The sequence below is a fragment of the Rhipicephalus microplus genome, chromosome 3 (assembly GCF_043290135.1).
Source record: "Rhipicephalus microplus isolate Deutch F79 chromosome 3, USDA_Rmic, whole genome shotgun sequence".
In the NCBI taxonomy this organism is placed as follows: Eukaryota; Metazoa; Arthropoda; class Arachnida; order Ixodida; family Ixodidae; genus Rhipicephalus; species Rhipicephalus microplus.
The window spans coordinates 149,419,686-149,563,864 of record NC_134702.1 but is presented as its reverse complement, the minus strand read 5'-3'; the positions used below and the strand labels follow the sequence as shown (position 1 = coordinate 149,563,864).

Below are 144,179 nucleotides of genomic sequence, written 5' to 3'. Positions count from 1 at the left end.
TATCTATCTATATATCTATCTATCTATCTATCTATCTAGCCGCCTACGAATTTCAGATCTCATGGCCGTTTCGATCATAGTATCGATACCAAACATGGTATGACATAACATGACTGAATGAAAAACATACTTGACTAGTCATAACATGAAAATTATGACATGTATGTCCTGAATGTCATGACTTACATTCCACGGTCCTGAAGCTCTTGCAGTGGTTTCGTTTACATGGAATGTTGCAAAACTGGTATGGTATGACATGACTGCATGGCGAACACAAGCAACGGAACCTAACATTAAAATAATGACGTGCGTGTCTTGTAACAACATGACCACATGCCACGCTTATGATGCGCTCGCAGCTGTTTTGCTAGTGTCACCTATACAAAATTTGGTATTACGGTACGTGAATGGATCACGAATGTATGTGACTAGTGCAAACCTGATAAACATGAGATGCGTGTCATGTAACAACACGACTACACTCCACGCTCAGGATGCGCTGGCAGCCGTTTCGATAGCTTCACATGTACCAAACTCAGTATTACGTGACGTGAATAGATGACGAAGGTAAACGACACATCAAAACATGATAATCTTGACACGGAAGTCACGTACAGCATGATTTACCTCCACCTCGTAACGTTGTGCTGATTTTAAAGTGACATATCAACCTTTCTTATTCCTGCTTCGCATATTATCGATTCCCACAATACGTGGGATCTGCCAATTTCTGTTTCGTGATACTTTTTAAATGCTAAGCATTTCTCATAACTTCGGCAGATTTGAGCGTATCTATCTATCTATCTATCTATCTATCTATCTATCTATCTATCTATCTATCTATCTATCTATCTATCTATCTGTCTATCTATCTATCTATCTGTCTGTCTGTCTGTCTGTTTATCTATCTATCTATCTATCTATCTATCTATCCATCCACCTATGATTCTTAGCTCTCCTGGCCGTTTCAATAATGGTATCGATACCATACTTGGTATGGCATAACATTACTGTACGAACAACATATTTGACTAGTCACTACATGATCATCATGAAATGTATGTCGTGAATGTCATGATTTACATTTCATGGTCCTGCAGCTCTTGCGGTGGTTTTGTTCACATGGCATGTGGCAAAACTGGTATGGTGTAACATGATGGCATGGCGAACACAAGCGACAGACCCTAACTTGAAAATAATGACATGTGTGTCATGTAACAACATGACTACATCCGACGCTAATGATGCGCTCGGGGCCGTTTCGCTAGCGACACATATACCAAATTTGATATTCTGGTACGTGAATGAATGCCGAAGGTATGATACTGGTACAAGCGTGATAATCATGAGATGCTTGTCATGTAAAAACATGACTACTTGCCACGCTCATGGTACGCTCGCGGCCGTTTCACTAGCTTCACATGTACAAAACTCTGTATTACGCGAAGGGAATGGACGACATAGGTAAGAGACACTTCCAAACATGATAATTATGACATGCGTGTCATGGAACATTGTATCTACATGGCACACTCATGATGCGCTCGCAGCCATTTCTCTATCTTCACATTCGCCAAATTTGGTATTACGTGACGCCAATGGATGACGAAGGCATTTGACTGGTGCAAACATGATAATCATAAGAATCGTGTTATGTGATAACATGACTACAAGCCACAAACAAGGCGCCAATACAATTAGACGTCATGCGGTGTGCGTGCTCGCCGGCGTTCATTTCGTCGCGTCATGCCGGCCTTTCCACGCCAGGCGCTGGTCCTGCTATATACTCGCAGGCGCACGTCATGCTGCGTAACTTTGATGTATGCGCGTTTCAGTGCGTCCCGAATCCCTCCGTCACGAAAAAATGAAAACGCAGTGTTATCTGGGTAACGCATCGGCGTGAATTGCAGCATATTGCATTTTGCGCCGGTTGCAGTCGGGCTGCGCCGACGGATGCTGGTCGTGCCTGAAGTGAGACTATAGAGTTCTCGCGTTTCGCTAACGCAGCGTTGCTGTGCCCAATGTGCGCGCGCGTCAGCGCTACATTAGAGTACATTGGTCCCTTCATGATGCGCTCGCGGCCATTTGGCTAGCTCAACATATACCGAATTCGGTGTAACGTGGTGTCACTGGATTACGAAAGTATATGACTGGTGCAAACATGATAATCCTGACACACGTCTTATGTAGGAACATGACAACATTCTAAGCTAATAGCATGCTCACGGCCGTATCGGTAGCTCCACATATACTAAATTTGGTATCACGTGACGTGAATAGATGACGAAGGTAAACGACGCATCTAAACACGATAATCATGACACAGAAGTCTTGTACAGCATCATTGACCTCCACCTCGAAATATTTGGCTTATTTTGAAGTGACATATGAACCTTTCTCATTCGTACATAACATGGCATCGATTCCCACTGTGCGCAGGATCTGCCAAATTTTGTTTTGTGTTTTAATTTTTCGTGCTTTCGTATTACCTTGTGGCGCCGTTTCAATAGCATGAATTCATACCAACTTTTTTAGTTGTCATTTATTCGTAGGACGAAGCGAGCTTCGACTGATAACACGCGTCTTCACAAACAATGCAGGCTTTCTGGCCATTTGGGTGTTCTTTTAAAACCGTTGTTTGTGTTATCATATCTTCTCATCTTTACATGAGTGCATATTTCAAAACGGCCTCGAAAGCATGCATCGTTTATGCAGGCAAGTGCTATCAGTTGAAACGCGCTTCGTTCTGTAGATGTGGCGAAAGCGTGCTTAGGTAGTGTGAATCTTCAGATGTTACTCGTGCAGGGCAGTACTGCGTGTGTGTAAGGCCGCGCAGGCTCCTGTGCCCACCACATCACCACTTGCAACGACTGCAAGGTGTCGCGCCGCAGAGCCAATCCCAGCCGCATGTGTGTTCTACACAGACGTGGCTGCGACTGTACCTTTATAGACAAGCGGCTAATAGTATGGCTAGAGATAGCATACACTATATAGGTTAGACTCACTAGGTTTAGATTATTGTGTATGCTCACCATCTCTGGGTGTCGCCACTGTCCTGTGAAGCATTACAGGCAAGTTGTGTGCCCACGCAAACATTAACCACATCAAATAAGACACCAGTTCCTGATTCCTCAAATAAGCTCAGCTCGCATGGCTGTTTCTGAAAAGCAGGCCGGAACCAGAGATCCGAAGGATCGTTTTATCAGATGGGCCTTCTTTTCGTCCCTGTGACGGCGCTACTCCCACTTCGACGGGACTGAGGAACGGAAAGGAGCGCCAGACGACCAGCATCGACAAATGCTGGTGGATGGCTTTGCTGGCCTTCGTTATGACTGCCCTGTACACATCTCCCAACCGTTGCTCTGGCATTTCTTAGTTGGCCTAATGGATTTGGTGAACGTCGACCGTGGCCTCGCTTCTTGGCCTGTCAGTCTCATCGGAACTCTCATTGATTGCGGAGGTGAGCTTTTATAGTGTAGCTTCTAGACGCTTTTGCTGCGTTAAGCGACGTCAATGTTCCTTGCCGAGCGAACGAGTACGAAAGAGTGAACATGGAGCACAGCGGTCGATGAAAGACAGTGACAGGAAGGGCAGCGCGAGGATGAAAAAACGATGGACGCCAGACGCTAGCTTCCGTGGCGGCTATTCGCGGCGCCACAGTAAGACGATAGTTATAGCGCGAGAACAAAACGACGACACAGAGACAAGAAGGACACTGTGTCTCTGTGTCGTCATTTTGCTCCCGCACTATAATTATTGTCATTCCATACCAACTAGCCCAAGCTTCAACAGTTCTAAGCCACAGTAAGGGCCGGTTCACGCTAACGGAAAGCCTGCCGTAGCGGTGCAATGCCGTGAACCAGTGGCCGGCGCCACCCACAGGAGAGCTGCTCGAATTGCATGGCAAGCTTCTTTGACAAACATGGTTGCCCTTCCGAATGCAGTTGTCGACCACGTCGAGTGTATCAAGCAGCCGCCGTGAGCTCTCTAGCTTGAGAGCTCCAAACTGATGCTTCCGTTTACCTTCGACTGGTGTCCTATAGCACCGACAACATAGTACTCGAATCGATTCATCACCGTCTTTGAGAAGCATACTCAAATAATTGATGTTCTAGGCCTAAGAAAGCCTTCCCAAATATCGAAGGGTATACGTTACATGTTTATCTGTTGTTGTTAACGCTGGATAGCTGGCGCCACTTGTCCAAACGCCTGCTTTGGGGACGTCATCTTGAATCGCTCTGCACATTTTTAAACACCGGACAGGCGAGAATGCTCTATTCACTGCTCGAACGTAGCCTTGGAACAACACGTACGAAATACCGTGAAAATAACGGAGCCATAAGCAGGCAGCTCGAAGTGTACCGCGGCGGACGCAGACAATGAGGAGAAGCGAAAGCAGACAACACGGCTCAGCCATGTCACTCCTCCGTCGCTGATTGGCTAAACCACTGTCAGGCAAATGGCAAACGGACCAAAAACGGGTCCTGGACTCATTTTTGAACGGCGAAGGATGTCAGACCTGCGCGAAGCAAACAGCCACGCACGGCTGCCTTAGGACGTCAAATGCCAAACGGCGAGGCATGCTTGCCGGTAGCGTGAACCGGCCCTAACAAGCACCGACGTGCGTCTCCATTTGCAGATCCCATCCACTTACTGCCAGCTGCGATCTCCCGGTGATCGATGTAGTCCCGATAATCACAGTCTAAGGTGGTTGACGTCAAATGAACTACGAATTTTTCCGCATCTGTCACGCTACTCAAGGCGCCCTCATAGTAATGCTGTCACATTGAGATGTTTCTATATACATGATAGTTCTTGACAATTGTTTCTGAACAATGAGTTACGCAGCTCGTGCAAGTTTGCCGCTGCTGCTAATCTAGCTGCCCGAGCAGAGGTCAACACTCCAGAAGCAAATTTTAGTCCTACTTTGGCGGAGTTGAGCTCTGCTCAAGCACCAAGATTAGAAGTACATATATATATATGCCCCGCCGTGGTGATCCAGTGGATAAAGTATGCGCCTGCTGACCCGCAAGTCGCGGGATCGAGTGCCGGCTGTGGCGGCTGCATTTCCGATGGAGGCGGAACTGTTGTAGGCCCGTGTGCTCAGACTTGAGTCCACGTTGAAGAACCCCAGCTGGTGGAAATTCCCGGAGCCCTCCACTACGGCGTCTTTCAAAATTATTTGCTGGCTTTTGGACGTTCAATCCCCCGTATCAATCAATTATATATATGTATATATATATATATATATATATATATATATATATATATATATAGAGAGAGAGAGAGAGAGAGAGAGAGAAAGAGAGAGAAAAGATGCCTGGCGTGTGACCTCACCGGTGACCACCACCGGTAACGCACTCCCTCACCAGAGAAGGAATGGCCATGAGTCCATTTTGGTATATTAAGTGAGGCAAACACCTACTGTATTGCTTTTTTACCATGAGTATTTGTAGAAAAGCGGCTAATAAGTTTGGACTGCTTAAATATTAAGGCAGCATAAAAAGTAGTGTCATTTTTTTAGAAACGTAGCCATGATATAGGGGAACAACTATGTCAACACGCAAAATTCTACAAGTTCCCTTGTGCATATATGCACGCACATAGAGAAACGCTTGCAAGAACATGCATAAAATAGAGATAGTTCAACCCTCTCCTCCCCTAATGAAGCTTTCCGGCCACGTTATCTGTTCCGGTACGTCATTATATAGAAGCTGCATTCCTGTGAAGAAAACATAAATGGTGGTGGTTAAATGCCAATAAAAGAGTGGTTGTCGCATTTCGCTCTTTTCTCGCCTCTTCGCTGGCGTTCTGTGCGAACTCTTCAGTACAGTTCCCGTGTTGGTCGGAGGCTCTGTTCTGGCATCAGCTGGCGTCATAGCGTCGGAATTCGCCCCTGATATCGCGTGGTTTACCGTCACGTTGGGAGTGATGAACGGTATTTGATGCCCTACCGGGTAAAAGCGCTCAGCACTTTAGTGGACTGCAGTGTCGTATGTGGTCATCGTCTTATGTTGCTTAGCGTACCGAAGCAAAATGGCGTATAGTGTAACCATGTGCAGGTAGGTAGTGGCAAAGGACTCTGCACTTCAGTATGAGCGATGTGAGGCTGAGGAGAATAGAAAGAAAAGCACAAAGGTCAAACCTAGCCTCGTTATATATCGCGTTGCGCCGGCAAAACAACATTTATTAATTCTGCATGGCAAGTAGGTGGGAATGGTAAGCGGGAACAAGGAGAGGTTAAGCGAAGGTCAGGAGATTAGACATTTAGAGAGAGGGAGGGTAATACATGGCACAAGGCAGGCAAAAGCTTGTACACCGTATCCGTGTAGTGCAAATGTGCGTGAAAAAGAAGTCAGTTTGGGGTAGATGAAGAGAAGCCAAGGTGAAGCATTGTAGTCGTGTAAGGCACCGCGCAGGAAAAAATTGGCTCCGTATGGGCATGTTACTCTGCAAATGTCGTCGTAATACGATCGTCTTGCGTCCGGAGAAAGTGAACAAAACGTTTACTTGATCTTCTGTGAGAGAAAATTGGTGAATTGTTTTGTGGAGGCGCTGCGTTAGAGTAACTCGAGTGTGCAGCGGAATCGAACGAGCGCATCAAGTCACATCAAACGTGAGACATGAGCACTATCTGTCAGTTATCCTGGAAAACAAAACAGGTGGCGTGCGCGCCCGTCTCCGAGGTGACAAGGTGTAGAACGAAAGGCGACGAGTAGGTGCCACTACCGCGTCGTCATAGCTAAGCGTTTGAAACACTTGCCTTTTCGTGCAAGCGTTGCGTGGTCAGCACAGCGTGATAAACGCTACGGTCCTTAGTTACTTATGTATGCCTTTCTAATAAAATATATACATACATAATAATGACGGGTTGTTATGGTGCCTCTGCTATGCGCAATAAATGCTTTTTAATTGACAATCGCACAAGTATAAACAATGAACCTTGAGCAATATTGCTGTGCACTGCGGATAGGGTCGGCTGTTTGGAGTATCATTCGGTCACCTTGGTGCCGTTTAGGGTACCGTTATGGTTGACAAACAGAAAAAAGTACAGACAGACAGACAGACAGACAGACCGAAATTTTCCCGTCGAATCTTTCTAAGAAAGACTATCAACTTTCAAAATAAAACTCAGAATAGCCGTTTACAGCACGGGAAGAAAAAGAAATGGGAGTGAGGGTGAGAAGGAGGAGTAAATAGAAGAAATGAATTGATAGCATTGTTATCAATGGCCTTGGGCTGGGAGAACCACGTTTATTCATCTTCCTACCAACATACATAGTTGTGCTACGTTCTACCCTCTCACTTCCTTCTTCATTGAAGGAGCGAATGAAGAAAAAATTGCAGATCCCACGTACAGTGGGCATCGATGACATACCAAGCACGAATAAGAATTATTGATATGTCACGTCACCCTAAATTCAGCACAACTTTACGAGGCAGAGGTAAATGATGCTGTACATGACTTCCGCGTCATGAGTATCATGTTTGGATGTGCCGTTTTTTTTCGTCATCAATTAATGTCACGTGATACCAAATCTAGTACATGTGGAGCTAGCGAAACGGCCGCAAGCACGCTATGAGCGCGCTATCTTATCATGTTCCTACATGACACGCTTTTCAGGATTATCATGTTTGCACAAGTCATATATTTCGTCATCCATTTACGTCACGTAACAAAAAATTTTGTATATAAACAGCTAGCTAAACGGCTGCGAGTGCATCAAGAAGAGCCCAATATATTCCAATGTAGCGTTGACGCACGCGCACGCTGAGCACACCGACGCTACGTTAGCAAAACACAAGCACTCTGTAGTCTGATGCCAGGCGCGACCAGTGTTCGTCAGTGCGGCCCGACGGCAACGGGCGCATATGCGACATGCTGCATTTCGCGCTGATGCGTTATTCAGACAACACTGTGTCTCCTCTTTTTTGTGGTGTAGGGACGCGGGACGCGCTTAAATGCGCATGCGTCAAAGGAATGCAGCGCGGCGCGCACCTGCGAGTATATGGTAGGACCGGCACCTAACGTGGCAGTGCAGGCGTGACGTGACGAAATGAACGCCGGCAAGCAAGAGCACCGCATCACGTCGAACTGTATTGGCGCCTTGACTGTTGCACGTAGTCATGTTCCCACACGACATGCATCTCATGATTATTATGTTTGTACCAGTCACCTACCTTCGTCATCCATTGGCGTCACGTGATACCAAATTTGGCATATGAGAAGCTAGCGAAACGGCCGCGAGCGCATCATCAGTGTTGCATGTAGTCGTGCTGATACGTGACAGGTATATCATGATTATCATGTTTGGATTTGTCGCGTACCTATGTTGTCCGTTGGCGTCCCGTAATACCGAGTTCGGTACATGCAAAGCTAGCGTAATTGCCACGAGCGCATCATGAGCGTGGCATGTAGTCATCTTGTTTCATGACATGCATGTTATGATTTTTATGTTAGGGTATGTCACTTGTCTTCGCCATGCAATCATGCCTGCGATACCATACCAGCTTTGCAACATGCCATGTGAATGAAACCAGCGCAAGAGCTGCAGGACGATAAAATGTAAATCATGGCATACATGTCATGATTTTCATATCATGACTAGTCAAATATTTTCTTTATACAGTTATGTTACATGCCATACTAAGTTACATGCCATACTAAACATGCCATACTAAGTTTGGCATTGATACCATTATCGAAATTGCCAGGAGAGCTAAGTGTCGTAGGTGAATAGATAGATAGATAGATAGATAGATAGATAGATAGATAGATAGATAGATAGATAGATAGATAGATACGCTCAAAGTCGTCGAAGTTCACTAATAAATGCTTCGCATTTAAAAAACCAGCAGAGTATGACATAAATTCATGGCGAACACAAGTGACAGACCCCAACATGAAAATCATGACATGCATGTCATGTAACAACATGACTACATGCCACGCTCATGGTGCGCTTGCGGTCATTTCGCTAGCGTCACATATGCAAAGTTTGGTATTGCGGTACGTGAATGGATGACGAAAGTCTCCGACTGGTGCCAACATGATAATTGTGGGATGTTATGTCATGTAACAACATCACTACATTCCACGCTCGTGATTCATTGGCGGCCGTTTCACTACTTCACTTATACCAAATTTTGTATTACGGGGCGTGAATGAATGACGAAGGTATGATACTGGTGCACACATGATAAACATAGGATGCACGTCATGTAACAACATGACAACAGGCTACGCTCATAATGCGCTCGTTGCCGTTTCGCTAGCTTCGTATGTACAAACTTGGTATTACATGACGCAAACGAGCAGCATAGGTGAATGACACATCCAAACATGATAATCACATGCGTGTCATGTATCATCATGGCTATGAACGTGTCATGTATCAACATGGCCACACTCATGATGCACTCAAGGCCGTTTCGCTGGCTTCACATTTGCCAGAATTGGTATTACATGACGTCAATGGATGACGAAGGTATGTGACTGGTGCAAACATAATCATGAGATGCGTGTCATGTGAGAACATGACTGCATGCCACAGTCAAGGCTCCAATACATTTCGACGTGACACGGTCCTTGGGCTCGCCGGCGTTCATTTCTTTGCGTCACGCCGGCGTCTCTATGCCCGGTGCTGGTCCTGACATATATTCGCAGGTGCTCGCAGCACTGGGTTGCTTTGACGCATGCGCGTTTCAGTGTGCCCGGCGTCCCTCCATCACGGAAAGAGAGAGACGCAGTGTTGGCTGGGTAACGCATCGGCACTAAATGCAGCATGTCGCATTTCAAGGGGGTTGCCGTCAGGCTGCGCCGACGGACGCTGGTCGCGCCTGGCGTCAGACTATAAGTGCTCGCGTTTTGCTAACGTAGCAGCGCTGTGCCCAGCTTGCGCGCGCATGAACGCTACATTGGAGTATGTAGGCATCTGGCAATGCAGTTTAAGAGATCAGATGGCAGCGCCAGAACACACAGCCTAGCGAGTAGGCGCAGCAAACCCGATTCTTCCAATGCGTTGCCTAGCGAGTAGACGCAGCAAAAGCGAACTTGCACGTGCATATTATCTTTTTAGTTGTGAGCGAGGGAGTCATGGCTGATTATGTAAGCGCCCAGGAAGCGTTCTTTGAAAACGTGCTGTAAAGGTCACTGACACTTCAGCGTGCCACTGTGTTCAGCGAGTGTTCCATTTTCTTAGTATCCTTGGTGGTCGGTAGCAACAATGCTGAGGTGGCCGAAAGAGCTTCGTCGCGCCCTCTGGTGCACTGTCGGGTGCCTATTGGGCCCTTCATGATGCTCTCGGCCAGTTAGCTAGCTCCACATATACCAAATTTGGTGTTACGCGACATCAATCGATGACGAAATATGACTGGTGAAAACATGGTAATCCTGGCACGCGTATCATGTAAGAACATGACAACATACAACGTTTGTAGCGTGCTCGCGGGCATTTCGCTAGCTCCACATATACTAAATTTTGTATCACGTGACGTGAGTAGATGACGAAAGTAAACGACGCATCAAAACATGATAATCATGGTACAGAAGCCTTGTATGGCACCATTTACCTCCGCCTCGTAACGTTGTGCTGATTTTAAAGTCATATATCAAACTTGCTCATTCGTGCTTCGCATATCATCGATTCCCACTGTACGCGTGATCTGCAATTTTTTGTAGCAAACGTATATGTTGTGCTGTTAGAGTTTCCTACTCCACATCAGTAACTGGCCACTTTTAGGTGACGATACCTGTGCGGTGCAATGAGCTGCTCATACTTGCGACGTTGCACATCTGTGTATCTACATTTAGGAGTCCTGATTTCTTATAAAAAGAAACATCCTTTTCTTGGTTCTCAACTTTACGCTTTCCGTTAGCGCTTTAATTAAGAGACGCTCACGCTGCTCTCGAATTAGCGTTTCTCGATCAACCCTCGACAGCTTTCATTGCACACCTCTCGCTCTCATCCATTGGCGTAATGTCATCTCCACCACCGACGTAGACACCTTTCGCAACGGGCGGCTCGAGTGAATCATCCGGAGAATCACCTGTCCGAAACACCACCACCTCACCGCCAAGGTCACGCAGATCAGGTGGTGTTTCACTATACTGAATGAGATCAAGTTCCTGCGAAAGCTTCCACGATTGCGATCACGTGTGGGCCATGTACGCTAAATTGGAGAAGAACGATTTACCCTGCTCTCTGAGAAGCTGCTCAGAGTTATTAGAAAAAGATAAGGAAAACGATCGGGAAGCGCGGCAGACACAGCAACTTCGGTGCGAAGCTTACCCGCAGGGCGCGGGTTCGTATCCCGGCTGCGGCGGCTGCATTTCCGATGGAGGCGGAAATGTTGTAGGCCCGTGTGCTCAGATTTGGGTGCACGTTAAAGAACCCCTGGTGGTCGAAATTTCCGGAGCCCTCCACTACGGCGTCTCTCATAATCATATAGTGGTTTTGGGAAGTTAAACCCCACATATCAATCAATCGATGCGAAGCTTACCGAACGGGCCTTCAATGACAGCCGTAGCGATTGGTAAGCAAGCACTCTGCTCCTCGGTGACTTGCCTGATCCACGCGCATTCTCCTGTAAAATTGTCCGGAGACGCAAACGAAGGATGGTCAACGTCCATGGTTGTCACTGAGTCTTGAAGAGCTCGACACGATTTCCCACCCACCCTAATTTCTTGTAGATACGGCTGTAACAACCGCATGTTGTTTTCCGATTCTCGGATTGTTGCGAAAGCAAACATTTGCTTACAGTTTATCGCTATGCACCCTTCCTTTTTGCAGTTGCAGCATATTAGCGGCTTCCGTGATGCAAACGCCCGTGTGGTATCAGTGCGACAATTAGAAACCTTACTCGGTTTTTCCGCTTCCGTTTGCCCTTCCCCTACAGTGTCATTCGTAAGTGACGGGTCCTTCTTGAAATTACGGTGCGGAGGGGGTTTATGTTAATCAGGTTTCTTCGAAAAGCCCTCTTTCCTTTCATCCTTTGCAACGCGCACTGCCCTGCTATGCAACTTTCGGCGAGTATAATACTCTTCAGCTAACTCTGCTGCCTTGTTTAGCGAGTTTGTCCTGCAGCCAAAGTTTGACATCCTCCTCGATGCCGCGGTAGAATTGCTCCAATGCAATGCATTCTATCACTTTATCGCGATCGTCATAAACACCTTCGCATTTGAGCTATTCAATTATAATGGCTTTAACACGAAACGCGAAGTCAACGTATGACTAATTCCGCTTTATACCATACCGGAACCTTTGCCTGAAAGCCTACGGTGACAACTCTTAACGTCTCAAAAGCACTTCCTTAAGAGCAAACTTCATAAGCACGAAAATGCACGCGACAGCGACGAGCGATGCCATGAGCGACAAAACAGGGCGTTCGCGCGATGTGTCACGTGCTCGTTTTTGCGCGATCGCTTGGTTCTCCAGATTTGGAAACCGTCGCTCATCGCCCGGAAGTGCTGGGCTCAAGCAGCCAATAGCGAAAAACCGGAAAAGACAAAGACTACATAAATGCACGTGACCCAGCTCTAGTCACGTATGCGCAACAAGAAATAACGCAATGTTTACGCATGCGCCAGTAAAAAAGTGGTGCAAGTCATTCATAAACACTTTCCGTTTCATTACAAAACAATATATCATATTTTTAAATTGCATACCGCTCGCTACGCGGTTTTCTTGGTGCGAATAGACGGCCTCGTGCCAGCAACAGTGGAGTTCGCTCGCCGAAGCTGTCGCGTGAATGAGGTTTGCCTGCGCTAGCAACTGATCGCGCGAAGGTGATCTACGTCGCATCGCTCATCGCTGTCGCGTGCATTTTCGCGCCTATGAGGTTTGGCCCTTAACCTCGTCATAGCTCTCAAACGCTTCCCTCGAAAAGCACGTTATCACGTCGGACACTTCACCGGGAAGAAGAGCTAACAGGTTTTGCACCTAAAGATACCACTCCAAGGCATTTCGCTCACAGACTTGTTGGAACTTTACGAGATACTTCGCCATGTCCTCGCCTTCTACGAACGGTGGCAGTTGGTCGCGAATTCTCTAACCGCTGACCTGAACTGTCGCAGAAGCTACGCTAGGCGCCTGCGAACACTTCAGCATTGCCAATTCTATTTGTTTCAACTCAAGGCGCTCCTGTCTCTCGGCCTCTTCACAGCGTTCTCGCTTTTCAGCTTCTTCACGTTTGCAAACTTCTCGCCTTTCAGCTTCTTCGTGTTCGCGAACTTCTTGCCTTTCAATCTCCTCGCGGCATGCTTTGATATCCACCCAGGCCTCATCGACTTTCTCACTCGTCACTCCTGCACCCCTCATGATCACAAGGATCGCTTACTTTCGTTTCATACGGCCCAAATTATGGCTATGTTCCTCCTCAATTTCGATGATTTCCTTAATCTTAGGATTCTCCATCGTTCGCATTGGCCTCTCGCTGTTTGCCCCTGTTAAGAAGGTTTTTGCCGTACCCACTATACGTGTACTAGCAAGACGTGCAAGCAATTTTTAACACTGCCGTGTTTACATCTTCCGCATTAACTTTGGTTTCAAAGCGCTCCGACTTGGCTTGAAACGATCCAAGCTCACTTTAATGCTTCACACAGCCCTTCTCGAAACTTCTATAACCTGTGCTAGAGTAGTCTGGTGAACTGAGGGGAAAACATCAGGCGCTTACCGCATCGGTGTCACTGACGCCGGCCGATACCGCAGCTGTCATGAACTGTTACGAAGCGCATCGCCGACGAGGTTACAGTGGGCGACAGGAAACTTGCGGCTTACAAGGACACTGGCCGCGCCGACAGTGAAGGGGACTCAAAGCAACGAGATATCTACTCTCACACGCACACGTCGGCCTCTGTCAGACGCATTGGTCAGCTGCTGGCGACGTGCCGCTTGGCTTTTTTTTTATAAGCACCGGGTAGAGCTTTGCGTCACCAACGTCCAACCAGAGGCGCCGCTGGCCGTGATGTCAGAATCCTCCAATGAGGACCCGCCACTGGGCTGTGTCATGTTCCTCAAATCCGGAGCCGCTGCGCTGTGTTGCTCGCAAGGACGAGTGAAGTTGCCACGAATTGCGTAAGACTCGCCACACTGGAAGGCGCCGATTGCTTCATTGGGCTCGTGGGCTGAGGGAGATCGCTGTACATTGCGTAAGACATACCGCCGCCACCGCTTCATGACATCGTTGAGTTGATCGCGTCAGCCGGCCTCAATCGCTGGTCTTGACACAAATTGCCTTTGCAGAGGTATTTACGATGGGTGTGGACTCCCAGGCGTAACAATATGTGCCGCACAAGTCATATTAAATCATCTTTACGTGTTGAGTAGTAAAAAGTGTGAGAAGTGACTATACAAGAAAAAAAAATATCGGCAGCAACGACCGACAACCGGTGGCTGCTCCTCCAGTCATTTTGAGATTTTTTAAAGTCAAGATGTAGATTTTTCAAAAACCTTTGCACTCTTGCCAATATCCGCACTTCATTCGGTACCCGGAAGCCAGTCGCCACAGTCGAATCAAGACGGAGTGGTTATTTGGGGAAAAAATAAAGCGTAAATCTTGACTGTGCGACTTGTAAACATGAAGTTGAACGGCGTGTTCTTAGGATTTATAGTCATTTTACAACCCAAGCAACATGCTCTGGCGTGGCTTAGTGGGTAGAGTACACGAATTCGAAATAGGAGATCTGAAGTTCAAATGTTGTCGTGGGATGTTTTTTTAATTTTTAATGATATTTTGCAAATATCTCTTTTTCTACTTCCACATTTCTTTATTTATGATGAATCAGACCCCCCCCCCCCTTTTAACCCTAAAAACCTAATTTGCGCAGAGTAGCCAGCGTCCCTCAGAGCTGGTACTGGTACACTGCCGCTCCAGAGTCCCAGTACCAGCGCAATACTGGGCCCATAATCACGCATGGCGCTGGACGCTGGTGCCCAGTGGCGCTGGTTTTTGCAATTATGTGTGTTTTTTTCTTGCGCTGGAAAATAGTGTATGGCCTACCAACACGCTTGAAAAACTACGTTGCTAAGGTTTTTCAAGGGCCCTAGAACATCTGTGTAAGAGAATGTAGGAATACGCCTCTCTTGCACTTTGATGCTTTACGAATCGCGTGACTGCAGTGCTCTCAAGCATGCTTTTAGTGAAAGCACCGGCGCATGAGCTGTAGCGAAACGAGAGGTTCCCTGCCCTGCGCATCTCCTCCCCAATGCATCAACGTTTTTTACAGCTGATATGTTTCAGCTATGTAGAATTTCATTGACGTACGCACAAAACTGTAGTCATCAACAACAGTTTATACTTTATTGAATGTCAGCTAGCGAAACGTTGGCAGATAACTGGAGCACTTAGGGAGAGAAGTAAAGGGGAGAAAACAAATCAAAAAGTTGAAAAGCTGGGTGAATGCAAACCCACTTTTGTATGATTCGAAAGCAGCCGTAGTGAACTTGCTACCTAGGCTAGTCAACAGAACAAGAACAAGCACGCATAGGAAGCATGTAAATGATTACCATAGCCTTTTGTAGTATAGCAGAGCAAGGCAGCCACAATGAGGCTGAGTATCCTCTGGGCGAGGAGAAAGCGAAAGAAAAGGGTTCGAGAGCAAAACCTAGCATAGTATTGTATTGTACAATATAGCAGAGATAGGAAAAGAAAGTGAGGTTAAGGAGGTGGAAGAAATTACACCATCTTCAACTGAACGAAACCATGAGTACCAGGGGAAGCAGCGCATGGGTTAGATTGAAGTTGCGTTCATCACTGTCACTTTGACAATGTTAGTACGTCTTTGCAAGTGGAGTACGCCCTGAATTCAGGGTTCTTTCCGTTGCTGTTACTGCGTCCCAAACCCCTCTCATAACACGTCACGCGGGTTCAAGACCCCCGCCCCAAAAGTGCTAGTGGGTTCATCACGTGTCAGCAGAATCTCGTCCTCCCCCCCCGCCATCTTGTCATTGCTAAGAGAGTGTAAGGGAAAGAAGCCACAGCTAATTACGCCTACCCAAACACGCTAAGGCGTGTGTTCATTCTTGTCTTGTAGCACATTCAGCCACTTTGCTGATAGGGTAACCACTGGGTGCGCTAGTTGTGAGGGACCTAACTGCACACTCGCTCACATGCTCTGGCAGTTCCCGGTGTTCCAAGGCGCAAAGTTCAGTAGAAAACAAAAATAAGAGAGGACCCTTAAAAGCCCCGGGCTCTCAGTCCAATACTCGGTAGTCCAGGAGGCCTGTGAACAGGTGGAGGGCCATCGGCTTCCAGTCCTCGCCCGGGTGTGACCAGCAACTGTGGTGGATATCTCTTAGGAGTGTGTGTGACCAGTTATCCAGGACAGAACAAAGTTGATTTCACTTTACTTGAGTAGCGCGCGCCAGCGCGGTCGCATTTGAATACAACGCGTTGGTTCACACGCGTCAACAAAATGTCGTTTCCCGACGCCATCTTATTATAGCGGAGAGAGCGTACCCTGCCCCTTACACCGGCCTGAACGTGCTAGTGCGTGAACGCGTTTTGGAAGTGCTTAGGCCAGCTTCTACGCATGCGCAGTACACTGAATTTAATTCTGCCACAAACTGCTCTGCGTCTACAAGTATTGGAAGGACGCAATAAGCTCTGTTGTTTACTCATACTACGCACCACAAGCTCTTATGTACCGCTTTTTTATGTAAGCGCCCGGCCCCAGAATAATATCAGTCCCTGTCAAGATTTAGGTTTTCTGTATGAGAGTCGCAACTTGAGTGAGTTGGTTTACAGATTCATCTTCATTTTAAATGGGACTGGAATAAATGTATTGGCGACTAGACTAAAGTGTTGGGTCCTCACTTTTCTACCATTGTGTGCTATTGAAATCAAGATGTATAGGTTCTCTGTCAGTGCGCCAGTTGTTCTGCTCAAGAGACGGTGAAGAAAAGTGTAGTAGTATCTACATTTTTAACAGTGACGCTAATAAAGCTCGAGACTAACCCCCCCTCCCTGTCTGTAAGAACCACGCCGCTGACTGGCAACAACCAAACCACAGCTGCGCACAGCTGTGGTTTGTCTTCAGATAGCCGCCCATGCGACGCGGAGAACCCATCACCAAGTCACGGCCCCCTAGAGACAGTGCGCGCAGCCGACGCACCTAGCTCCACCACAACTTGCGTGTAGTAGCGCACCCGCGCATGGCTTCAGGGCCTCAACATAACCGCGTACGGCATACAAATAGCCGTGTCATAGCATAAACACGTATGGTGTATGCACAGCCGTGTTGTAACAACCACGTATGGAATATGCATAGTGATGTTGTAGCTAGCATAGCCAATGCATAACCGTGCCACAGGCCCCGAAGTCTCTCAAGTTTAGTAATCATCTGTAATGGGCGAAAAATTCAACCGCGGGGCGTTTCTGCTTCAAACACCAAGAGTGAATCTACTAACCTTCCTCGGCACTCGCGCTACTGCACTTTCTTGTAGGGGCGCCCTTGTCGGGGCCAACTTTTAATTTTAAAACAATCAAATACTACATCTTTGCGTACCGCTACACATAAAAAACAACTTGTTTTTTTAGCAAGTAGTTTTTTCAACATGTGCTGCGTCATCAGTTTTTTTGTAATAGTTCTTGCGCCAACTGACTCGAGGTCAGCAGCAGCCTATTGATATCATTATTCTCATTTCAAAGTTTGCAGCGGCCAACGGTTGCGACGGCAGGTAACGGCTCGCGGTACGTTCGCATGTGTCTCGGACAGTTTCTATTCACTGTAAACATTTCGAGCCTCTGCTGACCGACATGTTCTTTCTTGTTTTTTTTTATTTTGACTCGTTCAAATGCTTTCGCGAGGGGAATTCAAGTGACTACCGGGGAACGAAGCGACCGTTGAAGCTTACATCGGATGAACACCCATCGCAAGGGCGGGCCGGTGAGTAGAAACCACTTCAGTTTTCAAGGACGGTTGCCTGCGGGGCTAGTTGGTTTATTTCAACATATGGTTTTTTTTGCCAATGATGGCTTAGGGGCCACACGGTGGCAGCGCACTGCAATATTAAATTTTAAAATTGTTTACCGTCTCATTCTGTAACCGGAAAAACGTGCGTTACTTGCAGCGTGGCTTCGCGTGGGAACAAGTCGCTGACGTCTTTAGTTAATTCCGAAATTATATCACCAGGTAACACCAACCAGGCCGTTGCGATGCTAGAAGGCAAATAAATCACTCTCGCCTCGCATGTGTCTTTGTAGCTAGCATATATATGTGTGCAAAAAACCTACTAGTTAATAGTTTACCGCAGTCGCGTTTGAGAAACATCACATTATTATAGGTGTGGTTTTGCTACAGTGTGACAAAGCAAGCGCCACACAACACAGAAATACTTCTTTTTCTGCCACAACCTCCTGGCCCACCTGACATAGGAGCAGCTGTGTGCAATGGGCAAAGAACCTGCTATATGACATGCCTTGTGAAGAAGCAGCCCTGAGTGATAAACGTGTTACAAGGTTCCATTACATCTATGTATAAAATACTGTTGTTTACTAGTTAACTGAGCTCATTTGTTTACATTGGAACTTTTCGTGCTTTGTTTATGCATCGATTTCTTGCATTGATATCTGGTGATGTTGCTTGTTGTTCCAGACTGTCATGCAACGACAGGATGACTACCCCAAGTTTCCACTCTGCAAGCACGTTGAAACATCCGGATGTCTACTACAAAAAGTTATCGCGAACCTCACACATGTGATGCTGTATCTGTGAATGTTTTACCGCGCATATTGTGTAGGGGTGCTTTAGATTGGCCACAACCATTTGCTGTCTACCGTGGCATGAAATATACACATCAATAATGTTGAAACTGTAACACTAATAACTGGATTGTGGGGCACTGCTGAGCTCAGCAACACACTGTTTGATCTTAGCCACAGTGGCCATAATTCGATGGGGGTGAAACGCAAAGACGCTTGTGTGCTTAAGGGTTTGTTCGATTTGCCTGCACCACGTGATCTATTATACAAAGTGCGGCACATCGCCATTTGTTTCAGTGGCGCAGCAATGGCATCTTCTAAATTGTGCTATTTATTTCAAAAAGCGCAGGAGAAGTACAGCACCAAAACTACTTCATGACTTTCCTGTACCTTCTGCTCTGACGGCGCTGGTTTGGAGCAGCCACACGCACAGCTTAACGAACAACATAGCATTAAACTTTGGTATTGTACTCAGCTCTACAAATGCGGTTTGTTTTGCCAAGCTCTTTGCAGCTCAATAATTAAGCGAACAAAAATAAGAATTCCACCTTGTTGGCACCTTGTCATTTACTTGTGATGCCGCACTGCTGAACTCGTGCTGCACATGTTCTCAGATTCTCGTGCACAGCTGTGAACCAATTTCGATTGGTGCAAGTGAACTGAACTGACCCCTAAAAGATGGAAGCTTGAAAATATGAAAAATCTGTTAACATAGGGTGTCAGATCAAATGTTTCGACAAGCAGTTTTGTCACTCGTGACGCTACGATGCCCTTTGCTTGAACCGCTTGAAGCCAGAATCAATTTAAATTTGCCCACTACTGTACGACTCGTGATCACTTCATAGTTGGCATGTGAATCTTCGGAAATTATTAATTGCAAAATGATTACTCCCACAGTGAGGGGCGTTAACAGGCTTTCCGACATTTAGTTGTGCCTTGTGACAGTTTACGAACAACACCAAGAGCAGTTTTGTCTTAACTAACTGTGTTTAGCTCATACAAGTTTGCAAAAAAGGCGCCGAAGCTCATTAGGCTGCACTCAATTGCTTCAGCTTTGCACATATGTTCAATTGGCTCCTAACATAATAATTAAATCATAAAGGTGATGAGTACTTGCTGCACAGCTTCCTCAAAGATGTGAATGCTGTCATGAAGAGCTAGATTGTGTTCATTGCATGTGGTACTGTTTTTTTCATTTACAGGAAAACGTCTCAGTATTCTTTGAGCACATCTGCTTCTGTTTAAATTGATTTGTCATAACTCTAGCGTCTACTACTAGGAAGTGAAATTTTGTGCACTACGGTCATGGAAAAAACTAAGCAATCGCACAGGTAGTTGAAACATACATGATATTTATTTATCCACTGCCACACTGCAAGATAGTACGTACTTGAAGTCCTAACCTCTAAAAGTAGCAGAAAGAAAACAGCTTCAGCTTTTAGGCGAAAGTGTGCTGAAAAAGTAAAGACAATAACAAGTGTGTTACAAATGCGACCTTTATTGACCCAGTATTCGGGCAGATTCACATCATGTACCACCAATTGATTTCAGGAGTGCTTGCTGCAAGAGCACGCTCAAGTCCTATCGATATGTCCATGCAAAAAAGGGATTGTGCTCAGGACTGAGCAGATAGTGTACTGTAAGATCACCAGCAGAGATGTACAAACAACAAAATTATGCAATGCATGCCTAATAGTTATTTGCTTAGAATTAGGCCTTTCCTCATAAGTGTTCTTTCTGCATACATGTTTGCTGCACACACAGCATACCGGTCATTACCTGCGACGAGAAAATCTAGCTCTACTAACTGTGTAATTTAACTCTAACAATAAATGTAGCAAGCATGAAATATTTTAGGCCCATCACCTAAATACATATTACCTGCGATATGGACTCACGGCCGAGAATCAAAACTAGTGCATGCCCTGTCGACCCGACGCGACATTGCACAATTGTGAAGTACTGAATGTAGCATTCCAAAGTGAGAAAGACTAAGAACTGCATGCATCCACAATTGCTTATTTAACAAATTTAGCAAAACTACATTGCTCTCACTGCGTGCGCTATCTACCGGCATTGTGCAAGTTTCCTTCCCAATTTCACATCATGCATTCACTTCACTTCAAGACCAACACAAGTGGCAAGCGCCACATCTGACGGCAGAATCGCAACCTTGTCCTGAAGCCACGCTATTAAACTCTAACGCTGCAACACCATGAGAGTGACGTTCATTCAGCGATCTCGATGTTCAATTATATTCATACGATTGTTATCTTTCAAGAGTCTTAACACATGGGTTGAAAGCTTTCAATATGTATGAGTGACTTGCTTTGTTCGGGCCCGACCGTATACATTGATTGTACCGGCTTGGACACTCGCAATAGACGAAGCAAACCTTACTTCACTGACGTTGTTTTTGCCAGTCGAGGCTAGCTAGGTCACCTGGCAATATATACAGTTGCGAAGCGTGTTTTAGCAACGAAAAAAAACAGAGCAAGCGAGCAGCGCGAACCAGCCGCGCCCCCCCCACCTGCAACAAAAAAATGCGTCTGTTTATTGATGATAGTTCTACCAGCGCCATCTCACCTCGCGCTATTGCGATTCAGTACGCCGCCGCTACGTATTTGCATGTTAGTTTGATACAACAGCCCAAAGGTACAGTTTCCGTTCTCTAAACTGGTAGGTGTGCTGTGCGTGCCATCACTAGTATAGCCGCGTCCGAACACGTTTGACGTCAGCACTGACGCTAGGCAACCGTGTATACGTGACAGCTCTTATACGTGTAGGTGCGCTCAGCTGCAATTAGGGAGTCTAGCAACTGCTTTACCAGGGAGAGAGAACTCCCTGAGAGTTTACTTCCTGAGAACTCCCTGAGAGTTTACTCCCTGAGAACTCCCTGAGAGTTTACTCTCCCTGGCTTTGCCAGGGAGAGTAAACTTGAATGACAATTGGATCTGTCTAGGTTGCCCATAAAACGGCTACGAAGCGGCAACGACAAACGGGCTCGCACTATGTTCAGATGGACCATGAGACGGACGCGGCAAAAAAAGAGACAATGCGAAGCTTGCCCAGTATGAATCGAGCCGAATATGAGAGATGAAAGACAGCAAAGTGAAAATCAGCGTCATCCAAGGAGACCAACGCCTGTGAAGAATGACTCTATTCAACGTAGAATGCGGGTTCACGGAGCTGCATTGTTCACGAAACGCCATTTTAGGGTAATTCAGAATTTATTAGCCGAATTTCGCACCGCTAAAGATCTACGTCTGCAGTAATATCGCAGATTAGGTAGTACAGCAGGGGGGCAGCCTGAAGATATAGTTTCACTGCGGGCCTATATGCTATACAACGAAGCCGTGTGATATAGTATTGCATCAAGAGACGTGTGTGTTAATGCAGTTTTTTACAAAGTGACTAGTTACCTGCCTTGTAAACCTGTCTCCCCCCGAGTTTGCTCTCCACGTTCGCAACGAGCCTCAACATAAGTATAGCTATGCTCTACGACGTGGAGGTAGGCTGGACACGCAAGCTCCTAAGGACGAGACTGAGTAACGAAAAAAAAAAGATAAAACGAGACCTCGAACTTCATTTGGATAACCTCCGCTGCCCCTTTGAAAATGTCTTCACAGCTCCGCACATGTGTTCAAAAGCCACGCGTGCCATAGGGAGAACAACAAAGAAATCTGAAACATAAAACAGATCCTAGTGGATTCAAACTTGTCCAGCAGGCACTGGAAAAAACGCCTGCCCAGCAATGCATTAGACTTTGAAAAGAAAGCCGATGATAGGAGCGTCAGTACAAGCTCGCTGTTTATGAGGTGATTTGTCCGCAGTGTGTATTGCAATTAAACTATTGATATTAAAGAGAAACCTCGGTGCTGGTGTGTGCCAGATACTACTGAAGACCCTGCACGGTACGCCCAGCGCACACAGCATACCACATGACGCAAGTTGCAACATGGCGAATCCGCTTTTGAAGATGGAGTTGGAGGGCAAATGTCGCCTAATGTGCGCCGTGATGGCTACAAAGGAATTCACGGGAGATAAATAACTATTAAAGTTATCATAGCGACGTGATAACTTCAACAGCCAATACATAATTGATAATAGCATTGTAGAACGCACTGACCTTTACAAATACCTAGGCATAAACTTAACTTCTACACTTTCGTGGTCCACACATATCACTTCTATCTGTGCCAACACATCAAAATCGTTAGGTTTCCTGCGCTGAAATCTATACAGTGCTCCCTCCGATGTACGCAAACTAGCTCATCTTGCTCTAATCCGTCCTCAATAGGAGTTCGCATCCTTCATTTGGTTACCATATCAACAATACCTCATAGATAAGTTAGAATGTATACAGAACAGAGCTAGTCGATTCATAGTGCGTAATCACAGTTACACGTCCAGCGTAGCACAGATTAAACATAGCCTTGCACTCGAGCCGCTATAAATTCGCCGTGACATCCCACTTTTATCACTATTTCACAAACTCATCCACACCAGCATGATGTTATCTGTTCACCTTAATCTAGCATATCGAACTTCGAGCAGACTGCATAACATCTTTAGCTTATCGCGCATGTGCGGCAATACTAACGCTCCAAACCAGTCAGCTTTCTTACGAGCTATTCATTTGTGGAATGATTTGCCAGATGATCTTGCGTCAGAACAATACTACACAAAGTTCTATTATACTCTCAAAAAATACTTATGCACCAAAAATTGCTCTATCGAATCTTCGTAATCATCTGTGCTTATAGGACTGGTTCCTATGTTTTTGCACTATTGCTAGGTTGTAGTTACTGTCATAATATTTTTTTTATTTCATCTTCACATACTGTAACTCACTTTTCTAGTATGTATTTTGCTTACATGTTCATAAGTTGAACTGCATTTTCAATTATATTCAATATTTGCCTATGTATGTGTAGATATATATGTATATATAGTTTTTCTAACATATTAACTGTACCACCCCCCTCACACAATGCCCCTCGAGGGCTCTGTAAGGTACTGTAAATAAATAATTAACCATGATTCTGGTGAAGGGAAAGGACATAGATAGGCACAGTGTTTGTTGTCGTTGTTCTTGATTTGCAATTATCATTTCAATCATAGCTATGCACCAACTAGCCTGACGTTAGACGTTGTTGGACCCGAAGGCAGTCTTTGTCGACGGATTGTTAGTGGCTCTGCCCAGTAGTTTGAACCTTGACAGGCACATTCACAACCTGGCCTTTCATACTAAACTGGCCTGCGACGCATCACCTCAGTGTCGTGCGCTAAGCAGCATCATTTGCTTCAAACAGCAAAATAACTCACATTTTTCGTGCATTATATTTGCAGGTATGGGCCTAGGTATGGTGGCAACCATGTTGCAGGGTCATCATCAGTATGTACTTCGAGCGCTACTGGGGTGCCGCAAATGGCATAATGTTCGCCGGTGCCACGGCATCTTCCATCATCATGCCCAAGCTGATGCTTTACCTGGCTCACATACTCTGGGGATGTGACGCAGACAGCGCGGACGGTCCGGTGTTACCGCCGCAAGTAGAACAGCGTGTGGGGTCTACGGACCCAGAAGACCAGCGAAGGGCCGTCCGGCAGCTCGAGGTCGCACTGGCGCTGCAAAGGCGAAAAGGGGACACCCTCAGTAACCCGAGCGGCGCCGGGGCACGAAGGCCTTGAGGTCTAGGCCCGCGTGACATTAGGACTTCTAGTGTAACGTGAGATAGGGTGAACCCCACGCCCTGCGCGGCCGGAGGGAATCCCGCATGCTGGAACCCAATAAAGTTTATTCTCTCTCTCTTTAGCGACACATACAGCTTCCGCGGCAGCCTGCTGCTTCTTGGCGCTGTGCTCATGGACATGATAGCTGTGAGCCTTGCCTTCCGGGAACCACATTGGATTCAGAGCGGCAGAACGAAAAGAAAGCATGATGAGGAAATCAAGCGCTTGTCCCTCTTCGCCGCGAAGTTGAAACAACGGACAAAATGGCCCAATACCCCAGCTGTTCTTGAAAAATTTCGACTAATCCTTAAAAGTGCCATTATGTATATTGTCACGATGAGTCACAAGTACTTTGGGATATATTGAACGACCGGGTAGCTAGCCCTAAGACGATGCGTCAGTCGTGGCTGGCTCTCGAGCGGAGAAGAGACACGCAAATCTTCTTTCTTTCCTCCAGATGGTAGAGCCACTCTTGCAGTCGACCCACTACGTGTAGGTGGCATTATCCCCCCTTTCGAAAAGAAAAAAAAGTCCCAAAAGGGGGAAAGAAAAGTACATAGCGCCACCACGATGTTACGACATAGGCACGTGGAAAAAAAAAGAAATTGGAAATTCGGATAAAGTAAAAATAGAAATGAACGAGCGAGCCAGTATAGGAAAAATCAGTGAACGAAGAAGGAAGTTCACAAAAATAAATAACTAACACAAAGAACGCTGTACGGCAAGAAAAAAGTTATGAACAACGCGCAATAAATGGTTTCATGCGCAACACATGAACGACATCCGACCTCGGTCGTGTCCTACTCCGTGCCTGCGATGTTGAGTCCGGAACCACTTCGTAGTTCACGTCACTGACGCGACGTAACACTTTATAAGGGCCAAAGTACCGGCTCAGTAACTTTTCACTAAGGCCACGGCGGCGGACGGGCGTCCACACCCAAACTTGGTCTCCGGGGTTGTAAAATACTTCGCTGTGGCGGATGTTATAGCGCCGTGCGTCTGCCTGCTGTTGCTGGCCGATGTGTAGTCGCGCGAGCTGCCGGGCTTCCTCAGCACGCTCTGCGAATTCATCGGCGTCAGTTGCCAACTCGTCTTCGTCTTGACACGGTAGCATAGAGTCCAGCATGGTCTGCACTTCGCGGCCGTAGAGAAGCCGAAATGGCGTGAATCGCGTGGTCTCTTGCACGGCGGTATTATACGCGAAGGTCACGTAAGGTAAGATCCGGTCCCATGTTTTGTGCTGTACGTCGATGTACATTGAGATCATTTCTGCGATGGTCTTATTCAGTCGCTCGGTAAGTCCGTTGGTTTGCGGGTGGTACGCAGTTGTCTTTCGGTGTCTGGTGTTGCTCAGTTTGAAAACCTCGTCCATAAGCTGCGCCGTGAACGCCGTCCCTCTGTCCGTTATTATACTGGAAGGAGCACCGTGTCGTAACACGATGTGGCGCATGAAAAATTGTGCTACCTCAGAAGCCGTGGCTCGTGGGATCGCCTGCGTCTCAGCGTAGCGTGTCAAATAGTCGGTCGCGACGATCACCCATTTGTTGCTGTCCGCAGATAGGGGGAATGGCCCGAGAATGTCCATGCCGACTTGGTCGAACGGCGTGCAGGGTGCTTCAATGGGCTGAAGCAAACCAGCTGGCTTAACAGATGGTTGCTTTCGGCGCTGACATTCCCGACAGCTCTTGACGTACTTCTTGACGCTTGCCGAAAGTCCTGGCCAATAGTACCTCTCGCTCACTCTGGCAAGTGTCCGTGAGTAGCCCAGATGACCGGATGTGGGTTCGTCATGGCAAGCAAAGAGGACGTCGTCTCGCATGTCTCGAGGAACCACCAGGAGGTAGGTACGGTTGTTCGAACGAGCGTTCTTCTTGTACAGCACACCCTCTCGAAGGCAGAACGACGGCAACGAGCGGGATAAATGACGTGGTATAATTGTGCCCTGGCCCTCTAAATGATCGATGATCGGACGAATTTCTGCGTCGTCCCGCTGCAGTTTACTCAAATCTGATGAGCTAATGGCGCCCAGGAAGCCTTCGTCTTCCTCTGCTTCCTGACTGACGACATGAAGGGGTGCGCGTGACAGTGTGTCAGCGTCTTCATGCTTACGGCCGGACTTATGGACGATGGTGACGTCAAATTCCTGCAGCCGCAAGCTCCACCGTGCTAGCCGTCCTGAAGGGTCGCGCAGGCTTGCCAACCAGCAGAGGGCATGGTGGTCCGTCACTACCTTGAAGGGACGACCATAAAGGTACGGGCGAAACTTGGTGATTTCCCACACGACTGCGAGGCACTCTTTCTCCGTAGTGGAATAATTCGCCTCGGCACGGGATAGAGAGCGGCTGGCGTAGGCTATCACCCTTTCGATGTCGTCTTGACGCTGAACGAGCACTGCACCAAGCCCAACGTTACTAGCGTCAGTATGGACCTCCGTTTCAGCATCATCGTCGAAATGAGCGAGAACGGGTGCTGATTGCATGCGCTGTCGCAGTTCATCAAAAGCAGCTTGTTGCTCGTTTTCCCAGACAAACGGCGTGTCGTCCCTTGTGAGACGAGTCAGAGGTTCTGCTATCTGTGAAAAGCTATGAATGAACCGGCGATAGTAGGCGCACAAACCAAGGAAGCGCTGGACGGCTTTCTTATCGACAGGAGTTGGTAATTCGGCAACAGCGGCAAGCTTGTCTGGATCGGGCCGGACTCCTTCAGCGCTAACTACATGTCCAAGAAATTTCAGTTGTTCATAGCCGAAGTGGCACTTCTGTGGCTTTAGAGTGAGGTCCGCCGATCGGATAGCCTCCAGCACGCTGCGCAGGCGCTGTAGGTGCTGCTCGAACGTGGCAGAGAAGACCACCACATCATCAAGGTAGACAAGACAAGTCTGCCACTTGAGCCCTGTGAGGACAGTGTCCATCATTCGCTGGAAAGTTGCCGGCGCTGAACACAAACCGAAAGGGAGTACTCGAAATTGGTATAGGCCGTCTGGAGTCACGAAGGCTGTCTTTTCGCGGTCTCGCTGATCTACCTCGATTTGCCAGTACCCGCTTTTGAGATCGAGAGAAGTGAAATAATGGGCACGACGAAGTCTATCCAACGAATCGTCGATACGCGGTAGCGGGTACACATCCTTTTTGGTCACGTTGTTAAGCTTTCGGTAATCGACGCAGAAGCGTAGCGATCCGTCCTTCTTTTTGACAAGCACGACTGGAGATGACCACAGCATGTTACGTCGACTAGAACACTGGCTCGGGGAGGAAGCGTCACGCTCTGTTCAGAAATACGGAGTACGTCGACTTGCATTCCGTCATCCTGCACGTTGATTGCTCGCTGGGCTGAGAACGTGACGCGGCGCTCTTGCAGATCAATGATAGCTCCATTTTCCTGTAGAAAATCAACTCCCAGAATGACGTCACGGGAGCATTCACGTAGAACAAGGCAGCTTGCTACGAATGTGTACCCTTGAATCTGTATTCTAGTTGTGCAGGCACCCAGTGGGGTTACGACATGGCCACCAGCTGTCCGAATCTGCGAGTTATGCCACGGCGTGATTACTTTCTTCAGCTGCGTTGTCAGTTTCCCGCTCAGTATGGAATAGTCTGCGCCGGTGTCCACTAACGCAATAACTACACAACCATCAATTGTTACTGCTATGTCGAGTGAAAGCCGGCTATCCTTTGCAGCAGCAGGTGATGCCGGACCAGTTTCTGTACGGTTCTGCGTCAATAGGAGGTCTTCAGCGCTTCGACGTTCAGCGACCCCGCCCCCAGAAGTCGCTTCGGCTAGTTTTCCCGGCGGGGGCTGGGAGATCGTGCGGTAGAATACCGCTGGGGCATTGATGAAAATCGCCTCGGTGATGGCGAGCGCGACTGGCGCCCGGCAGACGGTGGTTCATGCTGCTGGGAGAGGTAGTTTTGGATGTCGCGTGGTCTCTGACCGTAACGGGGGGGCGGCGAGTACGCAGAGAAGCCGCGAAGCCCAAGACGGCGATAAGGACACTGGCGGTACAAGTGATCAGCTTCTCCGCAGTGAAAGCATAGAGGCCGGTGATCGGGTGTGCGCCAGACATCAGACTTCCGAGGATACGAGTGCCGATCGTCGATGTACTGGACCGGTTGCACCGAACGTTGGGCGACAGAAGCGCCATGGACAAAGGGCAGAGTCGGTGGCCTGCCTTCGTAATATGGTATGTGCTGCGTTGATTCAAGTGAAACAGCAGGGACAGGATGAAGGAACAATGGCGGTGATGCAGCAGGGCGTTTCAAGGCTTCCGCGTAGGTTGTCTTACGGTGGTATTCAGCAGGAGCTGACGCAGCTGTATCAGGAGGCAAGGTGTCCCGGAGGGCCTGGTGCAGCTCATCTTTGATGACAGTTGCAATAGAGCTAACCGTAGGATGAGGTGTAACACCAGCCTTTTGCAACTCTTCACGTACGATATTACGTATGAGTTCACGTAAGGAGTCATTGCTGGTCCCAGCGGCGGCGAAAATGTCAGCAGTGGACATGCCACTGACTTGCCTGTCGTATTGGTTTGATCGCTGCTGTAGCATTTTTTCCATTGTCACGGCTTCGGACAAGAACTCCGCGACCGTCTTCGGAGGGCTTCGCACGAGGCCGGCGAAAAGCTGGTCCTTGACACCACGCATCAAGTGACGCAACTTCTTGTCCTCCGTCATTCTTGAATCTGCCCGTCGGAAGAGACGCGTCATGTCTTCGACGTACGCGGTCACAGTTTCGTTTGGCGACTGGACGCGGGCAAGAATAGCTCGTTCAGCTCTTTCTTGGCGGTCAGCGCTGGCATATGTCTGCAGAAGTCTACGAGAGAATTCTGGCCACGTCGTCAGCTGCTCCTCTCGATTTTGATACCACGTGCGAGCCCCGTCTTCGAGATAGAAGTAGACACGACCCAGTTTAGCCGCGTCGTCCCACTGATTCAAGTTGGCTACGCGCTCGAAGTCCGCCAACCAGTCCTCAACGTCTTCGCTCTCCGTACCATGGAACGTCGTCGGTGCCCGTGGGCTTTCCAACGTATATCGGTTCGACGACGTGCTTCCAGTGCCGGTCGGCAAGGTTTGTACCGAAGTGCTGGTCATGTTTGTTGACGTGGTGGGAGCAGTATCGTTGACTTCCGGAGGCAATCCCCTGATTCGGCGGCTCGTCCGATGCACGGGAGTGTTGACTGGCACTGGACTCGTACTTCGGCTTCCTGGGGGGGTCTGCAGCATCCGTGAGACTACCCAGCACTTTCCACCAGTTTGTCACGATGAGTCACAAGTACTTTGGGATATATTGAACAACCGGGTAGCTAGCCCTAAGACGATGCGTCAGTCGTGGCTGGCTCTCGAGCGGAGAAGAGACACGCAAATCTTCTTTCTTTCCTCCAGATGGTAGAGCCACTCTTGCAGTCGACCCACTACGTGTGGGTGGCAATATTCTCGTAATCACGTGGCTAGACTTTTCTTATAATGTAGACATCTTTTTCAGTACAATCGAAGACTACACCATGGACAAAGGGCTATCCCTGGAGACTGGGGTGCCATTGGTCACGTACACATCCATCACAGATTTCCTGGGCAGACTTTTCCTCCCCTGGATGACTGACAGTGGGCTCCTTTCACGATCAAGGTTGATTACCTTGAATTACTTTCTCCTGGGCTCGTGCTTTGTGTCGCTGCCGCTCTGCGTGTCTTACTGGACGCTGCTAACAGCATGTATGGGCTTTTCACTGTTCCTGGGATACGCCATTACCACGCAGAGCGTTATGATGACACACTATTTGGGACTCAATAACCTTACCACAGCCTACACAGTGCTGGGCGCTCTGTCTGGACCTGTTCTTCTAGGAAAGGCTGCTTTCATAGGTGAGAATCACTCTGATTTGCTGATAGTAGTGTATTGCGGTCTGTGCAAGTGAACTGGTGGCGTTGCTTCAAATATATATTAGCATTTGAAGAGCACAGTTACCTTCGTATATCGATTGTCTAGCATTTTATAAATTATTTGAGTTATATACTGTTGTGCTAGGTATTTTTCTCTTTTAAATGTTGTGCACTTTCATAATTATGATAAGAATACAAATAATCAAACTCAGTGAACCACAATACGTATCTAATATGCATTGCCGCGTTACAATCTCCAGGAGAGGTAACGTAGCATATCAAACATAAATGACTGAAATGACTAACTTTTGGCTCTTTAAGCAGTTTTGACAATGTCTGTCAGTGCCCTGTCTTTTCACTCACAGTATATATATTGTAGTGGGGAATTCGCAAGGCAATGACCAGTGGGACAATCTTTGAGTGTGAGGCACGAGCGTGTGCACAAGCTGTAGACACTGGACTGCTCGAGTATTTTTGTCTGTACCGGCTCTCTACCTTGCGTCACTCTTAAACTCCCTAGCAAAGTAGTGGAAGTGTGCTCGGTACGCAAATCTGGAACTTCGAAGCCGGAAGCTGCCCACTGCATCCGCAATGCATGATCAGACCACTGAGCAAGGCGCCACCCAGCAAAGCATGGCGCAATCTCAACTGGGCATTGTGCCTACCACCCTGCACCAGCGGGATCCCTACTTCTTCAATGGCACCGAGGACAAAACTGTGGCAAACTGGTTGCATTTGTTTGAAAAGGTGAGCGCCACCAACAAGTCGGTCGACCCCTTGAAATTGGAGTATGTCCCACTTTGTATCAAAGACGTCGCCAGCCTGCGGTTCATAAACCACCGAGCTGAATTTGCAACTCTGGGCCGCTTTCAAGACCACCCTTGCAGCTGTGTTTGATCGCCCCGCCGTGCGCAAGCTGCATGCTGAACAGCGCCATCGCGGACGTGCGCAAGGGTAGGGCAAAAGCTTCACAAGCTATATTGAAGATGTTATCGATTTAGGCCGGCTTTTTAACCCTGAGATGACCGAACAGTGTAAGATGAGACATATCTTAAAAGGCATCATCGGCGTCGCCTATGATGCCTTTCAAATGTTGCTGGCAAGGGCCCAAGTACCGTATCCGAACATGTGATCTTGTGCCAGCGCTTCGAAGGCATTCGCAAACAAAGTGCATCAATCAGTTCGGAGGTCGACGACAGAAGATGACTCGCTCGTTGCCCTGGCCGTCAATGGTGACAGCACCCGGCTGGAGTAGATAAAAGAACATGTACGCGAAGAGGTCGCACGGCAGCTTTCGTGTGTCTTGTATCTGCCGACCACTGAAGTACCAACGAACCGCCTATCGCTGTTTATCAGACAGAATATTCAGGAGTAGGTGTTCGAGGGGTTGCTATTACCTACGTCTGCCTCTCTACCAACACCTGTCGCCGCACCACTGGCTTACGCGGCCGTCGCGGCAATGTCTCCGCCTCGTCTGCCATTGTATACGCCACAACCTGTGCGACCGTCCACCGCAACGTTTCCAGCTACACAGCAGCACTCCGGAAATCCTTGGTGCACTGCTAACAACCGGCCCTTATGTTACTTTTAAGGAATTCAAAGCCACTTTGCACGTCTATGTCGTCGGCGCTTCTCAGTGAACACACCAAGATACGCTGAATACTCGTTTCGGCCTCCTTACAACGCACCTCACGTGCCACGTAAAGATCACGAACGCGGCGAGCAAGCTGCTTCCGGCACCCGAACCTCCACTTCTCGATGTTCTACTTCCCGCTCGCCTTCCCTTTCAACAAGCCCCGCCGCGGTGGTCTAGTGGCTAAGGTACTCGGCTGCTGATCAACAGGTCGCGGGTTTGAATCCCGGCTGCGGTGGCTGCATTTTCAATGGAGGCGGAAATGTTGTAGGCCCGTGTGCTCAGATTTGGGTGCACGTTAAAGAACACCAGGTGGTGCTAATTTCCGGAGCCCTCAACTGCGGCGTCTCTCATAATCATATGGTGGTTTTGGGACGTTAAACCCCACATATCAATCAATCATTACGTTTCAACAAGTCGTCAATCTGCATCACCTATGCGTCGACGACTCGCCTCCAACGAGACGGAAAACTAACTTCCGCAGCTCTGGAGGCACGAGCTGCCTCATCGCGTAATCGTCCAAGTCCTCGCTTGTCCCCTGCCAATCTTATAGGTGTAATCGCCGAAGGTGTATGAACACTTGCGCTCATCGATACCGGTGCCGCGGTTTCTGTGATAAGTCAAAGACTTTGTCGCTCTCTTCGTAAAGTTACGATGCTTTCTCGCGTGGTTTGTCTTAGCACTGCGAGGGCTCAACAAATTGAGCCTGTTGCGACATGTAGAGCGAAGCCGTCCCCGCCCCCCCCCGTGGTGGTCTAGTAGCTAAGGTACTCGGCTGCTGACCCGCAGGGCGTGGGATCGAATCCCAGCTGCGACGGCTGCACTTCCGATGGAGGCGGAAATGTTGTAGGCTGGTGTGCTCAGATTAAGGGGCACGAACCCCAGGTGGTCATAATTTCCGGAGCCCTCCACTACGGCATCTCTCATATTCATGTGGTGGTTTTGGGACGTTAAGCTTCACAAATCAATTATGTACAGCAAAATTGGTAATTCGATACGTGTTGTATTGCCTCGTTACTTTCCTCATGTTTTGTTAACAGCCCGTTACACTACGCCCAGCGCAAACCGCACCTACGATGCTCGAGAAGCTTCCAGGCTTTAGTAGATCATTTTGTTAAGATTACACCCAGTTCAAGAACGTCACAGATTATTCGGGAACTTACGTCACCGCTAGCGATAACGCTAGAATATTCGATAGTAAGGGTATAAACGCCGACACGCTCCACCGCTTGTCAGTTGATCGACGGCCGACGCTCCGTTCGCCGCTATCAGTCCAAGACTGCTACTGTAATCAGACATCAAACTTTCCGTTTACTGGGCACAGCTTTACCCAAATGAACAGTTTATTATTCGATTCACAGTGTGCTTAATTCGTCCACGTCACTACCTCGTGAATATATATATATATATATATATATATATACATATATATATATATACGGTGGGCTCAATGAGTTTCAGCTCATTAAGGACCTTCACAACTTCGCCCGAAATATGCGCCTTAAAGAATATAATCACGATCACTCTAGTGACCACAGTAGCGGGCTACTACTTCCTCAGCAGAGACACTGGACTTCACTACCACAACGTGATAGGTGCTTAGACAATTATATTAAGGCTGTACAAAAGATGTCATAGATTCTTAGAAAACTCGTGCTCCCCATCGACATAACCTATCAACAAAAGAAAAAAGGGCACTCGAAGAGCTAGCAAATAACCCCGACATCATAATCAAGCTGGTACACAAAGGTGACACTATTGTTATTCTTAATCATAGTAACTATATAAGTGAAGCTGAGAGGAAGCTCTCAGATGGAAACTTCTACATACCACTCCCTAACGATCCTACAAACGACTACATGGTCGAATTGCAGGGCGCACTTGCACAACTTGTAAAAAAATGAAAAGATCGATAAAACGACAGCCTGGTCACTTGTTCCACTCAGCCCTGTTGCAGGTAGATTTTATCTTCTGCCCAAGATACTGTCACGTGCGTCCCGCAAAAAAGACGAAGGCGACAGCGCATACGCGCATCTGCCCGCTTTTATGCAGAACGCAATAATGAAAAAAACGAGAAACTCTCTCTCGCGCGCGGTTAATAAAAAGAACGACCCGCTGCTGTCTTCTCAGCGTCTTCAAATACGTCCTCTGTCTTCACGTCGCGACACTGGTGGAGGTGCTGCGGCCTGCAACCTGTTGCAAAAAAGCGTTGTTCGGGACCGTACACCCAGTCAGGAGCCTCAACATCTTGTTACGACTCCAGTACACCGATTGAGCCGGCGCCTACTAGGCCTAAGTTCAGAACTCTTGACGGCACCTCCTTTTACCAACATGGCGGCCCCTTCAACGCCTGTGAATTTTCTTCCAGCCCAGACGACTCATCCTTACCAGGTAACTTTTGAGACTCCTCGTGTTCCCGAAATCTTCCGTGGAGAACCGTATGAAGATGTCGAGAACTGACTCGACCAGTTCGAGGGGACCGCTGTGGTGAATCGTTGGAGCGTGCAAGAAAAATTTAGCCATGCATACTTCGCAATGGAAAATAGCGCTCACACATGGTACGAGAACAGGGAGCGTGCTTTTCAAACCTGGGACAATTTGCGCAAAATCTTATCGAAACGTTTCTGAGTGCGGACCGACGGCATCTCACACAACATATGATTGAAGCCTGCGTGCAAAAGCCGAACGAAAGCGTCGTCATGTTCGCTGAGGATATGGCCCGTCTATTTTGCCGCACTGACCTTGACATGCCCGAGGCAAGGAAAGTTTGTCACCTGATGAGGGGAGTTAAGGAACCGCTTTTCGCCGGCCTTGTATGAAATCCGCCATCAACAGTGAATGAATTCATCGAAGAGGTGACTGTCATTGAGCGGGCGCTCCGGCAACGATGCCGCCAGTTTGACCCCCTGCCCGACCAAACGCCTGTTGGTGCTGCCACTCAAAACGCTACCGTTTCCGAAAACTCTTTACGGCAAATGATTAGGTAAATCCTGCGGGAAGAGCTGTGGGTCCTCGGCCTTCCATCTACCGAGCCCCCGGTTCCTTCTGTTGCAGAAATCGTGCGCCAGGAACTACGGCAAGCCTTTCCATCACCGGCGCCACCACCCGAACCACGTCCCCTGACCTATGCTGATGTCGTCCGCTGTCATCCGCCTGCCCCAGAAGAAGCACCCTTTCAGCCCCGGCCCGTTACCTTGCCGTGGTGGCAGCGGGAACCTTTGCGGCGACCACCAGTACGTCAGACCGACTTGTGGCGCACTGCCGACCGTCGACCCCTTCGTTTCCACTGCGGCGAACCAGGTCACATCTCGCGCTACTGCCGTCATCGAGAAGCCCGGTTTGGAAACTTTTCTCAGCCCACTTCATTTTATTTTGAAGACTCTCGTGACCACGGTGCTGATCACCTGCCGACCAACCAAGCGTCTTCACCAAGTCGTCGCTGGCGGTCTCTCTCATTTGCACGAGGTTAGAATTCCCCGAATCGCCAAGATACGCTGACGCCATCAGAAACCGCTCCCCAAGCCCGTGCCAGGGAAACTAACTGCCGCGACCTCCGGGGGCAAGGTTGCCAATCGCCGAGACGCCGAAAAGACCCCCTTCCCTCTACACAAAGACGACATGATGACGGTGATGACGAAGACGACGAGAACCCCGAGTGCTAATGCCAATGAATTTTTACGTGCCGACCTTAGCATTATTATAGACGGACACTACGTAATAGCACTGGTTGACACAGGTGCGGACTTCTCTATTATAAGAAAAGAGCTCGCCGACCGCCTTAAGAAGATCAAGACGCCACGGAGTGGGCCGAGCATAAGGAGTGCTGGTGGACAGCTAATGACGCCAACCGGTAAATGTACCGCTCGGCTCGTAATCGGTGATTCGAACTTCGTCGCCACTTTTGTCATTTTACCGGACTGTTGTAAAGAGTTGATTTTGGGTATGGATTTTCTGCGAGAGTACGGTGCTGTCATCAACATTCCAGAACGTATCGTCACCTTTTCCGCCCATCCTTACGTCGACGCCACCACTGAAGAACAACTGCAACGTTTACGTGTAGCCGATGATGTGATGCTCCTGCCGAGATCTTGCTGCCCAGTGTCGGTGTTATGTGAACGGCCGTGCCGTAATGAGGCGATAGTGGAGCGAATAGACGCACTATTGCTTACGCAAGGTGTTTCAATAGCGAGAGGCGTTCTGGCAATAATTGATTGATTTGTGGGGTTTAACGTCCCAAAACGACCATTTGATTATGAGAGACGCCGTAGTGGAGGGCTCCGGAAATTTTGACCACCTGGGGTTCTTTAACGTGCACCCAATGCTGAGTATACGGGCCTACAACATTTCCGCCTCCATCGGAAATGCGTTATGGCAATAATTGATGGGCGGGAAGAAGTGCTCATCACCAACTTCAGCAACGAGCATCGTCACATCCAGAAGGGCACCGCGATTGCCTACTACGACGACGTGTATCAAGAGAGAGATTGCTTCGCTTTGCAACCGGACGACGTGACCATCCCAGCCTCGACACCTTTGTCCGTCAACATCAAACACCACCGACCCAGCAACGAATCATCGTTGAAGAAAATACGAGACCGATCCGTGAAAACCCATACCGTGTGGCTCGGAAAGAACGTGAGGAGATCCAAAAGCAAGTTCAGAAGATGCTTTAAGATGACGTAATACAGCCTTCCAAGAGTCCCTGGGCATCCCCCGTGGTATTGGTTAAGAAGAAAGACGGAAGCTTGTGTTTCTGTATAGATTACCGCAAGTTAAACCAAGTAACGAAGAAAGACGTCTACCCACTGCCACGCATAGACGACTCTCTTGATCGGCTGTGGCATGTGCGCTATTTCTCATCGATGGACCTGCAAAGTGGCTATTGGCAAATAGAGGTCGATGAGAGAGACAGTGAGAAAACTGCTTTCATGACGCCCGACGGTCTTTATAAATTTAAAGTGCTTTCGTTCGGGTTATGCTAAGCGCCAGCCACTTTTCAGCGCTTATTGGACACTGTGCAATCAGTACTGAAGTGACAGACATGCAGACATGCTTGGTCTATCTAGACGATGTTATCGTCTTCTCAGCTACATTCGAGGAACACCTAAGTCGATTATTCGCAGTTCTACAAGCTATACGTTCGGCTGGCCTGACTTTAAAACCAGAGAAGTGCCATTTCGGTTTCAGCGAACTTTTCTTTTTAGGCCACGTGGTCAGCCATGAAGGTGTTTGACCTGACCTGGGCAAAATCGACGCTGTCGCAAAGTTTCCCGCACCGCATGCAAAAGAGCAGTGAGACGCTTTTTAGGCCTCTGTGCTTATTACCGACGATTCATCGCCAACTTTTCGTCTATTGCGGCGCCTTTGACGCGGCTCACACGAGAGGATGTCCCCTTTCTTTCGAGCGAAAAGGAACACACAGCGTTACACGAATTACGCCAACGCCTCCAAACACCTCCGGTTTTTGCGCACTTTTACCAGGAAGCGCCAACAGCCCTTCACACCGGCGCAAGCAATGTAGGCCTGGGCGCCGTACTGATGCAATGGCAAGATAACTCCGAGAAAGTGATAGCCTATGCCAGCAGAGCTCTCTCTCGCACGGAAGAGAACTACTCGACTACCGAGAAAGAGTGTCTCGCCGTGGTTTGGGCGGATCTCAAATTTCGACCGTATCTGTACGGCCGCTCATTCAAGGTCGTCAGTGATCACCACTCGCTTTGCTGGCTCACTAACTTGAAAGACCCATCTGGCCGTTGAGCACACTGGAGCCTTCGGCTTCAGAAGATTGATATGACCATTATTTATAAATCAGGGAAGAAGCACACGGACACAGACTGTCTCTCGCGATCACCCGTCGATCCTGCCGCTATTAATGACGAGTCTACCGACGCCGCATTCTTGGGAGTCATCAACGCGGCCACTATTTTACAAGAGCAGTGCAGTGACCCTGACCTGCTTCCGCTTATCGACTTCTTAGAAGAACGACGTGAAGACGTGCCGCGAGTTTTTGCGAGAGGAGTGTCATCTTTTTGTTTAGGGAACGACATCCTATAAAAGAAAAACGTTTCTCCCACAGGCAGCCCATACTTGCTCGTCGTCCCTGGATCACTGCGAAAACAAATTCTGCAAGCCTGCCATGACGAAGTCACCTCGGGTCATCTCGGTTACACTCAAACATTTTCCCGTCTCCAAAACAGTTAATACTGGCCGAACCTACCTGATGCTGTAAAACATCACGTCCAAACATGTGCCGACTGGCAAGGATGCAAAGCACAACCCGGCAGGCCGGCAGGCTTATTAGTCTGTCCAAGTACCAGCAAAGCCATTTGCCCAAATCGGAATAGATTTCCTGTGCCCATTTCCAACTTCTACCACAGGGAACAGATGGATCATTGTCGCCACCAATTACTTCTCTCGCTAAGCAGAAACTAAAGTCATGCCGAGGGCCACAGCATCTGAAGCGGCTCATTTCTTCATAGAAAACGTCGTCCTTCGGCACGGTGCTCCAACAGTTCTCATCACGGATAGAGGAACTGCATTCGTGGCAGAACTTTTGGAGTCGGTTTTCAGGCTCAGCGGTACAGCTCACCGGAGAACAACAGCGTACCACCCACAAACGAACGAACAAACAAAGCGGCTTAATAAGATCCTCGCAGACATGTTCTCCATGTATGTCGACACAGAACACAAGATCTGGGACAAAATCCTGCCTTATGTGACCTTCGCCTATAATACCGCCCGGCAGAAAACTACCGGAATGACGCCGTTTAGTTTAATACACGGGCGTGAAGTCACTACGACGTTGGACGCAATGCTGTCGCACGAGTGTGACGACACTCACGCTGACGCCAAAGAATTTGGTCAGCGCGCCGAATAAGCCCGACAGCTAGCTCGCGTGCGTATTTGTCACCAGCAACACAAAGATGCGAAACGGTACGACCTACGACATAAATTGGTAACCTACGCACCTGGCGACAAGGTATGGGTCTGGATCCCAATACGTCGACGCGGACTTTCAAAAAAGCTATTACGACGATACTTCGGCCCATATCGAGTCACCCGACGATTGAACAATATCAACTACGAAGTTATTTCCGACGGCGATTGTAGTTCCAGTCGCCGAAACCGCTCATCCGAGATCGTGCATGCCATCCGGATGAAACCCTACTTGTCCAGCTGACTCTCGTTTGTCCTCTGGGTGCCGGTGCATATGTGCGTTTTTATAAGTAGAGCGTCTTGGCTGCGCATCGGGACGATGCCATTTTCGGAGGGAGGCAAATGTCGCGTGCGTCCCGCGAAAAAGACGAAGACGACAATACATAAAGTAAATAACCCCGGACGCCCTGTCATCTCTGGCATAGGAACAGTAACTGAATTCCTATGCAGGTTTGTCAATAGCCTCATAAACAGGATCCCACCTACTTTCTTGTCATTTACAAAGGACACAAATCACTTCTTCAAAGACATCTTAAACATAGGTGTTCCCGACGATAGCTTTCTGGTAACACTTGACGTCTCGTCCTTGTACGCAAACGTTCCACACAACGATGGCATTTGCGCTCTCATCAAGGCTTGCGATGATTGTTGCTTCGACAAGCCAGTTGATGGTAAAACCATTGGTACTCTCATGAAGCTAATCTTAGAACTGAACAACTTCGAATTTATTAACTTGCACTACGTTCAAACAAACGGGACATATATAGGCTTTAGAGTAGGTCCTAACTACGCAAATATCTTTATGGGCATGTTGGAAGCTCACTTCATAGAGAATTCACCTTTGAAACCATGCTTCTACAAACTCTTCATTGATGACATCTTCATGATTTTGACATATGGTGAAGCAAATCTTTCAAGTTTCATTAAAAAATTCAACATTGCCCACGCCATCATCACTTTCACCAATAATTACTCATCGACAACGATAAACTTTCTTGACGTTATCGTCACAGCTAGTAAAGGACGGCTCTCCACAAATCTCTTTCGTAAACCAACTGATAGGCATCAACTCCTCCATTTAAACAGCAGACACGTCCGACATTGCAAAACAGGGATATCGTACAGCCAAGCTCATAGGTTTAACAGAATATGTTCCAACCACGAAGATTTCCTTTCGATAGCGAGGATCTGAAACGTCGGCTCATTGAACGTAAATATCCACGGAGAACAATTGATGACGCCATAAAACGCGCTGACAAACTAAACCGAACTAACCTGCTCAACGCTGACCCCAAGGCGCTGGGTACATCCCAGGTTAACCTTGTGCTAACGCATTCAACGTCAGCTGCAAACATCACCGCGATTTTGAAGCGACACCATAACATATTAACTCAAAGCAAGTGCTTTAAAATTGTATTCGCAGGACCACCGAGAGTCGTGTACAGACGTGCACGTAACCTCCGTGATATTCTTACATCGTCTAAGCTCGCTGTTCGTAAACAAAATGGCTGCGCTCCTTGTGGGAAGTCGCGGAGCAAGGTGTGTACGCAAATGGTAACTACGCAAACTGCCACCAGTTCATCTACCGGCTTTCAGTTAACAATCAGGGGCAATCTAAATTGTGACAGTTCCACCGTTGTATACATGCTCGAATGCGATATCTGTTCTCTACAATATATTGTTCATACAGAAACACCATTCAGAACTCGGTTTACTAATCATAAGTAGCATGTAAAAATCCTTCCAAATCTGCCTCTATCAAAACATCTAGCAATACCTGGTCATTATTTCGACAAGAATAAAGCAACGGTACTGGAATCCGGTTTCCGCTCACATCATGAGCGGCAAATGCGCGAATCTTTTCTAATCTACAAGTTCGGTACACTAAACTCTGGAATAAACTAACACGTAGGCACACTCGCTAGTCTACCTTCCACCACTTAAGGTGTCTCATGCCCTTCCGAGATTTCTAGTTCATTTTCTGTTATTTTACTCCTTATTTTTGTTTTCGGCAGAACCATCCTTGTTCCTTCTTAACAAACTCAGTTTACCTGATTATCTTTAGTATCTATACCGCTCGTTCATGCGCTTCAATCTGCACGCATGGTTGTCATAATGCTTTCCACACCATGCGCCATATTCATATTTAAAATTTCTTTCACTCGTACTGATGTCGCTAAAACAATAAGAGGTGACCGCTGTGCCCATGTTACTTTACGCATTGCATCTTCACACAAAATGTATTTTGCCTTTTTGTGTAATCATGTCGAATCACTTCCGATTGCTAATGCACATGTCTTAAAACAATTTAGAAATGTACATAATGGCTACAAAAGCTGCATTACATGTCACACTGACGAAGGCTGGCCCACCAGCCGAAATATATGTGATTATTAAAATTGTTTCCTCGTACGTCGTGCTTTCTCGCTTCCGTTTTTACTACGGAGCCAGTGCGCTTCCTTCCTCGCTATGTATATATATATATATATATATATATATATATATATATATATATATATATATATATATAATTAAATATATATATATATTGTTAGCGCGACAAGCGAATGAATAACTCGTTATTTTCTTTGATATCATCATCACCTGTACATCTTCTTCATCTGTAAATATCAACACGAGCGTGATTTAGCTCGAGTCTGGCTAAAAAAAATTGCCCGCAGCTTCCCTCGGGGCAACACTGAGGAGGATGCGGAGCATATAATTGGTTAACGGGGTGTTAAAGTGCGACTTACTTGGGTCGATGGCTAAATTGGTTAACGTGGTTGTGAAATGGGGTGTGAAATTGCGACTTACTTGGGTCGATGGCTAAATTGGTTAACGTGGTTGTAGGAGGGGGTGTTAAATGAGTGAACACGTACACACGTATGCGAAAGGGCGGCGCTGGTCGAAGGGACGTCGATCATTGTGTTTGTGGATTCGTTGGAATTCATTTCACCGCGACCTTGGACGTCGACGCGCCGTACAAACCAACCGACGAGCGGCAACTGAGCGAGCGAGCGCCGACCTTGAGTATATAGACAGCGCGACGGCGCATGCGCTGTCAGCTGTCGAATGTTCTCGAAGGAGAAGCGCGCGCGCGGCACAGATGGCGACGGCGCGACGGCGCATGCGCTGTCAGCTGTCGAATGTTCTCGAAGGAGAAGCGCGCGCGGCACATATGGTGGGCGATGGCGCGACGGCGCATGCGCGCGCGTCAGCTGTCGATTGTTCGAGAAGCGGTGCGGACGGCGCGGACGGCGCACTACAAGGCGCGAGTATAAGATGCTTCCGCATCTAATAAACCGGTTCCTCACAAGTGGTGGACGGTGCTTTTCGTTCCCTCAAGTCCTCTCACTCGTTCTCGCTGGAGCTCCGCTCGGGTCATCGCATACAACCCCCTGCCATGGCGGCACAAGAAAACCCTGGCTCATCCAACGTCACCATTCTACTGCAGCCACCGCCACCCGCTTCGCCCAACAACATTCGCCTGCGTGATCCACATGTGTTTTCTTGTCTCCGAGGCGATGATGTCAAAGACTGGATCAAGAACTACGACCTCGTCAGCGATTTGAACAGGTGGGACAATCCACAGAAGTTGCGCAGCGTCCCATTTTACTTGTCCAATGTTGCGGAAACTTGGTTCTGGAACCACCACCCGGATCTTTCCGACTGGGAGGCTTTCGAGCAGCAAATTCGTCAGATATTTGGTTTCCCTGCAGTTCGCACTGAGGCAGCAAAGAAGAAGCTCGCTGAACACACGCAGCTGCCGGGTGAATCTTACACCTCTTATATTAAGAATGTCCTTGCGCTATGCAAGCGCGTTAACACCGGCATGTCTCAGAACGACCAAATACGCCATATTATTAAAAGCAATAACACTGTCGCCTTTAACGCCCTCGCCACGCAAAATCCTGCCACCACCTAAGACGTGATAACCATCTGTCAGTGACTTGACGAGCTTCAGTCTCTTCGCCTTTGCTACGATGCCACCGACATTCGTTTGCCTGCACCCCTCGACTTGCGTGTGCTTATTCGGGACATCGTTCGTTAAAAGCTTCACGGCCGCTGCTCTTTCTGTGCTGTGGAAGTTACTTTCCCTTCTGAGAAAGATAGCTTGCGAGACCTGATTAAACAAGAGATCACCTCTGCATCACGTCCGACGTGTTCCAACGGTCCCTGCGTGCGCCAGACGCGCACGTACGCCGAAGTTGCCGCACTCTCTGCCGCACCCACTGTTTCTGTGCCTACAACAGCAGACCATACGCCTGTGGCTTCGTTATCACCGCCAGTGCGTGCACCACCTTATTACGCGCCTTAGCGCCCACCTCGACCAATCTGTTACTACTGCGGCTGTCGAGGACTTACCGCTCGGTTTTGTCGAAGGCGCCAACAAGACGAGCAACGCGGCTACGCTCCTGAAGAACATCGAAGCTTCCGTCCGACCATGAACTACCTACGATCACCCTCCCGATCGTCCTATTACCGTTCACCGTCTCCTACCTATCATACGGACATGCCTGGGAATTGCCGTACGTCTCGCCGCAGGTCGCCTTCGCCAGGTCGCCGTTCAATGTCGCCTCTGCAGCCCGCCTCCCATTCCACGAACGCCCACGCGGAAATATCCCCAATGCAGTTTTAGGAGGGGAAACTGCATCCACCGGACAGCTAACAATTCCGCCAGAGCGGCCATCGAATTTGATAGTAGTGTTTGTAGAAGGTGTACGCGTTGAAGCTCTTGTAGACACTGGTGCTGCCGTTTCGATTATTCGTGCTGATTTTTGTTCCCGCCTTCGAAAAGTCACCACGCCTTATGGCGGCCCATCTCTACGTGCGGCGACCAACGCTCTCATTCATCCACTTGCACAGAGTACCGTTCGTGTCTGCATCGAAAGCATTCGTCATCACATCGTTCTCGCGGTATTTCGTGAGTGCACCCACGCTCTCATTCTGGGGTGGGATTTCTTGTCTTCTGCTTCCGCTTTCATATCATGTCATCAGTGCCTCCTGCATGTAAATGCCACTGACTCTTCTCCGTTTTAACACGATGGAAGCATCCGCCTTGTCACCACGTCAGATTATGTACTTCGGCGATTCTTCGAAGAAATTATAAGTGTTAATTGCACCGACATTATGGATGGTTACGTACTAATTCTCCCTTACGGCCATACCCTACGTAGGGGCATTAGGATCACACCAGGGCTTATTTTTCGCTTCTTCAATGGGTCTACGTACCTAACCGCCATAAATCAAACGCCCGAGTGTGTACTGCTCCCCTGTGGCTCAACAGTATCTTGCGCGGTCGACAGTGAGCCTGTTGCGATTGTTACTCTTCCGAACAACAACAACAACGATGCCCCGAAGTCACAATCACTGCCATTCAATGCCTCTGCCACACCTGTGTCGGCGGCAATAAGCACTGACTTAACACCTGATCAAACTGATGATTTGCTCGCCCTGTTAAATAGACACCGTTCTCTATTTGACGTGAACTCGCCCGCCCTCAGCATGACTACCACCGCTACTCACAGCATCCAGACTGATGGCTCTCGTATTGTACGTCGGCGTCCATATCGCGTGTCTCAGGCAGAATGCAAGATCGTCGAGGAAAACGTCTCAGACATGCTACGACGCAACATCATACGTCCTTCCTCGAGTCACTGGTCATCCCCAGTTGTTCTCGTTCAAAAGAAAGATGGGACAGTTCGTTTCTGTGGCGATTACCGTGCGCTAAACAAAATAACGCGCAAGGATGTTTATCCCCTCCCTCGGATCAACGATGCACTGGATTCATTACAGGGCACAGAGTATTTTTCTAGCCTCGACCTTAGGTCAGGCTACTGGTAGATACCAATGTCGGAGTCCTATAAAGAGAAGACCGCGTTTTTAACGCCAGATGGGTTGTACGAGTTTAATGTGATCCCTTTTGGACTCTGTAATGCGCCCGCCACCTTCGAACGCATGATAGACGGCGTATTGCGTGGTTTGAAATGGAAAACATGTCTGTGCTATCTCGATGACATAGTAGTGTTTTCATCCACGTTCTCGCAGCATATACAACGTCTTGATGAAGTCCTCACATGCCTTGCAAAAGCCGGTCTACAGCTTAACACCAAGAAATGTACCTTTGCTAGCAAGATAACCAAGGTTCTTGGCCACCTTGTCAGCAAAGAAGGAATTCGGCCTGACCCCGAGAAGCTTGCCGCCGTCCTCGATTTTCCTCGTCCACTACGTTAAAAGGACCTGCGCAGCTTTCTTGGGTTATCTTTTTACTTCCGGCGCTTCATACGTGGCTTCGCGCAACTTACGTCTCCGCTCTTTCAACTGCTCGCAAGGAACGTCTCTTCATTTGGTCCGAAGACTGCGAAAGCGCTTTCACGGCATTGAAGCAAGCCCTCACGTCGGATCCGGTACTGTGCCACATCGATTCCATCGCACCCACCATCCTTCACACCGACTCAAGTAGTCATGGTCTTGGTGCAGTACTCTTGCAGCGTGACAAAAACTCACACGAACGTGTCGTTGCTTCTCTTACCGCTCCCGAAAATAACTACACTATCACCGAGCAGGAGTGCCTTCATTTTGTTTGAACAGTGCAAAGATACCGACCTATATCTTCACGGCCGTCATTTTACCGTCGTGAGCGACTATGAAGCCCTATGCTGGCTTTCATCGCTGAAGAACTTATCGGGTCACCTCGGTCGCTGGACGCTTCGCTTGCAGGAGTATGATTTCGATGTCGCCTACAGATCTGGCAAGAAGCATCAAGATGCTGATGCTCTATCGCACTGTCCTTTGCCCAGCGGAAGCCACTCACCATCGATAATCCAAAACGACAGCACCTCCCCAATCGCAGCGCTAAGTTCATCACCTGCCACCCTATCTTTTGTTTCACAACAACGTGTTGACCCATACTGCCGCACCATTGTTGACCACTTGACCGGCTCTACTACTCCTCCAAACGCAAGACTCCGTCGACAACTTAAACAATTTAAGCTTGTCGGTGATGCTTTATGTCGCTACATTTACCACATCGATCGCAACAAGTGGGTACCCGTCATCCCACGTTCTCTGCAACGTGAAGTTCTGGAAGCCTTTCATGATGATCCATCGGCCGCTCATCTAGGCTATCACAAGACTTACGACAAAATACGAAGTCGTTGTTTTTGGCCGGGCCTCTCTTCAGTCGTCGCTAAGTACGTCGCCTCCTGTGTCCATTGCCAACGACAAAAACGACAAACAACTGCCCCGGCTGGCTTAATGCAACCTCTTTCTTGTCCCGCCTCGCCTTTTGAAGTCGTTACAATCGACTTGTGTGGCCCTCTTCCTTTGTCATCCAATGGAAATCGCTGGATTGTCACGGCCGTCGACCACCTTACCCGCTACGCAGCAACAGCTTCTATACCATCTGGGACTGCCACTGAGATGGTCGATTTCTTTCTCCGCCACATCTTTTTGCGTCATGGAGCTCCACGCATTCTCCTGAATGATCGTGGCAAAGTCTTCCTCTCTTCCATTGTCGAGCAAGTTTTGCGTGCCTCGAACACTGTTCACAAGACCAATTCTACCTACCACCCACAGACCAACGTATTGACTGAACGGTTTCATCGGACCCTATCGGACATGATCGCCATGTACATTCACCCCAACCACACGAACTGGGATGATTTCTACCCTTCGTGACATTCGACTATAATACAGCTGCTCAACGGACTACTGGCTTTTTTCCATTTTGTTCTCGCCCATGGTCGCTCACCGAGTTTCGCTCTGGATGTCTCTTTCCTTTCGGCCCCTGCTCCCTCGACGGCTCCTTTCTCTGAAGAATTTCTATCTAGTCTCGCACACTGCCGTCACCAGGCCCGTGTTAACACCGGCCTCTCTCAAGGCACTCGAAAATGTCACTACGACTCGTCTCGCCGTGTTGTGAGTTTTTCCACTGGTGACGAAGTTCTTCTATGGACACCACTACACGTCCCCGTCCTACGCGACAAATTCATCAGTCGCTTCATTGGGCCGTACACGGTGGTCCAACAGACATCTCCTGTCAATTACCGCGTTTCTCCTCTTAGCGCGTAATCCTGATTATCGTTGCCGAGAAACAGAGATAGTGCACGTATCTCGTTTAAAGCCTTATGCGCGACGCCTTTCATAACACTGTCAAGCGACCAGACGGCCGCTTTCACCACGAGGGGGAATTAGTGTGAGCGTGACAAGCGAATGACTCTATATTTTTTTTTATATCACCAACACCTTTACATCTTCTTCATCTGTAAATATCATCTCCAGAGTGATTTAGATCGAGCCTGGCTAAATAAATCGGTTACTCACACTATATAAATGTATATATATATATATATATATATATATATATATATATATATATATATATATATATGGAATATGGCACAACGGGAGCGTTGTCAACAAGGATAAATATATTTATTTCTCAACAGTTTCTGGAGGGGTCCTCCCTTCATCAGGGGATGAGTTATACTGACATGAGCTTTCAAACTTCGTTGCTGCCGCGTCCCTCTCGCCTTGAAAGACGTTTGCGAGAGTGATATGAAACTAGAAAAAGGAAAAAAAAACAAAAAAGGGGGAGAAAAAAGACGAAAAAAAGAAAGAAAAGAAAGAAAGTAAAAAAGAGGAAGAACCACTGTCAACACTGAGAACGAAGCCAACTGTCCGTCTACATCCACATACGGTTCATATCACGTGCTGTTCAGTTCTTGACGTGTGTCGGGCCACCCAAGATTGTCGCCGCGGTGCCGGGAGGGTCCGTGACGGCGTGCGTAAAGAAAGGGGTTTCCCCGTAGTTGGTCGTTCGGCGGGCGGCGGGCGGCGTGCGTAAAGGAAAGGTTTCTCGTTAATGGGTCGGTCGGCTATTTACCTTTAATCTTCGTCCGTTTCCCTTCAATGGTCATGAAGTGGTAGGCGAACGTAAACACTTTGTATGTGCATGTGGAGAAAAAAAACACAAGAAAGGACAGAGTACACGTACGAGTCAGTCAGAAAAAAGCATGGTCTTTTTTCTGACTGAAACGTCATGCTTTTTTCTAAAGCATGGCGTTTATCGCAGTATGGAGAGACAGGCCCAAGTAAGGTATGGTGACTTTGCGGATACGGGAGCGAAGGTCAGAGCAGATTATCGTAATGGCAGCGCCAGTATCCACTAGCGCTTCGACGTGTATACCTTCTACTAACACTATGAACAAGTTCGATGGTCTGTCTGGAGGACTTGCGTGCTGTCCGCTGGATGCTGTTTCCGCTCCTAAAACTGCACTGGGGAGTTTTTCGGGTGGGCATTCAGAACATGAGAGGCGGGTCGCAGAGGAACGACTATTGGGAGATAGTGAGTGGCGGCGAAACTCCCGGGATTTCACAGGCATAGTGCAAAGAGTATGAGGTTGATGATGGCAGTTATGCTGCCACCAGTTGCTAGGGGCTTGAAGGTTTGATGGCAGTTACGGTGGGTTCTCTTTAGAGTAGCTGGCTCCATGCAGTCGTCAGCATAGCCGATCTTCGCCAGTAGTGGGATGCGTTAATAGAGATAGAACGAAGGTGTGTACATGACAGTCGAAACATAGAACTGTACAGTGATTCAGCAGAGAATGAGCTATGTACAAAGGTTAAGCTCATGATTCAGCGATTATAAACAAAATGTTTTCGGCTTTTATAGCCCGCCGTCTTCTTACACGGAGGTCCGAAGAAGGTGGTGACCACTCTTGCCACAAATCAGGTGACGAAGTCTCAGTGGTCTACCCAACAGAAATGGTGCAGATATTGCATCACTTGGCTGGGCGAAAAGGTCCAATGCACGAGCGCACCACACAATGACGCTCCCAGCCCACGTCTTGAAGGCACCGCAGGGCGAGGAGGTAGATTCTGGAGAAAGAAAGTTGAGCTCCTCCGGTGGGATAGCTGCTCACACTAACGTCAGCAGTAATCCATGGGTGCTTTCAGCTACAGGCTTCTAGAACCCTCTTGAACATGGCAGTCTAGACGCTCGATCCCCGAGGACGGCGTCTTCGACGTCTTTTCACGCTTCCAAACTGATGGTGCTTTTGTGACGATTTTGCGTCGACGACAGCCGAGTCGAGACGTCGACTCCATGAGAACTTCCTCAGTGGCGCCGTCCGCCGCTATTCAAATCCGTTCAAGAAAGGGTTGTCTCGCGAAGCTTTCATTGTGACCCGACCACCAACTGGAACATTTACAGGACAGCGTCATACAGATTGGGCGCCGATGGGGTTGAAAGCATTGTAGCACACCAGTTTACGCACAATAGCGTCGGCCGAGATGAACTGCCGGGCCAAACGTAACCATACCCATACTGCGAGGAGTAGAGGACGAACGCTGAAAGGAAGACCGGTAAGGCGTGTGCTGGTAGCTCATGAGTGGACTGAAGCGTCCGCGTTCCTCTGGAGCGTAGTCACGTTGCTCGTCCAGTTGGCACCTTCAGCAAATGTGAGATATTTGAACTCTATAGGCGCAATAATAACAGATTGGGTGAGCAGGACGTGGCATGGTGTAATACGGCTGTGGACGCCTCGGTGGTGACACTGATGCCACAGGTACATGGCCGCCTGGTGTAGCCGCTGGGATAGTGGTGGGCCCTGAGAGCACTGCAACTTCGTCGTACGTTGGTACCTGACGAGGTCTGGATTTAGTGGAACAAGGTGATGTGACACTGGTGCAATCTCTTGCCTAATGATGTCCCGCAAGTTGGTTGGAGCTGAGGCTAAAGTAGACGGTGGAGTGCAAGAAGAGCAGCGCCCATGAAGCTCTTCATGAACGATGTCGCGGATCCGGGCACGGATGTCGATGGCCGCAGGAAGACGAATGTCCGGCGCATAATAGTAGAGACGAAGAGCTTGAAGTTCGTCTAGTCACTGGCGAATGATGATGACATCTTGAATCATGGTACAATTTCGCGACACAAGGGCGTTGAATGTGACGGTATTTATGCTCTTGATAATATGGGGTATTGGGGCATAGATGAGTTTACACGCTTGCACAAGACAAGAACATCCTTAATGTATGAGGTGTATGATTCACCCGCCTGTTGAATGCGTTCAGCAAGCTTTTTTGTTACTGCCTCACTGCAAACTCTGGGGGAGCCGAAAATCTGGCGACGCTACCGTGTGAATGTATCCATGTCGGGAAGATGTTGGAAGTGGTTCCAAAACCAGGTTTCGGCTACATCAGTCAGGTAGAAAAGGACCGTACGTAATTTGCGTAGAGTATCCCACCTGTTCAGCTCACTGAGGAGGGCGTAGGTGTGTAGCCATTCTTCAACGTCATCCCCTTTTAGACCCGAGAATACTGGCTGATCACGCTGGTGGCTGTGGATGGCCAGAGGCGACGGTGGAGGCTGCACTGGGCCGGTGGTGTTAGATGAACCAGGATTGTCTTGCACCGCCACGGCAGATGGTAGTAGACGACTACCCGAGCGGAGCTCCAGCGGCAACATGTGAGAGGACTTGGGGATCGAGAAGCATCGTCCGCCATTTATGAGGAAGAGCTTTATTCGAGACGAGCTGAACGTGGCACACACTGATGATGGTATCTACAGATGAGGAAATTATACAAATGACGATGAAACGTCCAATATATAAAGAAGAGTTGGTGACTGCGCTGACTATATATATATATATATATATATATATATATATATATATATATATATATATATATATATATATATATATATATATATATATGTGTGTGTGTGTGTGTGTGTGTGTGTGTGTGTGTGTTTATTTATTTTTATGCGACCACAGCGTTTGCCCCATTGTGCTGTCTGAGCGGGGCCGTAACGATGGTGGTGGCTTTACGATGAACACGTTTTAGATGCGGAAGCATCTTATACTCGCACCTTGTAGTGCGCCGTCCGCGCCATCCGCACCGCTTCTCGAACATTCGACAGCTGACGCGCGCGCATGCGCCGTCGCGCCGTCGCCCACCATCTGTGCCGCGCGCGCGCTTCTCCTTCGAGAACATTCGACAGCTGACAGCGCATGCGCCGTCGCGCTGTATATATACTCAAGGTCGGCGCTCGCTCGCTCAGTTGCCGCTCGTCCGTTGGTTTGTACGGCGCGTCGACGTCCGAAGTCGCCGTGAAATGAATGCCAACGAATCCACAAACACAATGATCGACGTCCCTTCGACCAGCGCCGCCCTTTCGCATACGTGTGTACGTGTTCACTCATTTAACACCCCCTCCTACAACCACGTTAACCAATTTAGCCATCGACCCAAGTAAGTCGCAATTTCACACCCCATTTCACAACCACGTTAACCAATTTAGCCATCGACCCAAGTAAGTCGCACTTTAACACCCCGTTAACCAATTATATGCTCCGCATCCTCCTCAGTGTTGCCCCGAGGGAAGCTGCGGGCAATTTCTTTCTATGGGCCACAAAAATGATAAGCGCTGTAACTGTTTATCGCTGTCGTGAACTCGTGCGAGGGAAGCGTGTCGCTCGTACGCGCAACGTTAGGGAGCACTAGAATCGTCGTGCGCACTGACGCGCGAGCTGGTTTGTCACGTGGTATTTTTGTATTTCACGGGCATTTAAAATTAGCAGAAAAACACTAATAACTAACAGATATAAAGCTCAAACCTGTCTAACTGGATGTTTTGCTAACCGATCTAAAACTTTCTCGTATAAATTTTTATCTATCTTTGTTTCTTGAAAAGTTTCATAATAAAACTTATGAAATAAAGAATATTTGAGAACACAAAAATTGTCTAACTCCTGGCAACGGTGAGTAACATGCATTTGGTCGCATCGTAATTATGCTCCGGCATGTTTTTAAACTCCGTCTAAAGTTACGTGGGACACCCTCTATAATGTGTGTTGAGAAATCGAATACCCGAATCAGAATTAACTACGCTTCTCAAACACAGCACTACCTGACTACTATACCCTTGAATAAAAATTAATTTTTGAGCAGAAATAATCGTGAAGCACAAATGTGGACAATTTTTAACGCGGCAATTAGTTCAAGAACTTCTTTCGTAGTTTTTATCTTGCTGATAGCAATGTACTTCACGAATACGCCTGTGTTTTGTGAGATCTACCGTATATTACTTTTCATTTGTGCATGATGATGTTCATCCAGAACAATGATGCAACTTTTATATTTCATGCATTTACGGCGAGCTCCTATTTTATTCTAAATAACCATTCAATATTGAGGGCACGGTTTTACTTTTAGCTCTGTTTAGGTAGTCTGTCGTCCTCGACATCACCTCCGTTATTTTAAAAGTTCTGTGCAAACGATTGTTGAACGAGCCAGGACACCACAAGTGTTAATACCCTCTCTACTCTCTTTGCTGAGGGTAGCTTGGTAAACTTGCAGGCTACGTAAACGTTTAAGTATTTTCTTATTGTCGATTTGGAAAATGTTTACGAAGGTTGGCAAGTTGTCAGGCTAGAACTGAGAACGTTACGAGCCAAAATATGTAAAGTGTTAAAGTGGTGGTTTCCGTTAACACTCAGTAACATAGCATCATGGAGCGTGCCTGCATGTACATGTAAATAACGCAATAGCGTGCGAATATTTGACATAGTCGTTTTAAAGGATGGTTCGGCACCTTGATAAGACTTCATCATAAATATCTATTGTCAGAGAGGTATACACTAAAGCTGCACTCTAACAAACTTCATAAGAGCCCATGAAGGTTTGTGGAGCTGAAGTAGACGTCAGGCACTGCCCATGCGACCCTGCGAAAAACACCGCCACTAGTGATCTCATAGCCGCGCTTGCCATAAGTGGGTAGCGCAAAGAGAGTCGTCCAAAAGGAAACGTGCATAGACCTTCCTCTTTCGTCGGTGTCGAAGCGTGGTTTCCTGAAAATCAAGAAGCTGACAAGGTACTTTTGGAAATGAAATTTCGCTTCAGGAAAGCACAAAGCTCATCAAAGTGGTATCTCGGTACAATTCAAAATAAATTTCAGTTGATTCGGCGGGCAGAGACTCGCAATTTAAGTAGAAGTGGGCATCGCATGAAGTTGAGTGAGAGGCAAGCATTCCGGCGTGAGTTCTGTAACACCTGAATAGGGAAATTTGTGCATCCACGTGAGACCAAAGCGGTGAAGTGCTACACGAGCAATGTGTCTCATGACCAGTGGTAACAGCTACCTTTACCTGGCATGAATGGCCTCAGCGATTTTCGTCTTTGCAGTTGCAGTCTTCAGTCATATCTCACTTTACATGTCCATTTAAATGTTTTATTACGCATCCTAAAGTGTTCAATGGACAGGAGTCTTCCGTTTGTATATCGGAATGCAAATCGGGATACACGCGTGTTCACTATCCCGGTGTTTAACGAAAGGCGAAACCGATGCCCTCGTGATAGCTCTGGCTATCGCGGAGACAAACGGTATGAAAAACCTGGTTGTGGCCACGAAGAACAACTTGAAATTTACGCTTATGACGTACGCGTTAGCATTTGCTAGTTAAATCTGGAACTTACAGCTTTCAAAGCTTACGGTTGCGATAGTGTGCAGTGGCGATCACATCATGTTATCGGTGGTCGCGACGCGTGCAATGTGTACGAAGCGCGTCAATAGTCTACAAAGTTGCACGGCGCGCACTCTTGAGACTCATATTAAAAGTTACCACGGTTTACCGCCAATACCACTTTAAACGATAACAGAAAACCTACATTATCCCACTGTCTCACTTGAGCGACTGTGGAGAACGCTCGTAATTCGCTTAGCCAACACGTTCACAACGGCCCGTATCCAGCGCTCTTGTCGTTCTACTTCGCGACAGATACGAAAATTGGTAAGGCTGAAGTCATTTACTTTCTTGGCAATTCACAACACAACAGTAGCGTGTACAGAAGTATTTCTTCGTAAAGTGCGAAGTTGTTGCGTCAGCTCTTGTTCTCGCCGTCTTTCTGGCGAGTAAATCAGCACGCACTTTATCGCGGTTTGGTAGCGCTTCCGGCTAGCGGAGAGAAATTTGTAGCTCCTTTTGCGATGGTTCGATTCGCAAACACACCTTCTCATCAGCAGCTAAAGAAAGCGTCAGTTATGAAAATGTGATTGGAATCACTTTATTTGCAATGCTACCTACTTGAATGTAAATTTATGCTTGTTTCGCATATTTTTAATAATACAGTAATCTTTGTAGGCATTTGTGCGCTTAAGACTGCAGTTTTCACGCATTGGGTAACTGTGTGCAAGCAATCATAAGAGTCCACCGGTGTAACACTCTGCTGGGCAGCGAAAAACTTCTTTTCTTCCAAGTACTTCACCGCTTCTGTAGTCGACCCTCTTGGTGCTTCCTCTACAAAGGTTCTTTCTTTCTGCTCCTCTTCTTCTTTGTCCAGTAGGACGCTCGCTATTACCTTTTCTGTACATAGTGTGGCGCACGTCCGAACGCAAGAATCACAGGTTTCATAGTCCTCAAAACGCAAAACGCTGACTTTTCAGACAACGTCTGTTGAAAACCGCGCGATAGGCTTGGCATGGCGTTCCAATTTTTTCTTGTAAAATTAAAATACGCTCTGCGCCAATTTCAATATACTTTTTGCGTTAGCATTACGTCCAGTCATATTGCGGCGACCGATTGCACAACAGCTCGTACAACTACATAGTGCGTTTAACTGACGCTCGTTCAAACATTAGTTCGTGTACATCAGCCGCGGAGAACTTTCGGGGGCTGGGCTGTCATACGCTGCAATATGGTGTGGTAATCCCTTAACGTACATAACACTCTGTGGGTAGCAAATTGAACTCCTGCTCGCACCAAGAAAATATTTGCCTTCTCTTGTCCTCAAGCTCCTCGACGATTATCATTTGAGATCAGCAACAACAACAAAACGGCTGGGACGATTGGCGTAACGCAGGCAAAAGCATGCAAAAAAACTACAGGAAAAAAGACGCAAGTGTGGTATACAAAATCACAAAAGGAGAAAATAGAAAGACGCATTGAAAGACCAAGAAAGCGCCAGGAATAGGTAAAAAGATAGAAACGAATATAAATACAAAAAAAACCTGAAATAAAAAACGGGAAGGACAAATAAAACGGAGGAGAAAACTAAGAGGGGTGCCCAGCTTCGTTCGCACTTTTTTCGGGCTTGAAGCCCTAAGTACGAAGCTGCCCTATGTCTTTCCTTTCAATTTATCATTTAGCTTATCAGAAGCATGTTCAGAGAGTGTGGCGCTGTTTAGAACTCTACACGTACGGCTAACAATAAAGAAACGACCTGACCACATTTAAAGAAGAGATATCTGTCTATTGAATTGCATATTTATTTATTTATTTACTTTATTTGGAGATATAGCTAGCCTCACATATGAGGCTGTTGCAGAAAAGGGAATATCTTCAAGTAGGTGTGTACGTACTCACTCCACTATGTTGGGTTTAACGTACCAAAACCACCATATGATTATGAGAGACGCCGTAGTGAAGGGCTCCGAAAATTTCGACTACCTGGGGTTCTTTAACGTGCACCCAAATCTGAGCACGCGGGCCTACAACATGTCTGCACCATTGTAAATGCAGCCGCCACCGCCGGGATGCGAACCCGCGACCTGCGGGTCAGCAGCCGAGTACCTTAGCCACTAGGCCACCGCGGCGTTGCGGGCATGTGCGTAGATAAGGTTGAATCAGACAATGCATATGTTGCCTACCAGGTGATTACGTGACGAAATCATCAACTGCTTCTAGCCGCCGCTTAGGGCTACTAAATGATAGCAGTAATAAGCAGCATATTAGAATGGAGATACATATTCAAAAGAACAAAGTTTAAGTAGGCACTAACATAAGTTAGGTTCGACTAGACAGTACATATGCACCAGGCAACAAATTATACAATCACTACAAGAGAAAATATTCCATTCAACACATTCAGTGTAAGGCCCGACAAGTACAGTATAATTCACGAGTAGCGCGATTTCCCGGCAGTAAAAAAGATAATGAGAAGTGAAACTTATTATTATTGCGTTACGCAGAAATTTCGCTTGGAGATGATAACTATAAAGCATCGCCTTATATCTTGAAGATAAAAGCTTCGAGTGATGTACACTTGATAGCATCGTTTGTTAGGCTATTCCAATCTCGAATTGCCTGCGGGAAAAAATAATACATGAAAATGTCGTCGTGAAGCCTGTATTCAGCTAAGTGCTTGGTATGTTTAGTTCGGGAACTGGTTGTATTCGAGTGTAGTGAATAGTTGTTCGCATTGATCTTCATGCTGCCATTAAGAAGAAGGACAAGAAACTGAAGGCGAAGCAGTCTGGCTCGATCTTATATAGTGGGTAATTCAGCTTGCTTTAGTTGTTCAGTCGGAGAGTCGTGACGGCGATACTTATTAAAGATAAACCTAAGTGCCTTTTTTTGTACACCCTCCAACTTTGCTTCGTGATATTTACGGAAGGGAAACCAACATATTATTGCATATTCCAGTGTTGATCGAACGACTGACAAGTATGCTTGGCGTTTCGTATCTACAGATGTGCATCTAAGCGAACGTTTCAACGAGTAAAAAACGGTCAGTGCTTTGTTAACAAACCTTGCTTGCTTGTCCCATTTGAGATCTGACGAAAATATGACGCCTAAATATTTATATTCTTCTACTTTCCTTAACATCTGTCCTTCTAAATAATAGTGAAAGTTCATGGGCGTTCTTTTATTTGTCACTGTCATACAAACTGTTTTATCTGCGTTAGGCATCATCTGCCACGTCTGACACCACTGTGTTATATGTTCACGGGCTCTGTTTAGAATCATCTGATCGTCGTGGCAAGTGATTTCCTTGTAGATTATGCAGTCATCTGCAAACATTCTCACTGTTGCGTTACGATTGATGTGCAAATCACTAATAAAAAGAAGAAAAAGCATAGGCGCTAGAACGACACCTTGTGGAACACCAGACAGCACATAGCCGTAATCCGAAGAGTGGTCTTTGTAGTGAACATACTGGCATCTTCCTGTAAGATAACTTTTTATTTACTTGGTGATGTTGTTATCTCCGAGGTAATGCGTAAGTTTCTGAAGCCACTTAGGATGGGAAACACGGCCAAATGCTTTGAATAGATCTAAAGAAATTATATCCGTTTGGCCATATTTGTTCATTGTAAGTGCTAGGTCGTGGATTGTTTCAACCAGTTGAGTAGTTGTGGACAGTCTATTCCGAAAGCCATGCTGATTCGTGACAATTAAGTAGTTGTTTTTTCTACGAATGATACTATGTGTTTCAGGATTAGATGTTCAAGAATTTTCTGGCCGTACAAGTAAGCGAGATTGGTCGGTAGTTTGATATGTTCGTATGGTCACCGGATTTGTGAATAGGAATAACCTTGACTATTTTCCATTTCTCCGGGATTACACAAGTTTTTAATGTTTTGTTATATATGATCAGTAAGAACTTTGATATTTATTCTGCATAGCGTTTCAGAAAGGCATTTGGTCTGTTGTCCGGCCACAGAATTTTTTAGGGTCTATTTCGAGTAATAGGCAAAAAATGCCCATTTCAGTTAGTATTAAGTCGTCTAGTTTGGCAGTGTTACATGGAAGATAACTGAGGTCAGGGTTCTTACCGTTGTCACGTGTATATACTGAAACAAAGCAATCATTTAACTGTGTAGTCTTTTCAGTAGCTTCAACCGGGGATGGGTTACTGATCTGATGTGACTTCGAATTAAGGTATCGCCAAAACTGTCATTCTTTTTCAGTCGTCGAGTAGTTCTTCTTCGCAAATGACAACGTCTGGCAAGCGCAGGCAATGACGCGTTCTACGCCATCGTTATATTGCATGAGAATAGCTCTGATGCCAAGGTTACTCGCGTCAGTGCGAACTTCATGTCTGCTTCGGTGTCAAAATGACCAAGGATCGGCGGCATTTGTAGGCGTTAGAATTTTTGGTACCCCAGACGAAGGCGACGTCGTCTTTGACGAGTTGTTGTAGAAGGTTGGCAATTTTCGAAAAAATCGGCATGAAGCAGCGATAATAAGCAGAAAGGCCCGGAAAGAGGCGTGCATTATGCTTTGTTCTTGGTATCGGGAACAAAGCAACTGCCATAGCCTTCTCAGAGTCGGTTTGAACACCACTGTTGCTGACAATGTAGTAAAAAAAAATTGAGTTCCTCATATCCAAAATAACACCGGTTTTATATCCAAAATAACACAAAATTTCCGGTTTCAGAGAGAGGCCGGCAGTGAAAATAGCCAGAGGAATTGCCTCTAGCCGCTTAGTGTGCTATTCAAAAGTAGTAGAAAAAAGAAACGACTACGTCTTCTGAATACATTAACAATTAAGAGTGTCACTTCAGTGTTCACATAAAACTGTGTCCATCATTCGTTGGAATGTAGCTGGAGCGGACCACAGGCCAAAAGGGAGAACTTTAAATTCATAAAGACCATCAGGTGCAGTAAATGCTGCCTTTTATCGGTCCCGTTCATCTACTTCTGTCTGTCAATATTCGCTACGGAGATCCATGAAAGAGAAGTAACGGGCGTGTAGCAGGTGATCCAAGGATGAGTCATCAGTGCGAGGAACAAGATATACGTCTTTTTTCGTTATCTTGTTCAGTTTGCGGTAGTCGACGCAGAATCGTAATGAACTATCTTGCTTTTTAAACAGAACAACTGGTGACGCCCAAGGATTAGTCGATGGTTGAATTACGTCGTCGTCGAGCATTTGTTTCACTTGATGACGGATGGCCTCCTGCTCCTTCTGCGACACTTGGCAGGCGTGATGGCACATGGGTTGGACGTTGGGCTCATTGATAATTCTGTGCTTCATTAGAGGGGTCTGTCGGACTTCTTCGACGTTGTGGCAAAACAGTCACTAAAGGATGAGAGGAGACTGAGGATCTTTGCCCTCTTAGGTTGTTCTAATTGGTGATTGACGTTAAGGCCACTAGTCACGTCAGTGTCGCAGCTGTTCTCAATCGAGATCCTCATAATCAAGGGGAAGGCGTCGAAATCATCCAATGCTTCGAAGTAAGTTATAGTTGTGCGTTTCGCAAAATGCCTGTATTTGCCACTGAAATTCGTAACTACAAGCGCAGTCTGGCCATTTCGGAGTTGAGACTTCAAGCAATGGCTACTTCCCGATGAAGCAATGGCGACTTTTCAAGTAAGCAATAACGTCAAGTTACTTTTGGCGATACCCGTAATTAACTGATTCCGCAGACGCTCAACAAGCATGAAGATATTACTGCGAGGTATCAACGTAACGTAATCATCCACTACGCGTATGACCACGCCACGATGTTCATTCTCGATGTCGGAATTCAGAGAAATATAGTTAGCGAAACTGGCGAACAAATTGCGTAGATTAATTATTGCTCCAGATACTTTTGCAGAAAAACCATGCCCAACATGACCGGCAGAGAACCTTTGGGCAGTACAATGATTGACGCTACAAAAGCCAATGCACAAATCTCAAGCCTGGTGGCGCACCTTCCTATAGGGGATACAAGGTGTCCTCCAGCGGTGATTAGTTGAGGGCCGTCCCACATTGTCAGCACCTAGTGTAGACGGGTGGCCAGTGAAGCACTCACCACCGAGTTATCAGCCCCCGCGTCAACAAGCGCTGTCACCGGATAACAGTTGACGGAAACGGTAGTAGCAATGGACGTTCTGCTGACGGTTTTATAAACAGGCCTTAACGGTACGTTTAAGGCAGTGGCGGAGGGCACTTGTCGGTTCGCGTGACAGCGGCCTCACCTGAGGAGGTAGCCGTTTTCAGTTTCTCCACCATGGACTTGCGCCATTGACACCAGGGGACCCAAAGGCGGGTCGGGCACGGTGCGTTGATGTGGACGGACGGGGTGATGTTGACCATGGCTGTCGTCGCGGTGGGACAGGAGCGTAAAGGCTACGTTCCAAGTAATACGCCATTTCTTGCGGGCGCACACCATAGCATGGACAACGGTCATCTTGATGGAATCCGCGTAGGTATATTCATCGGTATTAACAGTCGCGGTACATGTGTCCAGCTACGTCACAATGAAAGCACAAAGGACGATTGTCGGGGGCACGCAAGACGGTTGTCTTCAGAGGGCCAGGGCGAAAATCAGCCTGAGAAGGCGGGTGATGGTCTAAACTTGGAAGGCGTCTTGAGGTTCCAGCAGGTGGGTTAGCAAATAGTGATGTAGACGGCGTAGAGACGCGTAGGGCATCCGCACAGGAAAGCGTGGGAGGTTCGACTTGCGATGGTGGTGAGGAATGAACGAATGTGGAGCGTTATTATGCCTCATGTTACCTCTATGTATACACTCCTGCATGGGCCCGCTTACGGCCTGCAGTATTTGCAAATAAATAAATAAATAAATAAATAAATAAATAAATAAATAAATAAATCAAAACTGTGTGATTTTGTTACAAACGACGTCCGTAAAAGCAGCGATACTCGGAGGAGATGCTGCATGACATTTCCGAAGATCTTCGCGCACAGCCTGCCCTATTAGTTCTGTCAGGAATTCCCTGTTATCACTACCTGGTACAAGCGAGCACACAGCGGACATGGCCGTCTTACGCTCAGACTGTGACAATCACTGCCGAAGCATGCGCTTCATAATTGTGGTCTCACGTATGAACTCCGACACCATCACAGGAGAGTTGCGCGCAAGGCTTGCGAAAAGTTCCTGCTTTACGCCTTGCATTAGCAGGCGCACCTTTTTTTCTTCAGGCATGTGGGGGTCAGCCCGTCAAAAATATCGCGACGTCTCTTCAACAAACTTGGCGACGCTCTCGTTCAGAATTTGAAACCGCAAAGAAAGTGCCTGCTCCACTTTCTCTTTCCGTTCGGGTTTACTGAATGCCTAGCGAAGCTGCCAATGAAATTTCTGCCAACTCGTGAATGAAGCTTCGTGGTTCTCGTGGCACACTCTTGCCGCGTCTAAGAGGGAGATGTACACGTTCTTCATATTACGGTGATTGTCCCAGTCGTTGATGGCAGCGACCCGGTTGAAATGGCCAAGCTAGTCTTCGACATCCTCACTGGCATCGCCGTGGAATGCAATGGGTCTGCGAGGCATGTTGGGTTGGGTGTACGAGGTGATCGTTACTGGAATCGATACACAGCACCTCCACCAGTCTGTCATGAGAGGAAACAATAGGGAGGAACTCGAAGTGAACGACTGTTTACTTATCCACAGCAGCCACTCACTTCTTCACTCTGTTCTGCCCCCAACACAGCATGGCAATATATTTCATATTCGTCTGCATAGCCCATACATATCGCCCACTTTTCGCATAATAATATTGTGAGCTAACCTGCGAAAGCTTCATGGCATCATCGTTACGGTTCGCTGACAGGAACTTTGTCGATATTTTCGAAAGTCATTTGCCCAAGTCATCTCTTCATACTCCTATCTTGAATTTTCAGCATTAAGAGTCCCCTGTGCCTAAATGAGGATTACAAAGAAATGATGTGCGACAACGAGGTGTACTTATTGTAAACACTTACATGTTGTCTTTATATTCACTGCTGTATTGACTTTTTTGTGCTTTCGAAACTATACACGAAGCTGATTATTTTTAGGGTTTGCTTTCTCGACCACAGAAACAACTTGCATCAATTGTCAACGTGGTTTGCCGTCTAATATTGCAGTGCATAATACATCGCAATTTTCTCACCTGTATTAGCAATCGACAGCTTGTGAATAGGTAGCTTAAGAACCAAGGCAATGTAGTCCAACATAGTCATAGTTTTTCAATACAGACCATCAATTATGAATTTTTTACGGTCTCCTCAAGTCTACCTTGGCGTGCAAATTAACAATTCCTAGCAAGTTCTGCTTGAATCTTACTTAGTGTTCTGGCTTGAGATGAACTGAACAAAGATTTGCTGCACAGCTGTAGATGACCATATAGCCTGAACATGTTACTCACCAGCGATGTTTCCTTTCCCATTTGTAGGATTGTTCAGGGATGAACCTGGCTCGTACGACAAGATGTTCGTGGTCCTCTCGATCTGCAGCTTCATCGTTGGCATTCTGTGGTTGTCAGTTTGTTTAGTTGAGAAAAAAAGTTCCCATAAATGGCAACCTGACAAAGAGTATGTGATTTCAAGCCTGTAATCGCGACAATATGAAAAAGAAGTGTGATAATATCTTTTAGCAAAAAATAGTAGTTCTGAGTGTCAACGACAGCAATTGGCAGACACGATTGATTGATTTGTGGGGTTTAACGTCCAAAAACCACCATATGATCATGAGAGACGCCGTAGTGGAGGGATCCGGAAATTTCGACCACCTGGGGTTCTTTAACGTGCACCCAAATCTGAGTACACGGGCCTACAACATTTCCGCCTCCATCGGAAATGCAGCCGCCGCAGCCGGGATTTGAACCCGCGAACTGCGGGTCAGCAGCCGAGTACCTTAGCCACTAGACCACCGCGGCGGGGCAATTGACAGACACGTAATTGTCTCTTTTGAAGTGGAACATATTTCTTCAAACAGCAAGCGGGCTAAAACCGAAGAGAATCGAGACCATCTGTATTTGCAGATTTTTGTTTTACGTTCCTTATAAACTATTCACAATTCCAATTTGGCTGACTTATTCAGTTGCTTTGGAATTTATACGCAAAAAAGTTTCTTTCAAAGCTGCATACTAACTACATCCTAACATGTTTCACGCGAGCAGAGCAAAGGTAATACCTAAGCTTTATTGTATACTGGATACAGACATTATATACTTGCATAGGGCAACTCTTCCATGCTCAGAAAATGATAAAAGTTAAGCCTGTTCTCAAATAAACTATACTCAAATCAATAAACTATCCTCAAATAAACTATACGGATAGGTATGAATGCAGCATCATTATAACCGCATCTGTGTGTGTGTAGTTTTTAGGTAATATTGTGTCAGGCCGAAAGCCTTACATGATTCGCCAAACGCTAAACTTCACCATTGGCGTACACATGAGTAATGCGACAATCATCCCTCAAGAACGTCACAGATTATCAGAATTATTGACGTCACCATGACTCCACTATGGCTGCACATGATTAAATCGTCACATGAACGCGTCGCATGGTCACAGTTTGGTCAATCACAGAGAGAGCGCAAGACTGGTGAGTCGCAAATAAAAACTTTCTAGTTTTCGCGCCGAAATATTTCAGGACGGGAAAGCTTACAAAGGCTCCCGTCCTGGAGGAAGGGTAAAACAATGTTGCGTGAAGAATGATTCAGTGGGAATAGCGGGGACCAATACATCGACTGATAAGAAAGATTGAAGTTTACCAAACAAATTGTTAAGCGACCACGTGTGTTTCTGCTATTTAGGTGAAGGTAAAAAAATAAATTCTACGTAATCCTTTTGATAGATAATATACTTGACTGGACTGTGCAGGACATATATACCTAATAATTTTCATATATGATAAAAAGCTCAGACCAAGGCCGCCAAAAAAGAGAGTGTCACAAACGTTTCAGAAAAACATAAACATCTAAGAAACTTGAATTAAGCAAAAGAGAGAAACAAACAATCCATTGTAACGCACAGTTTGTATGTGGTAGGTCATGATAAATGAGAACTTCACAAACAATTCTATTAATGAGGTACTGGCATTATAATTACCAGTTCGAAGCATTTATAAAGCACTATTTCTGAATAACCGCTAATGCAAAGTAGTCAGGCAATCGTGGATGAAAGAGTAACGAGGATGTCACTCGTTAATCACGCTTCCGCGCGCGCGCGCGTGTGTGTGTGTGTGTGTGTGTGTGTGTGTGTGTGTGAGTGAGTGCGTGTGTAGGTGTGTGTGTGTGCCTGTGGGTGTCTGAGTGAATACGCGTGTGTGTGTGTGTGTGCGTGTGTGGGTGTGTGTGTGCGGATGTGTCTGTGTGTGTGTGTGTGTGTGCATGTGTGTGTGTGTGTGTATTAGTGCGTGTGTTTGTGAGTGTGTGGGTCGGGGATGTGTGGGGTGGGTGTGTGCAAACATGTATATACCAAAGTCCCCATGCTCGAACCTTTCACGTTCGAGTAGCACTGCCAAGATGAAACTGTGAGGTCTATACCTTCAGCGACATTGTGCTATTTCACCAAAGTATGCTTCGTCCTTTTACAATGCGCATGGATGCCGCACCTGTATATATATGCTTAGCCTTCATTATAGTACAGTTGTTAAAGTTGTGTGCTTTTCATACTCTAGGTAATACCCGAAGCAAGACCAGACCTACGTGATGGTGCGCCGGCATGTTTCTTTACGGCCGTCCAAATTGCGCTGACAGCGCGTGATTTCAGAAGTGGTCACGGGCCATCTCTTTTACGCACCGTGGCGCTCGTCACCAGGGTCAGAAAAGCTGCCACGCTTTCGGAGATGATTGCATGAGACAACAAAAAATAGTTTTGCTTTTTTATTCAACCTACCACTGACTCGAAAATATCAGATCAAGATGTACGAGATGCAAAGTACATAGAGCACGAAAATAGCAGAGGTGGCGAATACCAACAATATGGAAAATGAACTTTTCGACGCTCCGCAAAGTATTCACAATACAACACTAGCAATCATTTTAATACAAACAGCTCAGACACAGATGTGCAGGCAGCATGGTGGCACACATCGGCGAATTCAAAATTCGCTCTCCTTTTCGCAGTACGCTAGCGACATGTTCACGGGAGTTAACAGTGCCAGCGCTAGAGCGTGAACGAGTTACTAAGAAGTAAAGTCGAAAGAACGCTGGAGACGAACGCTAACTTAGCCGACCATACTCGGTGGTCGAGATTAACACTCGATTGATATTCTACGTCCACGCAATGCCACCGACGCCATCGTGTCTTGCACGACTGCTGCATCGCACAGCGCACAATGCTTCTCCTTGTCTGCCAGGCTTCCCCAGTTTTTAAATGCGAAGCATCTTTTTGCGAACTTCGACGACTTCGAGCGTATCTATCTAGCCACCTACGACTTTTAGCTCTCCTGGCCGTTTCGAAATTGTTATTAATACCAAACTTGGTATGCCATAACGTGACTGCATGAAGAACAATTTGACTAGTCATAACATGAAAATCAGGACATGTATGTCATGGATGTTATGATTTACATTTTATGGTCCTGCAGCTCTTGTGGTGGCTTCGTTCAGATGGCATGTTTTAAAACTGGTATGGTATGGCACGATTGCATGGTGAACCCAAGCGACAGATCCTAACATGAAAATCATGACATGCGTGTCATGTAACAACATGACTACATGCCACGCTCATGATGCGCTCGTGGCCGTTTCGCTAGCGTCACACATACCAAATTTGGTATTACAGCACGTGAATAGATGACGAAGATATGTGACTGGTGCAAACATGACAATCATGAGATGCATGGTATTTAACAACATTACATGCTATGCTCATGATGCGCTCGTGGCTGTTTCGCTTGCTACTCATCAACCGAAATCTGTATTACGGGACATAAATGAATGACGAAGGTATGATACTGGTGCAAACATTATAAACATGAGATGCGTGTCATGTAACAACATGACTACATTCTACGCTCCCGATGCGCTCGCGGCCATTTCGCTAGCTTCACAAGTACTAAACTCGGTATTACGTGACGCGAACGAACGACATGGATAACTGACAACCCAAACATGATAATCACGACATCCGTGCCATGAAACAACATGACTACATGCCACACTCATGATGCTCTCGCGGCGGCCGTTTCGCTAGCTTCACATATGCTGAATTTGGCATTACGTGACGTCAATGAATGACGAAGGTATGTGACACGTGCAAACATGATAGATGCGTGTCATTTGAGAAAATGACTACATGACACAGTCAAGCTGCCAATACATTTCGACGTGACACAGTGCGCGTGCTTGCCGGCAACCATTTCGTTGCGTCACGCCGGCGTTGCCACGCCAGGCGGTGGTCCTGCCATATACTCGTAGGCGCGCCGCTCTGCGTTGCTTTGACGCAAGCGAGTTTCAGCGCGTCACAAGTTCCTCCGTTACGAAATGAGGGAGATGCGGTGTTGTCTGACTAACGCAGGCGCAAAATTCAGCATGGCGCATTTAGCGCCGGTTGCCGTCGCTGTGCCCAGCGTTCGCGTGCGCGTCAACGCTACATTAGAGTATATATTGGGTCCCTCAAGATGCACTCGCGGTGGTTTGCTACCTCAACATATACCAAATTTGGTGTTACGTGACGTCAATGCATGACGGAATATATGACTAGTGCAAACATGATGATCTTGAGAGGCGTGTCAGGCAAAAACATGACAAGATACCACGCCCATATCATGCTCGTGGCCGTTTTGCTAGCTCCACCTATACTAAATTTGGCATCAAATAACGTGAACAGATGACGAAAGTAAACGACACATATAAACATGGTAATAATGAAGGGAAGTCATATACGGCATCGTTTACCTACACGAAGTATTGTTGTGCTGATCATAAAGTGATATATCAACCTTTGTCATTCGTGCTTCGGATATAATCAATTCCCACTGTACGGGGGATCTGCCTTTTTTTTGCGTTGTGGAGCGCAGTGAATCAGACTGCCGAAGAGAAACCAGCCAGTGCGCAATCTCGGAGACCATTGTAGCAGCCACCCAGTTCCGTATTAAAACAAAAGATGGAAATTTGGCACTAGCTTTTACGGGAGCTGCAAACCATGATGTTTCAGCCAGTCATCAACAGTATAGTTTTGCTCCCCTTATGCGTTAATGCGGCAATGTCGTACGATACCCCAACGTAAAACCATGCATGCTTAAGGATAGTAGCGTGTTGCCATTCGGGCAAGTATATATATAGAGAGAGAGGAAACTTTATTAGAACTTGGCCAGCAGCTTGGTCTTGGTGGCCTCAGATGGCGGCGCTGAGTCCCTGAACTCGGGCGGCATCTTCGGCCTGCCGGACAGCCCAGAGCTGGTCGTTGAGCTCCGAGCTTCTGAGCGCCGCCTCCCAGCGGCGGCGTCGCCGACGGAGAAGGTCCCCCGCGGCTCCCGCAGACGGGACGGCGGCGGGAACGAGTGAGCTCGAGGCTTCCTGTTGCCTGGTATTGGCAGCCGCCATAGGCGCATCGCGAACGGCGGCCGTTTCTCGACCATTGTTATCGGCGCATTCCCAGAGCATGTGGCGCAGCGTTGCTCTGTGCCCGCATGCTTTACATAGAACGGTAATGTGTAAGTGCGGGTAGCAGTGGCGTAAGACGACCGGGCTGGGGTAAGAGGGGGTTTGTAGTAAGCGATAGCTTACGGCATCGTGTCTGTTTATTTTGTCATGCGGTGGCGGGAACTTTCGCCTTTCCAGTCTGTAGTGTTGCGTAATATCTCGGAACGTGATGAGACGATCACCCCACGACCATTGTGGTCTGTGTTGTCGCTGCGTGTCTGTCAAAGTGTCTCGATCCGGCAGATCAGAAGCCCCGTTCTCGGTAGTGGAGGCGGCGGCCACGGAATGTGCCGCGGCTCGGCGAGTGAGACCTCGAGCCGCGGCGTGGGCCGCCTCGTTGCCCGGAAGCGGGACATCGGTGTGTGCCGGGGTCCAAAGGAGGAAGACTGTTAAATTTTGTTGTGTAGACTCATTTTTTGGGGCAAGTATATAGACTCATTTTTTGGGGCAAGCATATAGACTCATTTTTTGGGGAGGATTTAGGTGGGGCGGGGGGTTGGAGCCATACTTTCTGTATATTCGTTCGTGTATTTGTAAGCGTGCGTCTACGTAAACATGACCATAGTTGAAAAATTACGGGGGAAGAGGGGTGCAACTTCCCCACGCCCCAATCGCTGAGACGCCAGTGGCATGCAGCCGGGGTTTCTTGAAGTCGAAGTTTAGAGGAGAGCACGTCAGGTCGGGAAGCAACAGTTTTTGCTCTAAAAAACTGCCTTGAAGGCGCCACTTAAAATTCATCCAAACCCAAACGACCAATTGAACAGAGAATTCGGAGCTCTCTTTCTAATATGCACCCGCGGCTTACGTGACATTTCAAAGAACACATAAACATCGCCTCACTCGCTCTCGCCTTCATTTTAATCTAGGCACACGTTGGGGGGCAAAAAGACCATATGTGTATATTTTCTCATGTTTGGTGTCATTTTATTACTGTCAGCGGCTTTTCTGATGTGCTACGGGATTTTACTTTTAGAGCGCCGTTGGCCCCTGGTGATAACGTAATCTGCGTCATACTAGGGAGAAAGGGCGAATGTTTTAGTGAATTTTCTTTTATTCGTTTATAAAGTTTTAGTAACGATAACATAGAATTTTACTATAGCGATAAACGCTAACCACCGTTAACACAGCTTCGCATACTTCTATCGTCGTAGAAGGGGAAGGCTCAGAATTTTTCCACCTTTGTTCCACCTTTTCTACAGAAAATGTCTGCAAATATTCGTAGATTGATGGCTAAGGTGGTGAACGATAATCGCTAATTGACTAAAAGATTATACTTCATCAACATCAGCAGAAGCCTGTCAACGCCCACTGCAGGGCAAAGGCTTTTCCCATGATCTGCCAACCAACCCCCGGTTTTGTGCTTTCTGGTGCCACGTTATACCTGCGAACTTTTAAATCTCACCTGCCACCTAACTTTTTGTCCCGCCCTCGTGCGTTAGCCTTCCATGGGAATCCACTCAGTTCCCCTAATGGCAAGTGGTTATCCTACCTACGTGCTACGTGATTCCTTCTTGTTTTCTAATATGATATCTTTCAGATAATTCGTCCATCCCTGCCTCATACAGTGCCATGGAGAAAGAACAATCACCCTATAAGTCTGTCTGGTGAAAAGTGGAACCACGCGGAATGACGGCATCTTTTTATAAAGGGGGGAAAGAGGGTCGGACATTTTCTGAACGGACAACCAGGCTTCGGCTTGATTGCGTTTGCGTAGGGGCTACTGCTCGATATTTCCAATGCGCGGTATTCGCGGCCGATGCCTGTACCGTATTTTGCCTGTCTTAGCTGAGCCGGCGACGGCACTGCTCTGATCTGCGCGATCTCGTGTGAGCGCAGCACCTGAAATCTGGCGAGAAAGAACGTCCCCCTTCGTTCCTAATCCGGAAACCAACACGTTTGGCAGCTCAAATAAAGAACAAAGACACTCTCACAAACGCATATATACGTATAGAGGGTGAGATAGACAGCCACACAGCGCAGAAACTATCGGGCCTGCTTCAAGCGCGAGCTTCGGATTTCTCGTTACAGCTGTGCCACAGCCTCCAGTTTACATGCTACGGTGACTTATGTTTCATGTTATCATTTTGTGATGCCGCGCACCTGTGTCTCGCCCCGGCTTCAGTCTATGCGCGTTGAATGGTTCAGCATGAGTTTTTTGCAATATCACTGACACGGCGCCCCGATTACCTACCACAGTGTGCGTGTGCTTGGAAAAGTTATACCAGTAGCGATGGTCGTCGCCCGGCTACTGCGTGTTCGTCCAAATGCTTCAATAGCAATGGATTCACTCACGACAAAGTGGCGTCCCGGGATGATAAAGAGCGTTTCTATACTGTCGGTTAGACGCATACAGGTGAGTTATAAAGCCTAAAGAACTTTTCGTTCTGTTTCGTCCGGTTATTGTTGTTATTCTTAATGGTGCACGACGTAAGCATGAAAGTTACCCTTGTATACTTGTGTGAGGATTACAGCAAACTTTGTGTGTTACGATAGATTGTGCCGCTTAACGTATAAAAGCGAATCAGGCTATTATATACACCGTAGGGGAGGACGTCGGATACGTTGACCAGAATTCTCGCAATAAGAGAGCCTCTATTAGTTCGCCTTGAAGGAAATGCGACCACAGTACCGAGGGCCAAACCCACTTCCTAAAGTTCAGAAGTCGAGCATGATAACCGCTGGGCGATCACCGCGACTGGTGTGTTGTAGCACAGAGAGTAACGATACGCGGAAATAGCATCGAAGACAAACTCTAATGTTGGTTTAGGTAGTAAGGTGCCGTGGCCACCTGTACACAATAAAATGCTTGCTTGTGTGCTCACTGTATGCTACTTTGATAATTTCGTATATGAAAACACGGGAAAATGTTTCAAAATATCAATTCTGATTTCCTTTCTCTTGCTTTTGTGGACACTAGGAAGCATTATGTCTTACCTCTATCATCGAACGAATTTTTGTTATTCAGATGACCTGTGCGGGAAAGTGCAATTAACACAGACTTTCTTTCATGGTAGCTAAAACTAGAACAGATAATTACACTTGGTCTAGAACATTTTACAACGTGTTTCGCGCGGGGCAACACTTCCTCCGCATCTGTACTGGCACTGTTTTTGCTACAAACTTGAATCACAGGAAAATGAAAGTAACGTTGCGAGGCGCACCTTTTTTATCATGATGCGTGAAATTGTTCTTATTAAATGCAATCGAGAAAGCTTCGTTATTTTTCAAGTATTTGAATACTTAGCAAATAATTTTAATAATAGCTCAGCATTTAAAGAAAAATGAAACTGAGGTGTTCTTAACTGAAAATAATGGACGTGATAATGGTGACTAAGTAAACTTTCTGTGATCGCCGCTTTTTGTGGTGTTTAGAATATGGTTAATGAACGTGCTGGACAACCTGACTCACAGTTTAGGAGAACTTTCATTCTCTATCCAACAGAGATAAAATACATAAGCTCCAGATATTATTCAATCTAGTTGGTTATTTTCTTTCAAGGGCCCCGCCACGGTGGTCTAGTGGCCAAGGTACTCGGCTGCTGATCCACAGGTCGCGGAATCGAATCCCCGCTGCGGCGGCTGCATTTCCGATGGAGGCGAAAATGTTGTAGGCCCGTGTGCTCAGATATCGGTGCAAGTTAGAGAACCCCTGGTGGTCGAAATTTCCAGAGCCCTCCGCTATGGCGGTTCTCAAAATCGTATGGTAGTTTTCGGGCGTTAAAACCCACATATCAATCAATATTTTCTTTAAAAAGCCCGTAAGTCAGCCAGAGGTCAAAATTCAGTTGTTGTGGGGAAATCGTGCAGGCATGTATGAAGAGCACGAAGCCGTGAGTATTTTTCGAAGCAGTGCAGTAATAGCGGAGTGAGACACGTTTGATTATCGAAACTGTGACGACCGCACCTTTCGCTCTTTCCTGCGCTTCCCTCCGCTGGCATCCTCTGCCACGCCGCTTTTCCGTCTCGCCGAGCACCCCTCCCAATCTGGCGTGTCAAATGCCATTGCTGACGTGCTGCTTGAAACACCGTCTACTTCCGGTTGCAGCTATTTTAACCGTCGACTTCGTCCGTTGCGTGCTTGTTGGCGAACCGTGGCTGCCGTAATCGAGCCTGTATGGAATCTAGCCGCGTTGCGCACATGCTTCCAAAGAATTGCCAACGTGATTAACCCGCACGGGGACACGCCATGCCCAACACATACTACACGCACGCAGGCAACACGACGAACAACAAGCAGCGCAGACAGCTGCTTACGGACTGGCCGGAAGTCGTAGGCTGTTGCTCGACAGTGTATTTGGCCTATTGGACTCGGTGCGCCATAGATGTCACGCGGAGGCCCAAAAGGCCCGGAAAGGATGAAGGATTGTTTTTTGGAGTTTGTGGAGCGCCGGTGGCTCGTAGCGCTGCCACGTGTAGAATCATTGATCGCGACGTCATTCTGCACACGATGCGCGCATTTACTTGTAATGCTTGAAAAAAAAAATTGGACATGGTTTGTGGGCCCTTTAAGGGGAGGGGGGGGCTAGGTAGCAAGCAAGAACATTTAGGAGCTTGCTCTTTTTGGTGAGGTGTTGTCTCTTGTCCCTCCCACTGTGTACGCTGGTTGTCCTTGCTCCCGCTAGAGGCGCAGCGGTTGCTTTGATTTCAAGAGCGCTCACTAGAAGGGAACGCTTTCTTGGTGACAGTAAAGTCCTTTAAGTAAAAGAGCTTTAGGCAACAGGAGTGCTCACCGGCTGCCGCCGCCTCGGTTCCCAGCACCGAGGCGGCGGCAGCGGTGAGGGCTCTCGATGCCGAAGCGAAAAGGGCTCATCGGCAAGAGGACCCGGAAGCGGCACGGGTCCTCGAGGTCGTAGCATTGCTGGTGCAAAGACAGGAAGACCCCGAACTGAGAGCCCACGCAGCCGAAGCAGTGCGGAAGCCTCAGCATGTGGACATAGAATCACCACGGGTGCGGGATGCAGCGGCCAAGCACCTGCAGCGGTCTCTACCAAAAGTTGGTGGCGCCACTACTGCACGCTTTAAGCGCTGTTTCCTAGACCACAGTTTCCGCCGCAGCTGCAAAGTATGTGACCGCTTTTGGTTTGACAACAACCTCACCACAATCTCGACCATGCGCAAAGAGTAGCTGCATGCCAAAGCCATCGCCGTGCAGCAGGGAGCCTCTTCGTCATCATTCACTTCGTGGATACACTTTGACTTTTTTTCCTGGGCAAGCTAGGCCACGACGCAGAATACACAGACGAGCATTTGTTTCTTCTCTTACATTTATTCTCCGTCTTTATCTAAGTTGCACGCAACAATTTTTTTTTCGTCTTTCGAATGGTGTGCAATGCTCCGGCAAGCGTTCAGGACTCTTTATGTAATGTTATGGGATGTGTGAACGGAAACAGTCCGCCGAGGCCTCGTTGTCGAGCATTTATTTCCACACGCTCTGGGGGAATCAAGCCAGTGCAAATGCATGTAGTGCTGTGACTACTGACCGACGCAAGCGAGTGCCGAACGTAGAAGAGTGGCAGAAAAAGTGCAGAAGGGACGGCGCTGCGAACGCCATCACAGAACACCTATATACTTACGTTTATAGAAGGTAAACTGCACCTTTGAGAGTGCAACGAAAATAAGAGTAGTGATGGCGTTGTGAGCTAACTTATCCAACCTCGAGATGGTCCTGTTAAAACTATCATCATCATTGCGATGGGTCAACATAGCGGCCGCATTGGTGGCGGGTGTGGCCCTGCGGATGGTCGCTGTGCGCGCCCGCAGGCTTATAGGCGTTTTTCGCTGCTGTTGCGGGGTGGTATTCGTGTGCACGGCAGCCTAACGTTATTATAAATACTTCCGATATGTCGTCATGTGACCGAGAGGCCTAAACTGGTAAAAAACAGGTCAAGCAACTAAGCTTCCATAGTGGATTGACAATCGTGATTGTACTAGTATACATGTGAACAAAGAACACTGCCAGCCACGGAGTTGACTAATACATACCAAAACACTAATAGCCTTCAATTTATTAAAATATACCCACTGAAATTGCCCAACTTTGTCTCTTGCCTCGTTCAATTAGACAATGACATTTACGCCGGGTGGCTCTTATACAGTACGTGGTACCATGCTGCCCGTTTTTATTCTCACCACAGATGCCCTCTAAATGTGTCGTGTCGGTAAGATAAGCCTGAGCCGCAATGTTTTTGACAACACATTGGCCATGGGCACATTACGTTGTATAAAAATGACCTCACGCGGTTATGCGAGGTATCCTTGCATATAGCATTGTTCTTGATGTTGTGTTTTACATCTATGTGTTCGTGCCTGCACGTCCGGTCTTTTTACGACCAATTCCGCCCAACTAGATCAACTTTCAGTTGTGTTAAGCCTAGAAAAAACATAATTTACAAGGTCATGTCGAAAAATAAAATTAGTTTATGTTTGAAAAGAAGTAAAGAAGGTTGCAGGGACAGACACTTCAATTCAGTAACAGTTGGTGAAAAATGAAAGTCTTAGCCTGAGTCAAACATTTCAGCAAGCTAACATTCGTGTGAAAGCTGCCACGGTTGACAAGTTCAGAGAATGAGCAAGTCTTGCTCTTGCTCGCCCTCTGTTTATCAGCTGACACACTAGATAGAGGATGCCTGTGGGTGTTCCAAAAAGCACTCACTTGTAAAAACATACATTAGGTGCTAGTGGTCAGCACTAGCAATACACTGCGCATTACATAGACGCCGACGATAGGGACATATGGAACATTAGTAACGTCGCACAAGACAGCTGAGAAGTGCTGGAATTGGCGGTAGCAATGTTCAAAAAATAGACATTGAGTAATCATGGCAGTCAAATCTGTATAATGAGATTTTCTATGATGAATATTTATAAAGTACTGGTCATTTTCTAATCCTTGGATATTTGCACGTCAGACTAAAGAAATATAAGCACAGCACAATCTGTTACTTCTTCGCGAAAGTAGTAAAGTGTTTGCTTTGGCTCAATTGTCATCTGCTTATCAGGGATCGCAGATAAAAACGTCGGTGATTCTTGTTCCTCCTGCCTAAATAAAGTTTTACATAAAAAATTTTTTGCTTCTACAGTTTGTGGGGAGCTGTGCCTAGAGTATGTACCAAATAGGACGAGTGAAACAAGTGTTAGAACATGATGTTGAGGCTTCCGAAATGGCTCCTCAAGAGTGTATGACAGAGTGCCGCGCCACGCAAAGCATTCATACGAACTAAGCAGTTCAAGTGGCTGGATAATGCATTTAGATTGACAACAAAATAGTTAGTGGTCCGTAAGACAATGTTCCTCTTGTTGGTATCACTACATTTTGCACATTTGTAGCTGTTATGCACATTTCTCCCAGAGATTGGTAGAGTTGGGTTTTAAAAATGCTTACCGACCAACTCAAACACTGAAGGATGTCAGGTGGAGGAGCCTTTTTGAACTACTACCAATAAGACAGAGATTATTTGTTTTCACACTGTTGTACAAGTGACGGCACTTGACAGTGCACGCAATTGCAGAAACAGGGCAATCATAACAGTGATGCCATCACAGTTCTTCACAAAACTGGACACATTTAAAGCAATTTGCTTACTCTTGTTAGAAAATGATGGCTGTCGTTCTTCAACTCGAAAAGGGCATTTTTTGTGTTTGATCTTATGAACTGTGGGCCACAGTTACAGCTGATCTGTACTATGAAACACTCACCTGAACAGAAAGTACGATAAACATTGATGACATAGTGAATTTTCATCCGGAATCGTCCTTCTTCATAACGACGCGCATCCTTGCACCAAATTCAGAACAGTGGGTACAGCCAAGGTTGTTTTCGGCAACATTGATTTCCCACCTTACTGTACTGACCGAGCACCATTTGAGTATTTCCTCTTTTTTCACTTGAAACAGTGGCTCTGGGAAGAATGATTTGAAGGCAGTGAGAAATTCAAGATCACGGTTGGCAACATGCTGCAGGTTCAATTATCAGGTGACAATCTTCTATGCAGAGGGGCTAAAAAAGCTATGACGGCGATACGAAAACTGCTAAGAAGTTAACAGTGATTCTGCAGAAAAGGAAAGCATGCTTTTGCTAAACTAAGCCCGCAATTAAAAGCTCACAGCATATTCATGGAGTGAATGATGATGAGTGGAGCCAAGCATCCATCCGTCCACATATTTGTGCATACTTTCATTCGTCTGTGTGTCTGTCCGTCCTTGCTTCCGTCTATCTGCGTGTCTGTCTGTGTGTTTGCTGTCTGTTTTTTGTCTGTTTGTCTGGCATCCACCACCAGCCGCGGCGGCCATCCGCTTCTCTTCGTCGATGCGCCTCCGACGATCCCGCACGTACGGCATGATATGTTCGGTTCAGCGTGCTGTGGAGTGACAAAAATTATTAGCTACATGCACCAGTCAGCACTGGTGCAGTGCATAGCAGGATACTGGGCCGTATGTTTCTTGCAAGTGAATCGATGTTTTTCACTGCTCTAGTAGTTACAAAGTGATTAAAAATCGCCGTGAGGTGACTGCGATTACGAAATGGTGGACCCTACGTAGACATGCTGCACAGTTTCTCGTTAAAATTTCATAATGATAACTTTAGCACCATTTCAACGATAAGTGCATCAAGTTAACGTGCGAGTTTTTCCAAAGATTACTGCACGACAACGCAGCCATATCAGTCACACGTCGAATTCCTTTAACATATGGGCTGATGCAACTCATGAAAGAAAAAAATACTTTTGAAACGCAGGCTGCAACCGCACCTCTTCGAAGATTTTTCAGCTATCAATGCGGCGTCATTGCTGCTAACCACGGGTGATTTCTGGTATGATTAGGATAATGCCGTAAGAGGAAAATATAATGGTGGATTTATTAGTGTGTCGACCCACGCTTTGATACCTGAAACGAAGCGATATCAGTATACAGTAGACATCTTGCGTGCGACCGGCGTCACTTGGTCCAGCAGGTTGGATAAGCATGAGAGAACAATATGTCCACTTGGTTATCGTGATATTTAAACAAAGGTGGTGCGTAACTTGCTCCCTCAACTCGTTTCTAAAATTCTAAAGCACCGTCACGACGACAGATGCATACCTGCCACCGCTGTTATCTCCCTCAGTATTTTTTTTTTCGCCTGCTCATAAAGATATGGTTAGCAAACGCTTTTCGCATATCCACTTTGTTCCCGATTTGAGTGCAAGTGCCAATCAGAACTGAATGCGTAATCTGCTATGCGGCACAGTTGTTGCGAACTACTGCATTTCACTGGTTATTATTAGTTTTAGGCTCGGTATGGCCGCGCATTCGAAAACATAACGCCGCCATTGCGAAAGGGTTCGCTTTTCGCGCCGCGTTCTCGATGCTGTTTTAAAGCAGCTGGCAGAAGAGCGGAACACAACAGACACGAGTGGCGGCGACCGCGCACGCAGCGCACCAATGCCGACAGCGCTCTCAGCAACGGCGTCAGCGTCAGCAATGTCCCCCGACGTCCACGATTAACGTCGGGTGACAAAAACTGAAGAGGCGACAAGCCGGAATGCTAATCAACCCGAATTGAACACGGGCTCAGTGACAGCGTCTTCGCCTGGAAAGCAATGCCGGATCCTAACAACCGCCTCCAAACAGAGCGGGCGAGGGTGAGTGAGCACAGTTGGTGTTTCGGACGATGAGCAGCGATTTGGCGCAATTTTCAAAGACCCCTAATCGCCATGTGGCGTTTTACCTGTGTATTTGCATATCTGCCACGGTCGAGTGCAACTAAAAAAAATGTATACGCGTTTCAGCAAAGATGCTGTTATTTGTGACCTAACAAGCGCTAAGATTGGGCGTTGGTACTGATTCATAGCTCCTGAAAGCGAAAAAAAAGAGCACTAGATTACTGTTCTTCGGTGAGCCGTAGTTTATTTTCATTGCCTTTTTTTGCACTTCCAGAAGCTGTGAACTTCATAATAATTCCGAAATGCAGCTTTGCCTACGTCTAAAAGTTTCACAACAATGAGTCTTTGTCTTTCTATTTTTTTATGGATGAAACTTCGCCTGAAAAGCTTTTTCCTGATTTCGTGCGTGTTCTGTCCTATTCCGAGATTCGGTATGATGGTTATTGTGGTTTTAAGTCCCAATATTATTACCGACGCGGTAGTGCAGGGCTTAGCAATTTCTACCACGTGTGGGTCTTTAATGGGTACCTAAATTCAATTATATGACGCATGAACTTTTGGGTGAGTGGTAGAGGCACTGTGGCTGGATAACTGTATGCGCAGGTTTCTGGTATATCTATGCTATCCCGATCCCCAGCTTACGTGGAAGCGTAATGTGGAAGGGGGCTATCATCGTAATTCGTAAACCACGAGAGATATTGCGATGGGGAGCGTATGTATATTTTTCAACTCCCACGTTCAAGCTCTGTCTGTCAGCGATAGCATAAAATAAACGCACAAACCCGCATAATCGTGTTAGGCGATGTCGAGTCTACAGAAGCACCGATAACCGGCGCGTTCCAGTGCTCTATCCCTCGCTCAAATGCATACAAGCCTAAAAAATAAAACGAAACGGACACTAAGAACGTTGTGACGCACTAGTTGTACACTATGCTTTTATTTATTCATTCACTAATGTTTGCCGTTCTTGACTTTTCCTTCGTGCCGTTACACCTGAAGTTGCCGCTCTATCGTTCCCCTGCTCATCCCTAGATGTTTTAATGGTGTGGGCACGGCGGCGCGTGCCCACGCCTTAAATATGACATGGCCAAGATATACAGGCGTCATGTTGGGTGAAGGGTCCAAATGAAGACGTTCATTTTACGTTTACAATTCTTATTTACCATAATCCTCAGCTTTGCCAAGAACATCATCAGAGAACTATATGATGTGAGATTGCGCCACATTGCTTGCAGACGCATAGTACAATAGAGAAAAATGACTGCGAATAGCCCACAGTTAGTACTTTGCAACTACAGTTCCACTACCCCACCTAACATGGTTATAGGCTTTGAAGTCCATCGCTTCAGCTTACACTGTGGTTGGGCTGCTTGTTACGTGCGAACGTGGCGTTTTTTTTTTACCTCGGCTTTGCAAAAGCAACATGTCTGCTTTTTCACGGTTTTCATATCCTAACGCAATGCATCATGAAAGTTTCTTGCAACTTCTCGCTATCTGTAGTTTGCTGCAAATGAACGAGAGAAACTGGCGCCATGCCATGACACGTGCTTGATGTGACACACACATTGTTACATGACACATTGTTAATGTGAAGTCGACAGCAAAAGTTTGCGGAATGTGCAGCGCGTGGCGGCAAATTGCATCGCTGCGCCACTTAGTGTGATGCGGCGTGGTGTCGAGGCTACTGTACGCGGCCTCGGTGATTTGCAACAGCGCGTTTAGACAACGCACTCCTGCTGGATCCAATCTTGGAAGCCATGACCGATAACCTCAACACCATGGTTCTCGTCATGATAGACGGCGCAGCAATGCAGTTTACCGCCGCTCCGCCTCCCGCTGCACATCCCGAAAAGTTTTGCTGTCGACTGTGCGTAGTCGTATGCATATTACTGGATATGGAAAATTTGTTCAGCGTTAGCGTTGGTCCATGCAAACTATAGGCGCGTTCTGCTGGTTAAGCCACGCCTAGCATCTACTGTTAAACTCTCTTCCTCATCCAGTTCTGTGCTTTGTTTGGCAGTATAGCTTTTGTACATGATCTCGTGTGAAACCTCCAACATTTCGTACGTATTGAGTCATAATGAAAATATTTAAAAATAACAATGGACGTAAGTGAAAGGCAAGCAAGCCTACATGATTTAGTCATACTCCGCTGTGGCAGTCCTGAGCAACCTCGACATATTGAAAGATGCTCGTGTACCAATAACCATACGGCCCTTAGACATATGCGTTATGCAACACCAACACTGGTCCTGTGTACTCCGGCGTGTTCGAGTAAATATTGCCATTTGTGGCTACTTTGCACCAAGTTAGCTGCATACGACCCTGTCTGTCAAGCAACACTTCAGCATGGTGACATGCCATGGCAACTAATACTTCAGCATGGCGATATGCCTACTTACTGACTGCTTTGGAACTTGTGCTTTGGGGCACTAAACAGTCATTTCTCTCATTACTTGCAGAGCAAATACCGTTTATAAGTATGTGTCACGTGTCAGCCGATGAATGCGGCGTCATTTCCAATACTAGAAGGCAGGTGCGCATCGAGACACAAAAAAACCAAAAAAAAACATGCGGTAACCTTCAAATGCGGCTTCGCGAAGTTGCGTGCATGTTGGCAGACGGCTGACCGGCGTGCTGCTCATGCAGTTCGCCATTTACGCTATTCAAACGCGCAAGTTTCTAATTCAAACAAAAGATTAATCTAAACGAGCAAGTGAGAATTCTTAAATGGTCACCCTACTTTGGTAGTAAAGGGATGTGAACAAACACGGGCGTTTGGCTCCTTGTTCGGCATCTATTTTTTGTTTCCTTTTCACCTGCTCGCATATGCGTCACGTGCATATCAAAATGATTATTTCCAGTTGACAGTTTATGCTGTCACCGATATACTTACTAAAAGAAAGTCTGTACCTTGTCGAGAGAATTGAGAAGCTAGGTTTAGGAGTACACGTGGCAGTAATTTTATTTTTTGGAGGGATTACGTTAGGTTGTAGCCACATGTAGGTTTGCTCTGCTGTGTTCGCGTACATAACGTAAAAGAAAGGATTGTCTTGTTACTCTATTGTTAACATTACTTTCTGCTCCAAGACTATATGATTGCCTGACCGTTTGCTGATGTAGAATTTTCAAGCACTTTTCATGATTTCTTTTTTTTCTTTAAACTAAACTTATATAGCATGCTTGTAGATACATAACTGACTAACTTAAAGATCCTGCACTCGGCTCTTGGCCGATACCCCTTTGTGGGCGACTGCCAGCAATATGAGAGCATCATCATCATCAGCGCTATTTCTGCGTGTGCATGTTTTACACTGTCCACGTCTAGTCACGCACATTTAAAAGTGTAATACGCCCGTCTGTTATTACAAGTGAAAGTGAGTGTCGTGAGGGTCTGCTTGTTTTAGGTCCACTATTGCTTTCTGAATTGGTAGATCGTGAAACAATATGCCACAATACAAACACACTCGCATGTGCTACAACCTTAAATTAAGTTTAGGTGATATATCAAGTACACGGCAGTTGAAATGCGTAGTCGCCTGCAAATCAAAACAGAAAGACGCTCTTGCTTCCAATAGTGACGAATATTTATAGGATGTAAGTATGTGAGGCGTGTGTGTCTTAAGTTGACAGATTTCGCATTACTTTAGAAATAGCACTTTTTTAACCACCTCACAAGCTCATTCTTACAGCTCGCTGTGTTAACGAGCGTTTACGACATCACTAGCCTGACAAGAACAATAAAAGGGTCAAGTTGCGTACTCACCACTCGCTTTGCATCAGTCAATGTTCTGTTTTTCCTATAATGATGAAAGCAGCTCGACTTATTAAATATTTCTGCTTAAAAGTGATTCGTGATTTAGCGAAGTTTCCGAATAAAGCGTTATACTAATATGTGTATCTGGTGGCGAAATACATGATGCATGCATATGACCAGCGCTAGGTCAGTGACGTTGCTCACATTTTCAGTTGGCACATATATATATAGCTTGAAACACAGCATACAGCCATGGTTACCAAACTAACAAACTTTCTTGTTTGCTCTCGGGGCGCTTTCAGGCAGGAATTTTATGCCGGAGTCCACTACGGCTCCGCGGACGTATTTCTGTGTCTGATATGACGTTGTAAAGTATTTAACAGCTTGCGAAAAACGAGAAGAAACAGTTTCATTACACCTCACTCCCCAGCACATAACCACTTAGCCACGAAGCGTACGGTATCCAGATCACTCACGGGGAGCCATTTATGTACGTCATATAACGTTGGCAGTCTTCAGAGCTCAGCAACCTAAAAGTGTTTTCATCAACATTAGGAACATGGCCCGAAGGGCGCGGGTTGGGCGCGTTCTAAAGGCCGTCGCCCCGAACAGTGCGATGCGCACGTCTCCACAGGGCGTTTACCGAGCGCGCGCGCTTATCTCGTAGTTCGGGCACTGTGTACATCTTGTACTTCATGGCAAGTTCGCTATGAATGTACAGTGAGGTAAGAGAGCACGCAGGTCTCTTCACTCGCTGCCACGGCTGCGTTTACGAAACGAGCGCGCTGCTCGCGCACATCAAATTGTCACAGTTTTGCGCTCCCATTGTGTATACTTCTGTGTTCATTTTGCGCGTATTTCTTTCTGTTTGAACAGCGCGCTTGAAGCACCAAGCTGTGACAGTTGTTTCCACCAGCGTATGCTTATTTCATGCGTGCTTTCTTCTTGAGGTTTCCGCTGCAACCTACAAGCTGCTTGCCGTTCCTCGCGTTACATTACTAGTCGTCGCTGTAGCGTTCATTCCCCCCTCACCCTAGTTACAAAACCATGTTCAATAAACGGTAAACTACCTCTATGGAGGCACATTTCACTTTCGTGCTATACCGATTCTTAGACGGAGGGATTAGCCACGTATTTTTTTCTGTTCTGTTCTTTCTGATTTCTTTTTGCGAACACCCTGTTTCGCTGCGGACATCTTCGGAAATACATAAGGCATTAGTCACTGCTGCATTCATGTCAGAAAAAGTTGCTTTAACACAGAATATCTCCGACATAATATACGTGCCTTGTATGTTGCGACTTAATCATTAGGCGAGGCTTTGTGGCATCTGTAGTTACGTATGAAACGATCACGGCTTTAGGAGTGCAGCTGAAAGCTTAAAAAGAAGGAAAAGAAGTCACAGCGTAACGACTCAGTGAAAAATGATGAGAGGGGCGTAGTGTCTGTCTGTCCATTCGTCTATTCGGTTGCTCCCCTTATGACGCCTCGGATGGACGGGTGCTTCGCTCCTCTCATCATTATCCACTCCATGGACATGCTGTGAATTTCTACTTAAAACAGCGCCATCTGTTTTCTTTATTCATCAACTATACGGAAACCACTGATGCCATCCAGTCATAGTATTTCCAAATGAATAGATGGATGAATTGATATGGCTGTACCTTTTAGATCGGGCGGTGGCTAACGCCACCAAGCCGTAATCCTTAGTGAAATAAAAACTAGATTTTTTTCTTAAAATAGTAAGGTTGAGGGCTCGTACTTTGCAGTGAAGGGTTTAATTTTCACTCGTGCCTTGACTTTAACCACCAATCAGATAACCTCCTTCTAGTTGATTCTACCCGCTTTAATTCTACCTTGCCCTCCCTGTCCCTGAACCCCAGTGCTTTGAAATACTCTGCGCCATCATCATGAACTATAGGGTGAAGCTCTTTACAAAACATTATCAAGTGTTCGATAGTTTCCTCGTCCTCTCCACAGGCACTGCATACCGTATCTACCCTTTTGTATTTGGCCCGATATGTCTTGGTTCGCAATGCTGCAATCCTGGCCTCAAACAGAAGAAAAGTACCCTAAGTGTTATCATAGATCCTTTCCTTGGCAATTTCCTGCTTAAAAGTTGGATAGATCTCAATTGCGGACTTCTTAATCATGCCGATTCTCCACATATTGATCTCAGCTTCCTTCACCTTCTTCTTGACCGATAATTCTTTTTGGTTTGGCCCCCTTATGTTTTTTTAAGTATTTACCGGTAAATTTTCTGGTTCGCTTCTTCCATTTTGTATCGACATTCTTCATGTACAAGTAGCTGAATACCTTCCTAGCTCAACGCTCCTCCCCCGTTTCTATCAATCGCTTCTTAAACTTTATCTTGCTGCTAGCTTCTCTGCCCTTAAATGATGTCCATCCCATATCACCTTGTACTCCCTGATTTTGTGTATTCCCGTGAACTCCTAAGGCAAGCCTACCTATTCCACGTTGCTTAATTTCTGATCTTGCTTCAACTTGTGATCTCACGCACAAGACCGCATTGCCGAACCTCAGACCAGGAACCATGACCCCTTTCCATAATCCTCTCACAAAACCATACCTATTGTAATTCCAAATTGCCCTGTTTTTCATTACCGCTGCATTTCTGTTACCTTTAGTCGACATGTATATTTTGTGTTCCCTTAGATACTCGGCCCCATTGCTTATTCATACGCCCAGATATTTGTAGTTACCTGTTATCTCTAGTGTGACCTCCTGTATCATAAGCTCACTACCTTCATTATTATTAAAAATTATGACTGCTGATCTTTCCTTACTGAATCTGAAATATAACCTCTCTCCCCTAATACCACAGATGTCCATCAATCTATGTAAATTTTCCTTGTTAACTGTTGGCCACTAGCACTATATCATCTGCGTACATCAATGCTGGTAGTGCCTGTTCAATTAGTTTTCCCTGTTTGACGAAAGAGAGGCTGAAGCCAAGTCCACTTCCTTTTAATTTAGCCTCTAATCCTTGTAGGTAAATCATGAATAAAAAGGTTGACAGAGGACACCCCTGCCTGAGCCCCGTTTTACCTCTATGGGCTTGGATACCTGTTTTTTCACTTTAAACTGCCTTGTTACCTATATAGATATCCTTTAAAGGTTTAGTGACTCCATCTTCCACACGTAGTGTGTCCAGTATTCTTCACAAGTCCTCTTGAAGCACGCTATCGTAAGCTCCCTTGACATCCAAAAATGCTAGTCACAGGAGCCTGTGTTCCTTTTCTGATATTTCGATGAACTGCGTCAGCCTGCTGTGTTTCCGAAACCCATTCTGTAGTTCCCCCAGCACCCCCTCATCATCTACCCATGCCTGCAGTCTTTCCTTTATAACCTGCATCGCCAGCCTGTAGACCACTGATGTCATGGTTATAGGACGGTATTTGTTTATGTCAGCTTTGCCCCCCTATCTTTTTTAGATCATGCTCGTCTTGCTAAGTTTTGATCCATCGGGGACTTCACCATTGATTATTATATTGCTCACTGCCTCTCTCAAAGTCTGCTTAGACTTCGGACCGAATATCTTTATCAGCATATTTGGAATGCCATCTGGGCCTGTGTATGTACTACTAGGAACCCTCTTCCCAGCTATTCCCTACTCTCGTTGTGAAAATGGAGCCATTGCCCTACTTGATTCATCCTTGTATATTGTGGTGCATAAGGCACTTCCTTGTTGAAAGTTTCTGTCACCCTTGTGCTTATATATTCAACAGCTTATATACACCATATACAAACAATGCCATTCAGTGAGCAATTTATATACTAGACGGGGTTGCATAGAAAATACATACAAACGTAGGAGGCGACGACCACACCCTAAGGAGCTTCGCCCCTGAAATACTAGAGTGTTCCAGAATTACATCCTGAGTTCTATGGTGTCTGTGGAACGCGGTCAATAACTATACAATTTGCAAGTAACTCGACGAACATTCCGTAGTAAACAACATTCTTTGACACATTGTTAAAACATTGGCTAAAGCCATACGCCACCATACCCCTTGACCCTAATAGATTTTTTCTTTTCGTGAGCAATGACTCGAAGAAACAAAGTAATAAACAGTAGCGCTAAATACCATTTGTATGGTATTTGTGTGCTTAACATTGCAAGACTACGCCGCAATACTGCACGCTATGCCAGTTCTTGTTTCTGACATACCTCTTCGTGGACGGTCTTGTACGGCCGAATAAATAAATACCTTCATAAATGGTCCACAGGAGATCGCACGCATGGTGGGAAACTGTTTTATGTGAGGCAGTCGGCCTGTATAATCGGCTATGCCACATTTTCTTGCTTCGAGCCAAGCGTTATATGCGTTGTATCAATGTGTTTTTGTTAGTTTAGTCGTTGCATGGACGTCCTTGATAAGCATTTTTGCCCCAGTCGAGAATGTTGCCGCCGAGGCCACGATTCCATATCGTAACCAGCGGGTAAGCTGTCGCACACCATAAGCACTGTAGACCTTCGTGGCGTCGAACATCACTCAATATATACTGACACCAGGTCCCGCGGTCGGCCTTCGGCCACGGTGACCGCCTTTTTGATAGAAGCGAGAATGCTCGAGGCCTGTGTACAGGTTCTATGTGCATAATATAGGTGCACGTTAGAACACCCCGAGTGACCGAATTATCCGATGCCCTCCACTACGGCGTCTGAAAGGATTAAATAGATGTTGTGGGATGTTAGAACAGCACAACTGCTAATATTACGCCTCAATATATGAGCAGCCCAACACGAATAAAAGGATCACAAAAATAGCGAACATAGTAGAAATGAACTATGAGCATCATCACTGTTGATAGTTTGTTCAGCTAGCGAAAGCTTGCAATTCCTTCGATCTTGGGAGCCCCGTACAACATCGCGTTAGGTGCCAAAAAGCTAATTGGAGGAAGAGGGTAAGGGACGAAAACAAGGGCGATCCATCCATTGGCTGAAAAGAAACAGAAGATGACGACTGTAACCTTTGAGTCTTAACAGGGAAATGCATAAATCATCCTGTGGATCTCATTACGATTGGTCGGCGCGCTTGTTGAAACAAATGTGCGTAGGATGTTTCATGACCAGTTAGAACATTTTTAACAACTTATAACATTCGGTTTAATCAAGAATTCTGCAGTGAATGAGTTTTCCTGGGCACACTTAGAGCTGCGCTCACGTGATTCGTGTAAATGGAGAGTGAGTTGTGAAAGTTATATAAAAGAAATCAAAACAGGCTATTGCATTGATCTTTTTTTTTGCTAAATGTATTCACATAGGTACACAGATACATGGTTTGTGGAGGCAGGAATATCTTTTAGAATTTTTCATAGAGGAGCGACTGCCCGACGACCATGCAGTCATGTGTGCACTCGAGCAATGTCGCAAGGATTTGATGTAATGTAAAAATTGACGTAATGTGTTTTGTTACGGCTGTCTGAGTCGCCTTGTCTAGGTTACTAACATTCGGTGTCACGAACATTTTACGTGTATCCTTATTAGTCGTTAAGGCAGGTGCAGTCGTCAGCAAGCTTAATACGAATGCACGTATGCACACGAATGACCTGGACTACCTTAACTGATGCCAGCCACGAAGCGCTGGGCGCTGCTGCAGAGATAATACCTCGATGTGCTTGAATAGTATGTGGGCATGCATGCGTAAAATCTCGGCCACAGAACTAAAAGGTATGTGGCGCTAGCGTGAATCAAACTGTTTCAGGGCACGTTGCGGAATGCTCGCGTTAAGTTTGCTGACGAGTATTATGTCAAACGCGTGGTTGCCATGTCAATGCTGGGGCAGTGGCAAAGGAACTCTGTTTTGGAGGAATGCAAAATAGAGAGAGAAAGAGAGAAAGTTGGTCTACAGCTTTGCTTGCAGTATACGTCGGCAAACACCAGCTGGCCCGAATGTAATTTCAGCCTCCAACTGCAGCGTCCCTCAGAGCAGCCGCTGCTGCTTACATAGCCATTGAACCCAGCGAATCCGCGTATGGTTTGCTTTAATGAGGATGGAATAGTCGTAGTATAAATTTTGAGGAAAGGGTTGAATATGAAAAGGAATATTCAGGAGCCATCACAGCAGAAAGAATATTGTGCATTGGTCATAAATAACCCTTAGGCCTCTATGTTTTACGCCAGTCTTTGTTAAACCCGTCACTGCGGCGACGATGTCATCGCTAAGGGTGAGACTTCTTCTGAGTGCACTGAAAATTTTGAAAATTTTCCAGATCGTTTGCCACCAAGATATGATCTCGAGATGTACAGTCCGGGTTAAAAGTTTCTAGTCCATGCCTAAATCGGAATACATGGGAGAGTGGTCCGAGAGCGTATGACCCCCCCTCCCTCCTTGTACGCACTGCTTTCGGGTGATTGTTTTTGTGTGTTTGTGTGTGAGCGCGCAACACCGGGCTCAGATTTGAATATGATCTCGTGGTGACGCTACATACGCGTCCCGAAAATGAGTGCACGTCGCCAAATTCGCTCACGTAAAAATAAGGGTTATCACCTCCTTCTAGGACAAACGACATGTAAATAACCGACGGATGCGACGCACTTGCTATATTTGAATACTATAGTCGGTGCTATTGGGGCGTGAGTATCATTCTCTTTTCGACTGCTCTAATTATCTCTGTGACTTGAGAAGTTTAAAACTAAGGCTGGAACAGCGTGATTCTTTATTTAGCATTACCGCGAAACTTAAGTTAGTGTGATGACACTACACTTGCAAGGCAAAGTGACTGGCGCAATCAGATGAACAACCTGTCATTGAGGTATCGTTAAGTGGCCAGATACATTATTTGTACTGGCACCTCCTTCAGTTATTTCAATGCCAGTGCAAACGCGCGCTTTTAAACGAAAACAATCGATCCGCCTCGGTTCAGCGAGTGGTCGCGATGCGGTGCTAAATGATGTGTAGCGCTGCCTTCGTCACACGCGTGTCCGATCCGTTTTCCCTGGAGATGCGGTAGACGTGTTTCCCACTGCAATATGACACGTCTGTCAGATACGTTCCTTCATGCTTCTTTTATGTGGCTTGAAGACGTTCTGCCACCACGCTCTTGAAGTCGGTCCACGCAGGAGCGTTGCAGCGAAGCTTCCCCATTGGTTGGCCGCATAGCGCTATCTGTATCTGTATCTGTGGCCGCACACGCTATCTGTAAAAAAGCATATTGATTACCGAGCCAGAACGATAACCAATATTGTGAACGCGAGGCATGCAAGACGCTGCCCCACGGATCTGTACAAAAATGATCGAAAATTACTTCACATGATTTCCGTCTTGAGGCACTGCATTAGAGGCACTCACTCCTATGACCGCAAAATACACGTGAAGGATATGTGATGATCGAGAGCAGGAAAATATTACAGGAGATGGTTTTGAATGGCTGGATCAGGTGCATCTAGCTGGCATTGATAAAATACAGGAGGCATTCTTTGTGCGCACTTCCCGCGTTTATCTCACCCCTAATCAGTGCATGCAGTTTTATCGAATGACAGACTCATGGTACAATAACTCTTGAGATTGTATGAAAGCGTAGGTCGGAAGCTGAGTGATTGTAGCGATGTACTAACACAAGCTTTTTAAACAAAAATGATGCTTGCGCTGATTCGTCAAAAAAGTATTGCCCATTTACATTCGTTTCGTATTTACGTTACTTTAGAATAGACATACGCTGCAGTGCTTTTAATTAAAACTGCAATCCACAAGGCATGCCTATGGGGTAATCCAGGCATACAAGTACCAACTCCAATTCATTGCGACAGACGTGCTGTGTCTCATTGTTTGATTGAAAGTGCCAGCAGTGAAGAGCTCATACACGTTATCGAGCGCGCAACAATCGTCCTCCGCTTGGATTCAGCCTAGTGTGACAAACTACGGAATTCGCTGAAAATTGACGTGACCAGGAAAATAGAGCTATACGTTGATTTAACTATTCACGGAGTGGTAAGGGCTGGTGTGCAGAGCTTTGTGATTAGTTGCTGGTAACTCCACAATGACGTCTTTCCGCGGACGATGAGAGAGAATGTTTGTAGCGCATTGCACGCCGTTAAAACAGACGCAGTCATTCTGGACCTGCAAAACTTACGAGGGAAGAACAAAAACAAAAATAAAGGCAGCTTCACACTTGTGGTGGAAAGGCAGACAAAACTTCGGAGCTGGGCAGACTTCTTTTTCTTCCAATATTTCTTTCCTCCTCTCTCTCCTGCTTATGCTCTTTTTGCAGCGAAGCTTCTTAGGCTAGCTTATGATGTCCCACCGTTGTTGTTCAGGCTCGCCGTCATCCCCAGTCGAAGCGCAGGTGCGAAACATCTGTTCGTTAGGCCGTCTCCAGAGCGTACATACCACGCTGATAGTTTAAACATTGACCGTGATCTGCTCGTGCAACTGCCCGTCCGTGAATCTGTCCATCCCTGCGTCCATCCGACCGTCCGTCGATCTGTTCGTCCTTTATACTATTCGGCGACTTCAACGTACACAAGGATCTTACGACCTAAGTTCCTTTCATCACCACCATTTTGTGGATCTGAGTAATCTTCCCAGTTTTTCTGTCTTGTTCTTTCTTTATTTCGTTTATTTAAGTACTTTTTCATAGTTTTTCTATTCTTTCACTTTCTATTTCTCGATTGCGCACATTTGTTTTTCTATTTTTGTACGTGGGTTTGCCTGCTTACCGCGGAGCTGAACCATGCTATTGAAGTAACTATAGAGGAATAAGGATGGGGTGTATAACGTTCAGCGAGCCTTTTCATATCATGAATAGTAATCTGTCCCTAACCCTTTTGAAGTTATATAACAGCTGCATCTTCCAGGTACTTACCTATAATGCACAAAACCTGAAAGATTGCCAAGAGATTTCAGCTGAAGTTGAGGACGACGCAGCCAGCAATGGAAAAGAAAATGAGAGGTGTGACCTTAGAACACGACACCAGATTGGGTGAGGAAAGAAAGTGGGGTTAAGGATATAATAGTTAAAATCACGAAGACAAAATGAACGTGGGCCAGGAACGTAGTACGTAGGCGGGATAACCGCTGGTCATTAAAGATGACCGACTTGATTCCCAGAATAGGCAAACGCACGAAGTACACTAAAGTGCTCCGCACTTAAAAGCATCGTCCAGCAGGTTAGATGTCTACAGCGTCTCAATTGCTTTAATATATAACAGAATAGTTGTCTTATAGTTTTTTACCAATCGACGTGCCATATGCTGTCCAGATATTTGCTACGTATGTATAAGCATTACTTGGTGCATGCCTGTGCGCATAGTATTTTGTGAGCTAGCTTCAATTGTCGCGAATTCTTTAGTAGGGCAGCCGCACGCAGAAATTATCCTCGATAGCTTCGGTTAGTATTGTGGACTGTAAGTGTATTATCAAACAACACTCATGACACTGGTCATGACGTCAACGATGGCACGGACTTCTGCAAAACGAAACTGATTGATTTATATGTGTGGTTTAACGTCCCAAAACCACCACATGAATATGAGAGACGCCGTAGTGGAGGGCTCCGCAGATTTTGAACACCTGGGGTTCTTTAACGTGCACCCGAATCTGAGCACATGGACCTACAACAATTCCGTCTCCATCGGAAACACAGCCGCCACAGCCGGGATTCTAAGCCGCGGCCTGCGGGTCAGCAGCCGAGTACCTTAGCCACTAGACCACCATGGTGGGGCTCGAAACGAAACGGAAAGCCAGCTTACAGCGAAACACACTGGCATTGATAGCGGTAAACAGAGCGTCGGCTGTCAAGCTAATGACTAGCGATGACGCGTGTCGGCATTTGGACATGTGCCGTTGAACATTCTAGTGACAATGCTAGCGGCCATGTAATTTCAAAAAAAAAACAATCTGCAATGTTCCCGTTGTGCGTGTATTCACATCAGAAGGTGCTACGGTTATCTTCATGGTTTTTTAGTCGATCGGTGTGATTGCACAGGAGAGTATATATATATATATATATATATGTGGGGTTTAACGTCCCAAAACCACCATATGATTATGAGAGACACCGTAGTGGAGGGCTCCGGAAATTTCGACCACCTGGGGTTCTTTAACGTGCACCGAAATCTGAGCACACGGGCCTACAACATTTCCGCCTTCAGCGGAAATGCAGCCGCCGCAGCCGGGATTCGAACCCGCGACCTGCGGGTCAGCAGCCGAGTACCTTAGCCACTAGACCACCGCGGCGGGGCTGCACAGGAGAGCACTTGGACGTGAAATGAGACGATAACAAAACTTGAGAAAGGAGTGTGCCAGTATCAAGAACCGATAACAACAGCTTCTTTAAGCTATGTCGCGAGTTTCCGAATCACGCTCAAATAAAGGCTAGGACAAGTGTCGTTTAAATGTGCTTGGACACTTTTCTAGCCCGGATAAATACTCTAGATGTTTGGCAAGTTTTCCAAGACAACTTTTATTTTACTTTTGTAACATGACGGCTTAGGTAAATAACCTACAGTACTTGAGGCATTTCCTATAAACAAACAGCTGCCTGCGTAAGAATATCACTGTTACTTTTCTTACAAAAGCGACTGCATAACAAGGTCGTGGTAACATTGTAGAGCCTTTTTCAATAGCAGGAGGCCGGTATACTTTTTCATAGAATAAGTGACTCCATATTACGGCAGTCGTGAGTGACACATAGCTGTGGCGCAATGAATGACAGAAAGCGCTCTGTTGCTACTCATGACGAAAACCTTTATTCACGAATTCCTGAACGTCAACGCAAAAGCTGCAATATAGAGGCGACATACATAGCATGAGTAAAAGAGAGCGTAGCAGAGAAACAACTTTCAATGCTCAGTCGTGTAGTTTCGCTGCTCTCATCTTGTGTGACTCTCTTGCGGGTGAATCCGCTTCAAATGAATGATAATGTAAGGGGTTGAGTAGTCTTATGAACTTGCTCGCAGGTGAACTGCAAGCGTTTTCTTTGGAAATGAACGTGATAGTCATGCCCACTCCTAAGATTAAATGATTCCTGGCACCACTCTGTTTACCGCATAATTGCCACTGTAATGCTGAAAAACAGCTGGTTTTCTCAAATATGTTTTTTTATGTTCCAAACAGGCTCCCCTGCAAGGGCACGTGTACGAAACCGACAAGGACTGGCATGTGACTATCATTGCAGCGGCCGCCTTCTTCTTCGGCTCGGCATCTATTCGCTCCTCTGGCATCTTCTATGTCAGCATCATGGAAGAGTTTCGGGTATGCCGAGCCACAGCGTCGTGGCCAGACACGCTCATCGACGCAACCAGTGAAATGGCCGGTAAGTCGTTCTTCTGCTTGCGCTCCTGGACGTATGTATCACATATACAAAAACAATCAATACACAGCAATAATGAACACAGAAGAGCCGAGGGCTGCAGCATTTTAACATTTCTCATTACCATTGTACTTACCGTACAAGGCGAGATGCGTTCAATGAAAAATATGAGTAATACATTTTATGCATCTCTGGTAATGTTTCAAAATAAGTCACGTCGTTACAAGTACACTATTGGTATGAACCCTGGAGTTCATTGATTGTCTCCACTGGAATTTATGACAGAATGTTCAAAGAATTTCTGCCAGCTTTTTTTTTATGCCGTCATTGATTTAGGGTATCTGAAACTGATCAAGTGACAAAGAAACTGCTGTAATCTTCAATTTATTGTTATAGCGATTTTCCATATGCAGCGTGAGTTTAGATTCCAAAAATCAGTTCTGTTTTCATATGCATTCATTACCTTAGTTGCGTCGGCAATTTAGGCAATAGCTGCTGCGGTTTCTGTTGTAACTATGGAACCGTCAGGCTGGCAGTGCATTCGCAAATTTCAAGTGTGCTCAATAAATTCAACGCGGTTGGCTGTGCGGGCACTCAACGCTAGCTAAGTGGCTTACAGTGCACACTGAGTAATAAGTGAGGAAACTAGAACGAGAATACATTAATGAGAACGAGAAGACAAAAAAATCATCAAGCCTCCGAACTTGTTACTTGGGGCTACAAGCAAACGCAGTGAAGGTAGCTGCCAGCCGCATGGAAACACTCACCCATGTGTTCTGTTCTTATTATCCTAAGCGAAAACCTTCTGCCAGAGAAAGCAGATTTCACTTTATTTTTACGCATTGATATTAAGGGACAGACAGGCTTAGCAGGGGGATTTCCCATGACATGAACTTGTGACTGCGGCCATTGCGTGCTCTCTGAACTAGCTTGTGCCCATGCATTCGTTTATGAGATTAGAACAACGTGACATCATATGGTGCTTTTAGGACGACGTTAAACTCCACATATCAATCATATCAATCAAGATCAACGTGATGCTACACGAGACTAACTAGACGTATTGTGAGTCATAAGTTCATTAAGGCCGACTTATGTTTAGCAAATAAAGTTTGTATGCCTTCCTGGGAAGTGACTGCCAAGCGAAAGGTGGCATGTCTCTGTCAAGTTGTTTAGGATGTTCAGCTCTTTCTGCGCCTTCACTCTCTTCAACCCTTCAAGGCAGAATATAAATAATCGAAAATTTCATTTCAGCTTGTGCTGTAGTCGTTTGTAATGGCTGCAGTGCCAGAGCTGAATGGTGTTAATCTGTAATTCTTTCAGGTCTTCTCGTGGCGGTATTTTTCGAGCACGTCAACCCTTTGAGCGTGATGACGATTGGCAGCATTTTGGCCTGGGCGGGTGTGATGTGCTCTGCATTGGCGCCTAGCATCGTCTGGATATCACTCACGCTCGGCGTCGCTCACGGTAGGACTTGATGCTTTCATGGCTTTTCTCATTTGGAATGAGCTTTTTTTTCAATCCAATGCCTAAATGTAGAAGTAGAACTTGTAGTATAACACGTATGTCTCTCACACCATTGCTTGGCTTGTGCATAGACACTTTAATAAGACAGATGGCTAACTTCGGTCAAGAACGGTCAAGGTATGGTTTTTTTTTTCAAGTTGGAAGTTTATTAGTATGATATAAATACAAATGAATTGTAAGATCTGTATCGCCTTTTAGACAAAAGGGCTAGTAATGGAGTCATTTACAAATATATAATGTACTGCTTCCATCATCAGTGGCATTTATGTACATAAAAGGGTTTCTTTTAGGACGAACTATTCGTACCGCCTGAAGTAGAGTTTCAAATAGCTACGGAAAACGCTTGAGCCATGCCTTTACCGTGAGAAAAAAAGTAAGTCAGAACGTTACACAGACGTTATTCAGCACTGGTGTGTTCCAAAAAGATAGTGAGTTAAGGCGTATATATTCGTGCGCTGTATCAAGCTAACTACCATGCTTTTCATTGAGATTTCAAGATTTTGTGCCTCGCAACGTAATCTGGACACATTTATTTCCTGTGACATCATGACTGAGGAAAGGGAAAACCAATTACTGAGCCCTACAGATTAAGAAACTTTAGACCTTATTCGTAGGAATATGAAGCTTGAAAGGGGTCGTCATCTTAGCAAAAAGAGAAAGCAAAAGAAAAGAAGAGTCACTCACCTGTGTATTGCAGCAATTGAAAATGTATGTTGCATGAATTTTTTGATAACAAACACCTCCACTGAAGCAAAATTCGTCCTGATGGGGAATTGGTACAAGAAATAACGTGTTTTCGTGCGCTTTACTTAAAAGCGCTGCGAATAACAAAGTCAGTAAAAGTGTCTTTATGATTATATGCATGGATCTACACCACAGTTTCTGCTACAGAAAGTGGTAGTCAACTTTTCCTTTTCACGAGATCTAAGTACTCTTTGCTGCGTGATATGCAATTGATATGTCATGTGCAAGAAAGGTTAGCAATTAACACTAGTTTTTAGAGCGAATCCTTCTGTAACCAGCTCTTTCGGAACTTGGGGAAGACCAACTGAAAACCTACATCTACTATTATGAAAAGCGTGGTGGTATGTGCTTCGAAAATTGACTAAGGCTCACCAGAAATGAACAGAAGCAAATGAATGCATCCGTAACATACTAGTGAATGAATAAAGAATAAACTACTCACTGTTGAAATATTGAGTCAATACAGACAATTCACGCAATAAAAAAGGGGCCAGGTGGCAATAAATTAGTACGTTATATGCGACATCCGTTGCTCGTTGCAACAGCAGAGAAACAAATGGGCACCAAGCAACTAGCCGTTTGGCTCGAGTGTAAACTTAACATTGAAAACTAAGTATTCTGGGCTTTGAAGCTCCCAGGAATATGTGTATCTCTGGGGTTTCAAACTCATACGAAAGTACGAGTTGACATTACAACATAAGAAAGTTTGTCTAATAAAAGAGGCCTATATTCGCGCTTCTTTAAAGTCGAATACGACCGCACTTGAGGCGAAATTATGGTGCCACATTCTCACTTAAAATATGACGATGACTAACATATGACTAACATATGACATAACATATGACGCAACATATGACGATGGGCAATGTGCGAGCATATATTTTCCTTATTAGGCTATGTGTCGAGATTTTAGCCTCGTAGAAGCGAAATATTTTATCAATATAGGCAACAGTGCAACGGCACACGGTAGTTTTCTATTTACCTAAAGTGCGTGTAAAGTTTAATATAACCGAGAATTTTTCATATCAGGCTTTAATGTTACGAGTTTAAACTGCCCACAAATAAATAACCAGCGTTGTACTCCTTAAGCTTCGCAAATCCACGGTGATAGCACTTAGAAAAAGCATATGCAGAGTTCAAAAGGTACAAGTAAATGTAGAAACAAATGCCCAAAACAATGACAAAATTACCTTGTGAGCTACACAGCTTTGCTAGTCACCCACCTTCACGAAGTGGATCACCTATTGATTTCAATAGAGTCCACCGGCTTTTGTATAGGAGCCGCTGTCGCAGCACCGTGCGCTGGGAAATCATGAGCTGAAACACCATGCAACAAGTGACACCAAAAAGTAAACTGTCTGGTATGCGTAAGCGTGGAGTGCAGAACGTTGCGAACAGGGACACTACGAAATGTCGTAGATGTTATGGTACAGCGGTCTAGCGGTGTACACATTTCTCATCACTCCATGTCCTCACTTTAGCCTCATTATAATGATTATCATTTCTTCGCCAGCAACGACACTGTCATTATGTCGTACCGGTAGTTATTGTATACAGAGAGTGATTTAATGCCGCTACGGCATTAAATCATTTACAGCTGTGCTTGCCTAAACGAACATTACAGTTCACTGCCATTCGTGAGGTTTTTTTTCGTTTTTTTAATCGAGAAATTCAACTGTAACTTGAGTCTCTACTTTTAATATGCGCCACAGACCACTTGCAGTGGTTCTTCGCTAAGCTAGTCTCTATAAATACGAATTCACTGTATAATTATACAATGCAGATAATTGTTTTCATTAGTCGTCCACTTAAAAAAACGTCACTGAACTTTGTTGCGACAGAGCTACATTGTAGAAAGAACAACCACGTAGTATACACTTTTATATTCGTAAAGATATTTTTCCTTACGAAATCATAATACACAGTTTGGATTTGCAACAAATTAGCGAGGTGTTTACAAAGCTGCAAGTGCAGCGTCGTGAAAATCGTTCAACATCAATCTGTCAAATCATCTCAAAAGGACATCGTGGCAGATGGAAAAGCATGCAGTTGTGCAAAAATTGAGCGTACTGAGCAAGCAAATGCTCTGCTGTGAAATATACATCCATTGGCTTTTCTAGCCGGCTGTTGAATGGTTATTACCTTCGAGCAATTTATTTGTTATTCGCTACTGCAATGCCAGGCCAATAATGAGAGCTGCATAGTACCAAAATATATAAAAAGAAAAACTGCAAATGTAGACGTAAGACGAAGTGCTGCTTGAGGTAAAGTGGTGAATTGCGATTGAGTGTTTTTCGTGTCAAAGTATGCTCTGCGCCTTTACTTTAAAGCAGAGAATACTTCGATTGAGTTTACCATTCTTTATTTCTTGTTCAGGTGTTGGCATTGGGCTGGTGTTCAGCTCCCTGCAAGTGTTCCTCAGTCAGAACTTCAGCAAATACCGTGGAACAGCTCATGGCATTATGTACGCCGGGGCAGCAGCCTCCGCAATGGTTTTTCCCTATCTACTTGAGTACACCACGCATATGTTTGGCTTCCGCCTCTGCCTCGTCATCTTCGGCCTCATATTGGTCAATCTCACCATCATCACCCTTCTGCTGGACAGAAACTCCTGGGCTGACGGAACCGCAGCAAGGTAAGAGAGACGTCTGAAGTCTCACTTCGTAGCGTCTATGCCCAAATTCCTTGAATTTTGTGCGTCTCCACTTGATCGTGTAACACCAGCTGTTCCACCGCTAACACTTCAATCAACGAACCCTAGGGACGACTTGTCACATGGTAGTTTAGTTGAAAGGTAGCGGGATCGTATTTTTGATAACTTACTTATGCACTGAAGGTCTTTCACTTTTCCCTTTGGCATAGAAGAAAACGTAAAGACAGTGCAAAGTAAGACAATCGATCGCAAAATACAGCTCTCGATGTTATGGAATATATCGAGTATTGAATATTTGTATTGCAATTACTGTGATGGCACATAGAGATGCATTCTTCGAGCTACAGCAGCAAGGAACGTAACTAAAAAGTGCAGATGAACGGATCCTCTTTCCTATTCAGATGAACGTGCATGCCTACCCACGACCATACCACCATTAGGTTTGATGACTTCAGCTTGCGTTGTAACAAATCAGTTTGGCATAACCTTGCTCAGAAAAAAAATGTCTTCTGACGTTCAATAATAATTCACAATTAATAGCTTTCAAAGTTGGCGTTCTTCTCTCTTCCCTTGCATAGGCCTACAAAGAAAGTGAACACAGAATAGTTTTACCGAACTGTTGAATATCACTGATGAAGACTATATATGCTCCTGGACTAATTTACCTCCGACCTATTTCGCCGGGCTTCATTTTTATATTGTTTAGTGAACTTATACGTTCTTTGCTGCTTACTCGCAGACGTCACCGTACTTGTCCACAGTTTTCAATATGATTTACCACACGCGCGCACGGTAATGAAAGATTACCACATACGACTCCTGCTATGACAGACACATGACGACTTCACAGTATATCGAACGTATGCGCCGGATACGTTCGGAGGAACACTGTTGTTAATACTGTTAGGAGGGACACTGTTGTTGAAAGGAGGGACACTGTTTTGAACGTCATAAACTTCATGATGTTAAAAACAGTAAAATTAGTGCCCCTCCTATTCGATGGATTGTTGCAATTATGAGGGCCTATACTCGCACCGTAATTTTTGGAGCAGGCCACCACGTCCGACAGAAAAATTGAGAAACCCTTGCTACATAGAAAATCTGGCAGCAAGAGAAGCTTGGCGTATTAGCCCCACAAACTATCATTTCCTCTTTTCTGTCTTTCCTTCCTACTTTCCTTTTTTATTTTGTTTGTTTCTTTCTTTGTTTCTATTGCATCGTGCTTCCCCCTCCGGGATAGAAATCGGAACTTTATGCACGACACAATGGCTAGAAGCAAGAACAATGGCCCTGCGTTCATACCCAGGCAATAATCAAATTGGCCAACGTGAAGCCACAAGTCGCCCTCATAAATTATCAGGTTGCCCTTTCAGAAACGGCGGATCACCTACATGGCCTGTTGGAAAGCGGGGCTTAGAGATACGCTTGGAAGAGGCGCCCTTTGATAGCCGCATTCTGGTACGCTCACCGGCTTGGGCTTTCTCGCTAAGACGCAGCCACTCATAGTTCGTTAGCTTTAAAAGCTTTGCGTGGAAGACGAGTTGATGCCAGTGAGGTACTACGCGAGTTTTTTATTCACCAAGCTGCTTTGTGAAAGGTTAGCGAGATTTCTTTTACAACTATGACTTCCGACCATGCAACAACGTTACATATTTAAAAACCTGCAATTAAATAACACAGATATGTCTCGTGGTACAAGGTGACATCAAGTTTATCAGAGAAAAAATTGCGTTAACATTGCAAACAGTATGTAAGCCTATCGCAACCTCAAAACAGCTGGACAATTGGAAAGACATGTTACCATGACCATGCGCTATAGTGCGCGCTCGCGACGAACCATGACACGTGATATCAGGAGAGCGCAAATGCGCACAAATAAAATGTATTGTGATAGAACGTTTCGTAGACAATTGTCACTGAATCATCAAGAAGCCAATCGACGATACGTGCCTCAAACAAATATATCGGTGTAGACAGATACCGTGTTTGCGAATGTTCGTCTGGCAATACTCGCGCAGTCCGAGCGTTTTTTTTTTACTGCTGAATACACGCCAGTGCTTACTCAAGAAGTGACTCACTCACAATCTCTTTAAATACAAGTGGATGGGTGGCCGATAGAGTTTAGTAGGTTCTCCGCAATGCGGATTACTGTAACAAAGTATTAGGACAACTCTTTACTGGTAGAGTTGGTGCACGTTCATATATTTGTTTGGAGGCGCAAAATAACACAACCAAAAGAGGGAGTACGAAGTAGAGCACCTGTACCATGTTTTCTTTTAATGTTGTGCTTTTGTGAACCCTTAAATTAGGTATGAACACAGAATACAATAAGCTGATGCGAGTGAAACCAAGTTAAATTGATATGAGCCTACCGTGGCACAGGACGTTGGTTCAGTGAAATCACGCCACCTCGCAAAGCTATTCTACCACAGTTGCGTACAGCTTACGAAGTATTGTGTGGCCACGCTCTTACGACCGAAGTGCGGCTGCAACGAAAATGATTCTATAGGTATATAGCTCCACTCGCGCACCGTAAAAGTGCGCTCTTATGGCGCAATCACTGGCCGTGGAGTCTGTCCGCAGCGCCCGCCCATTGACGGAGGCTCGCTTGCATCTGCCTTGAGGGAGCGAATGTCACAGACTTTAAAACTATATCCGTATATAGTTTATTCTCATTGGTGACTTATGCGACTCACAGCTTCCAGCTAGAGAAGGTTCAGCTAGTGGTAAGGATTCTTAAATACATAGATAAGTGAGGCCTAGAAACAAGTGTTTTTGTTATCCTGGCTGGAGCTCCTTTAAAACAAAATAATTGGTGAAATGAAAGAGCAGGTGCACTATTTTGACGCATGTCTTCCACTATTGCTCTAGGCGAGGACCCAGGGGGAGTCTTTACAAGTCTACCAGTGATGCGAGGACGCCATCTTCTCCAAGCGTTGTCAACGTGGAGAACGCACTGCCGGGTGTAGGGGCACTCTCGCACACAAACATTATTCTTCGAGAAGGCAGGGTGTTCCGCCTCCCGATGTACTATGTCATAGTGATCACGTGGATTCTGTTCAACTACTGCTTCGACGTTTTCATTGGCACTATCGACGACTACGCAACAGACAAACGAATGGGCTTTCTTAAGAAAATGTCTATCCTGCCCATACTATCTACCACGGACATTTTCGGTGGCGTCTGTCTCCCAGCCCTGGTAGACAAAGGGTTGCTCAGCCGAAGCGCTCTTCTCAGCACTGCCTACCTCGGCCTCGGAGTCACTACGGCCCTCCTGCCTGTGATGACAGCCTTCCTTCCATTTGTGGGCATGTGCCTCTTGCTGAGCATGTTCATGGGCTGTGGCAATGCCATGTACGGCGTGCTGCAGGCTGACTACATTCGTCAAGATCGGCTGCCGGTTTCGTATGGCACTGCGGGATTTGTCGCCGGAGTCCTGCTCATCGCCAAGCCATTTGTCATTGGTAGGTATGTTTCGTAAATATGTAAAACAAAGTTAATTGGCCCACCCGTACAGAGTTATAGTGTGACATTTTTTGGATCACACATAAACTGCGAGATAAGAGCTATATCACCCTGAGCATAGCCATTCTTGAATGAGTGCATTTCATCAGCAGTGCATCACCTTGAAAAGGAAAAGTCATATGAAAAGATGCAGTGGTTTTTATGAAAGCATGATGTGAATCTTCGTGAATAAGGACATTACTGACGCTAGCACAACTGTCCGAAGTTTCTCTACTGACTACTTGTCTATGTGTAAAAACATGTATGGGTACATGCTCCTTGCAATACGCATCGCCATGGACAGAGCTTTGTTTTTATTGGGCTAATACAAATAGTGCTAGAGGCATGCATTACCGTTACGAGTGTGTCGCTCATTTCGTAACTTCCATTCTCGTACGATGCCCGTTGGTTTGTTACCGAAAGAAACCGGTGTACAGACTCATGATCCTTGCACCTTATCAATATTTTGCGCAAATAATGAGATAAATAAAATATGTCGTGCAGTGAACTTTTTATTTCACTAATTCGCGTTCTATCTGCGTTACAGATTATCTTTGTTCGGGCTCGTACCTCAGTACATATAAATATGAAGGGGCTATTGCGGGAACGAAAGAGTAAAACTTTTTGCTCATCTCTTTTAAGTATGCGGACTCTCTGGTTTTTCGCTCATGTAATCTGTGATTCTTGCTATAGCTTGCCTAAATGAAACCATCATTAAGCAGAAAAGCTGTTATTCCCACGAGCAATTTTTATGCGATGTGCTGAATCTTTCTTACGCCTTCTCATTTCAGGTTACTTCCGGGACTACCAGAAGTCCTACGATGGTCTGTTCCAGATGATGTCTGTGATATTGTTTCTGTTGGGATTCTCCTGGCTCGTAGTGGTCGCGTATGAGTGGCACGTAAGCGACTCGTGGAAAAGGAAGAAGCGAAGACAGGCTGTCGTCAGAATTCTTCAGAACTTGTGACACCCGCTGTGAAGAAACACTCGCGTGGTGTGTTGTCATTGCATGGACGATCTAGCGCCATCACTGCGTAATTTGTGATCTCATTGGCATGTGGCAGGCCATTGCTAACAACCATAATTTTCATCATCCATCGTGACGCAGGCCAGGTGGCCTAATTAGTAGTCCTCATAATTATTACATTTGTTCTCGATGGTTGTCATGCGACACAATTTAAAAGAACAAGGGTAGATAGAAGAAGTATTCTTCACAACCTTATAGGCTGTTCTCAGAGAACATATATAATACCGTATATAGCACCCATATTTTCACATATGTATGTTGACTGGTGATCTTACGAAAGTCTGGTGAGAATGAAGTCATCTTTCTTTAATTGAGTATGATGAAGTAGACCAAAGACGTTTTCATTCGCTATGGTGCTCACTTAGGAGCGAAAGAGGAATATAGAATTGATAAAAAAGGAAATACAAAAACATATTATCTAGTTATTAGGGGAGCGTGGTTCACTACCTAACAGTATTTGGATTCTAGAAGTCACTACACAATTAGGAGCGCTATAGTGTTTACGGTCAGAAGCGGCGCCAGCAAGGAACAAGAAAGAGGGCGTGCAGAAGTCTGTGGCCCACCTGAAGTTTTCGTCGGTTCTCGTCTTTTGCCCCCCCCTCCCCGTCAAGCAACAATAGCCTAAATATAGCAGATTAGTCACCAGCCCGTCAGCCCCCTTGAAGAAATTCTCTAGTCGTGGGTGCACTGCCCTCCCTCCCCGCTCACGTAAAAGTTTCTGGTGCCGGTTTTGCTTGCGATGACTTCTGTATGCAAAAATACGTAAAGCATGGTCACCTGATCATTTTATACAGCCCCGTTTTTTAATCTGAGGGGAAAATTTTAGTTTTTAATAATAAACCACAACCACAATCTTGCTTTGAATCTTTTTTCTGTTTCGTCATAGTGTTATTGTTATGCTGAACTGCCAACCAAGGAAACACATTGTTCTCACAGCGTGATGCTACGTCTTAGCTGAGACACCTGTAGATAACATTGGCCAAGAAATTTGACTGGTTCAATGTAGTCAAATCAAGTGGACATTCAACGCCATTTCGATACATTATTGTGAAAGCAAGAGAATCCGTTTACAGGTGTTTGTGATCATTGAGCATCACTTCATAAAAAACTAAAATACCCCCAGCGCTTTTCCGAATTTTGTATGCCCTGCAGCAGTAATATTTAGCCGTGATCTCCTGACCATATGGTCACGTAGACTTCATGGTCATGTGGTCTTCGACGGAACACTATTGGTATGTGAAATGATGGTGCCATAATATTTTATATCAAAAGGTGGTGCAAACCACGTACTCACTTCATCGTTCTGGAGACAGAATGCATATGACAGTGCTTGCGTGGTACGTTGTCCACTGGTATGGTTGTCTGCACACGTCTAAAGAACTGTAGCTGCTTCAGAACATAGTGCAATTTGAAAAATTAGGTGTACGTTTCATTATCCTTCTACCGACATATTTTGAATTCGTCCACCACAATCATTACTACGAAGTGACGCTAGACATTGCGACTACGCATCGTTCAAGTACGGCCACAATGTGTTCTACAGGGTCCCTTTCTGTGGAAACATTTAGCGATACCTTTACCAGCTTATGAAATAAATTATGCCTAAGAAGATTCTTTATAAGCTTTGACAGAATAATGGCAATGTTATCATTGCGAAAAAGTGATATAATGCAGAGAAGTATGAGTGCACGAATTCATTTTAGAAAAAACGGATACCCCGGGAAAGCTCAATTGAGTGAGATATTTTCCTGCAATATATGATTATCATCATTAGTGTCGTTAGCTCCTTTTATTGTGTTTAGAAGAACCTCATTTTCAGCTTTTTATTTTCTTGACACAATGTTAGGCGCTAATAATTTACAACTTGGTATCCGACCGTGGTTTGTGTCAGATTTTGTTCTGTGTCAGGTGAAATCATATTTCATGCATACTGTATATTTACGGCTTTTATAACATACGCAGAAATTTCATTGTATATATGTCATTTAGTCGTGCACTCGAGATTCATTTTTGTGTGACGCTAATGTGTGTAAAATAAAGTGCCAAAACTTTTCACTTGTCTGTAGTAGTCAGTCGCATGCATGTCGTTTGTTTTTATTTATCAATGTAGCTTGACTTTAATGAACGCGAATTGCATGTACAAGGATCATTCGTACCTAAGACTTGAAGTAGCCAGTGGCCGTTCCAATAGCATCTGGAACGAATTATGTATAGGAGAACTAAAAGGAATTAAAACTCGAACATCTACACTTGCATGCATATGCACGTTACTAGTACCGCGATTTTCAACAAAGCATTCGAATGAAAAGACCTTCATACACATTCATGCGATGTCTCTATGTGCTTGTATTCACGACAGATGAACGACAGATGAAATCCAAAACGAAATCGAAGGAGTAATGAATGTTTGTCTTTAGAAACGTCAAAAAATTAAGGCAGGTGGTATGCATTGAAGATATTTGTGCACAATATAAAGAGGCAACAGTGACATGGTGCAGATGAAATGATAGAAAACTACGGTCAATTATTTTGCTAATAGTTCCGCCTATCGGCATTGAGCTAACTAGCGTGGTAGTCTAACAATGGCCAAACAATTCATCTGGTGTTCCTAATGCGTATTGCATCCATAATTTGCGCAGATGGCACACTGGTCTTTCAAGCCATCACGTGGACACATTACCCTCTGAGTTTCCAGATTGTCTGTGTATGTCAGAGCTTTTATTGCCTGAATTTCACTTGTCCTTTCATTCTGTCTTTAAATGGCATGCACGAATGTAGAGAAGCTATATTTCCAAGTACAAAATGCTAATATACACGCGATGTAATACATGCGTAAATTACAAAAAGTAATTGTCATGCCGTAGTAGTCCTTTCACTACCTTGTATACCAGAATCAGCATGACATAACGTGCATGAGACACCTGAATGACATCGCGACGTGATACCATGCATGGCGTTATCAAGGTGCTTGCAACTTTGACAAATACAAGTCAACTGATCGAAACGATTGCTTCAGCGACATTCTCTGTTTATTTCTAACCAAAATATGAGTGACAGGATGTGCAGTTCTTCTATGTCATAGTGAAGTATGTGCAGCTTACATAAAGCATTAGTTGTGGATCGATCTTTGTCATTTCGTCAATTTAATATATGAAATAATATGTATGCCCACATGACAAACGTGGTGCGATTGTGGACATGTTGTATTATGGATGGCGTAAATAAGAGCTTATCATAGCCGTATATCTTGCTGTGATATGAGGACATACGTGACAAACCTAAACGGCAAGAAATGCGTTACGTGACAGAAGCGTTTGGTAAGACAACATCAACACATAGTCAAGTGTCACATTTTGTTAAGTAATCATGGCACGTGTTGGCTAAATGTTGAATGGTATCAGCAGGTCACGAATAACATAAGCTTACAGTATGGGGATAGAAATAGCCGCGCTTACGGAACATATGGCCACAGTGACGCCATCGGGCAACGAACTTGCCCGCGTACATTTCCTTGCCGATTTTACTACAGATCCGCAAAAGAATGTTCATTTACTAACTACCCTGAAAAAGGCGAACTCGCCTGTCGAACATTATACATAACTAGTAACACGCTAAACAACCAGATACCTTACCAATAAAGAGACACCGAGAGGACATCACTTACACAAATAAACGTGAGGCAGGATGGGTACCACGCTTGCGGTGTCACTGACGTCAGACTCATCACGACAGTCCCGTGGGAACGATTTTCGTTCGCACTTACGAATTCTCCCGGAGAGCTACCCGTCGGTCACCACGCCGAATCCTAAAAGTCCCTTTCGCTCATTTTTATACTACCATGGAACGTCGCTGCTGCCAACTGCGCTGCTCGCGCCAACGCACAAACGCGGTGCCATCTCTCATTCTGGCAACTAAATTACACGCTACATTTTGGGGTAGAGCGCGAGGTCGATGAAGACGGAAGTTCAAAGAGACACCGCGTTCGGCTCTGTTGGTGATTGGAAGGTTTCTATACTATGTACTTTTGATTTGTGGCACGTGGCCAACTGTAAGCAAATATTGACAAGAAAAGGCTGAGTGGTGGCTAATATTCGATGTCGCAGCCTAAAATTATGTCTTATTTATCTACGGCTCAGCAGTAATTTATCTACGGCTCAAAGTAAAAAAAATAACTCTGCCTATATAGCCCGGACTTCATTTGAGTGTTAAACAGTACTTATTTTCTTTCTGCAAATAACCTGAAATCTACTATTCACTCTCCCTGTGCCTTTAATTATAAGCCATGACTTACAAATCGTCACCGCAGTTATTCAGCAAGGCGATTTTCAGAATATCACGATGCATTGTGATATAGGCAGCGATGCGCTGGAAGTGAAAAAGGAATATGTCTACATTGGGCTCATAGTGTCCGGAAATCTTAACCACGAGTCTTAAGGATAACGATGTGGAGGAGAAGATTTGGCACGCGCTTACCAAACATAAATTGTAATTTACCATAACACTTTATGTGAAATGCGTATAATATTTGCATATTAGCGGTACTTGGCATTTTAAGCGTAAATAAAGCGGTAGAAGAACGATGACCAGTGATGAGCGACAAACATGGGAGCTGCCTGACAGATAAATGCTCAGTGCTGAAGAGACGCAATCAGTAGAGAACGAGAAAGTAGTCAAGGTGGAAAGTTTTCGAAAATGCAAACAATTTCATTATTTCAATGAAATTCCCAAGGACAGTTCATTGTGTAAGCAAAATCCCAGGAAGCTTGTTGCCGATGCTCGCATCATTGTATTTTTTCGCCTTCTTAGTTGTTGCATTTTATTAGTTATTGTTGCTGTTTTCAATTGCCCCCTTTACACTATGAGACCAGAGAAGATGGCTTCATGTCGTACCTCTTGTCTTTCACTTATATGCGCAATCAACTGGGTGCACGCTAAAGAACTCCAGGCGGTCGCTGTTGCCGGAGCCCTCCACTACGGCGTCTCTTATAATCATATGGTGGTTCTGAGATGTTAAACCCCACATATCAATCAATCTATCAATATCTATATGCAATCAACACTATTTCTTTAGCACTAGCGTGCAGTCAATTCTTGGCCAATCCTCTTGAGTGGGTGTGAGCAATGCATTTAGGTCATCACTATCATCCTCAGATGCACAGCACAGGAAAAAAAGCACGCAAAGATGTGGTGATAAGCAACGTGTAGATCTTCTAGTGGGCTTGCATAGTGAGATATTTTGACACGCATTATGCGTGTGTCTACTTGACAATAATGCTAGCGCATCAGCCACTTGAGAACAAGACCCTGAGTGATATTTTAATATTGACTTAAAATTTTACAAGTTGAGAGCCCTTCCAACTGTTCTTAAAGATAGAAGATAAGCGGAGACGTGAAGCGTTTTAATGGCGCGACATTCTGCGTGCTTTTGACTATACTATAGCTTCATCGTCTTCGGTGCTACTGCCTTGACGGCGACGCGTGCCCTAGCGCTTCTGGCAGCGCTGACGTTCATTGTACTTGCACTGATACCCTCTGGAGTGTACAAGAGGCGTGGGACTCATAGGGATTCTAAAGAGAAGTTGAACGTGTTTCTAGCGCGACACCCCACGTTCTTCATGCTACTGCCAAACGCGATTCTTTGACAAGAAGTACTGAACAAAAGACAACAGCACGTTGTGAAAAACTAGCAGGCTGATCGCTACGAGTAGTAGCAAGAACTCGCTCACGTGGCTGCCAATGTGAACTCGGCCACGTGATCAAGAAGCATGAGCTAAGGCCATGTGAAAAGCGAAGTGCACGCTTTTTCAAGTTTCAAAACGCCACCATTACAACTTTTCATAGGACACCATGAGATAGAGCGACGTGTCTGTATGAGTTAAAGGTCTTAATTTTATTTGATTGATATGTGGGTTTAACGTCCCAAACCACCGTATAAATATGAGAGACACCTTAGTGAAGGGCTCTGGAAATTTCGGCCACCTGGGGTTCTTTATCGTGCACTCAAATCTGACCACACAGACCTACAACCTTTCCGCCTCCATCGGAAATGCAGCCGCTGTAGCCGGGATTCAATCCCGTGACCTGCGGGTCAGCAGCCGAATACCTTAGCCACAAGACCACTGCGGTGGGGCGAGTTAAGCTTCTTAGATAAAATATTTAGTTGCGAAACATCTTTTGCTCGGGTCTATGTCCTGCGGCGTTGGCGCCCGCACTCACACTGCGCATGCGCAACTTCTTTCTTCTCTTACGCTCTCCCTTCTCACGTCACAACACCCACAAAGGGAGCATCTACTAAAATAGTTTTCGAAAGCACAATGACGTTTTGATCAGTTGGCTGGCATACCGCATAGCAGACGGCACCATTGTTGTCTGCTTGTATGTCAAGGCTGCCCCCGGTCCCTGCAGCAACACTCTTTCTCAATTACTCTCGTTTCCATATAGTACACTTCAGTAAACTGCTTACCACAAGCTTATAAGTATCTTGCATACTTACTTTGGAAAGTTGTGATGCCGCATACATGCTGAACTAAATGACAAGGCTGATCACAAAAGCTTGCAGCAATGAATCGTGTTATTGCGAGTCAATCGATCAATGTTTACATAAAATAAAAGCCACGTAAGTAATGTTTTAGCAAGTTCAGCAGTAAACAATATGCAGGCATCAGCGTTCATGTGGAAACAAGGTACATACTACGCATAATGTGAACGCAGATGTCCGGGGCACAGAAGCTGTCCAGCGCTGGCTGATATTCATATTGAACTGCGCAAAACCTTCGCTGGTGTAAGTAAAGGTATATTGCTAACGTCCCCGCACTTGTGTAGCTCAGCATTTCGCAACACCTCGTTGACAGTATTCATTAAACTTTCTTTAATTGGTATCAACATATCCGCGTGCCTTTAAGGAGCAGTGCAGTGCGACTGTTTGTTTTCTGGTCAGCGCTGCGACCTCAAGTGCGTCACTTTCCTATTTTTTACGCGTTCGCACTATGCATTGTTCTGAATGTCTCAACTAAACAAGAAACGGTTTTTTACGCTTACCATTCTTGCGAATAAGCATTGCAAATAAAATTGTTAAAAAAAAGGTTTCGTTCAGTTCCGTTCACCTACGCCGCGGTGCGCTGTCGTCGTTTCGATGTGAGCCTGAAGGCCCGGACGGGAAGCTCGCCACATGCCATTGGTGCAACACTGAGTGCTTTGCGCTTGTCCAGGCTCCTTTTCGAACAGCTCTGCTAAGCATCCTCGCATGATTGCATTTAGTGGGAGATTGTGTAACTCTTCAAGGTGCCGGGCCAAAATGATGACAGAAAAGCACAGAAAAGGGGAGAAATTAAACGAAATTAGACATTATATTAACGACGTCAGCTACAAAGCGTGTCAGCCTGTTCAGAAGCAACATCGCAAACTTTCTCGGGGTAGACTGTTTTTGCTTCCTCTTCGCTTTCTCAGGAGGCATCAGTGAGCTCTTCTTTATTGCCAATTCTTTTATTAGTGCCCAGTAAACCTACTTACCTGTCAGAAGCCGAAGTATGCATGAGACGTTAAGATGGGGCTTTAGTAAACTCAGTCAAATGAAGCACAATTTTTTAAGCACAAAAAAGCCTCAACGGGACGAAAATGCGCTTTCACCATGATTTTTTTATCGATTGCACTCCAGCTCTTCTCGTAAAGCTTTCTGCAACGCATTTGCTTTCGTGGAAACCCTGGTATCAGTCCGCCTTTGATCAAGCCATGTGACGAGGACATGTAACGTCCTGTAATGACGCCAGAAAGGTATCTGTGGCGTCATGATGACGTCTCAACGTGGTGTCATCAATTGTGTTGCTCAAGAAGGTTTTTCTAGAACAGCGTTTTACTCAGGGGGCCCTCCACAATCTTGCTGTATCGGCGGCTCTTCATTTGATAGCGAATAAGTGATTGCGCACATTCTTGTAAAGTTGCTCTTGATTTAAAAAAGAAAGAAAGTAATATCCTAAAAAAAACTACAAACAGACAGCAATGTCCAGAAGCTTGTGCTGGATATTATTCAATTTTTGTTTGCCGTGTTTGCCATGTCATGGGAAAAAATAATAACAATAAAGTGTCGCTGTAGCATGTTCTGCAAAGTAGTCTTCCTTTCTTTGGGCACTCAAGAGCAGCATTAGTATCGAGAAAAAAACTGGATTTCAAACATAAGCCTACACTTGGTCTGATTGTACGGTGCATCAGTAAAAGGATGCTAAAGGGGTACGATCTTAGAAAGAAGGAAATGAGTGAAAATGATTAGGGCTCGTTTTCTGCTGTTTAATGAACTGACAGGCAACACTGCCAAGGAAAGTAAACGGGATGTTGTCAGTAGTAAATGAGCATTTAGCGCCCCCATCTCAAAAGCAGATATATACTGCAGAAAAGTGGACGAGGGATAGCCACTATGGTAGCTCAGTTGTTGGAGCATTGCATGCGTCATTCGAAGTTCGCAGACTAGGTCTCTGTTCGTGGCAAATAATCTTTCAGTCCACTTCTTTTTTTCTCCACATTTACAATACACTTACTACTAACACCACCCCCTATTTTTATTTTGTACTGATACCTGTTAGTTCTCACAAATATTCATCATCATCATCATCATCATCATCATCATCATCATCAGCCCGACTGCGTCCACTGCAGGACAAAGGCCTCTGCCATGTTCCGCCAGTTAACCCGGTCCTGTGCTTGCTGCTGCCAATTTATACCCGCAAACTTCCTAATCTCATCTGCCCACCTAACCTTCTGTCTCCCCCTAACCCGCTTGCGTTCTCTGTGAATCCAGTTAGTTACCCTTAACGACCAGCGGTTATCCTGTCTACGCGCTACATGCCCGGCCCATGTCCATTTCTTCTTCTTTATTTCAACGATGATATCCTTAACCCCCGTTTGTCCCCTAATCCACTCTGCTCTCTTCTTGTCTCTTAAGTTTACACCTACCACTTTTCTTTCCATTGCTCGCAGCGTCATCCTCAATTTAAGCTGAACCCTCTTTGTAAGTCTCCAGGTTTCTGCTCCGTAGCTAATTACCGGCAAGATACAGCTGTTATATATCTTTCTCTTGAGGGATAGTGGCAATCTACCTGTCATAATTTGAGAGGGCCTGCCGAATGTGCTCCACCCCATTCTTATTCTTCTAGTTACTTCAATCTCGCGGTTAGGCTCTGCGGTTATTACCTGCCCTAAGTAGACATAGTCTTTTACAACTTCAAGTGCACTCATACCTATCTCGAAGCACTGCTTCTTTCCGAGGTTGTTGTAAATTACTTTCGTATTCTGCAGATTAATTTTAAAGCGCACCTTTCTGCTCTCCTTGTCTAACTCCGTAATCATGAGTTGCAATTCGTCCCCTGAGTTACTCAGCAATGCAATGTAATCGTCGAAGCGCAGGTTACTAAGGTATTCTCCATTAACTCTTATCCCTAAATGTTCCCATTCTAGGCTTCTGAAAACCTCCTGTAAGCACGCGGTAAATAGCATTGGGGAGAATGTGTCCCCCTGCCTTACACCCTTCTTGATTGGTATTCTGTTGCTTTCTTTATGAAGCACTATGGTAGCAGTTTATCCCCTGTGGATTTCTTCCAGAATGTTTATATATACTTCATCCACGCCATGATTCCGCAGTGTCTGCATGGCGACTGATATTTTTACTGAATCAAACGCCTTCTCGTAATCTATGAAGGCTATGTATAGTGGTTGGTTATACTCTGAGCATTTCTCTATTACCTGATTGATAGTATGAATGTGGTCAATTGTTGAGAAGCCTGTTCGAAATCCTGCTTGTTCCTTTGGCTGATTGAATTCTAATGTTTTCTTTACTCTGTTAGCAATTAACTTTGTAAATAGCTTGTATACTACAGAGAGCAAGCTGATCGGCCTGTAATTCTTCAAGTCCTTGTCATCTCCTTTCTTATGTATTAAGATGATGTTAGCGTTCTTCCAAGACTCTGGTACCCTTCCCGTCAGGAGACACCTCGTAAAAAGGGTGGCTAGTTTTTCTAACACAATCTGTCCTCCATCTACCAAATATTATGATAATAAAAAGAGACAGGTATATTGACACGGTCACATTGCTTCAACTTGTTAACATGATAATAATTTATTCTGAAAACGCAGAGTCTTTCTAAATTTACAGAGATCTTGTAAATTTTCTGAATCATTAGCCACCAGATGTATTTCAGAAAAATAATGAAAATCACGCAAAACGTTTTGGCGTACATTCAGATAAATTTCTTCCACACCAAGGAAGAATTAGGTACCGCTAACAACGCTGAATACTCTGTGTAAGAAGATTGCAATCTTATTGCTCTGCGAAAAAAGAATTATTTGACGCGCCATCGATGGAAATTTTGCATCTTTGATTATGCATTTACTGGAATTCTTAAAAACAGCTTCTAAGTTTCATAGGATCATGTCTCCCAAGTTTAGGAGAAATAAATTTAGACAGTCAGGACAGTTGAGATGTTCAAACTCACTTCTTAAAACTTGCAAGTCATCGTAAGCTGCACACCAACCGCAAGAGAGATATATATATATATAAATAGAGAGGAAAGGCAGGGAGATAAACCAAGGTTGGCTCGGTTGGCTACCCTACACTTGTGGTGGGGGAAAAGGGGAATAATAGAACGGAAAGAGACAGAAAAGAAGAGGAGTAAGAAAGAGAAGCATAAATAGTCAGCTCGAGTCTACACAGCACGGCCTCGCACAGTTCTTTCACAAGCGGTCGTGAAGTTTGGTGGTCCTTAAAAAGTACAAGAGGGCTTTCGTGGCTTTGCGCGTATGCGAAGCCATCGGCCAAGGTCCCAGGATCTCAAGCGTTTCCTCGCAGGCGCAGATGTTGCATGCCGAAGTGCTCGCCATTCCAAGGAGACGAGAGTACGAATTCGTAAATGCCACGCCCAACCTCATGCGACACAGTAAAGTTTCAGCGTATCGTGGGAACAAGAATGGCAAACGAAATTGCAAGTTTGGGTCGATCGAATACAGGTGCGTGTCGGAGAAGCCCTGCGTATTCTATTGTAGGAGAGATTATTGTGGGTCGAAAGGAAGTTCGCTGGAGGATACGAAAACAAAACAGGGTTTATGGCACCATTTACACTTATTTACAGCAAGAGAGGTTAGGAGTTCACAAACCACGAGCGTGGTGGTTGAACCGTTACATGGTGCAGAGCGACGTCCTGCACTCTGCGGCGTCCTTATAAGCCCTGTCGGGCTCCTCCTTCTTGAGGGAAACACCAATCACACACACACAACAGGCGAGGGGTACGAGCATGCACGGCCCACGTGAACATCCAATATTGAGTCGTGATCACTGCATTGAAAGGTGGCGCCAGAGGGCTCTTCCTCGTCGTGTGTGTGCCGCTGGTCGAGGGGTCCCACGCTCCTGACAGCAGGCATCAAACGGTCCGCCGATTTGTCCGCTATATTAGCAGGGCAATTTGTGGCCGCGGCCGCGGTTTCTTCCAAGGAAGACGCTGTCTTTGTTGTCCTCTCTGGAACAGCTTACAGCTTGGTGGCAACACGACGTCTCATCCTCCGGCTAGCAGGGACAATACCTGGCGGGCATAGGCAGCCGGCCAGTCGGCTACTTGTTTGAGGAATAAAAGAGCGCCGCTCCGCTGTCATCTCTGGACGCTGGTTCCGAGAAAGCTGGGTTTCAGGCGTGGGAACACTGCTCGGCTACGCTTTCCAGCGACAGCATGGCGCCTACTGACAGCGGTCATAACAAGATATACGGCGAGCAAGTGATTGTAGTAGCCTTGCAGCGTCCGTTCTCAAGAGTGGTATGGGCGTGTGCTGGTCTTGGTCATCAGCCGATCGAGCAGCTTCATCCGCGCGGTCATTGCCGACGATTGCGCAATGACTCGGCAACCACTGAAATACAGTATCGTGACCTTCCGCGAGCGCTTCGTGGTAGTCGTGCCTTATCTGATATACTGATTGTTCATGTAGCCAGTGCTGCATAACAAACCGTATTGACTGTAAGGCTGACCTGGAGTCGCAAAAAATGGCCCATTGGTAAGGTTGCTTGTGAAGAATGTACTTTACTGCACCTTGAAGTGCTGCGAGCTCTGCTGCTGTCGACGTCGTGGTGTGAGAAAACTTGTACTGAAGCAACACATTTTCAGATGGAACAACCACTGCTCATGTGGAGCTGTTGAAATTAGTGGGACCATCGGTGTAAACATGTATGCGGTCGAAGTACCTTTCGTCCAACAGACGCAAAGTCAATTGCTTCAGGGCTGGCGTTAACATGCGTGCCTTCTTAAAGATTCCAGGAACTGATAAGCGCACGTCAGGTTGACGAAGACTGCATGGCGCAGTTGCTGCATGCATCGCAAGTTTGAAGCCAGGCGGTAGTATGTCCTGATGTTTTGTCACGATACCGCAGTACGAAGAATGAGGCCTCCGAGCTGTCAAACACGCTAAATGATTTCACGGTGGCCGTGATAAATGCCGAATGTGCGCTCTCAGCGTCTCGACAATGATGGGCGTTGTGACCGGATGTTCTTGTGCAATAACTATAGTTGACACTGTCGATGAGCATCTTGGAAGGCCAAGGCATGTCCGAAGTGCTTGGGCTTGTACGCTTTGCAGTGCGAGGATGTTAGTCTTGCACGTGTTGGACAGGACAGGAAGGCTGTACCGGAGAGTTCCGAGAAAGAGGGCTGTATAAAGCTGCAACATGGAATGCACGGATGGGCCCCATGGTTTTCCGGTGACGAACTTCAATACATTCTCAATGCCAATGAGCTTTTTCTTCAGGTATGTGACATGCGGGCTCCAGGTTAGGTCACGATCTACGATGACGCCTAAGAATCTATGAGTGTTCTTATATGGGATTGATCTGCCATCAATGCACAATGAGTAGAAAGACATCGGTTTGCGTGTAAACGCCACCGCTGCGCATTTTTCTGTGGCGATAGTCCAACCTTGCTGGCGAAGGTATGTCGATGTCATTGTTGCCGCTTTCTGTATTCTTGCGCGCACATGAGGCCGTGTCACGCCGGACGCCCAAATGCAGATATCGTCAGCGTAGAGAGATATATAAGCCGTCTGTGGCAGCATTTCGGTGAGCCCCACGAGAACCAGGTTGAAAAGTGTTGGACTCAAAACACCGCCTTGTGGCACCCCACGACTTGTGAAATACTTATTCGTAGACCCATATTCAGTTAAAACGAACATGGATCTCTTTGTGAGGTAGCTTCTTACCCATCGAAAAACATGACCTCCAAGTTCAGCTCTTTCAGCATTGAGAACAGCCTCGTGGGTCACGTTGTCATAGGCACCCTTCACGTCTAAGAACAGAGCCACCGACAGCCGCTTCTGAGCTTTCTGATGCTGAACAGAGGTCACTAAGTCAATAACGCTATCAATTGAGGACCGACCTCGTCGAAAACCAGCCATAGCATCAGGATAGATGGTATAATGTTCCAGGTACCATTCCATGCGTGTAAGCAGCATCCTCTCCATGACCTTGCCAACGCAGCTTGCTAGTGCTATAGGCCGGTATGATGCCAAATCGAATGGAGACTTTCCGGGCTTCAGCAAAGGCACCAGGCGACTACACTTCCACTGTTCAGGCACCATTCCATCATGCCAAGACTTATTGAAAATTTCCAGGAGACAGCGCTGTGCCTTCAGGCCTAGGTGACGTAGGGCAATATAGGTCACTCCATCCGGACCTGGGGACGATGAGCGTCTGCATGTGTTCAATGCCGCATGAAGTTCTTCCATGGTGAATGCAACCTCCATTTGCTGATCTCGTGCGACTGGAACATCTTGTGGCATTAAATCGATCGGTATAGAGATGTCGCCGGCAATCTTTGCACAAAATTCTCCAGAAACATCAAGCTGTGAGTGACGTTGATGTAGCGCCAGAGCAGCGAAGGGGTGACGCTGTTGCGGATGCGAGTGAATACCTCGAAGAGTCCTCCATACGGGAGACAAGGGCTTTCGAGGGTCTAGCGAGTCACAAAAATTCTTCCACCGTTGTTCATGAAGTTTGTGCATTCGACGCTGGATTTTGTGCTGAATGCGTCTGGATTCTCTGAGGTCAGAGATAGATTTCGTGCGTCTGTATCGTCTTTCGGCACGTCGGCGGACCGCTCGAAGTTGTTCCAACTCTTGGTCGAGTGCCGTGCGTCTCGATTCTTTCGAAAATATCTTCGTGGAAGTCTCCATTGCACAACTAATCACTTCTTCAATGGATTCCAGTGGTTCGTGCATGCACTTGCTCTCCACTGATATCTGAAACTCTTCCCTGTCAATAAGCCTTAAATGTCTAGGGGAAGGAGAATCGTCCAAACCTCTGACTGTCACGTACGTGGGGATATGGTCGCTGCCATGCGTTTCAATATCTCTGAACCATTGGAATTTCATGACAATGCTATGCGACACTAATGTCAAGTCCCGGCAACTGCTGTAAGTTACTCCTCGTAGATAAGTAGGGCTGCCGTCGTTCAGCGCCTGAAGCCCGTGCTCTGATGCGAGATCAACTTGGTCCGTGCCTTTCCGATTCGTCCTGATGCTTCCCCACAATGGATGATGGGCGTTGAAGTCACCCATCAATATCCAAGGTGCTGGAGTCGTTGCAAATATACCATTCAATATCTGTTGATCTAGTCGACCTGACAGCAAAATGTGACCGCAAAGTGTGACCGAAGATTATCGGTGTACTTTCAAGATGACACAATTGGGCATCTGTCGTACTTTGCTCATATCTAGCCCACAAGCGTCATTTATCGTGAAATTCGTAGTAAATACTCTGTTAGATCAACGGTGAACTTTACTGTTGTTCGCATACAGTAGTAGAGCAACCTGAGCTAGATGGTATGAACGCACTGTGGGATAGCGCGAAAACGCACAAGTAATGACACATTTGTCGTCGCAATTCCATGTGGCCATGTGTGTTCTACAAACAATTCTACAATGATTGAGTACTGTTGTACAATACCGAAAGGTTTATAGAACAAATGACGCCAATAGTTTATTAGTTTTTCTATGCGCAGCACATTTTTGGCAGCTGTAGGAAATATTGTCCATCAGATGAACTATATATCAGTTTATGAGTAAGTCGTTAATCTTTTAGGAGGAATTTTGTTTGACGGCTTTGCAAATATAACTCTTAGTAAAAGATGTGACAAATTTGTCCCGCTGCTTCTGATACATTCACCTTTCCCAGCCGTGTTTCTGGGTACACAAGGGGGCACGAAGTACTTCAATCGAATATATAGGAAAACAAGATACACGAATGGACGCGCTAAATCTTACTGAAGAAGAAAAAAAGGCAAATACTTGGGTTAGATGTTACAGTTGCTTATTTACAAGCGTGTTATTCTCCATTCGAAATATAAGAAACCCGTACAGGTGAACATACGCACCACTCGTGCACAAGTGTTCTTTCTATAGTGATTCAACCCCTATCAGAGTGAGTCATTTTACCGCATAGCACGTGTCAAAAGCGTTCTCGGGTGTTTTCATTGTCTGGCTGTCACTCGTTGAGCCAGATGTGGAATAAGCGCTTGGCATGTGCAGGGACACATGCATTAGTGCGGAATCTGTTATTAACAGCATAGCCACATAATCAGCAGCAAATGGCATATTGTAATGAGATATATATAAGAAAGAGTGGTGGGATTGTGAAAGTGCCACTAGAAGTCACGTATAGACCTATGGTTGCGTAGTTAGAGGAATAATATTCGTGGTTACTTATAGAACACAGTGCAAAAAAATCTAAGCAATCTTTTCAATTCGCTCGCATTATGGCGATGATATCCAAATAATGCGACAGTTCAGTTATTCATTATAAAACGTGTCTTTATAACGTGTCATTATAATACGTGGCCCAAACTACTGTGAGTTTTACCTGGTTTTCCGGTTCATTTGATTCTGAGTATCTGAAGGGCGTGGCTTTATTGTTTTTTTTGCGGTTCGAGGTGATCCTAACACAAAGGCATATTGAAAAAGAGGAGTACTTTCGAATACTTTCTCAGGATCAGTTTGAAATCATCAGAGTACACGGTTTTGGGGGTTAGTTCAGATTTATAACCAAATTTTTCTGTATATTTCTTGTGCTTTCGTTTTGTGAATTCTGTCTGGTGGAAGTTTGTTTTTTAAATGATCAGTGTCAGTGTATACGTGCGGTGTGCCATGTTGTGGACGCTAGCTGCAGTGCTTATTATGGCACGGAACGTTCTCATGGAAATGTGAACATTGAGAGATAAAGGTCAAATTTTCGGCATATCTACTCATTTTTTATTTCAATTTAGCCACAATTTTTGCGTTTTCAAAATTGCTTTCAAAAATTTCAGATGGAGGTATTTTCTATAAGTTTATGTGTCTCAGGTGTTTCCCGAATTCAAATTTTTAAAAGTAGTAGTCATGATGCTCGATACTGTTTACCTTTTGTTAACTACATCACAGTTATTCCGCTTTTTCTGCAGTAAAAAGAACGTGGTCAACGGTGACAAATTTTTGGTAAAAAATGCTGAAAGGTCATACAACTTGTTGACACACAAAAAATAACGACATCTTCCCAAAGGGAACCCGGATGGGATGTGAAGCAGCAGCGTTGCAAACGGGTGGCGTCACGAGTGGAATGGCGCTAACGCGGGTGCTTTGATGAGTGCTGGGTGATTCGTGCTAAAAGGTGGCTGACGTAAGTCTTGTGGTTTCTTCACAGTGGACACGGGCGCTGGACTGGAGCTGGCGCGCGTTTCGCCTTGACTACCACGCCCTTGTGGTCGTTCAAGTGCACGCTGAGAGGTTCCTGCAGACATTCGACGTCAAAGTTGGCAAAACCAGATCGATGAACGTTCCCATTATCAAGGTGGGTAGTTTTTGTTGCACCGATAACCATTTCAGCATGTGCACGTCACACTATTATTCGACGAGCCATTATTCTTTTCCTCCGCTGAAGCTAATTTGGAAGTCTACCGCGACTATAAAAGGCGCGAGTTGACAAGCCTCGCCGCAACCAGTCAGTGTCTCCTCCAGACAGTACTAAACATGTTCCTTTTGCAGGTTGGGAGCGAGGTACAGCGTGAGGACGGTGACGTTGCCGACACGCACGGCGACGCACTCGGAGCAGGAGTGTTTTTCAGAGGTTGCAGATTGTTCTTCCAGATCGACATAAAGGCTCGTAGCGCACGCGGACTACGAGCGTAAACATCGACTCCTCCAACGTTGCAAGCGGGGATGAGTGTGAAGCGAGTGAGATTACACGCGGCGAGCGGGAACAGGCTACCGAGAGAGTGACGTGAACGCGCGTGTACTGCTGGAAAAGTCGTGACCTACTTGGCACCGCCCCAACACATGTGGCCCCGGAGCGTAGCGCGGACAGAGGAACAGTGTGACACAGGCTACTCAGAGTTGCTTCGCATCTAATAAAGCGTTTGAAGCATTTTAAGCGTTTGATCGTCATTTAAGTCAGCTGGAAAAATGCTAACTATAGCGCTAGCTAAAAGCAGACTATTTGCTTCAACTCCACCGTGTGCCGTTGCTGCTGGACCTTTCATTATACCGATGTTCACCTCTTTGCCGTAAAGGTCGTCAAAGCTCCATGTAAAATCGGAATCACTCATGCTGGCTATGAATCATTATGGTAATACAGGAATGGCCAGAACGTTTTCTTCATTTTTTATGTCAAACAATGAAGGAACCACGATAAGTCTTCCTGAGTGTCACAAACGAGCACTCAAGAATGCACGCGCGTGATATTTGCAATGGCTGCTTTATTACACTCTAAAAACGTTTACACCCTAAAAGGTGTAAAACGAGTCTACGCATTAAGAGAACCCATATGAACACCCCTTTTACGCCCCATTTTCAAAAGTTGAGGTGTTCGTAATTAAAACACCCACAAAACACCCCATTTACACCCTTATATTTGGGGTGTAATGAGCAAGGCTACAAATATTTGATTGGTATGTGGGGTTTAACGACCCCAAACCACCAGACGATTATGAGAGACGCTGTAGTGGAGGGCAGCGGAAATTTCAACCACCTGGGGTTCTTTAACGGGCACCCAAATCTGAGCAGACGTGCCTACAAGGCTACAAATGCACGGCTTTTTGGGGCCGTTTTGCTTATACTGTTAGTATACGTTAACCATCTTTATACCAGCAAGGCTCTCACTACTAGCTGCTTGCGAGTCTAGTAATGAATCGAAGCAGAAAGTAGTGTGACCGAAACGCAGTTTTCATCGATAAAGCACGCAAACTACTATAAGATAGAACATAAATAGGAGCGACGCTTGTTCAATAGAGTAAGGGCAAATTCTCCTGTACCTGTTTCTTTCATCTGTGTCATTTGCGTGATTAGTCAACACTCACAAAGTACACTGATTTACCTGAACAAGCTAATGTTGCGCACATTGGTGTAGCCATGCATAGAACACTTCCCCCTCCCCATCAAGATCTAAGCTTTTAAAGCTGGAGATAAAACAACCACCACCTGCAAAAAAAAAACAACAGCACAGTTGTTTAGCCATAACCATCACGTCAGCAGGCCATCAGGTCCCTTAAAAACGAACATTGACTTGATGTATTTTTAGCAGGCACGTTTTATTTAATTACAGTAGCGAGTGTTCATCTTCATGTGTACTTAAGAGTGCGTCATTAGGAAGAGGACACCGACCAAATTAGGAAGAGGACACCAACCATAAAGAAAAATGCAGAATAAGGACATTTCGGTGACCTTGACGCAGCCTTGCTCACAATGACGGGAGCCTTGTGGACTAAATTGCGAACAAAGCTCTCAGGGGAGCCGAAACGCATTCTCTTGTTATCTTTCTCTCTCTCTCTTCGTTTTTTTTTGTGTATCCCCTTTTTGTAATTTATGTAACTTCCCCAGCAGACGTGCTTCGGTCAAAGCCTTGACTTTGTAGGTAGTGAGAAAACAGCAATGACGAAATATTCTCAGCCGTGGTCTTGTTCCAAGGGCTGCAAGCTAAGTACAAATGTATTGCCGCAACTTGAAGACAGAAGTAGTAATTGACAGGTTGAGAAAGTAGCAGCAGGTCAGTATTTTTATTTACTGCGTGCCAGAGCGTTCCTCTTCTTTCTTGTTATAGCTTGCTGGATAAAAGCGTGCAGATGCGCGTATGCGCTGTCGTATTCGTCTTCCTAGCAGTACGCACGTGGCAATATGTTCTCATCGAATAGTGTGACGGCTGATGCATGCAATGTTGCAATGAATTTACCGAAATGAAAGTGCTGATAAAATTTCGCCGGCGTGACCTTGAATGTGCAGTCCCTAAAGACCCATAGAGCTAAGCAAAAAGCATTAGCTTAGCTTTTTTACCAAAATTCACTACATTAGGTCGGTGAAGGTGCGCTAAACATTGCTCCTGAATATTACAAATGCGCGTTCTGACTAGTAGCTTGTGCTGGCCGCACTGCACCGTCACAAAGTTCACTGCGATTCAGATGCACTGTTAAAGAACGAGTATAACGCAACAGATCACTGCCGCAAAAAAAAAAAGCAGCGCCCGCGTTATCAGCAGAGGGCCGGAGCTAGCGTTAAACCGCATGTAGCCGGTCTGAGAGCGCCACAAGGCGCCATCAAGTCTCGTCGCCTAGACAACCTTGGCTGCCCGCCTTCCTCCGTGGCTGCCCGGTATTGCTGCGCGCCGGGCGCACAGCGCAGGAAAGGGGTCGACATCGTCTTACATGTCACTGCGTGCGCCGGCGATAAACCCTCCCGTGTGTGTGCGCGTGGTGCGCCTGGCTTCTTGGTCGGTAGAGTTTATTAGTCTGTGTTCAGTTTGAAATGTACCTGCGCTCTGTGCTGCACCGGTGTGTTTTGTCAGTGCTGATTATTGCGAAGGTGCACCATCCTGAAGACTGGACCTGTGGATTCATATTGTGGAGCACTCGAAGTGAAATAGTGAGTACTGCTCTCACGTTGTTCCGTTCAGCGCTTTGTTAACTGCGTGAGCACGAGAATAACGCCTTCAAACAATTTTCTTTTCAACTAGTTGATGACAAATCAGCATATGTTTACTTACCGAGAATATTTGTCCGAACTGTTTCACGGGGATGATGGTGAAGTGTGATTGTGGGCAAGTTTTTTGGTTTGTTTGTTTAGATTGTTTGGAGTACAAAGCAGAGTGAGCGTGCGCCGCTGAGGTTCAGCGAAGAAATTGAACAGAGTTTTGCGGTGCCCTTTGTTGGCAGCCGTTTTTAACGGGGCCCGCTCGTGCTGCACATCAATTTTGGTTTACTAATTAATACATGTGTGGGGACGGCGCCTGTTTGCTCTAAGCATCAACCATATGTAAGACGCATATGCTTGGGCATGTCGGTAGTTCATTAACTTTCTTTTTTTTTCTTATTGCACACAAAGACCGAGAACGGAAAACAAGGGCGTGGTGTCCATGTCGTTCTTTTCGGTTCTTTCTCGTTTTGTGCGGTAACACTATCGTGATAACTCGGGTTGATGCATCGGGAGATAACACAGCACATTGTTTCGCGTTAGGTGTGCCTCGCGAATTTTGTCTACTTGCTAATACATTCAATTTCGTTAAATTTGTCTGCACCGCTACCTTCGTTCACCTGCAACGTAGCGTGAAACTGCCGACAGCCGTGTCTATGTAGTGGATCTAGCACTGAAGCTGGACATTTGTTTGAACTGACCTTTAGTCTGTGTGTGTGGTCGAATTGCCTACTTGAACAGCGTCAACGCTTGTTTGAACATAACTGCTAACGTTCGAGCACATTTTATTTAGATTGTTTCCATCATGTGTAAATTTCAAAATATTCCTGTTATTCAGAGTTTTATTGCCATCGCCTCGCTTTGGCGTTTAACTTCGCTAAGTACTTCAGATGTTAAAGTTATTTTCGCAATGTGAAGTGTATTATTAGTTTTTTGTTGCACAAAAACACTTTATTGTTATACATACTGCACGGTATCTAAGCATGTGTTGCAGCCAAAACGTAAGACTGGGCAGCATATCTATCTCGGAACACAACACGCAGAGCCACTGAACAGCCTACGCTGCATCGAGAAGGAGTTATGCTTTTACACCCTGACGGCTTGATTGAAACAAATGGCCCTAATTTAGCAGTATGCAATGGTCAATGAGTGAAGGTAACAGGGTCACTTTATTGGACATTTCCCAGCCAATTTTGCGGCTATGGCAAATGTGTTTGAAAAAAAAAATAGTGCTGATTTAATGCACTGAAAACAGTGACCTGCTTGAATCTTTCGGAGAGAAAAATGTTTTTGGTCGCGTGGTTGCTTTTCAAACTTTGCAGACTGTTGTTTGAGTGTTCTTTGTGAAAAAAATATTTTACAAGTTCCGCACCTTGTTTTATACAAAGTTTGGTGCACGTTAAGTAAAGGCGCTTATGTAAGGTGTTTGAAACTCAGCAATATTATTACAAATTTTCGCCCACATACGTCTGCAAGAATTTAGCCAAAGTGTGTTATGTTTGCATTTTCTCATTGCTATACTGCACTTTGTATGAATATCTGTGCTGTGACTACTTACTTCACAGAAAAGATATTTTGATGAAAAATTATTTGTAGACATCTTAAGTTGTTAATCTCTACGAGAAAAGATCACTCATTTCACAGAATTGTCATTTTTGTCCGTATCGAGACGCAATTTGCACCATGTGGTGGTCCAATTAAAAATCACCTTTTACCTAAATTGAAAGCAAATAAACAGTTCTTTGTATGGGACAAGTTTCATCATTACAATTTCTATTTGAAGGAATATAATATATTTTTTAAATTTTCCCATCAACGTCAACGGAAATTGGGAACTTCGAGGCGTCGGCTGCCAGATGACCAAATGGCGAATGGGGAACTTGGAACTTCAAAAATCATTTAGGGGCAAAGCTCTTGAGGCCGTGGGTGGTTCCTTCCTCTGTAGTCGTACTACTATTATGTAGCCACTTGATGAGTTGCACAATAGATAGCGTTAGTCGTTTTCACAGCATATACACGGACAAATTGATGTTTCGTGGGGCGAATCGTTCGTCCGTACATTTGTGTTTTCGTCCGTTCGTCTGCGCATCCATCCGTCTGGGCTTCCGTGTGTCGGTCTGTCTCTGAGTCCGTCCGTCTTTCTGTTCGTCCATACTGGCGTCAGACTGTCTGTCCGGACGTTTGTGCGTCCGGACGGACGAACGCTACGCCACACTCATCATCATTCACTCCGTGGATATGCTGCGATCTTTTTCTCAAAACATAAATTGCTATGACAAAATTTGGCACATGAAAAGAACTGTTTATTTGCTTCTATTTAGGTACAAAGTCTATTTTAGTTCAACCACCACATGGTGCAAGTTGCGTCTCATTGTAGACAAAACAATTATTTTGTGAAATTTGCGATTTTTTCTTGTAAAGTGTGACAGCTTGAGAGGTCTAAAATATTTTTTCCTCCAAATATACCTTATGTGGATTAAGTATTCACTCTTCAGATATTCATTCAAAGTGCAGTATTGATATAGAAAAATGCAGATATAACACATTTCGGCTAAATTATTTGAGGCGTGTGTGGTCAACAATGGTAATATTACTGAGCTTCAAACACTTTACGCAAGCCCTTCAATTCACTTGTAGACCAAATTCGGCCCGGAAGAAGAGATACTTATGAAAGAATTTTTTTATCAAACATCCAGACGAGATTCCGGGAAGTTCAGGGGGCAGCCTCGTCACCAATAAATTATTTATTAGTCTAGCAGTTACCCTTTTTAATGCAATAAAATCAGCGCGATATTTTAAATATATTTGCGGTGGTCACCAAAATGGCTGGGACGTCTGATTTGGAATGACCCAATAGCCAATTCTTCCATTATATAATCGTGTCAATGTGAGCCAGTTCAAGAACACTAGTATCAATTGTACCTTAATACGTAACTGTACATTACTTAATTTTACATGTTACCTGCACTGAATACCTTCTCAATGCGCATACCGTCATGTATGTTAAGTGGTATTGTGCTTTTGTGCAATACAGATAAAATATGTATGTGTTGTTGCGCGTCGTACTGTATTCCTTTTAATAAACTAATCGAATGAGTACCATGGTAGATCTGTAGAAATAAACATGCAGCTTTGTTGATGCATACTTAAGCATAGAACTTGACTTTCACTTAGATTGGTCGTTGCATGCAGCTAATGGAACATTTTCAACTTGGAGCAGTACCTTTTTATTTGCCTGTGCGAACAAGCTGAAAGGGTAAAGTAAGGTTCATATATGGCATGAAAGGTATAATGATTCTGCCACAGCGCGCTTTTTATGGCGTTTATTGCACAGCATACCTTTTCTAACATTTCTCAATGCAGTGGAGCCCAATGCCACTGAATATGCTTACTATGCACTCAATTTACACTTGCACATAAGAAAGCAGTTAGATATGCATGGGGCACACTGTAAGTTGCACGATTTGTGAAAGTTCAGTCATTCTTTCTTGTGTATTTATTTTAGGTTTCCGGGATTGAATTTCCTGACAGAAAGAACAGCTTCGACCCACTGCTCTCGAAGGCACTAGTCATCTTGGCAGCCGAAGATGATTGTGCAAGCAGCAGTGAGGAGTGGTTTTGCAGTTAGAAGTGTACCAACACTGACATTACAATAATACAACCTCAATTACACTACTCTGTCGAATGTTCTGTTTTTTTAATGTCGAAATTTTTACTGCAAGATGTAATATGTTGTAAATGTGCCTCTTGAAACTCGCTTACTCTTTGTACGTGTTTTTGTTTCTATTGTATAGGTGGCAATCAAACGTCATACGTCTCAGTCGTTTGCCCGACTAGCACAAATGTTTATGAAAGTTGTGGAGTTTTATTGTATTCAAAACAAGAATGCCATCAGAGTCCTGTTTGTCAGAGTTGCAGTTTTTCTATAATAAAGACAGATGTTAACATATGGGCTTAATTGTTTTTTGCTTCAGCGTTATGTTCGGTTGATCCTTACTGCTTGCACTACTGTGTTTGTGTGTGTGTGTGTTTGTGTGTGTGTGTGCGCGCCTTCTGCGTCTTTGTCGTTTACGGCCCAGTCTACGTACACATATATACACTGGTGTCATGCAGCTCATTCAAGACCATGACACCTTATTTTGTCAGCCGCAGAGAAGGTTCATATATGCTTCTCCCTGAGAACAATTGAGGCTTGGTCAGTTGGTGATGCATATTTGATGGAATGAAGTGCTGTGAACGGCTCTCCTCAACACACAGGTCTAAGCGTCACCTGTGTCTCTGCTTTTGTTGCCTGTTAATTGCGCTTTATTGATCAAGTATGCTCATCCATATAACTGCCAGCGTTTCAAGGGGGTTTTCAGTGTACACCCCACTCGCATAAGTGTAGCTTCATCCAACACCCATAGTTTAGGGGTGTTCATAATCACCTCGTAAAGTAGGGTGTAACGTTTCTTTACACCCTACGGTTCAGGGAGTTCTAAACACCTTATTTTTTAGGGTGTTCCTAGACACCCTGAGAGGGTGTTGCCCAAGGGACAAAACAAATACAAACTTATGGGTGTAAACATTTTTAAAGTGTACCGGGCACCGACATGGCGCGACAGAAACTGGCGCAACGATTAAAGAGGCATCAAATGACGCTGCATGCGCACCTACTCTTCCCGTCGAAATGACTGCCATCACACGCACAACAGTCTCTCTCGCATCTAACGCCGATTTAAATTCGGAACCACGTGGAAAGAAAAGTTGACGCAATGCCGGGTTGCGCCGTCTTGCGTGCAAACTACGAGAAAAATTTTGCCATTTTCCTAGGGTTAGCTGTGATGCGCGCCGAGGATAAATCAGGATGCTTCGAGAATACCGTGGTTAGCGGATATGAAGAAGTGTTGGATGGAAGCAGACAGGAGAGGAAGTCTGTGTGTGACTTCATTTGATTGATATGTGGGCTTTCACGTCCTAAAACTCCCATATGATTATGAGAGACGCTGTAGTGAAGAACTCCGGGAATTTCGACTACTAGGGGTTCTTTAGAGTGCACGGGCCTACAGCATTCTCACCTTCATCAAAAATACAGCCGCCGCAGCCGTGATTCGATCCTGCGACGTGCGGGCCAGTAGCTGAGTACCTTGACCATTAGACCACCGCAGTGGGGCTCTGTGGGTGACTTCGCCGACGTTTAAAGGCCTCTTATGCAGTGACAGCGCGTATGGGGCCAATGGTGAAGCCGAAGAAGAAGTTTTGATGTTGACGTGCGTTCAGTCAATCTGGCAGAATTGAATGATTACCGCGTCAGCGGGAAAATTTAGAAGAGCGTTTTCTGAAAGAAATATGTCGGACTAACGGGACGACAAGCAGCACTGATTATAGTGTGCGTGTTTCCTGAAGACACACATTCAAGACTAGTTCCAAGAAGTTCGAACTGAATACGTTTGACGAACATTCTAGTCTATAAGTGCTTTTAGAAAACTCATGCAAGATATTGCATTGTAGCGCGAGTTGTTATTTGTGTTCGTTGCTTTGAGTGTAGTGAAGTATGTTGTGAGTTGCACGGTATTTGATACCTGCCGAGTATGCATATCTGCACGTTGTTTGTACTGCCTTATCTGAAAATACATTTCATTTTGTGATGACCTCTCCGCTCTGACCCACTGATTGGAGCACAATAGGTGTTCGCTTACACAAAAAAGGCCCAACAGTAAAGTCCGCACTTTCATGATGCGCTTCAGAGGGCCGATACGCCGGTTCTTGGATTCCACCCGGTGATTGGCTCCCGATAACGGGATCAGTTATATTGAGTTGCGTTGATCTTTCGCCATAACCACCAGTCCTTGCAAGGATCGAAACGTTTGGTAATGTCTACTAATTCGCAGTACCCGAAGCCATGCGTTTTTGAGAGAATAAAGGAGGAACTGTAAAAGCCTCCAGAAGAAACACCGGTATACCAGTTTGTGCTTGCTTATGAGGCAATAAAGGCATGATCATGTGTTTTTTGTACGAGATAAAGCCGGCTCAACGTAGGTTCTGCAAAATAGCTCCGCTAAATCAACAGAAGTGCCCCAAAGAACCCTCAAAACCATGTGATATAAAAGTCTAGATGCAGACATCTTATGGCCTGCAGCCCCACGTTATTAAACAATACGTTAAATGTTTATGCTTTCTAGGAAAATTTATGCTTTCGTTATGCTTTCTAGTTAACACCTTTTGGTCTTAGCCATTCCTGCCTATTAAACGTTCTTTTCTATACTTACAGCCTTCCAGATGATATTCTGTAGCTCCGTGGAATAATTATGAATGTCGTGGCCTTTTTAAAAAAAACGTATATAAAGAGAGGTTGTCGTGGCTTTCATTATGCTTTCATGACTTTTCTAGTCCACGCATACTTCATTCCTGCGTGGCTGCACGGTGAACAAAGAGTCATCAACAGTCAGTTTTGCGGCAAGTACTCACTTTTTCAACTAATAGTAAAAACTGGGGGCACGCCACCGCAACGAGGGAGCACGCCACCGCAACGACAGTGGTCACGAAAATGCCCTTCTTAATGCAGGTTTTCGTCCTGTTGTTCGCGCCGTTGCTCCGCCTTGGCTTCCTGGGTAACCACCCGTTCAAGGACTATTGCCAAAGCGCGCCCGTCACGATTCAGTCGCTGGCCAGGAATGCCTCTTCACAAGAAATCCCGAGGATGCCGTTTCCGTCGGCCGCTCGCTTCTGCGTCTGGCAACACCGGGCTACTACAAGTGAGGGGCGTCAACATCGCCTACAAATAGCGGCACCAGACTCGAGCGCCTTCCGGCACGCCACCGCAACGACAGTGGTCAAGAAAATGCCCTTCTTAATGCAGGTTTTTGTCCTGTTGTTCGCACCGTTGCTCCGCCTTAGCTTCCTAGGTAACCACCCGTTCCTGGACTATTTCCAAAGCGCGCCCGTCACGATTCAGTCGCTGGCCTAGAATGCCTCTTCAAAAGAAACCCCGAGGATGCCGTTTCCGTCGGCCACTCGCTTCTGCGTCTGGCAACACCGGGCTACTACAAGTGAGGGGCGTCAGCATCGCCTACAAATAGCGGCACCAGACTCGAGCGCCTTGGGGCACGCCACCGCAACGACAGTGGTCACGAAAATGCCCTTCTTAATGCTGGTCAGTTACCTTCCAAACGCGGCCTGCGTGTGTTCTGGAAATCGCTGTCTTCTTGCGGTGTCGTGCCCCACTTGTGTTATTGGTACATGTAGGTAACTGTGTGAAATGTTGTGGTCTCTTTGTAACAATGCTCAGGCGGTAAATATGCTCCTATTGTTGTCGGGTGACGTTGAACTAAACCCAGGACCTGTTTCACCACCGTCAATGGAACCATTGCAAATGCAATATTCCGCATAGAAGCATCTCAAACCTCGGTCCTGACAGAACTTTCACTAATCCGAACATCCCAGTCTAGCATTGAGGCGCTCGTGACCACCCTCTCGACTCGTGTTGACACCCTAGAAAAAATTTTGCAGTCGACTCAGTCTAACGAAACAGGTCTAAAGGCAGACGTGAAGGACAGTTTTGCCAAACTTTCTGCGGAAATCAGGGTTTTAACAGATAAGTGTGATGATGCTGAAAATTGCCTACGTCGTTCTAACCTGCTTTTTTGTGGTATCCCAGACACAAAAGGCGAGTCTTGGATTCAGTCCCAGGCGAAAGTGATAAAATTTTGCTCTAAAAATCTCGGTATCTTCATACCAGAAGACGACTTGGAGCGTGCACATCGGCTTGGTCGATACCAGCAAAACAAAAGTAGACCTATCATAGTAAAATATGCAAGATTTAAAGATAAATCAAACATTCTTGCAGTTGCGTCCAAGCTCAATGGCACGACTTTTTCAATTCGCGAAGACTACTCAGCTAGAGTTCGACAGGCACGAAGGAAACTATATGACCATGGCATGCTGAGTGGCAAACCCTTCAAGCTACGCTTTGACAAGTTACTACTTGAAAACAAGCAATTTTCTTACCATGCAGAATCTGATTGCGTTGTTGAATTGCAGTCGTAGCAGCCATTTCTATATCTCAGGCATGCGCGTCGCCCACTTACCCCCAACCTTGCCTCGCCCCTATGAATGATCCCGTTTGTCAATGTATGGCAGTCTTAATCGCTAATGTGCATAGTTACCTGCCTAAGAAAGACGCTGTTGAATCCCTTCTGAATGACAACAACACTGGCGTTGCAATATTTACGGAATCTTGGCTTCAGCCACACATTGCTGACCATGAGCTATTACAAGACGGCCAAGCGTACGCTGTTCACCGGCTTGACAGGGTGGGGCGGAGGGGGGCGGGGCGGAATATTGATTTTTGTTAAAGAAAGTGTTCCTTCTTATGTCATGAAAATGAACTGTCAACACGAAATTTTCTGTGTGAACATTTCACTAGCTTCGAAAATGACTGTGATTATTGCTTGTTACCACACTCCTAATTGTGATGCCTCCTTCATTTATGAACTAAATACAGTTCTAGTACATCTTTACTCTCGTTTTCCTTTTGCTAATTTCATGCTCTGTGGTGACTTTAATTTTCCAGATATTAATTGGACAAATTTTGTGTCAAATAACCGCCAGTTCAAAGATTTTCTTGAAATGACCCTGACGTTTATCCTTACTCAGATGGTTAATACACCAACCCGTGGGGCAAATATCTTAGACCTCGTACTTGTTTCCAACCCTGATACAGTTAAATTGGTATCATCCGTTGAAGGTCGAAGTGACCACAATTTAGTGCTATTTAACCTAAGCATCCCACGTCCTTTACGACAGCGCTCCATAAAACACATCAGGGATTACAACAAAGCTAATTTCACAAAAATAAACTCAGAAATAAGGGAGTTCCTTGATTACTTCCGTCGGTCTGCTTCACTTCGTTCATTAAAACGATAATTGGCTGTTATTTAAGAATAAGTTAACATGGCTTGTAGAGTTACATGTACCCCTTGTACGCGTTCGCGGTGACCTGGCAAAACCCTGGTTTTCGAACACACTAAAGAGGTTGTTAGAGAAAAAAAGCGTCTTTTCCGCGATGCGAAGCAATCGGTAACTTCCTCAAAGTGATTGATTGATTGATTTGTGGGGTTTAACGTCCCAAAACTACCATTTGATTATGAGAGACGCCGTAGTGGAGGGCTCCGGAAATTTTGACCACCTGGGGTTCTTTAACGTGCACTCAAATCTGAGTACACGGGCCTACAACATTTCCGCCTCCATCGGAAATGCAGCCGCCGCAGCCGGGAATCGAACCCGCGACCTACGTCCCTCCAAGTGGGAAAAGTACTTTACGAGTCTGCGTCAATATACTTCTGCTTTGAGGCAATCCAAAAAGAAGTTCTTCCACCACGACTTGCAGACCATTATGCGTGTCAACCCTAAATAATTCTGGAAAATCCTCACACCTAGTAAAAGCTCCAATAACATTTCTTTGAGTTACCCTGATTGTTCCAATGTGCCAATTGATGAGCGATCAGATGTAATCAACTTGTACTTTTCATCTGTTTTTACTAATGAACCCACGCTAAACGACTTTGTTCCGCCCAACCTTTCTCTTTCCGATATGCCTCCTATAATCATTACTTCTCGAGGAATCTTGATGCTCATTGAAAAAATGAAGATTTCTAGTGCCCCAGGACATGATGGTATTACAGCCAAAATACTAAAAGGCACGAAAGTGTTCTCTAGTTCTATATTAGAAATAATTTTCACGCAGTCAATCACTGACAGTTCACTTCCGACGGACTGGAAAATTAATAAAGTAGTACCTGTATACAAGTCTGGCAGCCGCTGGGATCCCTCCAACTATCGTCCCATTTCGCTTACAAGCATTGCCTACAAACTCCTAGAACATATAATATACTCACAAATAGCATGTCATCTAGGTAATCATTCCTTCTTTTTCCCCAATCAACATGGTTTTCGGTCTAACCTATCTTGTGGTACTCAGCTCTTTGAATTTGTTACTGAGCTTCACTTAAACTTAGACTGCCCCGCCGCGGTGGTCTAGTGGCTAAGGTATTCGGCTGCTGACCCGCAGGGCGCGGGTTCGAATCCCGGCTGCGGCGGCTGCATTTCCGATGGAGGCGGAAATGTTGTAGGCCCGTGTGCTCAGATTTGGGTGCACGTTAAAGAACCCCAGGTGGTCTAAATTTCCGGAGCCCTCCACTACGGCGTCTCTCATAATCATATAGTGGTTTTGGGACGTTAAACCCCACAAATCAATCAACTTAGACTCATCCTTTCAAACTGACGTCATTTATCTTGATTTTGCGAAAGCTTTTGACTGTGTCCCCCACCAGCGACTTCTGGCCAAGCTCTCATGCCTACAGCTTGACCCCCTAGCGTTGTCATAGATCTGATGCTTCCTGACCAATCGTCTCCAATACACGGTTGTCGGTAATCACTGTTCAGCCACTACTAACGTGATTTCTGGAGTACCACAGGGATCCGTTCTTGGTCCTTCATAAACGACCTTCCTAAAGGCATTTCATCTTCTATTCGACTTTTTGCAGATGACTGCGTTCTTTGTCGTCGCATCGCACACCGAACTGACCATGAAATCACTCAAAGCGACTTACATCAAATCGAATCCTGGTGTTCCAATTCATTATTGAAACTCAACATTTCGAAATGTAAAGTTATGCAGATGTCCCGTTAAGTGCTCCAACAGTAATTACACGTATTCCTTAAACTCGATAGCTTTGTCCCTCGTCGAATCTTATCGTTATCTTGGTGTCACAATAAACAAAAAATTGACATGGTCCGATCATATCACCAAATTAGCAGCCGACACTACTAAATCACTTGGTTACATCAGACGTTCCCTTTCCTTGTGACCCTCATCCACGCGAAAACTGGCTTATGAAACATTTATACGAAGTAAGCTTGAATATGCCTCAGCTATTTTGAGCCCTCATCAAGCATACCTCATTAACACTTTAGAATCTATACAGCACCGTGCGGCCAGATTCATCTCTTCTAGGTACGGCCGTGATGAAAGCATCAGTGCCGTAAAGTCATCATTGGGGCTCGAGTCATTGTCGTTCCGTCGGAAGACTGCAACACTGTGCTTGTTCCATAGGCTTTACCACAACTTCCCACATTTTCACGGTAAATTCTTTATCCCGCCAAGCCGTACATCTCGTCGCCTTTTTAACTCGTGCAGCGTCCAGCGCCTGCACGGTTCTACGTCTTCTTTAATTCAATCTTTTTTGCCAACAGCCATTGCAGAATGGAACACTTTGCCAGACTGTGTTGTCGTTGAGCGAAACCCTATTGCGTTTAAGCAGTTGCTCACTGATCATCTTACGCTGTCAAATTCTTTTACACTGTTCTTTCTTTTCGCCTTTATATGCCTGATTCAAATTGCAACATTTTTTTGTGCTTTTAAATAAGTCTGCATTTCTATGTGTTATGTTTCAGTATTGTGATCCGATATGTTTTGTAACTCTTTATGTAACCTCCCCCCCCCCATATGTAATACCCCGAGAGGGGCCTTTAAGGGAAAAATAAATGATGATGATGATGAACTTTTGTTTAAGAAAAATTACGCCGATTGCACTATGTCCCGCGAAGGTTGGTCACGAAAATTAACAAAGCTGGAGGGTAAATGGCTTGTACTTGCTTCTCTACTTGATTTCCCTCTTCCCCCGTGCCCAGCCGCGGTGGCCTAGTGGCTAAGGTACTCGGATGCTGACCCGCAGGTCACGGGATCGAATCCTGGCAGCAGCAGCTGCGTTTCCGATGGAGGCGAAAATGCTGTGGGCGCATGTGCTCAGATGTGGGTGCAAGTTAAAAAACCCCAGGTGGTGGAAATTTCCGGAGCCCCACACTTCAGCGTCTCTCGTAATTATATGATGGTTTTTGGACGTTATACTTCACATATCAGTCAAATAAACCCCTCTTCCCCACTATTTGCTATATTGTGTGTTGCACAATTAGGCTTGTTGTCTTTCTTGTTATTTATCACTTTTTATTTCTCTTTCGTATGTCTATACATATATATCTTTGTCTTCCTTACTCTTATTGTTTACCTCTTTGTTCCCCCTTCTCTCCCTCTTTCTTCCTTTCTGTTTCTTGGATTCTTTCTCTGTACTTTTCATTTTTCCTTTCTTCTCTTTCTTTCTCACTATTTATGTTTACTTTTCTGTAGTATATGTCCTCCTTTTTATTGGCTTCTCACCCTGGATTTATTTATCGAACCGATTGCTACCTAATACTTTAGAAGACAATGCCTTTATCTGCTAGCCTTCTTGAATAACTGAGTGCCCACGATGCTAGTCGTCAGATTATGGGCAAATGCAGGCTTGAATCTAACATGGCGAGAAACCTATTGCAGCGAAAACTGTATAAGAGCTCGTGAAACAAAAAAAAAACCGTTCGTCACGAGTGTGGCTTATGGCCTCTGGTGGGTGCGCCTTCAGTGCTGTCGTTAAGTACACCGCGTGTAAGCACGGACGCCATTGGCGGCGCCTTTAGTGACACCAATCTATGCGTCGTATACATGCATGCGGCTATTGGATATGCCATCACTTTTCATTTACTTCTTCACAGCTATGCCATTGAGCTCACGAGCAGCAGTTTTGAATTACAAATTCTACGTTGGGGGGGGGGGGGGGGGAGAGCACAAATTTCAGGAACATCCGTATAGCAGACAACATTCGAAGAACTGTGCCGACAGCTGATCCGAGAGGGAATTCATGTTCGCCGGGCCGATGCAACAGACCAGAACAGGCAGCAACTGACACCGATGATCTGGGATCCTTCCAAGCCAAGTGCAAGCGAAGAGCCGATGAAGTAGCATTGAGGGTAGAACAGCTTCAACGTGGCAATGGCGGGAGTGCGTTAGCTGGGCCCAACAACCGCTGTAGGCGGCGCTGACTGGTGATCCCACGTTTCATCATCATCATCATCATCATCATCATTATCATCTTCATCGCCGTCGTCATCGTCATCATGGTTATTGACATCATCATCATCATCATCAGCCTGACTACGTCCACTGCAGGACAAAGACCTTTCCCGTGTTCCGCCATTCAACTTGGTCCTGTGCTTGCTGCTGCCAATTTACACCCGCAAACTCCTCAATATTTTCTGCCCACCGAACATTCTGTCTCCCCCTAACCACGTTTAAGTGCATCCACGTTTCAGTGCCCGTTTAAGTGCACACACATGACCTATAAAGTTGACGTATCAAGTGCACTCAGCGATTACCGCCACTGTGACTTGGTGGCATAGCATCGGACTTGCTATTCGAAGGCTGTAGATTCGGCCCTTGCCGGCAGCATGTTTTTGTCCACTTTTCTTTCGTTACATTTACACCAAATTTTTTCTAATAACATTCCCTATACTTTTCGTGGCATCATTGTATGTCAGTTCTCAATAATATTGGATCTAACAAAGAAAACTAGCTCTTTTGCTTTGACTTCTTGCTTTGACTCCTAGCGGTGGTCTCGTTTGCGCCGGCTTGATGCCTTGAGGTAGTATGCGAGGGTTTTTGCTACCAGTGCTGCATGCTGCTTCCTCTTTACATTACAGTTACTTCCAACGACAACACTATGCTTTTCTTGGCATTATTGTATGTTAGTTTTCGTTATTGATTGCGCCTAACAAAAAAATGAGTCCCTAATTTTTTACTTCAGTACTTGTTTTTGAAGTCATTGAACCCACCTGTCTTACATGTAGCAGAAGTTACACAAATGATTATTGAATGACGAGAAAAATTGGCAAGTATTGGCAATCGGAAAGTAAATTCACAGGAACTTTCTCTCTGTAATTGGCAGTTAGGGAAAATTAATGGCCCACTGTAGTATATAGATTTCATTCATCTTCATTGATTATTGTGCATTCTAGGAGGGCATGAAACCCATGCAAAATTGTGCAGAGGCGAAAGAAGGAGGGGGCTAAGGCCTTTGCCTGCTTACGGCGCTCTGTGTGTAGGCACGATAGCGGAGAATACCATTAGAAAGTTCCCGTTACATAGGCTCAAACGAAAGTGTTGACTTTCCGCCACTTATAAATTTTTAAATAAACAGGTATTTGTAAATCTGTTCTTATGCACGTCACTAACAACTGTAGGCCATGGCGAGCTTCATTAACTTACATTACGTGTTGTGTATGATAAGTGACAACTCAGCCAAGTAGCAGTATTGCGTAATTATACGGCAGCTAAAAGCCATAGTCCTGTTCTAAAATTGTGTCCTAACAGGTTGGTTTAGATACCAAAACGAGGCATTGCTGCCAGAAGGTTCCAAATGGGGATACCCAAACAGGCACAAGCACGCTGCAGATTCTGAAGCGACTCGTTGCCCGCTCACAAGTATTCCCCTGAAAGTTGTGCTCTCGTTCTCAAAAAAGAAGTGGCTACGCTTATGGCAAGTGCGAAGCGAAATTCTATGGCGATAGAATTTTTGTCCAGAACTGCCACCGCGCTGTCACGTTTTCGGCTATAAAAAACAGCAAGCTTTCGAAAGTGATACCCTGGAAAGAGCGCTTCTAGAAAAAAATACAGCGTTCTCTTCGCATTCAGGGTATCACCATCACGAATCGAATATTTTACGCCTTATTTTCATTTTCTTTCTGCTAAAGTGTAGGATTAACGCCGAGGTCTCTATGCTTGAATAGGTACATGCCAACAAGCTTGAACTTCCCGAAGCCGCATCGATTAATAGTGCGATTTAGCCACGCTCCTGAAGCGTCGGATAATAAATAAATTTTGGTTTTAAGTCCCGATACCACGATATCATCTTGAAAGAAGCCATAATGAAGGGCTCTGTAAATTTTCACATATTGGTCTTCTTTAACGTGCATTCACAAGGCACATTGTACGTGCTTAATGCATTTAGCGTCCATCAAAATTCAATCGCCGATGCAGGGATTGAACCCACAACTTTCGGATCAGCAGCTGAGCGCCATAACCATTGTTACACCACGGTGGACCCTGAAGAACGTGACAAAGCAATTCATGTGCGGATATGCACTGCGAAAAGACGCGTGTGCTACTGTCGTTTCAAAATTGGAAAGTACAAAGCAGAATGGGTCCTGTAGAGAGGCGCCATATACTCAGTTTTTATTTTTATTTTATGGCTCCTGTTATCATCCAATATTCCTTTTTATTTATAGAAGGTTTTTAGGGGTCGACAATGCTCTCATTTTATTATAATTTGTTAGGCTTCGTCGCAGGCTTCTTTTTCCGGGTTTACTGAAGGGTGGCCCAAAATCTGGAACGATCTTCAATGTGGCGTCGCAAAAGCTCTTCAAAATAGGGCATCTTCGTGGTCACTCGGTCGTAGTAGGCTGCCACATTCGGGTACTTCGAGCCATCGAAAAGATCCTTCAGCTGCAAAGAAGCAAGACAACTGAATAAAGTGAGAAATTATGCCAGTAAGTGTGCCCTTAATATTTACCTATGAACTGATTCAGCATTTACATTGGCCTTTTACGAGCTTAAACAACGGAACGAAATTTGCCAGATTCACGCACCTTGAGAATCGATGTTATGCAAAGCATGTGGTGTGGGGAATTACTGTGTTGTATTTGTTTAGTCAGTGAAAGGTTACAAAACGACGCTAAAGATATCTACAAATGTACGCACAGACAACTGTTCAACAGTGAGATATCTTTTATATAACAATCTGTTGACAGTTGCGTAATGATGCTAGCAGAAACATTGGTATTAGCAATATAAGAAAAAGCCTATATGTAACACTTCTGCTCGTGAGAATGGTAGCCCTAGGCACTGCTACCTTAATACACTGTAATGAATGGTGCTTAATTACAACTGACGTTAACCCGACATGACGGCTGTATTTTAGGTGTACATATATAATGTTTATAAAATTGGATAGCCAGCACTGGAACCAATATTGATATTTCACGAACATTACGGTCTATTTGAAAAGCAGTTCCAATTTAAGCTTTTTCTACACGCTCATGCTTTAAAATGACTAATGTTTGTTCTCACCGTTCATCGGTAAACAAAAACTGTCAGTCACCTGTGGCATGTGACCGCATACCTGTGGCACATATCAGCCCATATTATGCGGATATATGTGGCACATGCGTCTGACAGAAAGGAATAGACGACGTACTAGCCAGGATTTTGACATTATTCTTGTCATGACAAGCGAGTCGTATTCTTGAAACCATCCTACCCTCCAGCACTACTTTTAGTTTACCCCAAGTCAAGAGGGTGTTCATAAAAGCCTCTAGACGTAGGCGATTGAATGGACGAATGAATGGATGGACGGACGGATAGATGGATGGATGGATGAATGAATGGAGGTACAGACATATGAACGAACGGATGGACGGATGGATTGATGTTCAATGTGCCTGCAATACGCGAATAATTACTTCGCCTTTATTAGCGGCCGCCTGTACTAGATGCCTTCTGTGTTTATTAGCCCCCCTAACTGAAAATTATTCCCCGAGCATGTCACGCGTCATGTGGGTGCTTCGATTGTCTATGAAGCGTGGCTGATAAGCAATGCTGCTCTTAGAGTGCAGAATATAAATTCAGACAGTGCATGCTTGTATACTACAACGAAGAGACCGCAATTTACGAGAAAGCCCCGCCGTGGTGGTCTAGTGGCTAAGGTACACAGCTGCTGACCAACAGGTCATGGAATCGAATCCCGGCTGTGGCGGCGGCACTGTCGATTGAGAAGAAAATGCTTTAGGCCCGTGTGCTCAGATTTGGGTGCACGTTAAAGAACCCCAGGTGGTCGAAATTTTCGGACCCCTCCACTATGGCGTCTCTGATATGGTGATTTAGGGACGTTAAACCTCATATATCAATCAATCTGCTATAAATCAATTTAGAAGGAATCGTCAGAGATAACAGGTACTAAACAGAGAGAATCGACCGAGAGCTAACTTTTTTGTTAGACACACCTAATAAATCCAACAGCAGTGAATGTAATAAACTGTAGACATAATAATACAGTTGAAACTACAAACAGCCTCTCATACATTTTCACTACCTTAATTTTTTTCTTGTCTGATATACTTCCATAGTTCAGATTTCTTGCGAAATGCTCCTTATACTTCTGAGCACGACTACTTTGTGCTACGGTGGCTTGTAGCTTACCTAGTATACACAAACATAGAGAAGCCTCATTCGACGAACCTTACACCTAAGCTACCATCAATATACTCATCCCATCATTTTACACTAAAATGACAGTGGCTGGCGTTTCGCCGTGACGAGTTATATAACAAAAAGTTGATAAATGCGCCGAATTTCAACCAGAGAGCGATAAAGAGTTCCTTTAGCAGAAAATATGGCGTCCACGTCATTGGCTGTGAGCGAAAAATCAACATCCCTTGCGTGACCTGAATATAGAAAAAGATGTAAGTGAAATAAACAACCTGAAATTCGGAGTGCGCGTGAGGTTCTAACCCAGATCATTTGCGCGGCAAACAGGTGTTCTGCTACACAGCTACATGTGTGCTTGAAATTGAGTAAAAATAACTTACTCTGCCTCAAAACGATGCGAAAGTAACTTTCATGCTTTGCAAGCACCCTCGTCCTGTATACGTGCTTCCCCACACAACACGTTATATCGCAGTATCATGTGTTGTACTAGCGTACATTGTCATAGTGTGTTAGAACATGTGCTTATAATTTTGACTTAACGGTGTAAAGCTGGTCACCAACTACAAAAGGCACACACGTTAATACACCTCTCCCCTTAGTTTGTGTGTGGGGTTCAATGTCCCAATACCACCACAGGATTATGAAAGCGCCGTATTGGAGGATCCCTGAAATTTCGACCACTTGAGATTATTTAACGCGAACCCAAACCTGAGAACTCGGTCCTACAGCATTTTCATTGACGTCGAAAATGCAGCTGCCGCAGCCGGAATTTGATCCCGTGACCTGCAGGGCAGCAGCCGAGTACCTTAGCCGATAGGCCACCGCGGCGGGGTTATGCCAACACACTCGTTCTGTATAATTACTTCACAGCACACCTTGTTATATCGGGCTTAAAGATCCCCCCATTTTTCGTCTTTCTGTGCTCAATCGTCTGATTTTTTCTGTCTCATCTCCTCGTAAGTTACTACAGTTGCAGAAATCCACTTTCAACTACGTTATTCTCATTGGTGTTGTAATTAAAAGTTGAGAGCAAAGAGCATCCATCGATACTTTACGGCTGTCTTTACCATGTTGTATTAACTCGTGTTATTTTTTGTAAAACAGTTTTACAATTTTAACAGTCACGTGCGAAAGAAGGGTGTGGGGTGAGGGGGTGAAGACGCAAACCCACGCACGAACATACGTATATAAAGGGTATTCATTTGAAACCCCGCAACCCTAACCATCTCCTTCAATAAACTCTGTCCCCCCCAGGATAGGGAAAGGAAAAAAAGGTGCTGGCTATAGCCCTGCTGAAGCGCGAGGGCGGAAAAAAAGAAAGAAACGACCCCCCCCCCCCCTTTTGTTACCGCCTCGCCAGCATGGCGCGGCGCTGGCATCACGTTCACCGTCGCCTGCATGCCATTGCATTTGTGCACCGCGGTTTCGCCCCGCTGTCTTGTGATGGTCATTTTTCTACAATATGGTCTGCGGCGGAAATATTTTCCAATGCCATTCGGCACACTTTTTTCAAGATATCATACATCTCCCTGCATTTAGCAACACACTGAGATGTGCAGTCCGAGTGTTACTCTTTCGATTTCGATAAAATAGTACAAACAACTTCCCGTTTATTTGTTGTCGAGGTATGCCATTGTGTCATGCACTAAATAAAAGAGTACTAGTGCATGCGCGACCGCTTACTGAAACACCGGCCTATGTGTGTTGCTGATCGTGTTCTAAGAAACAAATTAACTGATGATTTCAGAAAAGCATGGTAAAAAAGAAACATACCGAAGGTAGTGAGACAGAGAAATATCAATATTTAAAATAGAGTGGTTGATGTTTGATTAGTGGTTGCATAATTTTATGGTGAGCATGAAGTACAGAAGTCAGAAGTCAGGTGTAGAAGTCAGCAGGAGAGCGTATGTCACTGAAATTTCCTCAATTTTCGGGAATATTAAGTATAGTTCTCATATTCCAGCATGGATTTGTAACAGTGAACCACGACCAAGACAACCAATGTACTGCTGTGCAGATAATGTACCAGCTTTAAAAATTCCCATTTTCAAAAGAGCAACTGCATGCAGTAACAATAAAGATTTTGGGGTTCATTCTGCACCATTTCTTGACCCCAACTACACGCGGACGTTCGCGATAGAGCTGTGCAGAGGCATTATTTATTTGGAGGGAGACTGGCCTGTCCGTCACTAATTTGTGTACGTCATACTTGACACTGGCTCGCGTTTCCACAGCGGTGTGATGCTAAATAAATATAAGAGTAACCACTCCCCATGTATAAAAAATGGGTAAAAACCGCTCTATATTGCGAAATAATGCGCATCAATTCTAATTGCAGAAATAAGTAATCGTCAAAATGCTCAAAAGGCGCTGCTGCCCCAGCGTGAATTCATGGCAGTTCGCGCGTATGCGATGCGAATGTTGGAGTATACGCGCTAAAACACCCACGCAACCTTTACGTGCGAAAGCGTCTTCAAACAGCTGAGAATAGGCTGCTGTCACTGACACGTGTGTACCTCTCGACACATATCGGCAAAATCGCTCACAGCACACGCACGTGTGAGAAACATACGTAGGTTTCGACAGCCGAACACAGCCTCATCCGCAAATATTGGAGAGCGTAACACCCGCTGTTCACGGGGAAACACTAAAACGACGCACAAACACACGTTAATTGTTCTTGCGGAACGGCGCACCATACACCGAAGTCGGAGCCGAAAGCGCTCACCGTGGTTGTCTCGAGTTCATGAAGCCCTACAATCTATTCGCTGATCAAATGCATGCATATGGCACAAAAACAGTTCAAGGTTCCGACGGTGGTTTGCAAAAAGCCTCTTAGTAGATATATATACCCCAGAAAAAAACTCGCATACATGCGTGTCGCTGTGGTGCAATGCGTAAGACATCTGCTTCACGTGCATGCGGTCCCGAGTTCGATTTCAGGGCTGTGTGAGCTTTGCACTTTAATGTCGCAAATATAAATATTTGTGACATTTATGGTTTTCTAATTGCTTGTAGTCATAAAATCTGCGGCTTTATAGGCGACAAACCGGTCTCAAAAGCGTAAAATAATGCTTTATTTTTTCCGGCACCACGTCAGGGCAGGGCCACCTACAGAAATCTCACGCCTAACCACAGGCCTTATCTTGCCAGAAAAATTTGACCTGAGATCCCGGCTAATCCTTGTCCCCGTTATTTGGAAGGCCGCTTAAAATCGGGCCGGTTTCTCTGGAACACGGCTATGGAGCCGCGTAGAAGCGGCGATAATTTGACTTGATTTCCTGCCTGCAGGCGTGTAGTCTAGCCAGGACTAGCCGACGCTGCAAGTAATGAGAAATGATTGTGGAGACATATTGCTGAAGGCAATATAGTTGGCCAATTTTTTCCTCATAATAAATAGCAACACCGACGACTATCGCCCCATCCTGTCAGTTGTATTCTTACTCAGCATTGAGTTGCGAGGCTGCAACTAAGGCAGAGTGAGTCTTTGGGCTAAGTAAAATGGCTTTAACATGGCGTACTGCTCACCGGAACAATGCAGGCCAGGAGAGAAATCAGGCGAATATCCGCGAGGGTCAGATTGTCACACGCCACAAACGTTGTCGTGTCGCCGATAACCTGCTGGAAAGCCTTGACGACACCTTCCTCGAATTCCTTGAAGCTCTCAACGCTCGGTTTCTTGTTGGTCCTGAACGATGGAATCTACGGAAATGGGGGAAAAATGCAGCGTAAACTTGAAAGCACAGTTGTGGTTTTATATGGGTCTGTCATGTGCATCACGAGTCATTTTTTTATGGAAAGGACACATTTGTACGCAAAACATGAATGCGTTGCTCCGATTCAAAAAAAAGGAATATATGAAGCACTGATTCATTTACAGTATACAGGGTGTTTTTTTCTACAATATGCAGATTTTTAATTATAGTCATATGGCAGTGAGACCCTTCTGTGTTATGCAAAGAAACTCTAGGAGAAGGTGAGCAAGCTTTGCTGCACCCACAGTTACTCCCAAATGAACGATTGCAAAAAAAATGTAATTATTTTTTATTATATTTTTCCCCTAAGAGCCTTGCTTATCGCGAAGAGTTGTAGGGCAAGTTAATTTCCTGCATACACATGAATTTTCTTGAATAAGGCAGTATGCACGTAATTTGAGATAATAATCATCAAAATTTCAAACCCCGATCCCGGCGATACGGCATATAGAGCGCCCTGGGTGAGTAAAAAATTCGTCAGATGTGTTGAGTCAGATCAGATACTGACGTGGCGGAATGGAATAAGAGAAAGGTATGTTTCAGTGCCATGTGGACAGAAGAAAGGCTGGCCATCTCAAATATTCTACTGAACCATATATAATTTTCTCGTTGGCTGTTGAGTAATTATTGGTTTGTTTGTTAAACTCGAAAGACGCACTTGCTTCTCTACGAGAGGTAGTGCTTCAGGGGCGGCCACCTCGTTATAAGCTTTACAGCAAAATAAAAAGTGAGAAGTGCGATTTTTTCGTACAGCATAAAACCTAGATAAGCGCGCTGTACGCACTAGACGCAAAGTATAAGTGGTCGATTTGGGCATTTGGGACTGAATGCTTTTCTTTTACCTTATTCTTCTGTGCCGTGCTTCTTCTTTTCAAAAGTTGGTCACGTGGATTTCAGCTATGACGTAATGCAGCCAACAGAGTTGTGGCACGCCCAGTTTGCTAAGTTTTCGTAGGGGCTAGACTTGATTGATTTGTGGGGTTTAATGTCCCAAAACCACGCTATGATTATGAGAAACGCCGTAGTGGAGGGCTCCGGAAATTTCGACCACCTGTGGTTCTTTAACGTGCAACCAAATCTGAGCACACGGGCCTACAACATTTTCGCCTCCATCGGAAATGCAGCCGCTGCAGCCGGGATTCGATCCCGCGACCTGTGGGTCAGCAGCCGAGTACCTTAGCCACTAGACCACCACGGCGGGGCTCGTAGCGGCTAGACTAGGGCCTTCAGTTTTGATTATCGTTATGTGAAGTTTTGGGCGTTCTTCTATCTCAGATTCTGCCGATAAAATTTATATGTTTTTCGTATACCTCATGAAGCATGGCGGTGAAACATTTTTGCTCGGAAAATATTTTTTTAGGACGCTGGCATCCCCCCCAAAGTTTGCTTGCTTTTGCTAAAGGGTGCACAACAGGACAAATGTACATAAAATTCATATATGCTTGCGCCACTTGAAAGAGGCACTTGAGCTGTCAAGGAGGTTTTTTTTTAGTTTCGCTGCCCAACAATTTCGAAAGTCCTGTGTTTACCTACCAGCTAGGCCTCTTCAAAAACAACAATCACCTTAAAGTTCACCTTTTTTATGCTAGCTGGAACTCTGTCCAAGCTGTCTTAGTATTAGTGTGGTTTTGAGGAAAGTTTAATTTCGTACAGACGTGCTTGGGTGAGAAATATGCCTCAAATGTTCCCAAAAAAATGAAATCAGCAGAAATGTGCAATTTGTTTCATATTTGACCATATATTTAGTACTGATGCGATAAAGAAAAATTTCCCACGACCCGGTGTTATAGGCCATTTCAAATTCAGAAGGCTATTTCAAATCATACTATTTCTTAAAAAAGAAAATTATTTTTGAATTTGGGCCTCCAAATGCACCCTGCATTATTTTGTTGCCACATCACCGCGTAGAATGTGGTAGCCTTTTTGGCTGGCAGTTGTTAAAGGAAAGAGAAAGGTGCGAAGTGTATGTTAACGGTTTGTGAGTGGTGGAAAGCCTTGTTGCTTTGATGTCAAGGCTACGAGTATTGAGTTTGCTTGAAGATGTCAGCTTATTTGGCGTGCCCATTGGGAAGTATGGAAGCCGTACAGCAGCTTGCAGTATCGTTGGCCCACAGTGCTACAGGGCTGTCTGCACAACCATTGTACGTGAGAGAAAGTGTACAAGATGTGCTTTATTTGTTGCGCAATTGCAGTTGTGCAGACACCCGGATGGCACACCAGGCCCATGTTCCCCTTTTCCTAATTTTTTTTGTTACGGCTTACTACAGCGCA

At 45.6% G+C, this 144,179-nt stretch overlaps 2 protein-coding genes and 1 long non-coding RNA gene across 3 annotated transcripts in view; 2 read left to right on the top strand and 1 right to left on the bottom strand.

The window, feature by feature from the left end:
• Positions 1 to 30,902: 30,902 nt before the first annotated feature.
• Positions 30,903 to 101,042, top strand: LOC119182464 (monocarboxylate transporter 5-like). The gene is made up of 7 exons (XM_075888094.1): positions 30,903 to 31,099; positions 71,730 to 71,967; positions 91,452 to 91,650; positions 92,971 to 93,114; positions 96,295 to 96,553; positions 99,443 to 100,035; positions 100,867 to 101,042. The coding sequence occupies exons 1-7, from the start codon at positions 30,903 to 30,905 to the stop codon at positions 101,040 to 101,042; spliced, it is 1,806 nt and encodes a 601-aa protein (XP_075744209.1).
• Positions 101,043 to 120,762: 19,720 nt separating this feature from the next.
• LOC142803393 (uncharacterized) lies at positions 120,763 to 124,995 on the top strand. The gene is made up of 2 exons (XR_012894088.1): positions 120,763 to 120,995; positions 124,549 to 124,995. It is a non-coding gene; the product is annotated as an uncharacterized LOC142803393 (long non-coding RNA).
• An 11,150-nt stretch (positions 124,996 to 136,145) lies between these two features.
• The window catches only part of LOC142803967 (glutathione S-transferase 1-like), a 12,197-nt gene continuing 4,163 nt past the window's right edge, over positions 136,146 to 144,179 (bottom strand). Inside the window, exons 4-5 of the mRNA XM_075890361.1 lie at positions 141,682 to 141,855; positions 136,146 to 136,392 (exon numbers count right to left, since the gene is read on the bottom strand). Coding sequence (XP_075746476.1) covers positions 136,252 to 136,392; positions 141,682 to 141,855 — 315 coding nt within the window. The 3' untranslated portion in view covers positions 136,146 to 136,251. The remainder of the gene's footprint in view (positions 136,393 to 141,681; positions 141,856 to 144,179) is intronic.

What these genes read in the sequence shown, in the direction of transcription:
- LOC119182464 (XM_075888094.1), top strand. Translation starts at nt 30,903, where the DNA reads ATGCATGATCAGACCACTGAGCAAGGCGCCACCCAGCAAAGCATGGCG. An exon ending in GTCGACCCCTTGAAATTGGA is followed by an intron (nt 31,100 to 71,729) that starts GTATGTCCCACT and finishes CTCGGTTCCCAG; the next exon opens with CACCGAGGCGGCGGCAGCGG. An exon ending in CGCAACCAGTGAAATGGCCG is followed by an intron (nt 91,651 to 92,970) that starts GTAAGTCGTTCT and finishes TAATTCTTTCAG; the next exon opens with GTCTTCTCGTGGCGGTATTT.